The 140514-nt window shown below is 36.2% G+C and overlaps 9 protein-coding genes and 1 pseudogene across 17 annotated transcripts; 5 read left to right on the forward strand and 5 right to left on the reverse strand.

Annotated features, from left to right (window-relative positions):
- Positions 1-21778: 21778 nt before the first annotated feature.
- On the reverse strand, positions 21779-22659 carry LOC142537787 (uncharacterized). Its single transcript, XM_075643282.1, has 2 exons — positions 22407-22659; positions 21779-22116 (listed from the first exon to the last, which is right to left on the reverse strand). Exons 1-2 carry the CDS (start codon positions 22657-22659, stop codon positions 21779-21781), a joined length of 591 nt encoding a protein of 196 aa, XP_075499397.1.
- A 12074-nt stretch (positions 22660-34733) lies between these two features.
- On the forward strand, positions 34734-38838 carry LOC142533121 (uncharacterized). The gene has a single exon (XM_075639771.1). The coding sequence runs from the start codon at positions 34978-34980 to the stop codon at positions 38614-38616; it is 3639 nt and encodes a 1212-aa protein (XP_075495886.1). The 5' UTR covers positions 34734-34977; the 3' UTR covers positions 38617-38838.
- A 1732-nt stretch (positions 38839-40570) lies between these two features.
- On the reverse strand, positions 40571-41952 carry LOC142537967 (putative disease resistance protein At5g45490). The gene has a single exon (XM_075643416.1). The coding sequence runs from the start codon at positions 41949-41951 to the stop codon at positions 40677-40679; it is 1275 nt and encodes a 424-aa protein (XP_075499531.1). The 5' UTR covers position 41952; the 3' UTR covers positions 40571-40676.
- Positions 41953-46030: 4078 nt separating this feature from the next.
- On the reverse strand, positions 46031-47500 carry LOC142537968 (putative cyclin-D6-1). Its single transcript, XM_075643418.1, has 6 exons — positions 47281-47500; positions 47110-47196; positions 46919-47020; positions 46613-46814; positions 46399-46529; positions 46031-46266 (listed from the first exon to the last, which is right to left on the reverse strand). The coding sequence occupies exons 1-6, from the start codon at positions 47437-47439 to the stop codon at positions 46093-46095; spliced, it is 855 nt and encodes a 284-aa protein (XP_075499533.1). The 5' UTR covers positions 47440-47500; the 3' UTR covers positions 46031-46092.
- An 8958-nt stretch (positions 47501-56458) lies between these two features.
- On the forward strand, positions 56459-59592 carry LOC142533131 (equilibrative nucleotide transporter 3-like). Of its 7 annotated transcripts, none has more exons than XM_075639779.1 (11): positions 56459-56786; positions 56967-57017; positions 57137-57198; positions 57284-57388; positions 57683-57838; positions 57949-58092; positions 58178-58283; positions 58412-58593; positions 58680-58831; positions 58989-59247; positions 59328-59589. In XM_075639779.1, exons 3-11 carry the CDS (start codon positions 57151-57153, stop codon positions 59436-59438), a joined length of 1263 nt encoding a protein of 420 aa, XP_075495894.1. In that variant the 5' UTR covers positions 56459-56786; positions 56967-57017; positions 57137-57150; the 3' UTR covers positions 59439-59589. The 7 variants fall into 7 exon arrangements, with proteins under 7 accessions (XP_075495894.1, XP_075495901.1, XP_075495909.1 ...); XM_075639786.1 differs by having other exon boundaries at positions 56459-56662; XM_075639794.1 differs by lacking the exon at positions 56967-57017 and having other exon boundaries at positions 56459-56805.
- Positions 59593-68919: 9327 nt separating this feature from the next.
- Positions 68920-70812, forward strand: LOC142537788 (uncharacterized). The gene has a single exon (XM_075643283.1). The coding sequence runs from the start codon at positions 68920-68922 to the stop codon at positions 70810-70812; it is 1893 nt and encodes a 630-aa protein (XP_075499398.1).
- An 11302-nt stretch (positions 70813-82114) lies between these two features.
- On the forward strand, positions 82115-84433 carry LOC142533169 (vesicle-associated protein 4-1-like; annotated as a pseudogene).
- A 2609-nt stretch (positions 84434-87042) lies between these two features.
- On the forward strand, positions 87043-88461 carry LOC142537789 (uncharacterized). The gene has a single exon (XM_075643284.1). The coding sequence runs from the start codon at positions 87043-87045 to the stop codon at positions 88459-88461; it is 1419 nt and encodes a 472-aa protein (XP_075499399.1).
- A 2626-nt stretch (positions 88462-91087) lies between these two features.
- Positions 91088-95526, reverse strand: LOC142533178 (protein TRANSPORT INHIBITOR RESPONSE 1-like). 3 transcript variants are annotated; one of them, XM_075639854.1, is made up of 5 exons: positions 95126-95526; positions 94863-94943; positions 94068-94638; positions 92042-92534; positions 91088-91858 (listed from the first exon to the last, which is right to left on the reverse strand). In XM_075639854.1, exons 3-5 carry the CDS (start codon positions 94589-94591, stop codon positions 91103-91105), a joined length of 1773 nt encoding a protein of 590 aa, XP_075495969.1. In that variant the 5' UTR covers positions 94592-94638; positions 94863-94943; positions 95126-95526; the 3' UTR covers positions 91088-91102. The 3 variants fall into 3 exon arrangements, with proteins under 3 accessions (XP_075495969.1, XP_075495963.1, XP_075495979.1); XM_075639848.1 differs by lacking the exon at positions 94863-94943; XM_075639864.1 differs by lacking the exon at positions 95126-95526 and having other exon boundaries at positions 94863-95119.
- Positions 95527-126544: 31018 nt separating this feature from the next.
- Positions 126545-127432, reverse strand: LOC142537969 (uncharacterized). Its single transcript, XM_075643419.1, has one exon. The coding sequence runs from the start codon at positions 127407-127409 to the stop codon at positions 126663-126665; it is 747 nt and encodes a 248-aa protein (XP_075499534.1). The 5' UTR covers positions 127410-127432; the 3' UTR covers positions 126545-126662.
- Positions 127433-140514: the final 13082 nt, after the last annotated feature.

Below are 140514 nucleotides of genomic sequence, written 5' to 3' on the forward strand. Positions count from 1 at the left end.
ATTTGGGTTTGATTATGTGTGGGAATATTTTATGATGTGAGATGAAATACTATTTTTAGTATTCAAATAAGATGTTATGGGCTCATTGTAAAGAAAATTTAAACTCGATTTCCGCTGTAATTAATTAACCCTAATCAAATTGCATTGTAATAACAATTAAGAGTTAAGGGCCCCACACAGAGTGGTATCAGAGCATAGCTGTGGCGCCCCAAACCTCGCCACGTAATCATTCAACATGTGACGTAATATGCATAAAAATTTTCTTTTCGACGACATAATAATATAATGCATATACGACAAAATAGTGCAATCACCACACTATCAACGTCAGTGTAGCAGAAACAGTATAATAAATACACACATACAACTCAAATAAAACAATGAACCATACTGTCTCTATTTATTATTAACTACATGACTGTTTGACTAGACACACCTAGTACAGAAGGTCGTGGTGTAAACTGCTGAGGCTGTCGTCCTCCTCTCCCTGAGGATCTACCTCTATCACTCCTGGGATCTCGCTGTCCCTCACGACTATGACATTGTCTGGCTATATGGCCCACACCGCCACACTCAAAACAGGTGATCTCGGTCTGTGTACATTCTCTGATCAGATGGGGTCCTCCACAACGAAAACATCTCACTGCTCTGGACTCCCCTCTCTACCCCTGAACAGACTGAGAACTGCCCCCACGACTCTCAACACGTCGTGCATCAAATCGACGCTTCCCAGATGATGCTGAAGAAGAAGATGAACCCTTCTGATATTTAAAAGACTGTCCCTGAGGTCGCAATGACTCCCTAGTCAGCTCTGATAATCGTCCCTGAGCCCCATACTCCTGCATAACTAACTCAGTCATCTCAGCTCTCGTCACTGCATCCTCAAATGATACCGGGTTGTTTGATTACACACGATCAAATAACTCTAACTTCAACCCTTTCAAGAAATGCCTCATCTTAGCATGAACATTCGTAGCAATATGTGGCACATATTTCAACAATGCAGAATATCGAGTCTCATACTCAGCAACAGACATACTACCCTGTCTCAAATCCTCGAATTCTTTCTCTTTCTTTTGTCTGGCAGCTATAGAAAAATATTTATCAAGAAAATGAGATCAGAACACATCCCAATCAACAGTACGGCCCTGAGCTCTCAATCCGGCCTCAGTCGTCTGCCACAACAATAGTACATTCCTCGAAAGCTGAAATGTAGCCAATCGTAACCAAGCAGACCTAGCACACGGAGCGGTCACAAATATCTGCTCTATCCTCTCAATCCACTCCTCTGCTCGCTCACCAGTCTCAGAACTATCAAATCTCGGCGGAAGATAACTGCTGAACTGTGCCAAAGTCAACTCACCAGGCAATAAAGGTTGATCTGCAGGTGCCTGTCCCATAGGAGGAGGTGGCAATGGATTCATCTGTCCAAACCCACTGTCAACCTCGTCTGTTTCCTCGTGTGGATGTACCTGTTCTCTAGCTGCCATCACTGGAAATAAAATTGTTAATCATAACATTTAACAATTACAATCCAGTAATCATCATCACACCTTTTGCACGAAAGCACACGCAACTAAAGAACAATCAATCATACCAAGAAGTCATCAAAAACAAATCACATGCACAGACACACGCAGATAATATCTTCATCCAACTCCCTCATCACAAACCCAACTCCTAACCATCCCAGACATCTAACATATGCTCTGATACCACCAATGTGGCGCCCCAAACCTCGCCACGTAATCATACAACATGTGACGTAATATGCATAAAAATTTTCTTTTCGACGACGTAATAATATAATGCATATACGACAAAATAATGCAATCACCACACTATCACCGTCAGTGTAGCAGAAATAGTATAATAAATACACACATACAACTCAAATAAAACAATGAACCATACTGTCTCTATTTACTATTAACTACATGACTGTTTGACTAGACACACCTAGTCCTTCACCACTATCATGTCTCACGCATAGTCCTGTAACCTGTCCAACAGAAACAGCCCCCAAAGGATGAGCATACACAACAATCATCATCGTAATACATAACAGTTATATTAACAACAACATAAGATATAACTGAAATGATAACAGAAATACCCCCTTTGCCGTTTCTGGACAATCAGCCATCAACAACCTCAACAACATCACACTGCAGCAATAACATCGACGATACGTCGCACCCCAACTCCGGCGACAGCAATATCGTCGAACGAACAACAACATCGACGATACGTCGCACCCCAACACCGGCGACAGCAATATCGTCGAACGAATAACATCAACGATACGTCACACCCCAACTCCGGCGACAACAATATCGTTGAACGAACAACATCAACGTGACGTCTCCCAACAACGATAGCCAACAACATCGACAATAATAAACAACAACATATATAATATAAAATCACCCAATCCAGTGATTTGTCATCGTTTAACACAATAGTATTCATCAATACTAAACAATAACAACATATGCTCGTACGTCAACATGTACCTTATAATCGAGTATATATATCAAATCTGGCTACTTCTTTGATCCTGAGGCTTGTGATGTATCTAAATAATTCAACAATAATTATCAGATCATTGTTACCGTATCAACACAGTTATAACAGCCTCAATATATAACATCAAATAGCCCAACAACAATTAATTCAACAAAATATAAAACTCGATTATAAATTCGTATTGTTCAACAATTTAATATTCTGGTGTATTTAATTCACAATACTACCATCAAATACACCCTAATTAATTAACTTCAAATAATAGGCTATTTTACAACATCCGTCAAATTACGAAAACTTTATATCAACGTGTAGCCTATACTTCGTAGACTCCGAATATATAATCAGAATTAATAACAACTGACAAACAACTCTCAAATCTCAATCCAACGATTAAAAATCCCTAATTATAATAAATTGGGAATAATTCAAAATAACACCACTATAATCTTCTCTACTTCGTTAAAATCATACACTATTCAACAATCTTTAATTTCAGTATGATTTAACAATTTATCAGATTTATTCAAGAAATCGACGAATTTCAAACATCACCAAAATTATAAAATTTATACCTCAAATCGAAGATCTCGTGTCAACGATTCCAAAACTGAAGTCGGTTCGTCGATTGGATAAACCGATAAGTCGCAAGATCGAAAAGAAAATCGAAACTCTATTCTTCTCTCTCGTCTCTCTCTTCTGTGAATTTCTTTCTTTCTATTCAATTGAATTGAATTCAACGTAATTGTGATATTTATCTCTTTTTTTTATTTTTTATTATATTATATTAATAATATAATATAATATTTAACATTTTAGCACCGGTATATTCCTTCAGACTGGTCAAACGATCAAATTTTTCAAAACTCAAAACATGAAACTTCTATATCTTTGAGTTTTCTACGTTATATCCAAATTTTAAATCATTTGGACTTCATATGATCAAAATATGTCATATTTTTCCTCTTTAAAAATCATTAATTTATTTAGTAATATCACAACTTGTGAAATTTACTTCAGGCATTACATTTCTACCCCCCTTAAATGAATTTCGACCCCGAAATTAATCAACAATAGTAATAACATGCATAAATAAAAGATACGTCATACCATCGGAATAAGTAGGGGTAGAGCTCCCTCATATGCCACTCTGTCTCCCAAGTGGCCTCTTCGACACCTCTATGTTCCCACTGAACCTTCACCATCGGTATAAGCTTACTACGAAGCTTCCGTTCAGATCGATCCAAAATACAAACTGGTCTCTCAACATAAGACACGTCAGGATCTAACTGAACCTCAGAAATATCCAACACATGTGAAGGATCCGGCTCATACTTCCGCAACATCGATACATGAAACACATCATGAATACCAGATAAAGATGGAGGTAGAGCCAATCGGTAAGCCAAAGTGCCTATCCGCTGCAATATCTCATATGGGCCAACATACCTCGGTGCCAACTTTCCTTGCATGCCAAATCGCACTGTGCCACGAAAAGGAGAAACTTTCAAAAATACTCGATCGCCCTGCTGAAACTCTAAAGGTCTTCGTCTTTTATTGGCATAGGCGGCCTGTCTATCTTGAGCTGCTTTCAATCGTTGCTGTATCAACTTTACTTTCTGTTCCATCTCATGAATCATATCAGGACCGGTAACTGCAGCTCGATCAACATCATCCCTGTATAACGGAGATCTACAACGTCTCCCGTACAATGCCTCAAATGGAGCCATCTGAATACTACTCTGATAACTATTGTTATACGCAAACTCTACCAATGGAATAGATAACTGCCAAACAGATTTAAAATCCATAACATAAGCACGCAACGTATCCTCCAGCGTCTGAATAGTACGCTCAGTCTGACCATCTGTCTGGGGATGATAAGCCGTACTCAATCTCAACTCTGTCCCCATCGCAGTCTGCAATCCTTCCCAAAAATGAGAAGTAAATCGAGGATCTCTATCAGAAATAATAGACACTGGAATCCCATGCAACCGTACAATCTCTCGTATATACAACTGTGCCATCGTCAAGTACGTACTACTCATGCTATAGGGTATAAAATGTGCAACTTTCGTCAATCGATCAACAATCACCCAAATAGCATCAATAGTTCCAGTGCTTCTTGGCAAATGAGTCACAAAATCCATCGATATGTGCTCCCATTTCCAAGTCGGTACTTATAAACTCCTCAATTCACCTCCTGTCCTTCTCTTCTCAGCTTTGATCTGTTGACAATTGAGACATCGACGTACAAAATCAATCATATCACGTTTCATTCCCTTCCACCAAAACTGAGAACGTAGATCCTTATACATCTTCTTGCCACCAGGGTGGATAGAATATCGACTACAATGTTCACGCCGCAACGGGCCTTGGCACAACTCAGATATATCAGGAACTACCCATCTATTCATTCATCCTCAAACTGTCCATCATCAGCCACTCTAAAACGAGTGTCTTGTTTCTGAGAAACTAACTCCCTCCATCGCTGAACTCTCTCGTCTGTCATTTGTGCATCACGAATACAACCATATATATCAGGTTCATCTAATAAGGTAGATACCTGGATAGGAGTCGTCGAGATATCAAAATCATATCCCAAGGAACAACAAGACATCATCATAGATGATAAACGACTGACATCCTCTGCAGTACAACTCACTTTACGGCTCAATGCATCAGCTGTAAGATTGGCTCGACCAGGATGATATTCAATCTCACAATCATAATCCTTCAACAAATCTAACCATCGTCTCTGTCTCATATTCAACTCTATCTGAGTAAACAAAAATCTCAAGCTCTTATGATCAGTATAAATCGTAAACGAGGTACCATATAAATAGTGTCGCCATATCTTCAAGGCAAAGATAATGGCTGCCAACTCCAAGTCATGCACATGGTACCTTGTTTCGTGTGGTTTCAGCTGTCTCGAGGCATATGCCACAACATGTCGATCCTGCATCAAAACACATCTCAAACCATGTAATGATGCATCAGTATAAACAACAAACCTCTCATTTTCTGTAGGAATTGATAACACCGGTGCAGTCGTCAGTCGATGTTTCAACTCCTGAAAACTTCTCTCACATTCTTCAGACCACTGAAATCGCACACCTTTCTGAGTCAACTGTGTCAAAGGCCTAGCAATCTTTGAAAATCCCTCGATAAATCGACGATAATAACCTGCTAAACCCAAGAAACTACGAATCTCAGGTACAGATGTAGGTGCAGACCACTGTAACACGGCTTCGACCTTCGTTGGATCAACAGAAATCCCATCTCTCGATATAACATGACCCAAGAAGACCACTCGATCCAACCAAAACTCACACTTACTGAGTTTGGCATACAACTGTCTATCTCGCAACACCTGTAACACTGAACGCAAGTGCCCTGCATGCTCACCCTCACTCCTGGAATATATCAATATATCATCAATAAACACAATAACAAATCGATCGAGATAAGGCTGAAATACCTTATTCATCAAACTCATGAACACAGCTGGAGCATTCGTCAACCCAAACGGCATAACTAAAAACTCGTAATGCCCATATCTGGTCCTGAATGCTGTCTTCTGAATATCCTCCTCTCTAACTCGTATCTGATGATATCCAGACCTCAAATCAATCTTTGAATATACTGAGGTTCCCTGTAACTGATCAAACAAATCATCAACACGAGGGAGGGGATATTTATTCTTAATCGTTACCTTATTCAGCTGTCGATAGTCGATACAAAGCCGCATAGTTCCATCTTTCTTTCTCACAAATAAGACTGGTGCACCCCAAGGCGATACATTAGGGCGAATGTATCCCTTGTCCAGCAAGTCCTGCAACTGGGCTTTCAACTCTCTCAACTCTGCTGGTGTGGGGACCCTGACGCTAATCAAGTTCTTAATCATCATTGGAACTAATTAATCAATTATAAAACAGGGTCTAAATTTTTTTTTTCTTTTTAAAATGCGGAACGTAGTGAAATCAACTAATATACAACTCAGTATAAAATAAAGTACATGTCCTGTACGGTCTACAAATCAGTAAAACTAAGGTTCAACATCTAAATATCAAGTGTCAAAACCCTATATACATCCAAGTCCGAAGTCTCCACTCTATCACGATCTCTCCTCATCTCCTGGACCCTGATCATGTCCCACCTGTTGTCATGTACACATACAGACAAGACAACATCCGGATAATTCCGGTGAGAATAAATCCCAGTATAAATCAACGAAACATGCAATCATATAAACAAATATAAAGCATGTAATCAGGTAACAGATATATGTATCAAAATCTGAAACATAAACAATCGTAGACTGTCAAACATATACGTGACTCCACGTTTCAGACTAGACTCCATCCTAGTCTAGGGATCCCGGTTTCCAAATGTGGTATTCCTATATCGAATTCCGTAATAGAAGAAACTCTGTTCCTATTACTCGATATAACCAAATATGGTGTTCCTATATCGAATTCCGTAATAGAAGAATTCCAATCCTATTACTCGATATAACCAACATCCGGTGTCCTGACCTATCCTTCATGGACTGTAGCTCTATCGCTAATATCCCATCTTGAGACATCGTGCAATGTGCCCGTGGCGATCCCGCCACTGTCAGGCACTTCCGTCCCAAGATGTCTACACTATCCTGTAACATCGTGCAATGTGCCCATGGCGATCCCACCACTATCAGGCACTTATGTCACAAGATTTCCCGTCAGATACCTGCTATCTATAAATCAAGAGAACAAGTATATCAATCAAATCAATGCAATATCACTGCAATAAAGTAAAGTATGTGCTTTAGGGAAACTCAAGTCTAAACCGACTCAAGTCGATCTCCCAATACCACATTGAATTATACCTTCCGTTTGTAGTCTCGGTCTGAAGCAATATCAGATCTAAACTCAAGACTGTCTCTGTAAATCTGAAACGATATATTGAGAATCATAATATCAATGTTCTATTCTCAATTCAACACTGAATCTGATTAATCTGGATTCAATTCAAATCACGGTATAACGGAACAATTTCAGTATCACCGTCACTATCATATCAACAGACCTCAATTACAAATCATAACTCATATCCGATATAGTCTGTAACTCATTCATAATCTAAATCTGTCCGATTTCAAATCAATATAATCAGAAAATCATAACAATTCCATAATCAGTCTGTTTATCAATCTGACTTCGATTCTATGATGTCTAACATGTCAAGAACATCATATATGAATCCTATTCAATTCTGACAATGACATAATTTCAAAGCATGTCAAAACGTAGCAAAACTTACGTCAAGTTGTAGCCTACGTTGATAGGATTGCAGTACTGAAGTCAGATTACAATTCGGACGGACGGATTGAAGTATAAAGGCGTAAGGATTTTTCACTCTTTCACAGAAACCTTTTCTCGATTCCTTCTGCTGGTTTTTGAAGAATATAGCAAGATATACGTATATATATATATCAAGTTGCTCGGTTAATGATACGTGTCTATTTTTCATGAATTTCGGTCGGCGCTCGGGCGGTGCTAAACTACCGCTAGGGCGCGGCATTCTCTGTCCATGCGCTTGTTTATTATGCACTGGCGCTCGGGCGGTCACAAAATACCGCTCGGGTGCCGCATCCTCTGCCCAAAACATGCTCCTGTTGAACATTGGCGCTCGGGCGGTTATTTTCTACCGCTCGGGCGCCAATAGTTCTGTCTAAAAATTGCACCCTTCACTATGCTTTGTCCAATCTGGTCTCGTAATATCCCATCTATAATTATATCAATTCATAATCAATAATCTCATATTAACCGAATCAAAATCTCGGGCATTACAGCTGGTGCCATTCTGTAAGGAGTACGAGAAATAGGGGAAGTATCTGGCATCAACTCGATCCCAAACTCCACCTCACGGGCTGGTGGGAAGCCTGGAATCTCATCAGAAAATACATCGGCAAACTCAGCAACTATAGGTATCTCCTCTATTCCCACCTCCTTCTTCTTTTCTGCCACATCTACAGCATAAATAAGATAACCCTCATGCCCATGCTCCAATAACCGAGACATCCGGATGGCAGATACCAACGGAACACGGGGACGAGAACCCTTCCCATAAAATGTTCAACGCTCTTTCTCATCTGTATAAAAATATACTACCCGCTGATAACAATCAACTGTCGCACAATATCTCCTCAGCACATTAATTCCCACAATACAATCAAAATCAGTCATCTCTAGAATAATCATATCAGATCTCAGCTCATAGCCATCATAAGAAATAATATCATCTGATATCATAGATACAACTGATATATCAACTCCAGAAGGTGTCGAAACAGAAAGAGGCATAGACAGTGGAGACGAGCGCATATGATGCTCAACCACAAACCTCTTCGATATAAAAGTATGCGAGGCACCAGTATCAATAAGAATATAAGCAGGATAAGAACATAAATAACACTTACCCGCTATCATCTCCTCTCGTGCCTCCTCTGCCTGCTCTCGTGTCAAACCATACACCTGTGCCTGAGGCGGACTAGCTCCCTGCGTACGCGGCTGTCCTCCAGAAGGTCGTGGTGTAAACTGCTGAGGCTGTCGTCCTCCTCTCCCTGAGGATCTACCTCTATCACTCCTAGGATCTCGCTGTCCCTCACGACTAGGACACTGTCTGGCTATACGGCTCACACTGCCACACTCAAAACAGGTGATCTCGGATCTGTGTACATTCTCTGATCAGATGGGGTCCTCCACAACGAAAACATCTCACTGCTCTGGACTCCCCTCTCTACCCCTGAACTAGACTGAGAACTGCCCCCACGACTCTCAACACGTCGTGCATCAAATCGACGCTTCCCAGCTGATGCTGAAGAAGAAGATGAACCCTTCTGATATTTAAAAGACTGTCCCTGAGGTCGTAATGACTCCCTAGTCGGCTCTGATAATCGTCCCTGAGCCCCATACTCCTGCATAACTAACTCAGTCATCTCAGCCCTCGTCACTGCATCCTCAAATGATACCGGGTTGTTTGATTGCACACGATCAAATAACTCTAACTTCAACCCTTTCAAGAAATGCCTCATCTTAGCATGAACATTCGTAGCAATATGTGGCACATATTTCAACAATGCAGAATATCGAGTCTCATACTCAGCAACAGACATACTACCCTGTCTCAAATCCTCGAATTCTTTCTCTTTCTTTTGTCTGGCAGCTATAGAAAAATATTTATCAAGAAAATGAGATCAGAACACATCCCAATCAACAGTACGGCCCTGAGCTCTCAATCCGGCCTCAGTCGTCTGCCACAACAATAGTACATTCCTCGAAAGCTGAAATGTAGCCAATCGTAACCAAGCAGACCTAGCACACGGAGCGGTCACAAATATCTGCTCTATCCTCTCAATCCAATCCTCTGCTCGCTCACCAGTCTCAGAACTATCAAATCTCGGCGGAAGATAACTGCTGAACTGTGCCAAAGTCAACTAACCATGCAATAAAGGTTGATCTGCAGGTGCCTGTCCCATAGGAGGAGGTGGCAATGGATTCATCTGTCCAAACCCACTGTCAACCTCGTCTGTTTCCTCGTGTGGATGTACATGTTCTCTAGCTGCCATCACTGGAAATAAAATTGTTAATCATAACATTTAACAATTACAATCCAGTAATCATCATCACACCTTTTGCACGAAAGCACACGCAACTAAAGAACAATCAATCATACCAAGAAGTCATCAAAAACAAATCACATGCACAGACACACGCAGATAATATCGCCATCCAACTCCCTCATCACAAACCCAACTCCTAACCATCCCAGACATCTAACATATGCTCTGATACCACCAAATGTGGCGCCCCAAACCTCGCCACGTAATCATACAACATGTGACGTAATATGCATAAAAATTTTCTTTTCGACGACGTAATAATATAATGCATATACAACAAAATAATGCAATCACCACACTATCAACGTCAGTGTAGCAGAAACAGTATAATAAATACACACATACAACTCAAATAAAACAATGAACCATACTATCTCTATTTACTATTAACTACATGACTGTTTGACTAGACACACCTAGTCCTTCACCACTATCCTGTCTCACGCATAGTCCTGTAACCTGTCCAACAGAAACAGCCCCCAAAGGGTGAGCATACACAACAATCATCATCGTAATACATAACAGTTATATTAACAACAACATAAGATATAACTGAAATGATAACAGAAATACCCCCTTTGCCGTTTCTGGACAATCAGCCATCAACAACCTCAACAACATCACACTGCAGCAATAACATCGACGATACGTCGCACCCCAACTCCGGCGACAGCAATATCGTCGAACGAACAACAACATCGACGATACGTCGCACCCCAACACCGGCGACAGCAATATCGTCGAACGAATAACATCAACGATACGTCACACCCCAACTCTGGCGACAACAATATCGTTGAACGAACAACATCAACGTGACGTCTCCCAACAACGATAGCCAACAACATCGACAATAATAAACAACAACATATATAATATAAAATCACCCAATCCAGTGATTTGTCATCGTTTAACACAATAGTATTCATCAATACTAAACAATAACAACATATGCTCGTACGTCAACACGTACCTGATAATCGAGTATATATATCAAATCTGGCTACTTCTTTGATCCTGAGGCTTGTGATGTATCTAAATAATTCAACAATAATTATCAGATCATTGTTATCCGTATCAACACAGTTATAACAGCCTCAATATATAACATCAAATAGCCCAACAACAATTAATTCAACAAAATATAAAACTCGATTATAAATTCGTATTGTTCAACAATTTAATATTCTGGTGTATTTAATTCACAATACTACCATCAAATACACCCTAATTAATTAACTTCAAATAATAGGCTATTTTACAACATCCGTCAAATTACGAAAACTTTATATCAACGTGTAGCCTATACTTCGTAGACTCCGAATATATAATCAGAATTAATAACAACTGACAAACAACTCTTCAATCCTCAATCCAACGATTAAAAATCCCTAATTATAATAAATTGGGAATAATTCAAAATAACACCACTATAATCTTCTCTACTTCGTTAAAATCATACACTATTCAACAATCTTTAATTTCATTATGGTTTAACAATTTATCAGATTTATTCCAGAGACTACCCAGTGATACTTAGGGGGATAATTGGACACCAATAGAAATATTCATAAACAATAATAATAATGAGCAATTAATAAAAAGAAAATGCAACAACAATAAATAAATTAGGCGGTAGAACCAGCCATATAATATGTATAATAATATATATAAATGCGGAATTTAAAGACTGGAATTTAAATACAAGAATTTAAATGCAGGAATTTAAAGATCTTTAAAGATTTTAGGTTCCTCCAGTTTCTGATTGCATACAATATTTAAAGGATTGTATGTAGAACATACTTTTGCGAAGAACACCACAAAATATATATATATATACAAGTATTTAACACATAAATAAAACACACCTTGGAATCAAAATAAGAACTTCAATATAAATCTTCAAAGGATTTACAAATTCTTCAAGAACATAAAGCTTGACGGGTAAGAACACCTTGAATGTGAGTGGAGAAAGTAGGAAAAGTAAGAAAGAGAAGAGAGAAGAAAGAAAGAGAAAGTGGGGATCAAAACTTGTTATCAAAAAACTTGCATTTCCTTGGAGGCCTTGTCTTCTTTTTATAGACATCTTCAAGGGTATTTTCGAAATCTTGAATAGTATTTGTCCTTGTCATGCTTGCATCATTTTGATGTCATTTTTCATATATATATATATATATATATGTGTGTGTGTGTGTGTGTGTGTGTGTGTGTATATGTATTTTTATTACAAATTTTACAATTAAAATACAAAAATTACAATTCAATAAAAATCATGTGTCTAAATTGTGCATCCCTTCTTCATCGAGTAAATCTTCAAGGATAATATCTTCTTCTGAGGAGTAGAAGATTTCTTCTATTTTCTGGTTTTCTAATTCTTCCAAGAATCTGTTGTACATTCTAGTATAAAAGTAAAAAGTTTTGGGAGCATCTGTATAAAAATCTGGAAAATGATCAATGCATGGTGATGAGCTCAATATGTAGATTTTGTAAATCTGGTTCATAAAATATAATATGTAGTCTTCGTTTCTTTTTTCGATGAATTTATGCTTGAAGGCTAATGTCTATAATCTATGATGTTTTATTTGTTTTTGGATTGTAGTACTGCAAATGGCTGGATGATGGATTTTGGGTTCTGCTTCTTGTCTTTGCCATTTAAAAAAGGGCTTGACCCAAATTCTGTGAACTGCTGGTTCTAAATCTGTTCTAATCCATTCTGAACATGTTGACCTTATTTCTAATTTTACTTCATTATTGCCGGTATCAAAGATATAGTGGATTGCACTTTTAAGGGCAACACTGTTGAGACTGTCTATGTTTTCTTTATCTGTAATGATGATTTCGGAAACTAATCCTAAATCTAATAAGGAATTTATACTTATTCTTTCTTTCTTATTATTAAACTGAAAGAAAAAATCTCTAAATGATGAAAAGTATATTTGGGTAGAAAGGATGTAGAATTGAAGTTGACAAGAACAATTGTCTATGTCTAAAGTTTCTTTTTCACAATCAATTTTATGTTTGACATATTCATTTATTCCTTTTAAAGGAATAATTTTTATGTCATCGGGTTTTAAGAAAAGAATTTCTTGGATCATTTGGAATTTTTTGTAGAAATTTTCTTTGGCTTTTGAGAAAATAATGTCATTTATTTGGGTAGGTAATATGCTTAATTCTGTAAGTGGTCTAAAGAAAAATCTTGTTGGGCTCAGTTTTTGGCTAGAATTAAATAGACTAGGTCTGTCTAATAGACTGTGTTTGTCTATTTCAAAATCTTGAATCTTTTTAAGAAGGTCCAAGTTTATAAGATTTGCCTTAAGGGTTGCTTCTGTTTTTTGTAATTTTTCCATCAATTCCTTTATTTTATCAGACATTAATGATTTCGAATCATTTAGTCTTTTAAAATTTTTTACCATCGTCTCGCAATGATTACAAAATTGAAAATCAGTTTTTAAATCTTTTTTAGGAATTTCATAAAAACTCTTTTTTGGAAAATTATTTTCATTGGCTATTTGTTTACCATAACTCTTTTGGGTATTTATATCTTTTCGGACTGGATAATCAATAAAGTAATTTGGACCAATAAAACGGTTGGCTGATTCTAGAGCTTCAGGAAGGGTTTTAAAACTTTTATAAAAAGAATTTTGTTCATTTTTAATAACTTCAACCACTCGGGTCCAATGGTTGTATATTCCTGTCACCTTCCCTTGGTAAACAACGTAATATAATATGGTTTCTGAATCAGCTTCATGTGCTGATTGGGAAAAAAGATTTATTTGATTGAAATAATAGGCCAAGGCGTTTAAGACTATGACTTTTTGATTGGAATCGTTTGGTTGGACGTTCCATATTGAATTTAATAAAGTTTTTTGGGATTTTTCTAGATGAAAGGTTTTGAAGTCCTGAAACATTTTTGTGAGTTTTGAGGATAAACAGGGAGATTGATATCTCCAAAAAAAATTAATTCTGTGGGGGATTTCTGTTGGAAATAATTAACTTTGCTTGATGACGCCATTTTCCTGCATGGATCAAATAAATTTGTTAGAATTCTTTCATAATCCCCATAAGTTTTTATTCTTTTTAGAGAAATATTATTTTGAAAATTTTTTCCTTGAATTAGTGCATTAATACTATTTTCATATATAGAATATGTTTTTATTAAATTGAGATTTTTTGTACGAGGTTTTTCTAAGAATTCAAAATCTAATTTTTTATAATTAAATTTAAAAGAGATAGAATTATTATTTACTTTATATGGAGTAATTAATTCTATAAAGGGTGTTCCTAGAATTACAGTATGATGTATGTCTTTTAGAATATCAAGAAGGAATTGTTGATCTTTTGAAAGCATGTTAATTTGTTTTTCAGATTCATTAATAGATGTAATTAATTCATCTATTTGTAAAGACTCATTTTCATCTTTAGAAGAAAAATTTTCTAATTCTGACTCAGAAGAATCAATTAAAAGATTAGAAATTTTATTTAATATTTCTTCATTTAATTCTAATTCATTTAACTGTTTATTCAATCTACAATAATTAGCAGTATGTCCTTTTTTATGACATTTATAACATTCACTATCTTTAAATGATTTTTTAGGATATTGTTTGAAATTTTTAAATTTCTTATAAGGTTTCTTATAAAATTCTTCTTTTGATTTAAAATTCTTCTTATTGTATTTAAAATTTTTTCTATATGGTTTTTCATTAGATTCACTACAGTTTCCTAGGCATTTAGAAGGAGAAGGTTTATTAGGATTTATATCGAATTGTTGACAGAAAGTTCCTAATTCTTGTTTTGTTCTTTTCATTTCCCATTTTAAATGTTTTTGTAATTTTAGATCTTGACATATTTTTAAACCTTCTTGTTGAGTTAAACTAATTAATTGACCATAAGTAAATTCATTATAAGGAATTATTTGTTTTCCACATGATTCCCTAATTTTATTTCTAACCTTTTCTCCTAAAAGAGTTGGTAATCCTGCTAGGAATTTTCTTTCCAAAATGGTTGATTAGAGTCTTCCCTAAGCATGACTCTGGTTAAAAAAGTATTTTTATACCATTGAAAATCACTTAATTTTTTACATTTAAGATTTGATAATAATTCAGCATTTTTATCTTTTAAATGTGAAGGATCACCTATAAAATGTAAAGAGATTGTTAGGATTAAAGTAGCTACAGCATCTTGTTGAGGATTTTCATTTTGATCTAAAATTGGTATCCCATCTTCATCAGTTTTTATAGAATTTAGAATTTCTTCTTGTTGTTGATTTGTAAGATAATAGTCCCACCAACCCTTAATTTGACCAGAAAAACCAGCTATAAGGAGTTCGGCTATGGTTCTATCTTGTGTATTTGTTTGAGTTTTATAAGCATTTGCTGCCATAGTCATTTGTTGTAAAATACTAAGAATATTATATTCAGTCATTCCATCTATGTTCCAATCATAAACGGAAGAAGCATTAAAACGAGATTGTGTTATGGGTTTTATTATTCCTAAATCTGGAGCAGGAATAATTTGTAACTTTTGTGAAGATTGATTCCAATCCATTTTATTGATTTTATTTGTAGGATTTTGGAATTGTTCTAAAGCTTCACTAATATCTGAATCATGATTTAAGGTATTTATTCTAAGATTAGAGGTTGGTGTTTCAGGAGCAGTTTGATCTATGGGTTGATTTGAGCTACTAGCTGTTGTTGCCATTTTACTTAATTTATCTTGTATTATTTTTATAAATTCAAAATTATTCTCTTTAATATTTTTAATACTATGTTCAGTTATTTGGTATGGTTTAAAAATTGGGTTTTTGAGTTTACTATCTGTATTCGAGGTTTCTATTTTAGTTGTTGGTTGTTTTTGTATTTGTTTTTCTATCCGATCTAGTTGTTTTCCTATGGTATTTAAATTTGTATTTGTGAAATTATTTTGTATTATGATGTTTTTTATATTAATTTTATCATTATCTCCTGGATTTTTTTATAGTAATTGCTTCAATTTGTTGATTTTGTACAAGTATTTTAATTCCTTGTTCTAGAATCAGTAATGGTTTCCCATTCTGGTGATTTATTTCTCATTGTAATAGGATTTACATAGTTTGAAAATGGGTATTCTAAAGAATTTTGAGAGGAGTATATTTCAAACCAATCGAAGAATAAAATGTGAATTTTATATTTATTTATAAATTTATAGAATTTTTCTTGAATATCTTTTCTGGTATTCATAAAATTTTCAAAAAATCATAATCTTTTTGCTTTATTATGTATATCATAAAAATCTTTATGTAGAAAGTTTTTATCTATTTGGAATTCTTTTTCTATAACATTTAGTTCATTAATTATATTTTCTGTTATTGAGGAAAAAGTTGGGCTAGTTGGATCTTGTTCTGATTCAAATTGTTGTTCTGGAATATTCAATTGTTTTCCTATCCTATTTTTGGTATATATAGGTCTAGGTATTTCTGAGGTATAATCTACATTTCTTATTACAGAATTGGGTATATCTGAAGTAGAATATCTAGGTTGGGTTTTATAAGGAGAGTTTATTTGTGATATTCTTCCTAAATCTATAGTATCTGAAGTTGAAGAATCATCGGATCTACTGTTATGACTACTTGTTCTATCAAAAGAAAGTTTAACTCTTCCATCTAAATATTGAGTTATTTCTTTTAATTGGGTGTTGGGTTCTTCTTGTTCTATAAATTCTGTTTTGACAATACCTTCTAAAATTCACTCTTCTGGAAGTGTTATATCTTTCCATTGAATCGGTTTAGGAATTATTGTATTAGATTTTCTTAAATCTGTTTGTAATAAAAGAGTTTCCCTTTTTTTACTATGAAATTTTACTTTTGTCGCAAAAGCATAAATCATGGCTTTATAATGTACTTTAAAAATTAAGGCTACGGGAATTGAACCTTGAAGCATATTATAATTATGAGTTTTAACTTGTAGAACTAAAGATTTTAAAATATTTTTATCATTTAAGGAGACTGAAAAATTTGGATAGCAATCAAAAGAAATTGGTCCCGTACACAGACTGGATTCAACAGAACTTAACAAGGAGTCTTCAAAGTTTGTGAATCTAGCATCTCTTAAAATAGCAAGAATAGAGGTATTTAATCCTTCTTTTGTTAAAGGTTTTATCCCAAGTTAGACTAATCCAATATGAAGGTATTTATAATTCTTTTCTCTATGTTTTTGTAAAGAATTTTGGGAAAATAAATTTATTGTTTCAAATGGTTTTGTAAGTTGAATATCTCTTTCTTCTGTTTTGATAAATCAATTGATAACTGGGAAATTCCTAAAGTAAATAAAGATCAAATCTATAAAACTTCAAGGTATCAATTTTTCAAAATTGAAAAGACTAAGACATCATCGATATAAACTATGCAATATTTTGAATAATCATTGAAAATTTCATTCATAATTCTTTGGAATTCAGAAGGGGCATTTTTCAACCCAAAAGACATTAAAATATTTTATCATTTAAGGAGACTGAAAAATTTATATTATATTATATTATATTATTAATATAATATAATATAATATTTAACATTTTAACACCGATATATTCCTTCAGACTGGTCAAACGATCAAATTTTCCAAAACTCAAAACATGAAACTTCTATATCTTTGAGTTTTCTACGTTATATCCAAATTTCAAATCATTTAGACTTCATATGATCAAAATATGTCATATTTTCCTCTTCAAAAATCATTAATTTATTTAGTAATATCACATTACTAAATCACAACTTGTGAAATTTACTTCAGGCATTACAATAGCTGGGAATGCTCGATTGAGTCTTGTGTACACTTGAATATGCACAAATGAATTGTATGTATGTGTTTGATTTATTTTTATTACTTGCTCTTACTTGATTTAATTTGAGTAAGTTGTTGATGAGATTGATGATTTGATATGGTAATGATGTATCGTTGATATGTATTTGTGCTATTCATCTTATGATTTGTAGATGGATCACACGAATGAAACTGCGAGTAGCAGTACTGAAAGGATAGTTGGACAATTCGAAGGAATGTCCATGGATCTGGTGATGTCTCGATTCCAGGATTTGAAACCATCGAGGTTCTTTGGCACCGAAAGTACAGAAAGAGCAGAGGTTTGGTTGAAAGATATCGAGCACTTGTTTAATATCGTTGAATATTCTAAGGCTCGGTGAATGAAGCTTGCCCTTTATTAATTGAAATATCGAGCAAAATCTTGGTGGGAAGCCGCTGAGATTGGATTGAAAGAAGCCGGGATTGAAGTCACATGGGATGTCTTCAAGGCCCAGTTTTTGGAGTGTTGTGTGTTTTCTTGATTGCTCGAAAGCGCACGATGTCAAGTTATAGTAAAATGTATTTTTGAGTGTAGGTGTCGATCCCACGAGTAGTGTGTATGAAAATATATATCAATGCTTGTAATTAAAATAGTCAAGATCTAGAAAAATCAATAACCAGATTGGTTTGCTTAATCGAATTAATTGAAAACAAAGGATTAATCTACTCATCGAATTGAGAAATAACAATGAGAGAAAATATCTAGAGAAATGATTTCACCAAGTCTCCACGACAATTATTCTCAGTTAAATTTATATTCCTGAATTCCAATTATTTAATGGCAAAAAACACTTAATTATTTTATTTCCCCTTTCCCAAGTGACGAATAATTGTATCAATCAAACTTCGATTCAATTATTCCTAATAAAATCTAAGTTTAATTGATAAATGCAAACGATGTTCTTACCTAAGCCTCGCTAAAGTTATACGCCTTCCGAACGATATAAACATTCAACGATGTGTTTCTAATAATCTATAATCCTAGTCCTCTCCCGAGTTATAGAATTAATCAAACAACACACAATTTATGGCTAGTAAATTGCAGTGAAATGAATACAGAGAAACACAATTCAACGAGAATGAATTCAATCAAATAAACCACTGCGTCAATTCATCATATCAACAAAGTTACGTCATTTTCTAGACTAGAAAATTAGTTCATGACGAATTCTAAATAAAAGCAAAACATGTTTGAATATTTAGACATCGACACAATAGAAAATAAAGACGAAAGAATCAGATAACAAATCGGAAGTGGCGTCTCTGTCCCCAGATTCGTCAGTTCTTCGTCTTTGATCTTGTTCCCTCGCTTCTTTCCTCTCGAGAACGGCTGCGTCGTATGTTTCTTCGCCTAGCACGAATAAATTTCTCGTATAAATCATTCCCAAGGCGGTTGATTCCCCGTTTCTGACCTAATTCGCGCAATTTGTAAAATTTTGGATGCACGGCGCGCGCTGTTGCGCGTGATGTCGCGCAGTCGTGCGCGATCTTTGCTTGATGGCTCGTGTCTGCGCGCGCGCGGTTGCGCGTGAAGTCGCGCGGCCGCGCGCGCCTCTGTTCTTCATGCTGTATCTATGCGTGCGCGGCTGCGCGTGAAGTGGTGTGACCGCGCGCGTCCCTCTGTCGATCCTCTTGCATGACTGCGTGCGCGATTGCGCGTGAAGTGGCGCGACAGCGCGCGCGCCTCTGTCCGACGGCTTGTTTTCTTGCATTTCTTGGCTCCGTGTCCACTTTTCCTCTATTCCTACAATGACAATCAAAACAAGCCAAAAACGCATAATTTCGTTCGAAACTAACATAATTCAATATGGATTCTTATATAAATTAAGTGCAAATCTTGCACTTATCAAACTCCCCAAACTTGAACTTTTGCTAGTCCCGAGAAAAATAAAATAAAAGCTAATAATCAAGGAAAAATTACGCAAACTACTATAGTCATGGATATGCAAAAAGTGATATTGACCTCCGACTTATTTAATTTCATGTAATTCACGATTTTCCAAGAGTCACGTGTGTGTGTGATATGTCAATATTCATTTACCCAATCGAATGCTCAAATAGAGTTGTCATACCCATTCGTCTTACAAGCTCAAGAAATCATCAGCTCAGTGCCGCTCACACTTCATCAAAATATAAATTCGCATTCACAGATCACACAAGACTTTATCGGTGATTATTTGGCTCGAAAGATAGTTAACATAAGTACGCCAGAGATGAAATCACACAATGAGATGCTTGCAAGCAGGTGATTAAAGTCTATATTTGATAACAATGTTTTTCAGGTATCCATAGACTTGACTTGAACAACTTTTCTCCACTAGTATATTGGATAAATGTGACAAGGTTAATAGGTCTTGTAGGCTTGTAACATTAGGCTACGACTCATGGCTACAATAAAGGTATGGAGATCAAGAATTGAGAGAAATAATTGAATTTTCATAATTCTCATCCTCGTTTCATTCACCATCACTTTATTGTTTTCTTCCCAATCATATCCTTCATCTCCCATAATTTCCTTTCTTTTTCATCACTTTTGATTCATCTTTTTTTTTTCTTTTTAACACTTTTTTCAACTCCTTATAGCACATTTAACTTTTTCTTTTCTTTTCAAGGAGTATTTGAATCATTACAACACCCATGAACTTATTTTTCTCAAAATTAGGTAGAACAATAAGTGTATAAGCTTCATTAGGTAGTCGTTGTGGGATGTAGAATAGATACAAGTGGGGGCTAATTGTATGTCATTGACATACACCACTTGATTTTTAGTAGGCTCAAAATGGGACACTAGGGATATTTCATGTTCATTTGGTAGGCTCGAAGGCTCAAAACGGCTCCAAAGATCGCTTAAATCATTCCAATGCCACATATTATCCGTATTTCGCCTCGAAAAGTGTTCAAGCAAGTTCTAGATTTCCGTCAATCCATTAGTCAACTCATATAAACTAATCACATGCATTTTTTCAACCAAAAATGATATACGAGGTAGGTACAAAAGAATTTTTAAGCATCTCAATTAACTCGAATCTCAAAGGGCTACAATTGACAGTAAACAAAGAACACATGCCCAAAGATATTGAGAAAAAAATTGCCTAGATCATTTCTATGTTTGCAAAAGTTTCAATCAATGTCATGCAAGAATTACCAAGAATCAGATCTCCATCGTCTATTTAGCATCACATGCATGCAACTTGTCTCTAAGCAACGATAGTATTAACAAACACGACAGTGCAAAATAATTGTGACTCCTAAGTTATCATGAACACATATATACTTCAGGACCGCAATTCCATTTTTATCATCGGTCACACATTTTACTTATCCATGACTTTTCCCAACAAATCTAGCATGCAAAAAATAAATAAAAAGCTAAAGAAGAACAAAAAAATCAATTTAACTACTGAGTAATAAAAATAATAATAATAATAATTTTAACAAGCAAGCAAATTCACCCCCCCAAACTTAAAGTATGCATTGTCCTCAATATATATAAATAAAGAACACGACAACACATACCTCGCGCACGAGTGTCAGAACTCGGGGCTCGAGTTGTCGTCCGCATCATCTTCATCATCCTCGTCCATGGGCTGCGGCGGTGATAGATCTGGTGGTGGGTAAAATTAACAACTAAGGGAGTAAAATAAAATAAAATAATAAAAACAAAATGAATGCTAAAGAATAAAAATTGTGAGTTGCCTCCCACACAGCGCTTGGTTTAACGTCGTCAGCTCGACTGTCACTAGACTGCTCAAGGTGGGTCGTATGATTTATTGGATGCCTTTATTGCCACCATTTGACCTTCAACTTCCATTGTCAATTTTCCTCGTTTCACGTCAATGATGGTTCCAACAGCAGCCAATAATGGTCGTCCTAGAATGACGTGAACGTTCTGAATATTCTCAATATCAAGTACCACGAACTCTGCTAGAACCTTCAATTTATCGATCCGAAGTTCAACATCTTCCACAATACCCAACGGTGTCTTGATCGATTTATCTGCCATCTGTAAGCTTAGTCCTGTGGGCCTCATCCTGCTCAATCCAAGTTTCTCGTAGAGAGAACTTGACATTATATTCACGCTCGCTCCTGAGTCACAGATAGCTTTCTCCACCAATTTACCTCATATTTCACATGGTACAACAAATTCCCCGGGGTCTTGCAGCTTCTGAGGAAGATTTCCTTGCCTGCCCTTATCATCTCCTCCAGTAAATGCCACTTCTTCCTGCTTTGCAGACTGAATGTTAGAGTGTAGGTTCTTGAGATCTTCAAGACCTTTTTTCTTTTGAAACTCAGCCTTCAATTGTAAAAATCTTTGGGGGTAGGGAAGTAAAGAAATATCAATGCATTGATCAAAATCATAAATTTATATTTCTTACCTCGATTCCCTTTGCTTGGAGTCGGCTGATTAACTTTCTCTTCTCTGCTTACCACTCCAATCTCCTCATGCTGCATAAAAATGGCATTCACCTCTTTCAGATTTGGGTCTGCAGTCTTTTGTACTGCGCCTGACGGTTGAGACGTGAGTTGCTTCGTTATCTGCCCCACTTGCGATTCAAGGATTTTCAAGGTAGCCCCAGTACTTGCCATGTGGGTCTCTAGGTTGTCAAGCCTAGACTCGGTCCTAGCCATCCTCTTACCAGATTCAGAAATGAATGTCCCAACCAAGTCCTCTCAAATGATGGCTTCCCTTCCCCATTTGATGTATTGAACCCCGGTGGAGGATTCAACACATCCTTATTATTTGCGTATGAAAAATTCTCATGATTTCTCAATCCAGGGTGATAAGTGTTAGGGGGAGGGTTACCTCGATATCCTCCATAGCCTTCAAAGTTTTTGTTGTTGATATATTGGACTTCTTCAAGAAAATGTGGTTCTTCGACAACAAGCGGTGGTCCCTCAGTGTTTGATGTACTCACTTTATTCATGGTTGCTATCTATGTAGTCAACGCTGAGACTTGCGCAGTGAGTGATGTGATAGGATCCACGGCATAAACTCTAGCTGTCCTCTGTGCTTCTGACCTCTCAGACGGCCACTGGTAGCTGTTAATAGTCATCTGCTCAAGTAAGTGATAGGCTTGAGCAGAAGACTTGGCAAAGATCGTGCCACATGCCGCTGCATCCACTGTTGTCCGTGTCTGACCATTCAACCCGTTATAGAATAGCTCAATCTGCACCCAGTCTTCAAAACCATGAATCGGGCACCTCCGCAACAACTCTTTATACCTTTCCCAAGCTTCATACAACTGCTCGAAGTAGTCTGTCTAAAAGTGCTGATCTCAATCTTTAACTATGCAGACTTCGCAGGGGGAAAATATTTAGAAAAGGAACTTCGTCGCCAGCTCCTGCCATGTCGTGATGCTCCCTAACGGCACTGATTGGAGCCATCCTCTTGCTTGGTCCCTGAGAGAAAATGGAAACAAACGCAATCTAATAATATCGTCAGGAACATTATTAATTTTTACCGTATATGTGATTTCCAAGAAGGTTCTCAGGTGAACGTGAGGATCTGAAGTAGCAGTTCCAGCGAACTGGTTTTGTTGAACCATATTGATAAGGGCGGGCTTCAGTTCGAAATTGTTGGCATTTATGGTCCCCCGAGCAATGCCAGAATAATGTGCATTAATCACTGGTCTGAAGTGATCTCTGATCGGTATAGCTTCTGGCGTCATATGTCTGTCATTCTCTCTGTTCTCAGCCATGGCTAGAATTTCTTCCCTTCTAGCTTTTCTTAGCCTCCGTGCAGTTCTTTCGATTTCTGGATCAAAGATAAGCAAGTCGAGGCTTTGCGATCTTCGCATGCACTGTCACACAGAGAAAAATGAATGACTCAATCAATATAATATAAAATAAAAATAAAGGCTCTAAATTAAAATCTAGACTAATTGATAACAATACTGATATAAATTTAAATTTTGGCAGTCCCCAGGAAACGGCGCCAAAAACTTGTTGCGTGTTTTCTTGATTGCTCGCAAGTGCACGATGTCAAGTTATAGTAAAATGTATTTTTGAGTGCAAGTGTCGATCCCACGAGGAGTTTGTATGAAAATATATATCAATGCTTGTAATTAAAATAGTCAAGACTTTATCTAGAAAAATCAATAACCAGATTGGTTTGCTTAATCGAATTAATTGAAAACAAAGGATTAATCTACTCACCGAATTGAGAAATAACAATGAGAGAAAATATCTAGAGAAATGATTTCACCAAGTCTCCACGACAATTATTCTCAGTTAAATTTATATTCCTGAATTTCAATTATTTAATGGCCAAGAACACTTAATTATTTTATTTCCCCTTCCCAAGTGACGAATAACCTGTATCAATCAAATTTCGATTCAATTATTCCTAATAAAATCTAAGTTTAATTGATAAATGCAAACGATATTCTTACCTAAGCCTCGCTAAAGTTATACGCCTTCCGAACAATATAAACATTCAATGATGTGTTTCTAATGATCTATAATCCTAGTCCTCTCCCGAGTTATAGAATTAATCAAACAACACACAATTTATGGCCAGTGAATTGCAGTGAAATGAATACAGAGAAACACAATTCAACGAGAAGGAATTCAATCAAATAAATCACTGCGTCAATTCATCGTATCAACAAAGTTACATCATTCTCTAGACTAGAAAATTAGTTCATGAAGAATTCTAAATAAAAGCAAAACATGTTTGAATATTTAGACATCGACACAATAGATAATAAAGACGAAAGAATCAGATAACAAATCGGAAGTGGCGTCTCTGTCCCCAGATTCGTCGTTCTTCGTCTTTGATCTTGTTCCCTCGCGTCTTTCCTCTCGAGAACGGCTGCGTTGTATGTTTCTTCGCCTAGCACGAATAAATTTCTCGTATAAATCTTTCCCAAGGCGGTTGATTCCCCGTTTCTGACCTAATTCGCGCAATTTGTAAAATTCTGGACGCACGGCGCACGCGGTTGCGCGTGATGTCGCGCAGTCGCGCGCGAGCTTTGCTTGATGGCTCGTGTCTGCGCACGCGCGGTTGCGCATGAAGTATCTATGCGCGCACGGCTGCGCGTGAAGTAGCGAGACCGTGCGTGCCCCTCTGTTGATCCTCTTGCATGACTGCGTGCGCGGTTGCGCGTAGTGGCTAGACCGCGCGCGCGCCTCTGTCCGACGGCTTGTTTTCTTGCATTTATTGGCTCCGTGTGAACTTTTCCTCTATTCCTGCAATGACAATCAAAACAAGCCAAAAACGCATAATTCCGTTCAAAACTAACATAATTCAATATGGATTCTTATATAAATTAAGTGCAAATCTTGCACTTATCATGGAGCAGTATTCTCCTCCTTCGTATTATACTGCTCAAGAGAATGAATTTAATAGTTTGCAGCAGAGAACGATGACTGTTGTAGAATATGCTTCGAAATTTTCTACATTGTTGAAGTATGCGCCTCACGTAGCTGCGAATGCAAAAGCGAAATATAACAGGTTTGTGAATGGATTGCACCCTGCTATATATAATTTTGTCATTTCAAGTTTGCCTATGAGCTACGCAGAGGCAGTTGAACGAGCTAAGGCCGCCGAATCTGGACTAAGGCGAGGAGGTCCTCAGTACGCTCCTTCACCTCCAGTGTCATCTCAGCAGCCTATTTTGCGTCCAAGAGGTAGGAATTTCAAGAAGACTGGTTCTGCTTCTTCGAGTTCGAGTGGATCCCAGTGAGGGAGTCCTGTGATTGCTCCTTATTGTAGTCATAGTTGAGGTAAACATACTATCGAGCAGTGTCAAGGTATGTTTGATACTTGTTATCAGTGTGGACATGAAGGCCATTTCTTTCGTGTATGTCCGAATCGCGGTATGACTTCGTCCCAACCCCAACCAAAATTTAGAAGTGGCCCCAATATGATGAGACATGATGTTCTTGTTGCTTCTTTTCAGTAGTCAACCGTTCCACGATATCGAGGACCTGATATTCAGAGTACCCAAGGCCCTCCTCAAGTTCGAGTGTATGCCATGATCGAGGATCAGGCGAAAGAAGCTCCTGGTGGTGTGATTGCAGGTATTTGCATGCTTTGCAATTATCCTGCACGTGTTTTATTTGATACAGGATCATCTCACTCATTCATATCTCATACATTTGTTGCATCGCATGATATTATGTGTACTTCGTTGTATGATACATTGTCGATAGCCACGCCAGCAAGAAAGATTATTCTGTCTCAGAAAGTTGTGCATAATTGTGTATTGATATACGAGGATAATGTGATGTTCCTTAATTTGATTGTCCTCCCAATACACGACTTTGATTGTATTGTTGGCATGGATATCTTGACAACAAATCGAGCTACTGTTGATTGTTTTCATGGAGTGGTTTGATTTCGACCTATTGATGGACCCAAGTGGAATTTTAATGGCAAGGGTTGCCAAGCTAAAATTCCATTGGTATCTTCTTTGGAAATGTCTCGACTTTTGACTAGTGGAGATGAGGGTTATCTTATCTACGCTATTGATGTCTCGAAGAAGGAGCCTTCTTTATCTGATATTCATGTTGGTAAGAATTCCCAGATGTATTTCTCGATGAGATTCCTGATTTTCCTCCTCATCGAGAAGTTGAATTTAGTATTGATCTTATGCCGGGGACTGCACCTATTTCTAAAGCTCCTTATCGCATGGCACCTATGGAACTGAAAGAATTGAAAGAACAATTACAGGATCTTCTCGATAAAGGATAAATTCGACCGAGTGTATCACCTTGGGGAGCTCCGGTTCTATTTGTTTGAAAGAAAGATGGTACGATGCGAATGTGTATCGATTATAAGCAACTGAATCGGGCTACTGCGAAAAACAAATATTCACTTCCTCATATTGATTACTTATTTGATCAGCTTCAGGGTATTTCTATTTACTCTAAGATTGATCTTCGTTCTGGTTATCATCAAATACGAGTTCGAGAAGAAGATGTGCCTAAAACTGCTTTTCGTACCAAGTATGGCCACTATGAGTTTTTGATTATGCATTTCGGTCTCACGAATGCTCCTGCCGTATTTATGGATCTAATGAATCGTGTCTTTCGAGATTATCTTGATCGATTCATCATTGTATCTATTGATGATATTCTTGTCTATTCGAAATCGAAAAAGGAGCATACTGAACATCTAAGACTGATACTTCAAACTCTTCGCAACGGGCATTTATATGCTAAATTGTCCAAATGTGAATTCTGGATGGATAAAGTAGTATTTTTGGGCCATGTTATTTCGAAACATGGGATATATGTTGATCCTACGAAGGTTGAAGCTGTATTGAATTGGCCGAGACCTACGAATGTTCCTGAGATCCGTAGCTTCATGGGTTTAGCTTGTTATTATCGTCGTTTTATTGAAAGATTTTCGGAAATAGCTAAACATATTACTCAACTGACACAGAAGAATCAGAGATTCATTTGGTTAGATAATATGAAGCTATTTTTCTTGAATTGAATACGAGATTGACCACATCACATGTGCTTACTATTACCTCAGGTACCGGAGGATTTGTAGTGTGTACAGATGCGTCTGGTAAAGGTTTGGGCTGTGTTCTGATTCAACATGGCAAAGTGATTTATTATGCATCTCGTCAATTGAAATCTCATGAAACACGTTATCATGTTCATGATCTTGAATTGGCCGCCATTGTGTTTGCACTGAAAATTTGACGTCATTACTTGTATGGAGAAAAGTTTGTTATCTATTCAGATCATAAGAATCTGAAATATCTCTTTTCTCAATCTGATTTGAATATGAGGCAACGCAGGTGGATGGATCTCATGTAGGACTTTGATTGTGAGATTCAGTATCACCCTAGATCGGTGAATGTTACTGCGGATGCCCTTAGCCGTAAAGTTCATGATTCTTTTTTAGCTTCTGTCAAGGTCGCCAAAGTACATGAGGATATATGTACTTCTGGTTGGACTTTTCACTCGAATTGGAATTCTGTCACTGTCTCAGCATTGAAAATTGAGCCTAATTTGATATCGAAAATATGAAAGGCTCAACGAAGCGATGCTCATATCCAAAAGTCGAAAGAACTTGTATCTGCGGGACATCAGTCTGGATTTCAGCTTTCTTCTGATAGTTCTTTACGATTTAATGGTCGGCTGGTAGTTCTTGATAATTCTGATTTGAAATCTGCCCTTCTTCGAGAAGCATATTGTAGCAAATACAGTATTCACTCTGGAGGCCGAAAGAGGTATTTGACATTGAGACCTCAATTCTGGTGGAGACGTATGAAGAAGGACATTGCTGAATTTATTTCGAAATGTCTTGTATGCCAGCAAGTGAAAGCCGAGAGAATGAAATCGGGAAGATTACTTCATAGTCTCGAAATCCCAAAATGGAATTGGGAACATATTGCTATGGATTTTGTGACTCATTTACCTCGTTCGCCCAAGGGCTGTGATGCTATTTAGGTTATTATTGATCGGCTTTCGAAATCTGCACATTTTATCCCGTATGAGCGGACTTATCCTTATAAGAGAATGACCCGTTTACATCGAGAATATTGTGAGACTGCACGGTGTGCCAGTCTCAATTGTATCTGATCGTGATCCCAGGTTTGCTTCTATATTCTGGGCTAGTTTCCAAGAAACTATGGGTACGCGTTTGGCTATGAGTACTGCTTATCATCCTCAAACTGATGGCCAGACTGAGCGTACAATTCAAACATTAGAGGATATGTTACGTGCGATTGTGATGGATTTCAGAATGGGATGGAAAGATGCTTTACCATTGGTGGAATTTTCTTATAATAATAGCTTTCAAACGAGTATTGGTATGACACCGTTTGAAGCCTTATACGGGAGACGATGTAGGTCACCGTTATTCTGGGATGAAATTGGTGTAAAACAATTGACTGGACCTGAAATGATACAGGAAATGAATGATAAGGTTCAGTTAATTCGACGGCGGATGAAAGCTGCTCAGGATCGTCAAACGAGTTATGCGAATAAACGAAGATGACCTTTAGAATTCCAGAAAGGTGATAAAGTGTTTCTGAAAATATCTCCCTTTAGAGGCACTGTTCGATTCGGCATGCGAGGGAAATTATCTCCTCGATATGTTGGTTCATACGAGATCCTTGATCGAGTTGGGATCTTGCGTATCGGTTGGCATTGCCACCAGCTTTATCTGCCATTCATGATGTATTTCATGTTTCTATATTGAGAAAGTATGAACCAGATCTATCACATGTACTTACACCTGATAAGGTTGAACTTGATCCTTCTCTTTCCTATGTTGAACAACATGTTTGCATTATGGATCGGAAGGAGAAATTATTGCGTAATAAATCGATTCAGCTAGTTCGAGTGCAATATACACGACATGGTGTGGAGGAGTCAACGTTGGAATTGGAGAACAAGATGCGAGAATCATATCCGCACTTGTTTGATTATGTTCCACATGTTCCATTGTATTCAATGTATAGTGATACATTTACTGATTTTAGTTTTGATATGTACTATAACTGGTGACATATTATATGTTTGCCAATGTTATATATATATATATATATATATATATATATATATATATATGTTTGAGATTTCTAGTACGAAATTTTTTAAGTTGAGGAGAAATGTGAGACCCCGAAAATAAAATATTATTGATGGCATTTTTGTAAATAAGTTGAAAGATATTCAATTTATTTTGATGGCATTTTTGTAAATTAGTTGAAAGATATTCAATTTATTTTGATGGCATTTTCGTAAATAAGTTGAAAAATAATGAATTAATTTTAAGGGCAAAATGATAATTAGTTACATATCTTTGTGATATGAAGTCCAAAAAATTTGAAATTTGGATATAACGTATAAAACTCAAAGATATAGAAGTTTCATGTTTTGAGTTTTGAGAATTTTAATCGTTTGACTGGTCCAAAGGGATGTACCGGTGTTAAAATATTAAATATTATATATTATATTATTTTATTTTATTTTATTAATATAATATAATATTTATAAAAAAAGGATAAATTTGAAACTCACGTGAAAGTGAGTTTTAGAAGAGAGAACAAATAAGAAAGTTGGAAAACAGAGAAGAGATCAGAGTTTTAATTTTCTTTTTGATCTTGCGACTTATCGGTTTATCCAATCAACGAACCGACTTCATTTCTGGGATCGTTGACACGAGGTCTTCGATTTGAGGTATAAATTTTATATTGTTGGTGATGTTTGAAATTTATCGATTTTTGGAATAAATTCGATAAATTGTTAAATCATACAGAAATTGAAGATTGTTGAATAATGTATGATTTTAACGAAGAAGAGATGATTATAGTTTTGTTATTTTGAATTATTACCAATTTATTATAATTAGGGAATTTTAATCGTTGTATTGAGATTGAAGAATTGTTTGTCAGTTGTTATTAATTCTGATCAAATATATGTGGTAGAATAGCCGACAAGAAACTAAGTTTTGAAGTCGGAATTGAATTATGTTATGATTTTGATTTGATATGAATTTTCGAAGTTTCAAAAGATATTTGAAACTTATATTGTTGATTTTGAATGATGTTATTGATTGAAATAAATATATTATTGATGTAGATAGATTATTATACTGAAACCTTCAAGCTACATCGACTGGAACGAAAAATTGAGGTATGTTGTGATCGAGTAACATACGACATGTATCTGTATCATATGATATATGTTTGATTGATTTGATTGAAAATATATGTCTATATACCTTATTTGTTCAGTTGATGTGGCATACATGCCATAGACGTTGAGCTATGATCCTTGGATACCCTGATATGATTGGATTTGATTCTGGGCTTTGTGAACACGATGCTATGTTTGGCATTATGTGGCCCTTAAAACATAGTCATTAGTGGCCCCGTTGATTGATTGAGATTTGGGATTTGATAGCGCTTTGTCGATGTTATCATACGAGTATCCATAATTGAGGCCGGTGTGCCAGCTCGAGTATTGATTTGATAGCGATTCGATTGATTCTGATATATGCTCAGTGGATGGGCATTTGACCTGATACCTCAACGACATACATGCATTGCATACCATATATCATTGTTTAGATACTTGTGGTATATATTGTGGTTATTTCAGACTGAGATTTGCTCACCTTAGAGGGGGCTGTTGTTGTCTTTGTATGTGGACAATGACAGATACTCAAGAATATCAGGAGACCGGAGAGGGTGCTTCTGGAGGGAGTCACAGTTTGAGCTGAGGTTTAGTGGTATATCCCAGTATATGTATATGTATCTATATACCGGGGCATGTACCGAGGATATGATTGTTTGTCTGTATTTGAGTTTGATTATTTGTGAGAATATTTTATGATATGAGATGAAATACTATTTTTAGTATTCAAATAAGATGTTTTGGGCTCATTGTAAAGAAAATTTAAACTCGTTTTCCACTGTAATTAATTAACCCTAATGAAATTGCATTTCAATAACGATTAGGAGTTAAGGGCCCCACAAAATCTTTGATAAGACACTTGATGAATCGTAAAGAGCTTGATTCCCAAATAATATCTTTTCGGATGATATTGTCTATATAACTATTGTGTTGAAATTTATTTACTGTTCATCGAATGATAGTGGTGGCGGATTCTCATCTCATAAAATAGATAAAGATAATAATAATAATAATAATAATAATAATAATAATAATAAAATAAAATAAAACATTGAACCACTTAATTTCCGTTTACAAATAATTTGAGATCTTAAGTTGAAGTAGAAAAAACTTACGAATTTGGGTACCGTGTAGCATAGGATTTTCCACGAATTTGATATTTTTTGTGTGGTGGATTATAGTTAAATTTGGATGAGGTGAAAAGAATTCCTTGTAATTCTTGGTTAATTTTGTGTAACGTGTTGATAAAATAATAGTATTTCATATTATATAAAATTATGAAAACCAAGTGTTTTATTCATCAACACATTTGCATTAATGTTTTGATAGGATATGTAATGTACGTACTTTTAAATATACTTAAATTTGCGGAAAATAAAAATTTTCTTAAATAAATAATTCTCTTTCAAAATACCATAAAAATAAAATGCTTGAATAAATATTTGAAATGTAAACGAACTTACAGGCGAGTATTTGTTTAAAACAACATAAAGTAATTTCATTAAAAATCAGAGTAAACAATTTTATCATGCATAAAACTCTTGAAACTGAAGCGGTCCTCGGGTTAGGCCTCCGCACAGTCAGAGCCAACTCACTGATCCCCGCCTCCCGTCTCATCATACTAGTCATCACCTGCATCGATCAAGTCTAGTGAGTCTAAAGACTCAAAATTTATAAACTGAGAATAGCAAGTAATACATAATAAATTCACATGCATTTTAAAATAGCCCAATACATATTTAAACTCTGAGCATACTTACATAAATATAGACGCGCCAACAATTCATAAACTTTTCATAATCGTACTTGCAACATACATACTTAAACATATATAATCATCATCATTTTGCGTAGAGATATATTTCAAAGCAAGCGACCCATAGCATAATGCTCCTGATCAGACAAAACCACAGTACTGCGCTGGCAGGGATCATCACAGCCTTTCGACCGAACATCCACTCCCACATACATAAGATCTCCGGTCATACTTTACCGGGTGGATTGTTCCCTGGTCATGCTTTACCGCTTTCCAATCCTGATCATAACCCGGTCATGCTTTACCAGGGTGGAGAGGTCTTCAGACACGTTCTCGGGCTTCCAAACCCGTTCATAATTTGTCACAAGATAATTCGCATACCTCAAAAACATAAACATTTTCTTTTGCACGTCGAACATACTTATATAACGTTGAGGGCTTCGTTGGATCCCGCTTTGACAACTACTGCACATGCTAAAACTTTTTTAAAAAAAAAAATTCCAGAATGCTTGGCGCTCGGGCGGTTTTATCTTACCGCTCGAGCGCCGCCCGTCCAGAAGGCTTGGCGCTCGGGCTGTAAGATCTTACCGCCCGGGCGCTGCCCAGTTCCAAAGAAGCCTGCAACTCGAAAATTCTCAAGAAGAACACATTTTTGACACAGTTTGAGCAGTCACACGAGAAAAATCATAACTCACTCGTATCTTATCCAAAAATTACGACTATACTGTCAAATCGAAGATATCAAAAATTACTACGTTCTGTATTTTGAAAGTTTTTTTTCAGAAAACCGATCGAAAATTCGCAGGATCCAAAATGACAGCAGATTCGATTTAATACACACAACATCGGTGAGGCAATACAACAAAATACAGAAAAAGAGACGAGTACTTCCTGCATATGAAATCCCCTTTCCAAGGTATTAAAATTACTCAAAAAAATTACTAAATTTATATATTAAAAAAAGATGTACATAGATGAAGACCATACTAGCTTATCAATCAAGCAGTACTATATTATGTCCAGATGTGGTATACCAGTAAATACAACACAAAGTTCTTTTCACAGGTCAGCATAACTTCCTAGCACATCTACCTGAAAATGATCACAAAACGAATTCGACCCAAAGATCCCAGCAAATTAATCTTCCATTGGTGAGATAAGCCCGTCGTGGATGCACTCAAAGAACGAATTCGACGAGTTACATGTAGTTGTATCATTTGAATTCGAAATCGATGACAAATATCGATCTAGCATTAGTGTATTATCGTTATGCTAGCAAGAACTCAATCTACGGTTCAGTTAATACATATAAGTGTTAAATTTCAATCTACTTAGTTTTCATTATTTTTATTTCTTACATTGATTTATAAAGTGTCATATTAACAATCTCACGAAAAATTATTAAAATTGTCAAAATTTAACGACACCTCCCACAATTCACGGAACTAAATTTATGATTTTCTTTTAATTTGAATATTTAAATAAAATAATATAATTGTAAATCTGTGGTCGACATTTTGGACACAGCACGTGGGGTGGTCTCACTCGTGGGAAATAGAAATGCTAACAAACATTAACGAATATCATTATAGTACGTACCAGAATCGGTTCAAGTGCCCTTGTGTTTTTTATGGCTATTGGTCTATATAATTTTGTTAAGGTAAAAATCTATGTCAAACAATCTCACGAGTCGTATTTTATGATACAGGATCTTTTATTTGAGTCATCAATGAAAAAATATTACTTTTTATTGTGAATATCGATACGGTTGAACCGTTTCACAGATAAAAATTCGTGAGACCGTCTCACGAGATACATACTCTTTTGTTAATTGCATTATGACTTGAAATCAGCTTTGAGTCACTCACCATGTTCGGAATTAACTTTGAATTTTAAATATCAAACAATCGAAATTGATTGATTGAGACATTTAGAGTAACTAACTTTTGGTATTATGGTTGTTTCAAAAAAATTGGTATTATGGTCTGTTTTAATAATTATATATATTAATAAAGCGTTAAAATTTTAATGTAAGTTATATGTACTTCAACGAACAGAGTATTTGTTTATTAGGCACGTGTTCAATTTCAATTTGGGTTTTTTTATTCCTTTTTTTTTTATTTATTTTTTTAATTCATATATTAAAATTGTAGTATAATACCTCATTATTTTTATATTTTGATAAATCATTTAAATATAAATCAAATAAATTATAAAGATACTGTATATGCATCGGTGCATACATATATATACATATATACATATATAATAAAGCAGCTTAAACGGAGTGGAGGCAGATGCTATGCTATACTTCATTAATTTGTTTTCCCCCCATAGATTGATTCCCTTGGAATATCATTTGCTTCAATCCAAATTCTACTTTTCCAAAAACCCATTTTCACATTAATCTTATATTCTATTTTTTCTTGCCTTAAACTCAGTGGATCAGCTAATTTCCTCTGCTTTTATTTATATATATGTCCATCTTGTTTCCCATTGTATTAACAGAGGTTTCATGACAAGAAATAACCAATCCTTGTCTGTCTTTGGTAATTGATATTTTATCTACCAAAATTTTGTAAGTCATGTCCATCGATCAAGAAATGCCACCGGCTAAAAACGAAATCACCTCGAAAGATTCATCCACCGCTGCCCAAAATCTCACACAAAACACCGCAGCCAATAAACCTGAAACTGGGTCCAAGACAGATTCCGTTTCGAGCGTCCCACAAGCCGAAAACGATACCACGTCCCAAAACAGTACTCTCCCTCCAAACGAAGGGGTAAGCAACCCAAAGGAAGAAGCTACTGGAACCTTGAAACAGGGTTCTGCTTCTCATGAAATCAAGCCAGCAGAAAATGAGACCTCAAAAGATTCTGATAATACCAACCAGGCTGCGGAAACCAGCAAACAAGAACCCGATCACACTGAAAACGTTAAAAAGGATGCTGACGATGTCAATACCTCCAAAATTTCATCCCCTCCCAACGACGATCCTACACAAGCTTCATCAATTGGCAAACAAGAAGACGGTGGTACTAAAACTTCCAGTCAGGATTCTAATCCAAGTGTCCAAAAGATCCCATCAGCCCAAGATGAAAGTGCATCCCAAAACCCACCACCTCCTGAGGATAATGTTTCAAAAACTACAGAAATCAGAAGCCAGGTAATAGAAGATACTGAAGCTTCTAGACAGGATTCTGCCAGTTTGGCTGGTCCAAGTGTCCAACAGATCCCACCAGTCCAAGATGAAAGTGCGTCGCAAAACCTACTACCTCCCGAGGATAATGTTTCACAAACTACAGAAATCAGAAGCCAGGAAACAGAAGATACTGAAGCTTCTAGACAGGATTCTGCCAGTTTGGCTGATCCAAGTGTCCAACAGGTCCCACCAGCCCAAGATGAAAGTGCGTCGCAAAACCCACTACCTCCCGAGGATAATGTTTCACAACCTACAGAAATCAGAAGCCGGGAAACAGAAGATACTGAAGCTTCTAGACAGGATTCTGCCAGTTTGGCTGATCCAAGTGTCCAACAGATCCCACCAGCCCAAGATGAAAGTGACTCGCAAAACCCAATAGCTCCCGAGGATAATGTTTCACAAACTACAGAAATCAGAAGCCAGGAAACAGAGGATACTGAAGCTTCAAGACGGGATTCTTCCACTTTGGCTGATCCAAGTGTCCAACAGATCCCACCAGCCCAAGATGAAAGTGCATCTCAAAACCCAGTACCTCCTGAGAACAACGTTTCACAAACTACGGAAATCAGAAGCAAGGAAACAGAGGATAATGATGCTTCTATACAGGACTCTGCGAGTTTGGCTGATCCCCAACCTGTGGATACCACACTGGCTGAAAATGAAACCATCTCAAAAAAATCTTCCCCGCCGAAGGAGCATGCCACCCAATCTACGGAAACCAGAAATCAAGAAATTGATGCCATTGAAGATCATCCCCGTGAGCAAGATGTAACACCATCTGAAAACGAAGCCACCGCTAGACATGCATCTTCTCCAAACAATATTCCTACGCAATCAATGGCAACCGGCACACCAGAAAAGGTCCCAAACCAGGATACTGCGACGAAGGATGCTGATTTCCATCCCCCTGTCAATGAAATCTCTCCAGATGAAAAAGTGAACAAGGTAAAACGCTCTTCTTCCCTCCCAACTTGCTTCCGCAATGATGCTGATTCCAGTCCAGAGAAAAGCTCACGTTGGAAAACGTTTCGTCGTCTCTTTCCCCTTTTTAAAAGAAGAAAAGACTCATCGCCCAAACCATCAGGTGTCAGCCCAACCACCAAATCTGAGACTTCTACGACAAGTTCATCCGAAGTTAAAGCTCTTCCAAACTTGATAGCAGCAGATCTTGAGTCTGTCGAGAAGGAAATATTAGCGCTCAAAGAGTACAACGATCGTCTGATTGATTTGAATAAAGACGCTAGAGAAGAGTTCTCGCAGAAAGAAGGCAATCATACTGAGTTGAGAAAGTCTATGATCAAACTGAAGCTTCTGATTCCTTCGCGGTCAAATGTTGATTCAGATGCGTTTAAAGATTTACAATTACGACTCAAGGCCAGGGAAAGCATTCCACCAGATTTGCTTGAAAAAATGCCTCAGTTGCACAAGAATGATATCTTTTACTGCAGTCCAGAGATGAATGATTTCGAAGTTCTTTACAAAAGGCTCGAGTCCTACAAGTTGAGGATTTGTTTGTTATGTTTTTCTATTTTCCCTGGAAATGAAACGATCCGGAAGAGATTAATGACGTGGTGGTGGGCTACTGAAGGCCTTTCAAGTGAAGAGGAAGCCGAGCAACACTTTCGTAAATTGAGGGAAGAGGGGTTCATTGTTCCCGTCAATAACAACAGAAGCCCTTTTGTTGGGCGTTATCGAATGCACACCCTTTATCAATCTATGCTGAAAATTCTCGCTGAGAAGGCCAAATTCTTTAATTTTGATAAAAAAGGAGAGCCAACTCAAAATTACAAAAACTCTTTTCAGGCCTGCTTGGTGGGGGAAGGATTGCTTTCGTATGACGATATGAAAAAAGGATCAATGACCGTTGATGATTTGGAGAAAATTCATCTGGTGATGAATGTAAATGAACCCATTCTTGATTTCAAACCTAATTGGTTTTCCATGATGAAAAACGTGAATGTGTTGTACTTGGGTAGGTGGCAGGCATCAGATGCGGCTCACATTGAAGTCGAGGAGACCAACTTCTTGGATGGATTGAAGAATATAAATTCCATCAAGTTTTTAAGCCTTCAAGGAATTTCGAATATCATAACACTTACTGAATCCATCTTGGCTCTGAAAAGACTCGAGTTCTTGGATCTAAGAGCCTGCCACAACCTTGAGGCAATTCCATCACGAATAGGATCTCTTACATGCCTTACACATTTGGATATTTCCGAGTGTTATTTGCTGGATCACATGCCCAAGAGTCTATCAGAGCTAAAAAATCTAAGGGTATTTAAGGGGTTTGTTGTCAAAGGGAGAAACTCCAAAAACTCGTGCACCCTTACTGATTTGATGGAGCTGAAAAACTTAACCAAATTGTGCATCTACACTACTTGGAACCATTTCCCTGATGAAACACAAGTCAGATGTTTGGAAGGTATGAGTACACTTCTCAAGCTAACTATTGCTTGGGGAGGAGAAGCCTTAAAAGCAGAAATAGGAGGCGACACCTCCAACCCTTCAGAGGTTGGAGGAGAAACCTCAAAAGCAAAAATAGAAGGTGGCACCTCCAACCCTTCAGAAGCTGGAGAAGACGCATCAAAAGGAAAGAAAACCTCCAAACTTCCTTCCCAACTGACGAAACTGGATCTCAAGTGCTTTCCACTGAAAGCCACTCCAAGTTGGCTGGATATTCCGAATTTGGAGAACTTGAGGAAACTCTACATCAGAGGTGGGAGATTTTCTGATTTAGGTCAGTATCAGTGCACTGATAGTTCAGATACATCGCCACACAAGAAGGATGTGTGGAAGGTAAAAGTGTTGCGTCTCAAGTACTTATCCAATCTAGAAATGGAGTGGAGACAGCTCCACGAGCTGTTCCCTGATTTAATGTACTTGGAGAAAATCAGTTGCCCAAAGCTTACATTATTCAACTGCGGTGCCTGTGGGGTGTGGATCAATCCAACAAAATTGAAGGCTTGGGAAAAGGAAGTTCAGTTGATGCAGCCACAGACAAACCCAGCGTGGGCTGATTGACCCCCCTAGCTAGCTCACTTGAAAATAATTAAACGTTCTTTGTCAACAATGTACGTCTGTTTGCGAGTTTATTATATATCTTCATGAATGTGTGAACTTTATTGTAAATTATATGTATATATGATTGTAAATGTGCTTCACGAGTGAGTGTATATATGAATTGCATGCCTATATCTATATGTGTGTGTTGTTAGAATAGGTGTCCAACGAGCCAACTGTAATTTGGACTTTATTGACTATTGTATAAAAACAATCTTTATTTTAATAATATTTTACGGTTTTATCTAATTATGACATTACTTTATCTGTATACACAGCAAGATGCATAAATAAAGTTCTTGAATATACATATATACCATGAGGTCTGTTTCTCGACGAAAGATCATGAAAATCATTAGGAAGCGTACTGTATATTTTAAACTGGTTTGTAGTCGATTCAACAACTTAATATAAAAATAAAGGTCGCTCGAGCTTAATATTAGCGTATGTGATGTAAATTGTTATAAAACACCCTATGAATGGTTTAAATTATACAACATATGCGAAAAGTTTTGAACGTCTAAACAAATTTTTTTTTTATTTTTGCTGCTATTTGAATACAAAAAAACGGTACACGAACATATATATGTGTGTGTACGCTGTCACGCACGTTAACTATTTGGTCGGTCGTTCGGAACCTGCTCATTCGTTCCCATTATCAATATTTAAAACAAAAATAGTAAGAATATGTCTCTTGTGAGACGATCTCATGAATCTTTATCTATGAGACGGGTCAATTCTATCGATATTCACAATAAAAAATAATACTTTTAGCATAAAAAGTAATACATTTTCATGGATGACCAAAGTAAGAGATCCGTATCACAAAATACGACCCGTGAGACCGTCTCACACAAATTTTTGCCAAATAGTAAACCGTAAGATCACCATATTGTGCATATTTGGTGTATATTGAATTGAATTTATAAATTTGTCTACGTACAAATTTATGAAATGACAATTATGAAATGTTTTACTAAACTCTTCAAATTCATCTTATAGTTACGTGCACTCTTCATGAATTCTTCTAAGATGATCGTATTTTATTATATTATTAATGTATTAAAATAGTTAATTGTTGATATACTTCTCCAAAATAAATTATTAAACTTTTCACTTTCAATTCTTAATTAGAGAAAGACATACAAATATGTTATAATTGAACTTCATATCATTATCTTCAATATATCTCCTCGCGATGACATAATTTGTTATTTCATTAGAAATTTAACTAAAAGTATATACTTACAAGAAAAATAGAAAGAATTAAAAAAGTCGAAATGCTTAATAAAGAGAGATTAATTGAGAAAACTAAATTATAAAGTAGTTATTCTATATGAGTTATTCTATATTCTTGAAGTAAATACACATTAATATAAATCATTACAATCAATATAAATTATAGTTATATGTGTTCTATTGTTGTACAGTTAATTTTTTTTTTTTTTACATGCGTCGTTGTGATGCCATTATTTTATCACTTGATTATAACTGTACTGAAAATATACAGATAGAAAATTAAAAAGTTGAAACATTTAAATAAATATTTTATAAAGAAATATTAATTGAGAAAACTAAATAACATGAATTACTTCAAGTCAATATGACATAAATCACCACCGTCAATCTAAAAATTATAGAGATAATTCACTAGAATTTATTAAAATATTAATGACAAAAATTTGTGTGAGACGGTCTCACGGGTCGTATTTGTGAGACGGATCTCTTATTCGAGTCATCCCTGAAAAAATATTACTTTTTATTGTGAATATCGGTAAGATTGATACGTCTCATAGATAAAGATTCGTGATAACGTCTCACACGAGACATACTCAATATTAATTGTATATTAGGTCGATGAGATGCGATATAAATCTAAAAATACATCCGATGATCCATATTCATTTTCACGAATAAAATCCACGTAAAAAAAAAATTATTAATGTACTCACATATAAAAGAAGCAGCATAAATTTGAATCATCGAATACACATCAAGTAGGATGCCCAAGCATAAATGAACTACTTTGTGTTGGTTTCGGAGCCTTCCTCTTTTCCTTTGTCTCCTGCAAATGTTTTGACCACAGTTTCCCCCAACATCTTGGCAATCAACGGCAGTCCTGCACATCTCTTCACAATTTCGTCCTCCGCCTTCTCCATGTCGGAGTCCACGTAATACCCTTTCTCTTCAACTGTGTTGGTATAAATTTTCCAGACACTCTTCTTATCTTCCAGAGGTGCGAGTCTATGCAAGTTCTTCTCGCCGACCATATCTACTGCCCAACTCTCAGACCTGCTAGTAACAATCACACAGCCACCAGTAGCTTTAGGCAATCCATAGGACAGTCTCGCTTCGTACTTTTCATCATCTTTTGCTAATAAAGAGCAAAATTCTTTAAACCGCTTGTCCAAATGCCAAATATCATCAAGAACAACCAAGTATCTTTTACCCTGCAATTGCTTTCTAAGTGCCAACAGGAGTAAGTCGAGACCTTCTGATTCTGCTTCGATGTTGTCAATCACATTGTCTTCGAACCCAAGGCTCCTCAAGAAACACTTCACCACCTCTTTCTTGTAATCATCATCGTTCTCGGGCTGTTTCGACATTTCTACCCAAATCCTTGGCAGAAAGTGTTTCTTCACTTCTTCGTTATTGAAAGCAACTTGGCAGAAAGTTGTTTTTCCGACCCCTGTCATCCCTACAATCCCGATGGCTCGAAACCCGTTATTCCTTGAATCTTTCCTCACAAGAAGCCTCTCCATCGCCTTGGATTTATCGTCGATTCCCCAAATCTTTGAACGATCCACGTGATAAGGATTCTCCAATCCGCGGTACTTTTCATTATATTGTGAAGCTTCAACCTTGTGTGCAGCTTTGTCATCTACTTTCTCCTTATGTTTTGAAGACGTTTCATCCTTCTGTTCAGCAGGTTCTTCAAGCTCCTTTCTGATATTCTTCAACCTTTCAGGAAGCTGGCCGTTCAAAGTGATTTGCGCTGTTGGAGAGCAGTGGTTGTGCTTCTTCAGTACTGCTCGCCACTCGGCTACTATGTTGTTGAGATAGTAGAGATTTTGTTTTCGTGTTGCATCATCTGCCGCACCGGTACCCTCTTTCCTTGCTTTGATCAAATCCTTCAATCTGCTGCATTCATCGAAGACGGTGCTCGGCTGTTTAACTTCCTCGATAGCTTTCTCGAGTTGTTCAAGCAGGAAATTTTCAATGTCGTCCTCCATATTTCGCAGGAAATTTTCAATGTCCTCCATATTTCTATATTTTGTTGTTTTAGTTGGGGGCATGCAAACTGAGTTCACAGAGTTGGTTCCTTTTTATGCTTGGAAGATGACAAAAAGTATATGTGCCGTATACAAGAAGATAGAGATCTTTTTAAATCATTCTTATTCTTAACTTGGCTTATTGTATTTCACTTCAGGGGTCTCTTCTTCTTCTCTAAAGTTCATCATGTTTGCTTCTTTTTTCTTTTGATGAGATGTTGTAGCTCTCAGCTTCAAGTGCAAGATTTATAATTTCACGCTTTGTATTTATCAAATGTAAATGTGTTAAGAGTACATTTTTCTCGTACCCAAAGAACATCAAGAATTTAAAAAATTTTGTTTTGACGTTTAAAACTCTAATTGGGCATCTTGTGATTTAATAATATTCATAGGACGTCAAAATATTTATCTTTGTGTTCTAAACATTGGACATCAAACTATAACAAATTTTAAGCGAAGATAGTTCTTCTTGTATTTCCTCGTGAATTTTCTTTAATCTCCTAATCACATCCACGATCATAAACTATGTTCCTCGTGTTGACTGCACTGGATATCTATACGAATTTGCGTCGAGATTGGGTCGCCGAAATTTCAGAAATCTGGCGGCGGTGCGGTGGAAGAATGGCCGAAATTTTCTCCAAAAATTGAGTTGACCGAAAACTCCACGTGAGGAGGAAAGAATGGAGCAAAATTTTGTGGACAAAATTTTGGTGTAATATTTGTCTCTTATTTCATATAATCTTTAATGAAATATTTATAAGTTTCGATTCCTAATTAAATCAGAATCCTACTTGATTTGAACATTGTTAATCTATTATTAAAAATCTCTCATGTATCGTGTTTGCCGCTATTGAAAATACAATGCATAATTAAATCATTATCTACTTTTGATAATATATATATATGTGTGTATTTTAAAACATTGTTATTCCATTATTTAAAATCTCTTGTGTATGTATTATCTAGTTTGGAAAATACTATGCATATATATATATATATATATATATATATATTTGTGTGTGTGTGTGTTTTAAAACATTGTTATTCTATTATTTAAAATCTCTCGTGTATGTATTTTCTAGTTTGGAAAATACTATGCATAATTAAATCAATCAATTAATATATCTTGAGCTTTCTAGAATGTTTCATATGAATTTTGCAGTTAGTAGTAATCACCACTAATTTTATATTAATGACTATATTCTAAATTTAATAAATAAACAATTGTGAACTCATTATAACTTCGATCGACGATCAGACGGCGACAATGTGTCGATTGTCAACTGTCCACTGGTCCATTTTTTGCAGCTGCCAGTTTTGTGAACTTCTTCACTAAAATTGACAATTTCACTCTCCTCACTTAATTAACTGTTAAGCTAACTTCCACATCTTTGATCATATTAAATTAACTTATAAACAATCTGTTTGATTTCCATCAAACTACAGCTGTCAAATTCAACTCCTTAAACTTGACAATCTCAACGGGAACATAAAATATGATACTTGTATGACCCTCAATGGTTCAATAATACGGCTATTTTGGGTTCATAACTTCATGTGATTCAGAATAATAAGTATTCTTATCCGGTCTTACCCTATTTAGCTTCATTATTGTCATCAACCCCTTGATCAATAACGTTAGAACTTGAATCTAATTGCACTCAACGGATCATGGTAAGAGCGTCTAGTAGCATCGAACTATGATCCCCTAAGTATCATTGATAGTATCTTCAATAACCTTAAGTTATGGTTACCATACAGTATGATACATTCAACTTATATATCTCGATTGAATTTGCAATCATCGACATATCGAGAGTTGCAAATAAATTCGATAACGATGTGTTATATTTTTGAATAATAACAGTGACATGATAAGTGCAACTGAGGAAACATCTTTCCAAAATGCACATGTCTTACTCTGACCAGAGATTCATTGCACTATTAACTCATCAGATCACATATGATATCTTCTCACGTGGGCCAGCGGTGAATCCCCGACTACAATGTATTGACTCCTACATATTTCGAAACTACACCCAATCTCGCAACCTGATGACCCTCAATGGAGTCAGTAGACGAGTCAAAGTGCAATGCTAGAATGCATAGCCTTCATGTTGTCCCGAGTCAAATGACTAATTGTGTACAACCATAACTGTTGACTTTTTCAATCGATAAGTGATAACCACTTAGACGGTCCGAGGGTGGATTGTTTAGTGCATTATCAAATGATCACTCATCTGTATTAATGAAGATCTTCATTCCATTATCAATGAAACATGGCGTTTACATCACAGATGTTGGTCTCAAGCTCTAGATAAATTTATCCTTATTTTAGGTGGCTGATTCGACTAGAAACTTGTTTAGAATATACAATACACTTCGTAATGAGTTTCATTATCTTACGTTGCGAGACAAACATCATGGTACTTATACAGCTTGAATGAATATACAGATAAAGAAAATGTCATAATTGGATAAAAAAACATAAAATATTATTAAAAGTCATTAAAACACAAGTCACAATTTGGCTCGCTAGACACATACTCTAGCAAAATTAGCAATAAATACTTACAATGAATGGAAAAAATAGAAAATCCCTAATTTGTCTCATTTTGAGTTTTTATCATTGAGTATTCTAATTTAGGTTTAGGTTTCATAACTTTGATTTTACTTGGTTTTAATCTAAATTCGTCGAAATACTAATGTAACACGGAGAAAAAGGCAACGTGACATTGAAAAATTCTGATATGAGATAAGAAATTGTTGATGTATCCAGTGTCATGCCAGAAATTTGATAAAAAAAATAACCATAAACTAAAAGTTATTGTATAAAATTTAAATACTTAATGAATTCAAAACTCAAAATAGGTAGGTTAATGGACCAAATAAATTAATTTACTTTGTAGAAAATGAATGTGTTTGGAGCTTGAATTAATTTTTTTAAAAAAATCGATTAATATTTCATCAATCAAACATCATTTGTACAATCTTAGTAATTTCCTGATACATTATACAATTATTTTGCATTTATATATATTAAGTAAATCAAGTTTCAATTAAAACTGTAATATAAAAATTGAATTAAGTAAATTCAAATTTTATTCATTAAAAAACAAAATATTTTTACATCTACTTCAATTTTCTAGACTAATAAAAAATTATCAGATTTTGTTTTTTTAGAAAATTTAACAATATTATATATAATTTATAAAAGTTCGATTTCTTTGATTTAATCAATTTTTTATACTAAAACCAAAATAAACCGACATAACAAAGTTAACCAATATTCTTTACAAAAAATAAAATAAACCGAACTTATGAACAAACCGAATTTAATTTTCCAATTAATTCCGTTTGTTCAATTAATTTCGATTGAACCTATGCATTGGGCACCCTGACCAGTGACCACACTTTATAGCATTGTTGCTCTGGGCCGACCGATGGCTTCGGCCCAGTTGTATCGAATGCCAATTGGTTTTATGTGAGCACCCAATCCAGTTAAACCAAGTAAGTCAATGACAATGGCATCCCCGTCCCCTAATTATATCCTCGCTCCTATCCCCACACCCATCCCTGGATCTACCAAATCGGGAATCCCCGTCTTCGAACCCGTGGGATAAAATCCCGTCCCCGTCCCCGTCCCCGTCCCCGTCCCCGAACCCATTTGAAATACCCGTATTTTTAATGAAACTTGAAGTACTCCAAGTCACTGAGTCGTCAGTATGATTTCTATGCTAAAAAAAGTCAATATCATTTCGAGTTGTTTTTTATACATACAATATAAATTCAAACGTAAATTTTAGAAATCGTTTAGGTTGTGTTTGAATAGAAAAATATGAAATACATGGATTTAAATGTATTTTTATTTATTAGATAACTTACATTTAAGAAATTTAAATTCATCTCTCTACTTACTTACAATACAATTATATTAATCTCGATGAATTTCAAAACCTTAGAATATTAAAATAATTTGAAATCAATTGTTTTTAATATCATTAAAATGTAAATAAGTTGAAGATGTATTTAGTTCAAAGCACTAGTCGATCCATTAGAACTATTCATTTGTTTATATCCTAGTTTGATGAATAAAGCAAAGATTAATGGAAATTTATTTTATAATAGACGTATATATAATACAAAATATGAAATACGAATAATATTAATCTCGAGGAAATTTTGAGCTGGCGGCGAGGGTATCGCTTCCGGAGCTTGTGCATTGCCGATCGAGTACACTTGGTGGTGTCAAAGTACAACTCCCCGTAGCATTAGGGCTTGCCTCACACCCCGCCGTCGCTATCTCCTGAATCAAACCCAAGCATTCCAACAGTCTATCCTGCGGTAATTATGACAGCAAAATTAATCAAATGAAATAAAAAAATTGATTCAGCATCGAAATGCATAATTGTTTGAAGAAGATTTGGAGTGAAATTTTAAAACAGTGAAAACTTCATCCGGCTCTGCTTACTTTGTCCAAATATTCACATGAAGAAATCGCGGATAAGGAAGAAGAAATTTTGTGCGGCATCAAGTCCTGAATGGCGCAGAGAAGAGCTGAAGCTGCAGTTGTTGAAGGGTTGTGCTCTGAAATCTTCAACACTGCGATTAATAAAAACAATGAAGCATGGAAAAAAAAAGAGCAACATTATGCATGAAAAATCTGGTAATTGAAATAGAAATACCATGTTGAACGTTGAAGATGATATCTGAAGCTCTGTGTATGAAAGCTTGAGTTAAAGAAGAGTCTTCGACCTCCAAAAGGGAAATGAAATAGCGAAGGAAGGAGAAAGGAGTGATAGATCGCATCCTCCATTGCAGAGTCGATAGAATAATAGCCTCCATTCGTTGAACCGATCGTGCATCAAACTCCAAGCCTTCTTCCCTCTGTTTCATCATGAGAGTAGATAATATAGTACCTTCAACGTAATCCATATTCTAAAAACTTCGACAATTTATTTGAATTATAGAGTGTAAATTGGTAATAATACCGTTAAATCGGTGAGGATAACTGATAAATCAGAGTTCCTCATCTTGGCAGCAAGTGAAAGGCATGCGACAACCAGAATGTGCGAAATCCATGGCCTTTTCTCCTGATTCACATCAGTTCCCAATACAAGTTAATCAAAAAAATCGATTATCTCAGTACTGAAAATACATGAATCCTCGAAACAAAATTTACCAGAATCTCGTGTTTCGATACGAAGCGATCGATGTAATTGACAGCTAGGTATACTAGCAATGGATCTAAATTATAGGAGAACTTCGCCTGCGGAAACAACACCACCACCAAAAATGAAGCAAACTTCACCAACAAATGAAATGAAATCAAATTCCAATCGCTAAAACTTACGTGGGAGATGAGAGCGAGAGCACGGCGGCGAACTGTAAATCTTAATTCGGAGGATGGGAAGGAGATTAGACAGGGCATGTGTTCGGACTCGTTGGCGAAGAGCGACGGAACGCCGTCGTACTGCTGGATTGTCAATGGATTCTGAAGATCCAGTTCCATTTTTATATTTTCAAGAGAAAAATCCTTTTGGGCGAATTTTTAGTGTGTGTGGAAGTACAACTGTCTGAAACGTTCAAACGCGTAAGTGTTCCCTTATTATACATATAATGATTAATATTAAATAATAATAAATCTGTATAGTTTAAGATGATCAACAATCTTTTCAATAGAGAAACTAAATGAAATATATTTTTATCATCATATTAATACTTTTTAGTCTAATATATTTTTTATCTTTGGATATCATTCTATTAGCTTTTTTTTTTGTTCTTGGTACATTATTTTTTCGTATTTAACTATTTAATTTTCGATGGAAAAAGCTGATTAGAATTAGATATTAAATTGCATCCTAGCAAAATGTATATGAAGTAAATCAAGAAATCATCAATGTTTTAATCACGTCAGCTTTAGTCACCACCTAGTCAGTCTTTTTCCAACTAAAAATTGATTATTCCATAAGAAATTGGACCAAAATAACCAAATATAAAAAAATAATGTACCGAGAACCAAAATTGAAAAATTAATAAACTGAAACCCAAACATTATAAAATTACTGGACCAAAAATATTAAACCTTTGCAATATATGTATTTTAGGTATGTTGGGAAATAATATTTGTTGTAACTAGGAAAACCATTATACATAGCTATGAGATATTATACGATTTAAAATATTTTAGTTGCGTCATGTAAAAATTAACAATCATATCGTACGTTGAAATTAAATATGAAATTAAATATTGAAATGAATTGATAAGTCTATGCTATACTGGGAGTCGACCAATGTATTTGTATAAGATGATCGACAGATCATATTACCTGTAAAATAAAAAAATATTGATGAATTTTATATTTTTTGTTTAAAGTTAGATAATATGTCGATAATCTTAGTACAAAACAAAAAATGAAGTGAATTCCTCGATGTATAATACACTCGATCAAGACAAATGATGTGCCCACAACTCGTGTAGAAACTCTTCCGTACAAGCAATTGAAGCACCAGTGCATTGAGTGGTTTTGATTTCACGTCAAGGTTGGCTTTTCTGACCAGTTTTTCGGTAACTTGAGGTTTAATTTAGGACCATTGCTACGATATAAAATTTCTTCCTTAAAAATAAATAATTCGATAAGAAGAGCAATATAAATCAATAAATTTCAAGAAGAAAATTGAAACGAAATTTGATACTTTTTTAAAGCGAAAACTATATTTTTCGGTATATATTGTTATAAAGTTGTAACTCAGTCATGGACTTCTGCGATTGCCCCAAAAATTCACACTTTGACCATATTTGCGGCACAACTAGTTCAAACCTATAAATTGAATATATCGATCAAAACTAGAGATGGCAATTGGACGTGATTAGTTTGTCGTCTCATCCTCATCTCCGTCCCCGAATTCTATCCACATCTCATACCCATCCCGATCCCCACTTCTCCGAACCCGAAACCGCGGGAATCAAATTCAAATCCCCGTCTCCATCCCCATTTCAAAAATATTAGGCAAAAACTTGTGTGAGACGGTCTTACGGGTCGTATTTTGTGAGACGGATATCTTATTTGGGTCATCCATGAAAAAGTATTACTTTTTATGCTAAAAGTATTACTTTTTATTGTAAATATCGGTAGGGTTGACTCGTCTCACAGATAAAGATTCGTGAGACCGTCTCACAAGAGACCTACTCAAAATATTAATGGGACAAGACGAGGACGTGTTCGAGGATTTTCTCAACCAAAACTTATTATTATCTATTATTAGTGATAATATTAATATTAATATCAATATTAATATTAAAAAAATATTTTTATATATAATATTATTATTATTTTATTATTGATATTATTTTCGAGGCGGGTTCGGGATGAGGATAGTAATCTTATACTCAGTCCTGGAGATCTCCGTCCTATTTTGGATTTTCCGCGCATCCCTAAAAAAACCCTAAAACTGAGACCAATATAATTTCCCAACAATCCAAAAGGTTTTTTCAAATCGATGATTAGAACCTGGCCAAATTGGCGTGTCCATTCTACCATCAGACGAGTAATAGCTACATGGTAGTGTGAGAATTGCAATTTTTATCTAAGCCGGAATTAAATAAGGACCGAAAATTCAAGATCCAAACAAGCCCTAACCGAAATTTCCAATCAAGCCCTCATATTTTCGAAAAGATACATACTTGGGCACCAAGTTTTCAATGTTTAGTAAGACAGTGCTTATGGAAGAAATATAATTAAAATTATTGAAGAAATATCAACCGAATTATGATAAGATTTGCATCTCACCACCTATAAATATCGCATATATGCCATTCGAAAATCACAACTAAATTCACTCTATATTTTTCGAGAATTGCTCTCCAAAGTTCTATCAAATTTTCGAGGATTTTGGAAGGTGAAGTTCTGTTCAATCACTGTCAAGAAATCAAGCAGTAATTTCGAGCCAACCAAGAGTTCATTAACGTTTTGATTAAAGACTAAACTCAGTGAGCTTATGTTTTTAAATAATTTGTTGATGAATTGTTTCATTTTTCAAAAGTTCATTCGAGCAAGAGTTATTGTTTTTGTATTGTGTTGAAAATACTATATCATTTGAGCACTGATAATATTCAAATGGATCTGGGTGGAAATTCTAAAATATGATAAGTTTATGGCCCTTATATGGTTAGATTATAATCGTTGTTATGGTCTCGTCCTCTTAGATGATTAAAAATTAGGAATTGATATCATTAAACCATGAAAAACAAATGAATTTCAATGCTTACGATGAATTATGAATGACGTCGAGATTATGAAGTATGAATATGTGTTACGATTCAAGTTATGAAAAGATATGTCATAATTTTCCAAATCACATTTTTTTTGTTATATCTCTCAAATGACCTCCACTTATTCCCATCCTTTACATTCACTCCCAGATAAGGATGAGAAACGAGTTAAAGAAGATGAGCAAAAATATTTTTGAGGATGATGGTAAATCCTTGTTTATCAAAAACGTGTTATGGTAAATCATTATTTGATGTACGATGTAAATATGATGATGCCATCATATTTGTTTTCACTCGCTATTATTTTGGATATTTAAATTGTAAAAAAAATATTATTTGCAGTATTTATGAAATAAACTAATTTTGATTTATATGGTACTACATTGCTTTTTTTTTGCGATTGTCTAATTTCGAACCCAAGATCTCATCCAAGCCACAAGTACTTGAGTTAAAGATAAGTGGTACCAATTGAGCTACTTAGGGTGCTATCATGAGGGCTTTGATTGAATGACCCAAAAGGGGTAGGTCCATGGACCTTACATAGTAGCTCAATTGGTATCAGTTCTCTTTAATCTAAGTACTTATGATCTAGACAGAAGTCTTGGATTCGAGACTGTGGAGACACGCATGCCTTACAATAAAAGACGCCTTTCAACGGCCTACCATTTTTGGGTCCTGCAATCACAGTTTTCATGATAACCCATGAAGCCCTTACTCACAGAACTCCCCACACCTACTGTGGAGTACGTGCCTACCCAGTCTCGAACCCAAAACTTCTATCCATGCCATAAATACTTGGATTAAAGAGAACTAGTACCAATTGAGAAGGTACGTTTTCAGTTCGTCAGTGTAATTACTTAGTGCTAAGTTGCTGCATGGTTTTGTCGTTATATCATGGGAAAAAATTATCTGTCCTGATCCTCAAAGCACATTCGGAGGAGACAAATCTATTTTAAGGAAATTTTACTTCTTATAAACTTCGTTTTGTTTTAATCTTTTAGCTTTGCCTATTTTATTTTTTCACGACATTATTCATTGGTTTATATTCGCATTTTTGTATCTTTATAAGTTTACTATTGTACTTTATTTCTTTTTAAGAATTGTGATATTTGCTTACAGCTAGATTGAACTAGTCTAACTCAAAAATTATGATAGCTGAAATTGCAGAAAACGAGGTCAGGTGATAACGAGTATTTCTTGCATCGATCATTGGCAAACATGGTGTAGAAGGTGCCTTTTCAAAAGCAAGAGGTACGTAGCAATCGTTTTCTTTATATGCGGAAGAGGTCTCAAATCTTTTGAAACCAATACTTAAATAATGTTGACCATTTACGTGAAACATGCACACCTATTGCTTTATTGTAATTAAGTATATATCATGCCAAATTAGTCGTCAAGTACACCATATATTTGTTCAAATATAGTACATAACATAAATCATTGTCAATTTTAGTTCAATATGTATCGAGTTGAGATATTTTTAGTCCTCTATTTTTTGTTAAATCAGTTATGATCACGTAACTATGTTTCGATATCATTAATGTACGTGGTCCTTTTCCTCAAAATTATGTAATTAAATAACTAATATCATTGTTAAATTTTATAATTTTGTGGTTAAGAAATTTCTTGTGACATCTAAGTATGTTTAAAAATCTAATTATAAAAATTTAACAATATCAATGATATTAGTAATTTAATTTTATAATTTTGATAAAAAAAAAAGACTAAAATTGATCATTGAAACATAAGTAATGAATTATAATTGATCCAATAAAATATACAATTATAAAAATGTCTTACATCAATACATACAAAACTAAAAGTAACATTTAGCTTAAATTATTATATATCAATATATATACACAGTGGCGGAGCCAAAAATATGGTTCTGCCCGGGTTAGGATTTTAAACTCTAGAATCTTTTAATATTTTAAATTGATATATCCGGACTAATATCATATTATTCCAAAATTATACAAAATTTACATGTAAATTTTTTTTAAAAAAATTGGACCACCCGGGCTTTGTGTATGTGGCTCCGCCACTGTATATACAGACACATCATAGTGTATGGTCACTTTACTACGTAACAATGATTCTGTTCTTGGCATGTAGATGATTTCAATTCTTGGCCTTTAATAATTCACAAATATGTGTCCGTATATGTGTGTGTGTGTCTATATATATATATATATATAATATATATATATATTTATATTATCTATATATTGTAACAAAACTTGTGTCACTTTTTCTTTGACTAGATGTTCAATGTTTTACCATTTATGAGAAACACATATATCAGATTACCACGCACAATGTTACTTTAATTAGAATAATAATTGGCCCATTTTATGTACAAACCAGTAAATCATTACAAATTTGACGATGGAACAAACAATAAAGTTTATTGAGTCCATGGGCTAAATTATTTGGTTGATGGCTTGGTACAATTACTTTTCGGTTTTCTCGATTGTACACATATTTATCTCTTTACGATTTTTGTTTTTTATATTGTTAAATTTCGTTTTTCGACATGTATATTTTAATTTTTGGAAATTGCAGTTTTTTTTGGGGATGCTAATATAATAATTATAACTTCACTGTCACATCCGCACAAAGATAACATAATAATATTGAAATTTTATTAAATAGATTATGGAAATCACAAATAGACGATTATGAAGGATTAAAATCATAATTTTCTCATTAATTCACATATCAAAGAAAATAAAACGTGATTATTGGTTTATTGTAGATTATTTTTTTTAATTACAAGAATTCAATGATTTTTCTCAATTCCTTTTGTCGGAGTTTTGGAATGGAACAAGAGTTTGCTTTATGGGGTTGGCCAAAAGAAGATAACCGAATGATAATTTTCTCTTTTAGTTAGTATTTCACATCCAAATATTTGGAAATTGCAACACTTTAATATTTTCACACTTTTTTTCCCTTATTCTTTGCTTCAATGTTGAGGTTACTCTATATATTCTCTCTTTAATCTTGCATTTTCTACTAGCTTTTCATTGGTACAAGAGAAAGCCTTGGACCTCCTTAACAATTCCACTTGTATTCGATGGAACTCCAACATCTTTCACTTTAATTTACTTTCCTCTTTAATTTCTAGCTCTTTTTTTTCTCAGGTTCCTGACGAATATTATAAAAATAAAATATATAATTTTTCTTTAAAACTTTATAAGTTTGACCTGCAGTCATGCGTCATATTAAATTGCGTGGTCCCATATATGTCATTTAGTTATATATACGTACATAGTATAACCAAAATTATGGATCCATAGTTGCTCCCAAGAATGGATCCTCGAGGATTAGGGTTTTGGTATAATATATTTTTTTTAGGAAAATTGCATTATTTGTTTCATATAGTTTCGTCTTAACGATTTTAGTCATCTGTGTCGTCAAATTTTATTTTTAGTTTGTTATCTTTGTTTTTTTCTTCAATTTTATTCATTTTCCGATGAATGTGTCGTTGATATGATTTTGACATGGTGCTGACGAGTGCAGTATCACATCAACACCATCGATGAAAAAAAAACTAAACTTACCACAAAAATAAAAGATATAGGACTAATATTAACATTTGACTGCGTAGAAGATCGAAATCACAATGAGATAAATATACATGAATGACTAAAAACAAAGTTTTCCGTATTTTTTGAGGCTGTAAAGTTTTAATTTTAGGCGAACGTAAATTTGTTTAGTTCGTCTGATCCCTCTAGATTCGTCAGCCCTATTTCAGGAGCGTTTTACACATCGAAGCGACAAAACACTTCCTTCCGATTTTTGTCTCAGTCGTTGCCACCACAACGTTACGTTTGAATCATATTCATCGTGCCGAGCATCAAAAAAAGCGGATATTAATTTGTAATTGTCAAACCAAACAAAATCAAAATTTCATTCCCCACAAAAATTGAAGCATGTATTAAGTGGAAATGATTAATGTAGAGAGCACGCTTATATGTGAATGAGTAGTGTACGTATAAAGGAAAACGTAGAGGGCATGCATTCACGCCTTCAATCACATGCATCATCATTGTAATAATAATATAAAATAATTTTTTTTTCATAATCTGAAAGTAATTTTTTTAAACCAAATAATTATAATCATAAAAATATAGTTGTGTACCATGCTCATATTTACAATAAAAAATAATACATTTATCATAAAAAATAATATTTTTCATGGACGACTAAAATACAATAGTCGTCTCATAAAATTGACCAATAAAATCATTTCACGTTAGTTTTTTTTATTTAATTTCTATATGCCAACCAAACAGTATAGATAATGAATAATTAGTTAAGATGGCAGTACGTTTAATATTTAACTCTGCGCAAAATAGATAATGAATAATTAGTTAAGATGGCAGTAATAAGAATTACTAGCTAGACAGCTAGACTCACCAAGAAACGAGTAGAAGTGGTTATCCAGTTGCAATCCATGTTATCACCATAGGGGTGCATACAAATCGAGTCGAGTACCATAGTAATCGATCTCAACTTGATTTAATCACTCGCTTGAGTGGCTCGTAAAATACTCGAGTAAAAATGACTCGAACTCAAAATCGACTCAAGTGTGGTCAAACAAAACTTGATCCGAGTTTTGACCGAGCTACTCCCGAGTTACTCAAAAGTAGTTTGGTTCACTTCCACCTTTAGTCTACTTATAAAAGTCTGAAGGGCTGGTTAGCAAAATAACATTAGTCATAAATTTTTTAATGTATTCAATACACTTGGAAATAAATATTTTCAAAAACAAAATTTTGATCAAAGTTATTTGCCAAAATTTTCCCAAATCCGAAACCTAAGCAACTAGTGATCCAGCTTGATATTTTAATATTTAAATTGAATTTTTTTTCTATTTATTTTTTTTACATTGATTTTTCTAATATTATGGGTGCAGAATTAAACCGACAAAATACCCCGCCCAAATAATCTATACTAGTTACTTTGTACACGCGATGCGTGTGTGTACACAATTTTTTTTTATCACTATCGATGAACTAAAGTGAAATTTGACTAATTATGGAGGGACTAAATTGATATTTGAATTGTTGAAATAAAAAAAATAAAAATAAAAGTGTGTGTTGAAATTTAAAAACAAAAAAAAAACAAAAAATAAAAAACAAAAGTGTAATATTAGTATCATATAAGGATAAAATTGGAAGAAAAAATTGTGTCATTCCTAGGTGATTACTATCATATCCTCAACTTTAACAAAATAGAATAGATGTAATCAGAGGTGAATATGGACCAGGTTATGGGTCTTCAAGTTGCCTATTCCTAAAAACAAATTGGACTGTTATGGTCTTTTCATCTTAAAACTTGAATGTGGCCCAATTAATTTACTTCAAAAGCCCAGCTATGGCCCAACTGACAGATTTTCTTCCATTTAACTCTACGGTCAAAAATCTGAGTAAAAAATTGCAAGAGAAAATAGTAAGCATGGGAATACTTTACACATGAGATATATGTGGTGAAAAAGCAAATTATTATTAAAAAAATAGTCGAGAAAAGAGCTCGACTCTAAATAACATTTTGTTATAAATAAGAAAAAAAAACCTTTATTGTTTCGCTTAGGAGCTTACGTTCACGGCAATTCGTTTTCATAGATAAAACAATTATCAACTTTAAAATAATAGTATTACAATTTTTACAGCCACGCTAACCTTAAATAACTTTCCATTCTCGTATTCTATGTATTAAAACTTAAAAATCAAATTCAATGATTTTATTTCATACAAAACTTGTATTTAAACGCAATTGATAAAAAAAATATTCAAAATAAAAAAAGACAACTTTTGAGTTTAATTTTAAAGTTGGCATTTTAAGCTTACAATCTTATAAAATCTAAATTTAAGAGTTTATGTCTCGGAAATTCGGATTTTAAGCAGCAAAAAGTTTATAAAAATCAACACATAGAATCACTAAAATCAATAAATTATTAATTTTATTACTAAAATCTATTCGGTAATAAATTAGAACTATTATTTCCAAAATATTAATTAATTTATCATTTATTCTGATTGTTAATCAAGAAATTATTTTATTACTAAAATATAGATTTTGTTATGTTTTGTTCGACTCGACTCGACGACTTTCATTCTATTCTTGAACTTATTCAAATTTAACTTTTGTTAAAAAAAATATTTATTTTCAAAATTCTATCAGTTTTCACTTTTTTATATTCCCATACTAGTGGAATATATTTAATTTCATTGTATTAATTTATAGATACGGTGTGGTCATAAATTCGTAAGCACTCAATCTCATCGCAACGGAAATCCAAGATTTTCGAGGAGGGAGATTGGGAGGATATTGAATCTTTGGGGTTGTATATAAAAACATCAATCATCTTTTGGTGTGAATCTAATAAGAATCTGGTGAAAAAGATGGGAAATCTCGCTGGCACTTTCTTTGAGGAGAAAGTTAGCCACTGAGAAACGTAGTTCCCATTCATTCCATTTAATTCTTTGAATGAATGAATCTTTTTGCACAGAGCGCGTTATGATTCGTTATTGATTCGGGTTTTTAATATCCCACTTATCGCTTTTGTCTTTCGTAGAAGGGTAAGATCATTATTTGTAGGTGTTATTTCCTGTTCTGTGTTGTCATGAAGCTGAACGAACATTCGGCGATGATTTGGATATTATGTTTAAGAAATTTATACCCCCACATACTTCTGTTTCTTGTTTGATTTGAATTTTTTTACTTTAAGTCGGAAAATTTATGTTATTGTTTATTCGTAGGTTTCCACAAGTTTCACAGTTGCGTATTTGGAAGAAACCCTTTCGGGGAAGGTGAGTCTTGTCTCCTCTACACTTGTTCTTGTGGTCATGTAATTGATGTGCTATGTGCTTAGATAATTATATTTTGATTACTCTGTCCTGCATACTGAACGTGTTCATCTCATGTTTAGGAGAAGGGGTAACAATGAGTGATGTTGTCCAGGCCGATGTCTCAAGTCCCACCAGGCTTGAGGTTTGTGATGCTTATTTTTTTGGTAAGTCGGCGATAGATTGGTTGTGTTCTTGATGCAATATTTGTCATCCTGTTTAAATTACAGGGGAAAACTATAGCAATTGTGTACTGTTGGTTTCTTGGGCTGGGATCTCTTGTCTCTTGGAATAGTATGCTGACAATCTCAGATTACTACTATGCGTTGTTCCCGGTAATATATACATTTCATAAAACTTGATATCCATGACATGTTCTTGCCTACATGAAAAAATTTACGGCAACTGCTGGATTTTATGTATTTGGTGTACTTCGTGCTGGTATCTTTGGTGACTTGCTCTCTTTTTCGAGGTTTCTTGGAATGCTTTCATGATCCAACTGAATGTGTGAAAGACTGTTCCTTTTTAATGATCTATAACTGCAATAACTGCCATCATCTTCATTGGGACAAGTTCCGGATAGGGACTGATCTATGCTTATATCTTTTCCTTTACCACTTTCTTTGCAGGATTACCATCCTTCTAGAGTACTTACCCTGGTTTATCAACCGTTTGCCCTTGGTACAATGGCAGTACTTGCTTATTATGAGGCGAAAATCGATACAAGGAAGCGCAACATTTTCGGATACATTCTTTTCTGCTTCAGTACCTTTGGACTTTTAATTGTATGTTGTACACTCCATGATTTTTTGCTTGATCTTAAATATGATTACCCAAGAACACTTAAAGTCTCTGTGATAGACCATCATACACAGTTGAATTTCTGTTCTACCAGCTAGATTTAGCAACATCAGGAAGAGGGGGCATTGGGAATTATATCGGGATTTGTTTTCTTGTTGCTGCATTTGGAGTTGCAGATGCTCATGTTCAAGGTGGAATGGTTGGAGATTTATCTTTCATGTGCCCCGAATTCATCCAAGTAAAATCTTTTTTGGATTTTCAGATTCTTTCAAAACATCAGATGTTAATAATATATTTACCACTATTTTTGTTTGAAATTGCAGTCATTCTTTGCCGGTTTGGCTGCATCAGGGGCTTTAACTTCTGGCTTGAGGCTAATTACCAAAGCAGCGTTTGATAAAACAAGTCATGGTCTTCGTAAGGGTGTGGGTGAGCTTCTTATCCTCTATATTGAATATTAAAATCATATTTGCCACCATATAGCATCATTTGGCATAAGATTTTTGTATTCGTTAGTTTCTAAATAACGACACATTTGTTCGTTATGATTCTTGCAGTGTTATTTCTTGCTATCTCAACTTTCTTAGAGTTTCTATGTATTTTCCTATACGCCTTTGTCTTTGCCAAACTGCCGATCGTTAAATACTTCCGGAGAAAGGCTGCTTCAGAAGGATCTACAACAGTTGCAGCTGATCTTGCTGCCGCCGGAATTAGAACCAATGACAGCGAAAAAGTAAAGGTAGATAACTTAAGATTCCTCGAACGTTTCCTTAAATATAAATCGGGATACCTAAAACTGAAAAACTCATCGTTTTCTTATTACAGGATGATGCTAAACAAGAGAGACTAAGTAACAAGCAGTTATTGATTCAGAACATCGATTATGCAATGGACCTCTATTTGATTTATGTCCTCACATTATCTATTTTTCCCGGATTCTTGTATGAAAACACCGGTACTCACAAACTGGGATCTTGGTAAGTGAACACTAACAATCACATACATTGATTTTTCTCCATTAGTATAGTTGTTTCCGCCCTGTCATATATTTTCACTTCTATTATCCCTTCATTTCATTTGATATTTTGGTTTATGCTCACCAAGAGATTTATTTTGATAATCTCTTTCGAATAGGTATGCAGTTGTTCTCATAGCAATGTACAATGTGTGGGATCTCATAGGAAGATACATCCCTCTTATTGAATCCATTAAACTAGAGTCACGAAAAGGTCTGATGATCGCAATATTGTCACGGTTCGCACTTATTCCTGCATTCTACTTCACGGCCAAGTATGGAGACCAGGGATGGATGATATTTCTGGTATCATTTCTTGGATTAACGAATGGATATCTCACTGTTTGCGTCCTCACAGCTGCCCCAAAGGGCTACAAAGTAAGTCTAAATAATGCCGGAGAACTTGATACATTATATTACTTTATGAACGTAACATGGACAAATCTTTGAATTTGTAGGCACCAGAGCAGAATGCATTGGGTAATTTGCTGGTGTTGTTTCTTCTCGGGGGCATATTTTCGGGGGTCGCTCTCGACTGGCTGTGGATCATCGGTAATGGGACTTTCTAAGTAGACAGACGTTCTATTTATTATTTACATGATTCTGTAGGAGCTCATGGTTAGGTCCACGCGGATACAAACAGTGAACTCATTCGTTGTCTATTTACGCATATGGGCTTTTTCGTAGTTCTTGTTCATAACTTTGGAACGATTTAAATTATTTTACTTAAAAAGATATTTGTTATTGATAAATCGATAAATTCATACTTATTAATTTTACTGTTCTTTTCTCATATGTGAACAAAATCAACCAACAGTTTCATTTTGAGAATTTTGTTTGGACTAGTGGAAAGGGTCTATATAGAAAAGGGGAAATGAACAGAGATCCACAAAAAATGAACATGTAAAATGGTGAAGCGACATATACCACCAAGGAATATTCAGTTTGAGGAGATCGTCTCGAGTATCGGGTTGTGTCAGCTGCCTTTAGTTGCCAGCCATTGTGAGGGAATATGACTCTTCTCTCGAGTGAATCTGCAGCAAAATCGAGTCCAAACCCCTTCCAATCAGTCACCTAACCATGGATAATATTTCCTCATTATTAAATAGTGGTCTCCATGAAATAAAGATTCACAACTTCAGGCTGGAAAATTTCTGACATATCTCAGTCTGCCTGCATTCACCATTTTAAAACAAATTTTTTAGCCAAAATTGCTGGCCTCTTCAATATGTCAACTCTTTCCAAGTGATCTACGTATTTGTTCTTTCCAAGTGATCTACGTATTTTGTAGAATCACAATAATTTCGACAAGGCATTTCAATCTAGTAGCATGCTTAACTTAAAAAAAATAAAATAACCTAGCTCTAGAATTACTATTCTTATTCCCGCCACTAACATTATCACTTTCACCAAAACTTCTTCTGCAGCTTATTTTTTCAAGTATGATTGGAAACATATCATTTTTACTTCTTTTTAAAAAAAGCAAAATTTCAGATTTAATAAATTGATAAAAGAAATTTAGAATTGCATGTGAACACCATCTATCCCTTTTGTCATGACCAAATGGATGCCTTGGAATGAAAATCGAGAAGGACTTTCATTTGTTTTTGAAAAATAACGATACTTTATATATTTAATACACCATTCAATTTATGTATTATATGTAATTTCTTTCATACATGTATGATATTATTGGGCACTCTAACGCAGACTGTAAGTAAAATTTGTTTTGTAGCTCCACATAAATAAATTTATTGATATTTAGATTACATGAATACTTCTGTTATGTGGAGTAGTAATTAATTGTTGTAAATCTAATTTATTTCTTAGGACACCCACATTCGTGCATTAATGGGTGATTATTAACACCCATTAATATTCATGCACCAATGTGGGTGCATGAATTATTAAGAAATTCATCAGAATGAAAGACATTATTTCGCAAATAGCGACGGTTTTTCGTAAACCGTCGCAAATTGAAAAACGTCGCTACTTGCGACGGTTTCTCAAAACCCGTCGCTAATTGCGAAGGTTTTTCACAAACCGTCGCTATGTGCGACGCTTTCTCACAAACCGTTGATAATTAAGGCATGAACTGCTCTTTTCAAACGGCTATATGTAGAATATAATGTCAAAGCCGTTTAAATAAAAGAGTCCAACATTTTTTTCATTTTTTAATAATATTTTAATGAATATTGAAATTAAGTTATTTTTAAAATAATAATACTATTTATTTTTAATAATATTTGTTATAAAATTTTAACAAAATTAGAAAGATATTGAATTAATTAAAATTAAAAAAAAATGAGTGAGTGGACAGTGAGACCCATAAATAATGAAAGTTGATATTAAATGAATGCGAGTGTGTGTTAATAATGGGAAAATGTTAATGTAATGAATATGTGGCTCGTGGACCCCATAATTTTTGAGGAGATGGAAAGTTAATAACATAGATTAATGTGGACGGATGCGGATGCCCTTATCACTCGGACAGTGGATGATGCTATGAAAAGGAACCAAGAATCTATGTTTGCTGAAGAGCAAGCCACTCGCCAAGAGCAAGAGGAAAATGCTGAGGGCCACCAGAGCAGGGTTGAAGAGACACAGCCCCACCAAAGTGGGGAGATTGGTGAGATGAAAGAAATGTGGAAGGAAATACAGATGTTGAGGCAGCAGTTGGGAAGCAGAGCGCCGGCACCCAAGAGAGGAAGTCCCTTTTCACTAGCCATTTTAGAAGAAGGACTTCCTCCAAATTTTCGACAGTCGAATGTGGGAGAGTACGATGGACATACTGACCCCGAAGAACACTTGGGGAGATTTGAGAATGCGGCCCTATTACATCAATATTCAGATGGGGTCAGGTGCAGGGTGTTTCTGGGCACGTTGGTGAGGTCAGCCCAGCAATGGTTTAACATCTTGCAGCCCAACTCTATACGATCTTTCGAGGATTTTTCAGCTGCTTTCTTTCACAGATTCGCTAGCAGCAAAAAACACCAAAAAAACTATTTGAACCTGTTTGTGGTGAAACAACAAGAAGCTGAAACTTTGCGAGAGTTTGTTCAGCGTTTCAACAACGCAGCGTTAGTGATACCAGCGGCCACTCCTGACATCATGATAAGTGCCTTTACCTAGGGACTTAGAGAAGGAGAGTTCCTTAAATCGTTAGTGAAGAAACCTCCATCAAGTTATGATGATCTGTTATCTCGAGCGGAAAAATATGTAAATCTCGAAGATGCCCAGCGGCATAAGAGGATGGAGCAGCGATTTGGGGGAAGTAGAGTTGAGGGAGCGGAAAGAGAAAGTATGAAGAGAGGCGCGGGCGAGAGGGAGGATGATAAGGCTAGGGGCAGAGGACAATTCTCATCCCATGTTCCTCTGGATGGGAGTCGGGACAAGGTGATGGAAGTGAGGGAGTCCGAGGGGAGGTGGGAGAAGTCGCAAAGGGTTGAGTGCAGTGCTAGATTGCCTTCGCGGGATATACGAGAAGGATCCTCATCCAGGAGTCGATAGAGGTCTCGCTCGTCCCATATGCGTGGTCAAGGCCCTCCATGGACAAGTCAGAGGATCGGGGAGCAGAGAGGGGAAGGTCGATGTCAAGATGTCCCTCAGGAGCCCATCGAACCGAGGAGGGGAATGAATGAGGATAACCACCCTACGAGAGGAATGATTCATATGATCTCGGGGGGTGCTACTGATGGAGATTCGGGGCGAGCTCGGAAGGCACATAGGAGAAGGTTGGAGAACTTTGAGATATCTAGGGGTGCAGACTTACCACAAGACCTCGTCATCAACTTTGGGCCAGAAGACCTTCGAGGCGTTGTGACTCCACATAACGATGCCTTGGTGGTAACGGCCACCATTGCCAATTATGATGTGGCGAGAATATTTATTGATAATGAAAGCTCCGTGAACGTCTTGTTCAAGAGCACGTTGGATCAAATGAAAATGGGAGGATTTGAGTTTGAGCCGATATCCACCCCGCTGTATGGGTTTGCAGGACACGCCATCCCGCCTTTGGGTCAGATTGTTCTTCCCCTATCCTTGGGGACTGATCCTCGGCGGGTAACAAAGATGATAGCCTTTACTGTGGTAGATACCCCATCAGCATATAATGGAATCATAGAGCGGCCATCCCTGAAGGATTTCAGAGCCGTAGCTTCCACTTATCATCAGAAGCTTACGTTTCCTGTGGGAAAAGGAGTTGGAGTTTTGTGCGGGGACCAAAAATTCGCGCGTCGATGTTATGAGGGGGTAGTGAGGGAGGAGGGGAAAAGAGCGCGTGTAGAGGTTCACATGATTAAGAGAGGAAGAAGTGAGTGACTTTGTCCCAGGGAGGTATAAGAGGAGCATAAAAGTTGGAGAAAGCGCAGGGCAAGGCTTCAAAGAGACCCTGAAATGCTTACCACCCAGAAAATATTACTCTTAAATTTATTGTTGATGTATTTCATCTTTGCATTTTCCCATGTAATCAGTTGGAATTCAATAAAATCAAGTTCTTCTTTTCAGTTCATGAATGGTGGTGTATTATGAAACTGAGAGAAATTAAATTTTCCTGTTAAGGCATCGCCTAGCAGATGAGCAGAGTTGGGGTGCAGAAAAATTAAATTTTCCTGCTAAGGCATCGCCTAGCAGAGGAGCAGAGTTTGGGTGGAGAAAAATTAAATTTTCCTACTATGGCATCGCCTAGTAGAGGAGCAGAGTGCAGGGGAGAAATTAAATTTTCCTGCTAAGGCATCGCCTAGCAGAGGAGCAGAGTTGGGGTGGAGAAAAATTAAATTTTCCTGCTAAGGCATCCCCTAGCAGAGGAGCAGAGTTGGGGTGGAGAAAAATTAAATTTTCCTACTAATGCATCGCCTAGTAGAGGAGCAGAGCGCAGGAGAAAAATTAAATTTTCCTACTATGGCATCGCCTAGTAGAGGAGCAGAGTGCAGGGGAGAAATTAAATTTTCCTGCTAAGGCATCGCCTAGCAGAGGAGCAGAGTTGGGGTGGAGAAAAATTAAATTTTTCTGCTAAGGCATCGCCTAGCAGAGGAGCAGAGTTGGGGTGGAGAAAAATTAAATTTTCCTACTAAGGCATCGCCTAGTAGAGGAGCAGAGCGCAGGAGAAAAATTAAAATTTCCTACTAAGGCATCGCCTAGTAGAGAGTTAGAGGGTGGGGGTGGTGAATTTTATTTTCCTGCTAAGGCCCGACCTAGTAGAGGAGTTAGAGTGTGAAGGTGTTGAATTTTTATTATCCTGCTAAGGCCCAACCTAGCAGAGGAGTTAGAGGTTGGAGGTGGTGAATTTTATTTTCCTGCTAAGGCCCGACCTAGCAGAGGAGTTAGAGGGTGGGGGTGGTGAATTTTTATTTTCCTGCTAAGGCCCGGCATAGCAGAGGAGTTAGAGGGTGGGGGTGATGAATTTTAATTTTCCTACTAAGGCATCGCCTAGTAGAGGAGTTAGAGGGTGGGGGTGGTGGATTTTATTTTCCTGCTAAGGCCCGACCTAGCAGAGGAATTAGAGTGTGGAGGTGTTGAATTTTTATTTTCCTGCTAAGCCCCGGCTTAGTAGAGGAGTTAGAGGGTGGGGGTGGTGAATTTTTATTTTCCTGCTAAGGCCCGGCTTAGCAGAAGAGTTAGAGGGTGGGGGTGGTGAATTTTTATTTTCCTGCTAAGGCATCGCCTAGCAGAGGAGCAGAGTTTGGGAGGAGAAAAATGTTATTTTCCTGCTATGGCATCGCCTAGCAGAGGAGCAGAGTGGATGAGGAGAATTAAATTTTCCTGCTAAGGCATCGCCTAGCAGAGGAGCAGAGTTTGGGAGAAATTAAATTTTATTTTTCTTACTAAGGCATCGCCTATTAGAGGAGCAGAGTTTGGGAGGAGAAAAATTTATTTGGTTTATCGATAACGAAAGATGTTTGCAGCAGAGAAAAGGGGCGAGCTTGGGCTGTCGAGGGGCGAGTGGGCGAGCTTGGGCTGGCGCTGGGCGAGCGTGGCTGTCGGGGCGCTCGAGCGGGCTGCGGGGCTTGGGTGAGCGGGCTATGGGGCTTGGACGAGCGTGCTGAGGGGCTGGGCGAGCGTGCTGTCGGGGCGTTCTGCGGAGCTCGGGCGAGCGTGGCACGGGGCCGGGCGAGCGTGCTGAGAGGCCGGGCGAGCGGGCTGAGGGGCTTGGGCGAGCGTGCTGAGTGGCTGGGTGAGCGTGCTATCGGGGCGTTCTGCGGAGCTCGGGCGAGCGTGGCACGGGGCTGGGCGAGCGTGCTGAGGGGCCGGGCGAGCGGGCTGCGGGGCTTGGGCGAGCGTGCTGAGGGGCTGGGCGAGCGTGCTGTCGGGGCGTGCTGCTGGGCTCGGGCGAGCGTGGCACGGGGTGTGCTGCGGGGCTCGGGCGAACGTGGCACGAGGCGATGGGCGAGCGTGGCGCTAGGCGAGCTCGGAGCTCCGGGCGAGCGTGTGGCAGGCGGCACGGCTGGCAGTTGGTGAGCGCGCGCGAGGGCAAGGCGCACTGGAGAGGGGCAGGTGGGCGCTCCGGGCGAGCGTGCAGGCGATGTTGGGGCTGGCGCACAGGCGGCGTGGCGCTGGATGCCTGGAGGCGATTGAATATGTGTAGGCAAGGTGCGCTGCAATGGTGGAGCGTGTGTGAATTGAAGAAAAAATTCTGTATGGGTGAAGTGAGAATGAAAGCAGGATTACGATTTGATTTGTTTCCAAATTTTTGGAGACTGACAAACGGCTGGAAGAAAATACACAACTCGTAACCGGTGACCCGAGGACAGCACAACTAATCGAACTTTGAACCTACGATTCAGTTCGACTCGGGAGGGGGAGACTGGTGATACCCCAGGGATGAACCCATCAAGATCCAGCCCAAACTCCCGGCCCATATCTAAGGCCCGCAGGTGAATGGCCCATGACAAGCCCAGGTATTCTCCTATAAATATCAGGTTTGAGCGTATAATTATGGATTCAATATATTGTTTTCAGCAGCACCCTTAGCTGCTCCCCCTATACATCCTCAGTCACTGACTTGAGCGTCGGAGGGGCTACGCCAGGACACCCTCCTGACCCCTCCTAACGGTCTTCTTCGTGATTTCAGGCTCAGGATCATTTCAAAACCCTGCGTCCGTACTAGTGATGCTTGCCGGAATCGGACCCTAAATTTCCCGTTAGTATCACCCCATAAGGATCCGGGTCCTCGTCAACCCGGTTTGTTATTTGGATAGCCCAAAACAGAGCCAATAGCTAGTCATTTTCTTAAGGACCCGGGCAGATCTCCTCATCCCGAGCACTTCTCCTCTCCCCGGGCAATCATCATAGCCCGGGCTCTATACCAACGAGCCGGGAACTCTACTACCCGGGTTACCTCGAGAATTGAACCACACTCGAGTATGATTGATACAGGCCGTCTAATCTTTCAGAACAACTTGGGCTTGGAGTGTCCTAAAAGCCATCAGAAACTAGAGTATGGGCAACCGACTTGCCATACTTAGTAGGTGGCACTGGAGTCGAGGTACTGCTACTACTTAAATAATAATTCACCAGAGTGTAGGTTGTCTGCAAGTAATATATTTCGTAAGTACGAGATCGATCCTCAGAGAGGTTATTTTGAGTTTAAATTTATTAATTATAGATTATCAAATGCAAGAATGAAGTTTACAAATTATAAATTTTGTCAAGGCTTGAGGATTTATTCTTGGTTTATGTAATATTGTTTAACTAAAAGTAAAACAAAAGAAACCACCATAAATAATGGTTCCAAGAAAATTAAACACACACATAATATAATATAGTTCCCACTATAGAAAATACCGAATTAACCAATATTTTATATATGGTACCTATGATTATAATTATAACTATATAAATAAATAATTGCATAAAGTAAATGTTAAATTAAATCATTATATTTCATTTAGAACAACCGGCAGAGCCACGCTATTGCCTAAATGAAATATATTGATTTAATAAGTTAGTTGCGGTAAAATAAGAGTTAGTTGCGATAAAGTAAATGTTAGTTGCGGAAAAGTAAAAGTTAGTTGCAAGAAAGTAAAAGTTAGATGCGAAAAATAAAAGTTAGTTGCGATAAAGTAAATGTTAGATTGTTAGATGTTAGTATTAAATCATAATATTTCATTTAGAACAACCGGCAGAGCCACGCTATCGTCTAAATGAAATATTATGATATTATTATATAAATATATATATATATATATATATATATATCTATATATATATAATAATAAGTGATGAAATATTTATTGTATCAAAATTAAACAACAAATCAAGATAACCACTTTAATGGTATCAAGCATTTGATGTAAATTGATAACAACAAATAATTCATTTTTATACCTACAATAAAAATAAATGTATAAAAATGAATTAGCTAAATGAAAAGAAATAAAGAAAGAATATACAAAATATAATCAATCTTACTTCACCAAGAATGCATCATCTTCACCTTGACATAATAGATTTAGCTTGCCATAAGCTTACTTTTGATCAACACTAAAATATCACTCATAGTTGAGAACATGAAAGAAAATATATTGGAACTTAGAACTTTGATACACACTCACACTATATTTTACAATGAGATAGAATGATTCTCAAGCTAGCACAATGCCTCTATTTATAGGCCAAATGAGAGAAAGGGTCAAAATTTTTATTAATGCCATGTAGTTGCAATAGTATTCTTTGTCTCCTCCAAGTTCAATTCCATGTCCCTTCTTTCAATGCTTTGTTCCACAACTTCAATCACCGAATTTGACTCTGCTCAAAACGGCAAACATGTGGGGAATTGTCTGTAGATAAATTTGGCCACTTGGTTCACCTCATTTGGTTAAATATTGAAATAGTTATGATTGTTTTACTATATGCTGGGCATAGTAAAAGTAAATTTGTCCTCCTTTTGATATTTGCACAATTTGATCATCTTAATGAACTTTTTAGGCAATCATGTCTTCTGCAAAGTTGTAGATAATTTCTCAAGGATTCCAAACATGTTTGAGTCACCTCCATTTGAATTTTCTAGCTTGAGTTATCATTATTTTACCAACACATAGAAAACCTGAAAATAAAACATATTTAGTAATACAATTAAATATAAACAAACAATACTAAAATAACATAATTTTATAATTTTAATGAAACTTAAATTTTAAAATACAGGTTTTAACATATAATAAATTATTAATTTTAAGTTTCATCAGGTACCTACCCCATTTCCTCTATTATAAATAGCAGATATTAATGTCATTAAAGGATCCTAAAAAAAATCTTTGAACTCTAAGCATTATACATATTTTCTTTAAAATATTGCTTGTGATCATCTTCAACCTGCTGACTTAAGAATCGGAGTGGCCACGCCGGACACTCCTCCGGCGCCCATTCACGGGTTACTTTCTTGTTTGCAGGTGTTAATCTCAGCCATTATCTTCACTCAAAATTCCCAAACACTATAAATTGTTGGTTTGATCCGTCGGAGCTCCTTACCCGGCTCACTCATTTCAGAGGGATCACATCATTGACGCCGTCTGTGGGAAATACTTGAGTCCAAGACGTTGATATGGCTCGTACGAGAAGAACCAACCAAGATAATTCTCGAGCCCAGGAAGATGGAGGGCAGACCTCCAGAAAAGTTGGTGTTAATAACACCGGGCCAAATCTCATTACCATGACCCCGGAAGAATTGAAAAAGATGATATGCGATGCAGTGAAGCAAGGTATGGCCAGGAAAGAAGTTTCTCAGCATGTTACACAGCCCGAAAATAGACAAGAGCTTGAGCATGAGCAAGAGCAGGAGTTTGGGGAGGAGGAGGAGAGACAGGAGGCTGAGGAGTCCAGTGCCGGGTCCAAATCTCCAACCGTGGCGGAAGAGTTGCTGGAGCTGAGGCAGAAGATGAAGGTCCTGGAAGGACAATTGGAGAACCGGAGCACTTCCCGGGCAATCACTAGAGGATGCCCATTTGCTGACATTATTGTCCGGGAACCCCTGCTTGAAATTTCAAGTCTGCCAAAATAAAAGACTATGATGGCAACGCAGACCCTGAGGAACACTTGGCCAGATTTGAGAACATGGCCATGCTGCACTGTTACACTGATAGAATAAAGTGTAAAGTGTTCCTAACAACATTGATAGATTCGGCTCAGAGATGGTTTGAGGGTTTGGCCCCCCAGAGTATTAGTTCTTTTAAAGATTTCCAGAAGTTGTTCTCGCACCATTTCAGCAGCAGCAAAAAGTACAAGAAGACTGCTTTCAGTCTTTTCGAAGTCAAGCAGAGCCCAGAGGAAAGTTTAAGGGCTTATATTCGAAGATTCAACCGAGTGGCTCTGGATGTCCCCACTTGTGCCACTGAGACAAAGACTACCGCATTTACCCAGGGCTTAAGCGAGGGTGAGTTTTTCAAATCACTGACCAAGAAGGTGCCCGGCGATTTCAGGGACTTATTATCCCAGGCAGAGAAGTACATCAATATGAAAGAGGCTCAGAAGCAGAAGAGGGAGGCTGTAAAAAAGGAGAGAGGAGACCGGGTATCTAAGCCCGAGGAGACGGGGCAAAAGAAAGGTAATCCAGGGCACTTTTCTCAGCACGTGCCTCTGAAGATGGCCCGGGAAAGGGAAGTACAAGAATGCAGTAGGGATCTGGCCCCGGACCATCAATTATCCTTGCCAGAGAAAAGAGGATTTTGCACTTTCCACAAAGTGTGTTATCATAACACCGAAAATTGCAAAACATTGAAGGGAAATTATGCCTTATCGTCCATCTCGGGACCCAGTCACAATAACCAGAGGCCTAGATTGCCACCTTGGACATCTCGGCAACCAGGATCTAGTGCCCGAGGGGGAGGTATGAGGAATAACCCGAGGAGTGAACCCGGGAGAAGAAGGGAGCCTGAGCTTGAGAGGAAAAATAATTCTCCCCCTGCGACGGGGTTGATTAAAATGATATTAGGAGGCTCTACTGATGGAGACTCCAACCGGGCGAGAAATTCGAGAAGTAGGAGGGAGTGTATGGAGGTAGAGGGAGCAAGGAGGAACGAGGCGGTCATCAGTTTTGGCCCAGAAGATTTGATAGGGGTGAATCTGTCCCACAATGATGCCCTGGTTATCCAAGCCCGTGTGGCAAATTATGACATTTTGAGGGTCTTTGTTGATTCAGGCAGTTCTGTAAATGTGATTTTTAAAGATGCCTTTGCGCAGATGGATTTGCAGGGTTTTCACTTGGAAGCTGTGGAAACTGCCCTCTTTGGCTTTGGTGGCCACGTGGTCTACCCGGAAGGGGAGATTGTCCTACCACTAACCCTAGGCTCTCAGGATCTCAAGAAGACAGTGATGACCTCTTTCACTGTAGTGGACTCCCCATCTTCATACAATATCATTTTGGGGAGGCCGGCTATGAATGAATTAAGGGCTGTGGCATCCACTTACCATCAAAAGATAAAGTTTCCTGTGGGAGCCCGGGTAGAAGTCAGGGAAGATCAACCTTCCTCCCGAAAATATTATGTGGAGGCAGTCCGGGTTGATCAGAGCAAAACCAAGAGAGAAGGGAAGAAGGCAAGGATGGATGAAGTTGGAGGAAGAGTGGTGGAGAAAGAGGAAGTACATTTTGTAGCAGAGGAGGAGCAGGAGATGATAAAAATCGGACCAGGCCAGCAAATCCGGGTCGCTCGGGACCTCAATGCATCCACCCGGGTTAGTTTGATTAACTGTTTAAAAGCTAATATTAATGTATTTGCCTGGTCCCAGCAGGAGTTGACAGGGATTTCTCCCCTGATATCGGAGCACCAACTGAACATTCTCCCGGGATCTCACCCGGTGAAGCAGAAAAAGAGACACTTTGGTCCTAAAAAAGACAAAGTTATTGATGAGCAAGTGAAGGAGCTGCTGAAGGCCGGCCACATTCGAGAAATTCAATTCCCCACATGGCTTTCGAATGTGGTGCTGGTACCTAAATCCACCGGGAAGTGACGAATGTGTGTAGATTTTCGCGATCTCAACAAGGCTTGCCCTAAAGACCATTACCCCTTGCCCAGGATTGACCAGCTGGTGGACTCCACCTCAGGTTTTGAACTATTGAGCTTCATGGACGCATACCAGGGATATCATCAAATTTCCCTGGCCAAGAGTGACCAAGATAAAGCCAGCTTCATCACCTCGGGAGGTACATTTTGTTATATTGTAATGCCTTTCGGGTTGAAGAATGCAGGGGCTACTTACCAGCGTCTAATGAACAAAGTCTTTGAGAAGCAGCTGGGACGAAATATGGAAGTCTATGTGGATGATATTCTGGGCAAGTCCAAGGAGATTGCGAATTTCATCATTGATCTGGAAGAAACCTTTGCCACTCTAATGCATTACGGGATCAAGTTTAACCCTGTCAAATGCATTTTTGGTGTCAAGAGTGGCAAATTCTTGGGATTCATAGTGACAGATCGAGGGATCGAGGTGAATCAAGAAAAAGTTAAGTCCGTGTTGTGTATGTCATCCCCCCGATTTGTCAAAGAAGTACAGAAGATGACCAGGAGGATTGCTTCCCTGTCTCGATTTATATCCCGGTCAGCACACAGGAGTTATCCTTTCTTCCAGGTTCTAAGGAAGGCCCAGCAATTCTGGTGGGATGAAAAATGTGAGCGGGCCTTCCAGGACTTGAAGATTCACCTTGCAGAGCTCTCTGTGTTGGTAAAGCCGGAGCCCGGGGAAAAACTATTTGTTTATCTATCTACTACAGAGTATGATGTCAGCTCAATTCTGGTAAAAGAAGAAGGATCTGATCAAAAGCCTGTCTACTATGTCAGCCATGCTCTAAGAGGACCCGAGCTCCGGTACAGCGAAGTGGAGAAGATTGCTTTGGCCTTGATCATGACCGCCCGAAAGCTAAGACCCTACTTCCTGTCACATCAAATCATTGTTCTTACCAATAGTCCTCTCGGCAGGATTTTGACTCACTCTGAAGTATCCGGACGAATGATCAAATGGACAGTAGAGGGGAGTATGATATTGAATACAAACCCCGGGTGGCCATCAAAGCACAAGCTCTATCAGATTTTTTATCCGAGATGGTCCAACCCAATGAGGAGGAAGTATGGAGAGTATTCGTGGATGGGGAGTCTAGCCTTGCTGGGTGTGGAGTAGGGGTTGTGATAATATCTCCCCTGGGAGAAAAGATTAAACTAGCGCTGAGGATTGACTCCCTGGTAACTAACAATGAGGCCGAGTATGAGGCTGTCCTAGCTGGTGTCCAAGCTGCCCGGGAAGTCGGGGCTTCCCGGATTATTCTATATTCTGATTCGCAACTCATTACTCAGCAGATAAAGGGCGTGTATGAAGCTAAGGATGACAGGATGTTAAAGTATTTACGGCTCATCAAAACCCGAGCAGAAGTTTTTACGGATTGGGGTATTGAACAAATACCCCGGGAAGAGAATAGTGAGGCAGATACTCTGGCAAAAATTGCTGCTTCCTTGTCAGAAGTAAGCACCCAGGAGGTCTTGCATGTTTCCCGATTGATCCTTTCTACCGAGGAAGAAATGTTACCAGAACCAGAGGACTCCTGGATGACACCTCTGATTAAGTTCATTGTAAGTAATGAACTGCCTAAGGACAAAAACCGAGCTCGGAAAACTAAAAGACAAGTTCCCAGGTTTGTTCTCTTAAATAATATTTTGTACAGGAGATCGTTTCAGGGACCTCTTTTGAAATGCTTGTCCGAGAAAGAGGTCGATTATGTCCTCCGAGAGATTCATAAAGGATGTTGTGCTGAGCACCTCGGAGGAATATCTTTGGCCCGAAAAACAATGCTTGCTGGTTTCTGGTGGCCAACTCTCAGTCAAGATTCTGCTCGGGTGGTCCAATCTTGTGAGGGCTGTCAACATCACTCGAATTTTAAACACAGCCCGGCTACTCTCATGAAGCCTATCTGGGCATCTTGCCCCTTTGATCAATGGGGCATGGATATCGTGGGTCCTTTCCCAATTGCCCGAGCTCAGAAAAAATTCTTGTTAGTAGCCGTGGATTACTTTTCCAAGTGGGTAGAAGCTGAGCCCTTGGCAAAAATTATTGAGCAGAAAGTATTGAAATTTTTGTGGAAAAACATTGTGTGCCGGTTTGGGGTGCCCAGGAGACTAATCTCAGATAATGGGAGACAATTTCAGGGCAAAGGAATTACATCATGGTGCCAGGAAATGAAGATCACTCAATCTTTTACCTCTGTGGCGTATCGTCAAGCTAATGGTCAAATAGAAGTTGTCAATAGAATTATTGTGCAAGCACTGAAAACGAGACTACAAGGCAAAAGAAGTGATTGGGTGGAAGAAGTACCCAGTGTTCTCTGGGCTTACAGAACTACTCCCCGGGCACCTACCCAAGAAACTCCTTTCAACTTGGTATATGGTTCTGAAGCAATCCTCCCAGTTGAAATCGGGCAAACCTCTTCCCGGGTAGAATCTTACCCGGACAACAATGATCAGTCCCGAGCTATGGAGTTGGATTTGTTGGAAGAAAAAAGAGATCGAGCTTTCATTCGAATGGAAGCATATCGAAGTCGGGTTATGAAGTCATATAAAAAAAGGGTCCAGATACGAGATTTCCAAGTGGGTGATCTAGTTATGAAGAAGGTCAACCCGGCTGAGGACGTTGGGAAGTTGGAAGCACGATGGGAAGGACCTTATAAAATCACCCGAAAAGTCAGCTCGGGATCCTTTTATTTAGAAGATGCTCAAGGACATCTCCTCAAAAGGCCTTGGAATGTATTTAATTTAAAGAAGTACTATGCATGACAAATGTAATTATTTGATGGAAGAAATAAACGAAAGATATATTTTCTCAAAAAATGATATAAATGTTTCTGTTATCTTAAAACGGGAAGTACTAGGCCCCGGTTATTGAAGAAAAGCCCAGGGCACTACACCCTGGCTCGGGGCACCACACCTCGACCATTCCCAAGTCCCGGGACATGATCCCCGGCCCAAGGCTCCGTACCTTGGTTCTTAAAAGCCCAGGGCACTACACCCTGGCTCGGGGCACCACACCTCAACCATTCCCAAGTCCCGGGACATGATCCCCGGCCCAAGGCTCCGTACCTTGGTTCTTAAAAGTCCAGGGCACTACACCCTGGCTCGGGGCACCACACCTCGACCATTCCCAAGTCTCGGGACAAGATCCCCGGCCCAAGGCTCCCTACCTTGGTTCTTAAAAGCCCAGGGCACTACACCCTGGCTCGGAGCACCACACCTCGACCATTCCCAAGTCCCGGGACATGATCTCCGGCCCAAGGCTCCGTACCTTGTTTCTTAAAAGCCCAGGGCACTACACCCTGGCTCGGGGCACCACACCTCGACCATTCCCAAGTCCTGGGACATGATCCCCGGCCCAAGGCTCCGTATCTTGGTTCTTAAAAGCCCAGGGCACTACACCCTGGCTCGGGGAACCACACCTCGACCATTCCCAAGTCCCGGGACATGATCCCCGGCCCAAGGCTCCGTACCTTGGTTCTTAAAAGCCCAGGGCACTACACCCTGGCTCAGGACACAACACCTCGACCATTCCCAAGTCCCGGGACATGATCCTCGGCCCAAGGTTCCGTACCTTGGTTCTTAAAAGCCCAGGGCACTACACCCTGGCTCGGGGCACCACACCTCGACCATTCCCAAGTCCCGGGACATGATCCTCGGCCCAAGGTTCCGTACCTTGGTTCTTAAAAGCCCAAGGCACTACACCCTGGCTCGGGGCACCGCACCTCGATCAGTCTAAACCCTAAATATGCTCTCTTGGCCAACTTTTCTAGTTGGTATACGCGCCGAGATTTATATCCGGGTTTTAGGTTGCATATATCTGAGTCACTTGCGGAGTATGAGGCATTTTATGCATTACGAGGATCAAGATCCCGGGTACTTATTTGAAGCTACCGGTTAATTCGCAACACTTAGAAAATTTTCTGGTTATTTTCATGCAAGCAGTTATATCACCCTAGTTATTGAAAGACTTTTTAAGATATGATTGCAGAGAGGATAAAGGGAAAATGAAATTTGCATTAATAAGAGCCCGAGGGCCAAAAAGTTACAGAACAGGAGAAGGTAAGAAAATACAAATATTAGTCTATATCTACGTGTTCAGGCTCAGGCTGCTCTTCTTGGGCCGCCTCCTTCTCCTCCTCACCATCCTTGGGAAGGGATGCAATGGCCAGACCAAAATCAGGAAAATTTTCCTTATCTGGGGGCAAGAGTCGGCTTCCTCAAATTGTTCCTGGCATTTTTCAAAACCGGTCTGAAAAAGAGGGTATGCCTTGTCCACCACGGCCTTCTTGAACTCAGGAGATTGGAGGAAGGAAGCCTGCCACTTGTCCTTATCGTATTCAGCCCGGGCCAGGGCACTCTCAGCTCTCTCAGCCCGATGCAACTGCAACTCTTCCTGTTCGGAAACGGCACGGAGACTCGATTCCGAGACAGATAGAGATCCCTGCTAACGTTCCTCTCGGATAAGGCCTTCAGTAATATCCTCTTGAGCCTTGTTCAGAGCTGAGCGCAGCTTAGCCACTTCTTCCTCATAGGTGGCTCGAGCCCGGGCTAGCTCCTCTTGCAGCCTCTCCTGAGCATCTTGGAAAGACCGGGCTCGCTTGCCAGAGATAGTGGCAGCCCTTCCAACCCCCTCAAAAGCCGAGATCAGCAGGTGAGCGGCCTGTCCAAAAACAAGGTCGATAAGAATTAACAGTGATCGGAGCAAGAAAAGGTTATGGGGACTAACAAAAACTTACTGACAAGAGCTTGTTCGAGCCCTCAAAAATTTTAGCAGAAGCACTAGCATCCTTCAAACGAGCCTCCTCGTCAGGAGTGAGAAGCTGTTTGAAAATCTTCATCCCCCGTGGCGAAGGCCCATCCTCAAGAATATTTATTCGGGGAGGCTGCTCGAGGAGAGGAGGTTGTTGAGTGGTTTGTTGCTCGAACCCGAGGAGAGGAGGCTGTTGGTCAGATCCTTGGAGGGGAGGGGTGGTTGACCGGGTCATAGGAGAGGAGCTTTGACCCACCTCCTAGCTGTCCTCGGCCAAAGTCTGCTCCGGGCTTGTGATAGCCTTTCGCTTCCTCTGGGTCAGAGGGACGTGGTCTTCAGGGTCTTCTTGTGAGGAATCCCGGGTCACCCCTTCTTGCTGGGCCTCTTCCCGGTTCAACTCAGCTTGCCGAGCTGCCTGCTCCTCGGCCTGCTTCTTCTCGAGGGCAGCTTTCGGGGCTACAATTTTCTTCTCTTTGGCTGCCTTTTCAGCCGCCCATTTTTTGGCGAAGGCCTCCTGCATTTTTGAGTTATCTGCACAAGAGTAAGAAGAAATTTCAGCACAAATAGTAAGTATAAAACTCTAACAACAAGACTAGGATATCACGAATTACCCGGTTGAGCGCCCGAGACAGCAACCTCGTCAATCACCCTGTCCAAAGGGTCCTCAGCACGGGCACTCAACCCGTAGGTAATTAGATTCTCATCTGAGATAAGAACAGAAGATGAGTACTTCCGCCCCTCCACCAAGGTTTGACTAACAAGGAAAGGCTCCTCGAATTTGTAGGACTGGGGAAGGGTAGGTTGTTGGGGAAGGGAAGGGAGAAACCCGGTCAGGCAGGGAAGAGGACCCGAGAGTTGAATATAGAAAAATTTTCCTTTCTATCCCTTTTGAGAGGAAGGGATGTCATCAAGGAATCGGGCATTTAGCCGGGCAGTCAGGGAAAATGCATTGTCCCCAAGCAGGCAAGAAAAGAAATAGTGGAGAATAAGGGGAGTGATGAGATAATTATTCATCTTGAAAAGGATATAGGCCGAGGCCATAATCCTGAAGGAATTAGGATGGAATTGATTAACTGGTACGCCAAAGAACTTGGCAACCTCAATATAAAAAGGGTGGACGGAAAATCGGAGACCATTCCGGACTTGGTCCCGAAAGAAAGTAGTATACCCGGTAGGAGGGTTATTAGCCCTATCAGAAGGCCCGGGTACTAAAATGGAGAAAGAAGAAGGAATAGACCCCAAAGATCGGAGTTCTTCGTCCGCCCCCGAGCGCAAAGTGCTGCTCATTGAGGAGAACCAAAGAGCCCTCGGGATCTCAGTGGAAGGATGGTCAGAGGCCCAAGCTTTCCCCTTACCTTTGTCCTTTCCAGGAGCTCGGGAAGTGCCCGAGGATGAGGGTTTTGAAGAAGAGGGTTTGGTTGGGAGGGTTTTTAAGGTAATAGAATGGCGGGGGGGAGACGGAGGGGAGTCAGAGCGCAGTGCGGCGGACTCATAGCTAGGAGATCCTCGCGCATTAGCTCCAGAGGTAGAAGAGGTAGAATTGGACATAACTCGAAAGAGAAACTGATAAGTTTTGAGGAAGAAAGTGGTAGAAGATCGCCGGAAGTAGGTTATTGGCACGAAGGAGCTTCGAGGAAAAATTTTGCAAGAGCTTCGCCGAAGATTTGATTTTGAAAGTGATTTTTGAAAAATAAGGCAGCCATTACTTATAGAGGGAGGGACTCAATCTGCGCCGTTGATTTGAATCAAATCGGACGGTTGAACTAAACTTGGGAAATTGTGCGGGTATATGAAGGGACGCACAATTATTAAAGTGTCAGACCTATTGGCTCCTCGGAATGCGAGACGTTCCTGATCGTTGGAATAAAAAGGCACGCGTAATTATGACCCCACATCATAACCCGGGAGATTTAAGGCCCCGACATCTTTATTCATAGCCCGGGAGATTTAAGGCCCCGCATCTTTATTCATAGCCCGGGAGATTTAAGGCCCGGCATCTTTATTTAATATCCCGGGAGATTTGAGGCCCCGGCATCTTATTTAATATCCCGGGAGATTTGAGGCCCCGACATCTTATTTTATATCCCGGGAGATTTGAGGCCCCGACACTTTATTCAAAGCCCGGGAGACACGAGGCCCCGGCACTTCATTCTACATTCAGGATACATTAGGTCCTGGCATTTCGATTTCATTCGTTGATTATATATTATTCAGTTTACATCGATTCATTTGCAGAAGATTAAAGGAACAAAGTATAATAATTAAGATTTTATTAAAGAAATTATCGATGTCGTATTACATCTGCCATTCTTGAGGCTACATAGTCTTGCCATTCAGTTAGCCAATCAGTCAATTCCCGAATGTGAAGATTGGAGAAGGACTCGGAGGTTGAAATCTTGTTCAACTGATGCCATTCCTTCCACAACATCGCATGCAATAGAACTTGGTCAGTGGCCAGGTCTGCAACTCGAGCTACTCCAAGCTCTCGCTTGTATTTCCTCGCCACTGCCCTTTGTGCACGTGTAAGGGCCAAACCGTTCTGGTGCGTGTTACTGATATCTTGAATCTTATACCAGGTAGACGTGACCTTTACCCAGATATATTCTTCAATGGTCCTCTTCAAAGCCTCTATCTGGGGGTGCATTTCGCCTAATGCTGGAGCAGGTGTACCACTGTCAGTGATTGTACTGTTGCAAGCACTGGAATCACTTGAACTCGACATATTGAAATAATGATCACCTTTCGTCTCTACCATCTTATTTATAGGAGGAGAGTTAAATCCCAACCGTTGATTAAGGCACACGTGGATGATCAGGATGCACCTCGTAAATTATACCAGGCAGACGAAAGGATGTGTACGGTTATCGAAGCGTCAATCTTACCCATCTCGAAATATGAAACGTTTTTCGGCGGGAATTTAATGCTGATTCGTGCATCATTATGATACCACATCATATCCCGGGAGATTTGAGGCCCCGGCATCTTTATTTTATATCCCGGGAGATTTAAGGCCCCGACATCTTATTTTATATCCCGGGAGATTTGAGGCCCCGACGTCTTATTTTATAGCCCGGGAGATTTAAGGCCCCGGCATCTTATTTTATATCCCAGGAGGTTCAAGGCCCTGGTACTTTACTTTAAGCACGTGGAATTTTAGGTCCCGGCATTTCAGTTATGGTCATTTATTTTATTCAGTTCGTGACACATATATATCATCTGATGGAATTAAACTCTTGCAACAAAGTAAAAACAAAAATAAACTGGATGAGCATTTTATTTATAGGAATTTTTGCGGACTACATTAAAATATTCCTCCTCTACAAAAGCCCTCCACAGGGTCATCCACTTTTTTATTTCTCCAGTGGACGTCTTGAGGAAGCTGTCGGAGTCTCGTCAAAAGCTTCCTCTCCTTGTGAAGCATCAGCTGGAAGACGTAGTCATCTTCGAATAGATTCACTGTATCGGCAACGTACAAGCGTTCCCGATATTTCTCCAGCTTTGCTACCAGTCGAGGAGTGGTAGCTTCTCCGCACTCGTAGAGAAACTGCAGTCCTTGCAGCTCCTCCCAAAATCGAAGTACTTTATGGAAGACTTAATCCTCCAGCTCTATCTTTCGTCTTTCCAGAGCTGTTTTCATGAACTCTTCTGCCATATCGGGAGCCTTCGAACTACTTGAACCTGCCATTGCGCTTCTCGGATAATAAATTGCTGGAGTGATGGAAAATAGGTAGGTGGGCTACTATATATAGGGGAAGGAATTAATCTCCACCGTGGATCCAAATCTAATCGGACGATCAGAAGGAGTCTAGGAAATTGTGCATGCAGGTGAAAAGACATGTACGGATATCGAGGAAGCAGGCTCATTATTACCTCGGAATACGAACGATTTTCGACGGTATCAATACTAACGCATGCGCCATTATGACACTACATTAATTTCTCGAGAATACTAAACGACACAATATCTAAAGCCCGGGAGATAGGAGGCCCCGGCATCCCAGTAAAGGCCTGGGTTGTATCAGACCCCGGTATCCCATTTTTTATATGGGATATTTGAAGCCCCCGATGCTCTCACACATACCGAGTTGTGTTTCAACATAAGAACAAGTACGACTGATCGGGACAGCGAGTCAAGCTCTAGCCCGACTATTTTAGGGATGGGTGGTGATACCCCCATAAGGATCCGGGTCCTCGTCAACCCGGTTTGTTATTTGGATAGCCCAAAACAGAGCCAATAGCTAGTCATTTTCCTGAGAACCCGGGCAGATCTCCTCATCTCGAGCACTTCTCCTCTCCCCGGGCAGTCATCATAGCCCGGGCTCTATACCAACGAGCCGAGAACTCTACTACCCGGGTTACCTTGAGAATTGAACCACATTCGAGTATGATTGATACATGTCGTCTAATCTGTTAGAACAACTTGGGCTTGGAGTGTCCTAGAAGCTATCAGAAGCTAGAGTATGGGCAACCGACTTGCCATACTTAGTAGGTGGCATTGGAATCGAGGTACCTACCCATTTCCTCTACTATAAATAGCAGGTATTAATGTCATTAAAGGATCCTAAAAAAAATCTTTGAACTCTAAGCATTATACATATTTTCTTTAAAATATTACTTGTGATCATCTTCAACCTGATGACTTAAGCATCGGAGTGGCCACGTCGGACACCCCTCCGGCGCCCATTCACGAGTTACTTTCTTGTTTGCAGGTGTTAATCTCAGCTATTATCTTCACTCAAAATTCCCAAACACTATAAATTGTTGGTTTGATCCGTCGGAGTTCCTTACCCGGCTCACTCTTTTCAGAGGGATCACATCATAATATATAAAATTGATGATAACGAAGATGAAAAAATCGATAGTGACAGTCGATTTTCTTTGTCATTATGAACGAATTTATACATAGAAATACAAATTGAAGTCGAACTTAGACTAACTACCTTGAAGGAGAGTGGGAAGTTTGTGTTGCAATTTTCTTTTGACTTATTTCACCCAAATTCAGATTCAATGGTCCATACCGTCACATTCAACAATCTGACTAATTAATTTAATTGACCACGAATTGATTAATTTTAGGCCAAACACAACTATAAAGATAATTAATAAAATTGACTGAATTTAAAAGCATGATATTTTTTGCTTTTAAAAAAACTTTTAAAAGTATTATGATATTTTTAAAATAAGCAAAAACTTGTGTGTGACTCGTATGAATTCGATCATACATGTGTGATTTTATGATAAAAGAAATAATTCATTTTAATCTTCTGAATAATTTTTAATTTAAATATAATTTCATATTAAAATACGTCAATTAATTATTCTTTGGAAAAAAAACCATTTAATAAATTTTGCGGACGTGCTACATACTCAAAGTAAGAATTTTGAATGTCATAAATGCAAAATCTAACTTCTAAAATATCAAACAATGTTAATATTTGATTTGGAAGTTGGTTCTATTTTTCTTGATTCGATGTAATTTCACAAATAAACTAATGAAAAAGTGAATGAAAATTCTATAAATGATATTGACACGTGACTAAATATAGAGCTGTCAAAATGAGTTAGGTCCGTCTCACCATTTAATATAGATGGACTTGGTTGAAGAAATCTCAACCCATTTGGGGGGTTGAACTCGCTTGGGTTGTGGGTTGGGACGAGCTGACCCGAAGCAAATGGATAACAGTGTCAAATCAGGGTTTTATTTTTTAGTTAATTTATTAATTTATATCTGAATATATGTTTCCATACACCACAAAGAAACAACAAACACAAATAAGAATTCTCTCTCTTATCTTTGAAGGATCAAATGTTCTTGAAATAATTGACGACGCAGAGGAAGGGAGAGATTGAGCAAAAGATGACATAATTTAATGATGGATAAATATTGAATAGTAATGAACATAGATTTGTTAGGTTTTTTCAAATTGTTTTTTATGTACTCTCAATTTCTGATTGTAATGCTCTTTAATGTTGTATCGGACTATTTAATTATTGTTAGTTACTTATATATATATATATATATATATATATATTCGACAAATTTGTATTTTTTAGGTCCAACACATACACATACGGATGTAAATTTGAAAAGAAATACATATTTTTTCATATATGTTATAATAAATTATTTTATTTCTAACATTTACTTGCTATTAGAAACCTAGAATACTATAATTTTATTTATGTACGCCATCCAAATTGTTTTCATTTGCAATTCCAGAGGAGTTCTCTTGTAAAACAAAAATTTGTGTGAGACGATCTCACGTGTCGTATTTTGTGAGACAGATATCTTATTTGAGTTATACATGAAAAAATATTACTTTTTATTGTGAATATCGATAAGATTGATTCGTCTCACAGATAAAGATTCAAGAGACCTGTCTTATAACAAGTCTACTTCTCGTACAATTTGTTATCGAAGCAGCAATTTCATTCCAAATCTGATGGACTATGAAAATATTTTCGATTTTTCTTGGTTTTAAAGTGAGTCCAAATTGTCTCAAAGGAACAAAACGCGGTGTGACGTAAGAAGAACGAAATTTTCAAAGTCAACACGGCGACATCACTTTATTCTTGGTCAACCAGTTCCACCATATGTTGTCTTTCCAAAAGCAATCAAATCAATTCTCCGACGATAGCATGGAAACCGTCGAAGTAAAATCGCCGTCTAAAGACGGAAAATTTTTGGGCTGTTCAAGCTTCCGTTCCGAAATCCGCCGTCCACGACCTCGTCTTCGTCGAATTTCACCCGGAACCGGCAGAATAATGGTCACGGGAACAATAGAGTTCGGCCGCAGGCGGAGGGATCAGCTGGTAGCAGTGGAAGCTCGGTATCTTTGGCGGCCAGATCTCTTCTCCCGACAAGGCGTCGGTTGAAGCTCGATCCCTCTAACAAGCTTTACTTTCCTTGTTCGACCTTCTCTCTATCCTTGACTCATGTTTTCTTTTGATTTACAATTGCTCCTAGTGTTCTTATGCTTGCTGATTGATTCTAGTTTACTGGGGCAATGTTCGATTTCGTTCACTGAGTTTAACATGTCCTTTTCTTTTGTTGGACATATACAATTTAAATCATGTGATTACATGATTTGTTGTTGTCCTTTTGTGATAAAGCATAATATGATTGGTTGATGCAAAATCTTTGAAAGGAAAGTTATAATCTTGTTTGTGTAACTTTTCCATTGAGAAAGAGGGAGTGAATTTGGGAACTGAAGTTGGTAATTTTTTTTAAAATTTCAACCGCCTGCGAAGTTCCGAGTTGAACATCGATTTCTAATCCACTGTTTAGAAGTGCACGATTGTAAGCTGAAGAGACTCAAATTAGAACTTGCTTTTCTTTTTCTTTGCCACTGGCAGATGAACCTGGCAAGCAAGTCCAAAGTGCAATCAGGATAAAAAATATCAGCAAGTCTCATGTAGCTTTCAAGGTATGCCAAGTGTGCGTTTGCTTTCCATTTGTTCCCTCGTTATCTCATTTTTTTATTTAAGCTGATATGCAAATCGTTGTCTAAACCACTGATGCTTTTCTTTTGATATTCACTGTCGTTTGCTGACGTTATATAGTATCGAATTGTTTCTTCCCGCTGGTATTTGTTGTTGGTTTGCTTCAGTTTCAAACAACTGCACCAAAAAGCTGTTTCATGCGTCCTCCTGGGGCCATTCTTGCTCCCGGCGAAAGCATCATAGCCACTGGTAATTTTTTAGTGACTTTGCACGTTCTTCTTCAACTATGGATTGAATATGATTTAGAAATATTTGTTCTTTTGGGGAAGACTTCACTAATGTTTGCAGATCTGTCTTTGTCTTTGTCTTTGTCTTGGATGTTTCCATCAGTGTTCAAGTTCGTAGAGCATCCCGAAAACAATGAAAAGCCAATGAATCAGAAAAGCGGTGTGAAGTTTAAAATCATGAGCCTGAAAGTGAATGAACCAATGGACTACATACCAGAAATGGTTCGACTAGTTCCTTCCTTATTAACATTATCTTATCTTTATTGTTGCATTATGTATCTTTGGATAAAAATTTGATATTTTACAGTTGTCTCTAACCGTAAGCTTTGAGTTTTAAACTGGCACTTTTTGTTCAAGCCATGTTGTGTTATTAAGACAAAAATGTTTCAATTTACTTCAAAATTCGCACGTATGATGGTCCATTTGAACTCCATTTCAATTTGTTTTGATCCGTCTCGTCTTGTCTTTGCCAAGTTTGACGAGCAGAAGGATCAAGTAGCTGTGGAACAGATACTCAAGGTTGTGTTTCTTGATGTGGAACGTCCTAATCCGGTGAGAAAATATTTTCTAACCCCTGAATGCACTATTTTTTTCCCTGTTTCTCATATACCAGCTTTTCAATGGAAACGCTGATCAAAATTAAGCTTTGCTTCCAAAGGCTCTTGACAAATTAAAGCGTCAACTCGCCGAAGCCGAGGCTGAACTTGTTGCCCGTAAGAAAGATTCGGAAGATACAGGTCCCAAGTTTATTGGAGAAGGACTGGTCATCGATGAATGGGTGAGCCAAGCTTATTTTAGAACATCATATGTTGTCGTATGCGTCTGATCTCTGACCTCGTCTTCTGTTATACAGAAAGAAAGAAGAGAAAAATACCTGGCTCGACAACAAGAAGCAGGACAAGGGATAGATTCAATATGAGTGGCGAGCTCTACTTTTTCTATTGTTGTTGTATGTCGAATCTTTAAATTAAATTTCCTTACATGCATAAATGGACGTAAGTTATTTTGAATAATTGGAACAAGTTATTAAATGTTCTTGCATGAAAATATATATCATTTTAAAAAATATAACGATATATTGTGTTTGCTTTGTTTTATTAATATTAATATGTATACTCCTCGAGTAAACTATATTTAGTTTTTATAAATATACCAAATTGTTTTTTGAAAGATGGTTATTAAAAAAATAAAGCATAATGAAAGTAAAACACAATATCTTGTAGGAAAAATTATCCTAAAATAATTACATTTCCTAGCAACAGTTGGTTTGCAAGTGCATTTAAAAATATTGTGTTTAAAATATCTATTATTTAATTTTTATTACAAATAAATTATATCAAAACGATTTCAGAAAAGAAATCACTTTAATACTCAAAGCATGATAATAGAAAAACGATAAGTTTAAACTTTATACTTAAACTAGTTTTTCGAGGTTGAAAAAAAATATCGAAATTTTTTGTATATCGAAGTTATCGTGTCGAAAAATATCGAATTTATTGAAATCTTCAATATACCGAAGATTTTGGTACGATATGATAAAGATGCCGGAGTTTTCGGTACAACAACGATATGAAATTTGAAAAATTTGGTATATACCGAAATATCGAAACAATATTAATATATATAATATTTTTAAATAATAAAATTATAAATTTAAAAATATAAAGTTTCTTTCGGTATAAAACAATATATATCGATATTGTACTGAAATCTCAATATACCGCAAAATTTATGTATAATCGATATGCTAGTTATGCATATCGAAAATTTCGATATATTGAAACACAATATACCGAAAATTTCGACGCTGTATAAATATATATTTTCTTTTATCATAATTTTCAGTAGGATGTATGTTATGGTTTATCGCCCTTGTATGGCGCGTGCTTTTTGCATAATGAAATTCAAATTATAAAAAGATAAGAATACATAAAAATAAGTATGATTCATGATTAGTGTGATAGCCTAAGCATTGTGTTTATCGGAAGGGGCAAACGACTGGAGCAAGATGAAAACTCAACTATTCTATACGTCAGAGATTCAGAGCTCAAAGTCGAAATTGTTTGCCAACCAAATGGCCTTTGAGTATCGACTCAGACCACCAGGTTCTAAAGGGGTTTTTTTTTTTAAATAATGTAAAATTTAAATCTTTTTTCAAAAATAATGTAAGAAAAAAAAAATGCAAAACTAAGACGCGGACGCAAGCGCGGACGCTCCTACGTGGAGCAGCGTCCGCGCTTGGTCGTGAGCACCGTCCGAGCTTAGTAAGCGCGGACCGTAATATTTTTATTTTTTTTTAAGTTTTTCGATTTTTATTGTCCGCTCATTTCGTTTACGTACGCTGTCTCAAAATAATTTTCACGTGAAAGCTGAAACTCTGAAATGATAATTTCAGAGTCAAAGTTGAGACTCTCGAAAATCACGTGAAGACCAATAATTCAAATATGAATAGTCTTCACATTTTTTCTCCTATATAAGTGATGAAATATTCAACGAATGAGTTATCAACCTTTCGCCTAAATTTTCTCTCAATTTTCATTGACAAAATGTCTAACATCGACGTACTCTTATATTTTGGTGGTCATGTAGTCAGTGATAATGGATCGATTGAATATAGCATTCCATTTTTTAGACCGATACGAGTATTACGATCTATTAATCTGATGTATTTAGTTGAAGTTGTGCATAGAATGTTAGCAATCGATCCAGCGATTTTTTCTCTGAAGATGTCAACAAAGTATTCATTCATGGAGAGAGCATCTTGGCATGAAATTCAAGTCAATCTCGTTGATGACGATGCTTTACAATTTATAATGCAATGTGACAATATGCATGTTTTGCATCTGTACGTGGAAGCAAATTCAATTGAGTATAATGTTGGATTTGATGAGCCTGAATCCTACGTTTCACATGCATCCGATTCAGTTTTTTATAACCAACCCGGTAAGTCAACATATGGTGGTTTCCAGGAACAAAAATCTTATGTTCCACAGGTTACTAAAGGACTCGGTAATATGAGTTTCGATGATGTAAGTGGGCCTTGGGACCAATATATAAATGTCTCGTCTGAACAAAATGATGCTCCATTTTGGCCGAATCCAACATTATATTCAAGTGCTCGTTGTCCAGATCAGGCCAATAATGATGATATTTGGAGGACTGATTCCGAACCAAATATGTCATACATCGAGTCTGAAGAAGAAGTAGTGAATGTTGATGATGAAGTGAATATTTTTACAAATCTTGATGAGGGGACATCATCTCGACAACCACCACGTGACACATTACAGAGGCAGACCGTACCATTTCTGTCAAACATTTCTGAAATGCCATCAATTTTCAATAATTTTTTTGGGGAAGAGCTTCCTGATTCTGTCGATGTTCCTTGTGGAGTGCAATCAAGCTATTACAATATGGATAGAGGTGAAATATGCGTTAATATGTTATTTAAAGATAAGAATGATCTTATTGCATCTGTCAAGGATTATTCAGTTAGAGTTGTCAGGCGTGAGTACCGTGTCGTGGAGAGCACACGCAGTTTGTGGAGTTACGTTGTAAAAATAATTCTTCTACGGCCATTTGTCGATGGGGACTTCTCGCTTCTTTGAAGGCCAAGACTGGTTATTGGAAAATAACAAAATATGGCGGGCCTCACACATGTATATCTACCTCGGTTGGTATAGACCATAAGAATTTGAACAGTGATATGGTGGCACATACGCTATTGGGAGTTGTTCGTTGTGATCCTTCGTACGAGATTAAGTATATCATCGAAAATGTGAAAGATAAATATGGATATCAAATCTCGTACACGAAGGCATGGCGAAGTTTGAAACGTGCTATGGAAATTGCTCATGGTACATGGGAGAGCTCCGTTCAATTACTTTCAAAATATATGTGTGCTCTTTCCAAATATAATTCGGGAACAGTTGTGAAGTGGAAGCATCTCAGAGCCAACAATGAAATGAGTAAGACACTGAACTATGTTTTCTGGGCGTTTAGGCCGTGTGTTGATGGGTTTCGACATTGTCGAAAAATAATTAGTATTGATGGTACACACTTGTATACCAAATACAAGCACAAAATGTTGATCGGTGTCACTCTGGATGCGAACAATCAGGTTCTACCGCTAGCATTTGCTATTGTGGATGAAGAAACAACAGATTCTTGGAAATGGTTCTTGGAGAACCTAGGAAGACTTGTTGTTCGTGGTGAAAGTGGCGTGTGTCTTATTTCTGATAGACATAAGGGAATCGTGCGTGCAACCGCAGATCTACCATATTTTCAACCTCCACACGGTGTGCATCGTTTTTGTTTGAGACACGTGTATTCAAACTTTAACACTAAATTCAAATACGTCCATCTGAAAGATTTATGCTGGGCGGCAGGCACACAAAATCAAATTTGTAAGTTTGAATCAATAATGGAGGCAATCAAGAATAAAAACATTTTGGCGCACCGCTATTTGGCTGGAATTGAGAAAAAAAAATGGAGTTTGGCTCATGACGGTGGTTGGCGTCGTGGGGTGATGACAACCAATATGTCGGAGTGTTTAAATAGTGTCTTGAAGGGTGCTCGTAGACTTCCTATATCTGCAATAGTACACTTGACACTTCTGAGGTGCGTAAAATATTTTATTGAACATGTGACTACAGGTGGTCGTATGGTTCAGGAAAATCAGCTGTGGTCAGATTATGCATGTCGGAAGTATGAGAAGTGGGCGAGAAAATCTACTGAACATCGTGTTGCCAAATATGATGTTCGTGAGCAAACTGCTTCGGTTGCAACTGTAGGAAGACCAAGTCGTGGCCAACATATGCAGGTGGTCAAGTTATCAACGCTGGATTGTTCATGTGGTAAATGGACGATTTTTGGCATACCATATTCTCATGTTATTTGTACCACAAAGTGGCACTCGTTGGATCCCAAGACACTTGTGCAGCCATGGTATAACATATCTGAGTACTTAGCGACTTACGAAGGCAGATTTCAACCTCTTGCAGATGAGCGCTACTGGGATCCTCCAACTTTCGAATTGCACCACAACCCTGTTAGACGTGAAAGAAGAAGAGTTGGTAGAGATCGAACAACTCGATTAAGAAATGAGATGGACACAACTGTTTAAAGACAGAGACAACATTGATGAATTATTTTGTTAAATTGTAATAATAGTTGATATGTTGTATGAGAAATAATTTATTTACCTCTTTTTTATTTTGAGAAATTTTACTTTATGTCGGAAGTAAAAATTGCATTTACTGTTAAATATACTCTAACGTAATATTTGCGCCCGTGCGATAACAAATTACCGCTCGGGCGCGAGAGGTGAAGTGGAAACATTTCCAGAGCACCTCGCGCCCGAGCGGTAATTTGTTACCACTCGGGCGCGAGGTGCTCTGGAAAATTATCCAGCGCACCGCTCGCGCTCGAGCGGTAATTTGTTACCGCTCCGATCACCGAGCGGGGATTTCGTAGACGAAGGGAGGATCGATACGTTGGGCCTCTTGTTGGGTTGGAGAGACACAGATGGGAAAAATTTGGATCTCAACCGAAACCGGCAGTGGTATCGGTGGTACGAGAATTTTATGCAAATGCGGGTGAGAGGACGGATGGCAAGGCATTTGTCCGAGGTAAACTTGTGTCATTTGATTCTGGTATAATCAATGCTTTTTTAGAAACGCCCGACATCGATGATTCCGCCTTCCAGACTTTGGTTGCTAACCCTGATTATAGTGTGATAATCGACACCCTGTGTCCTCCAGGGGCGATCTGGAAACAAGTAGGGGGGTCACCGAGTTGTTTTGATGAAAAATATCTGACGGCCGATAATGCTCTTTGGTATTTATTTTTGGCAAGGAGAATGATGCCGGTCTCACACAAAAGTGAAGTACAAAAGGAACGGGTCGTGGTTCTATATGCTTTATCTCAGGGTTACCCAATCAATGTGGGAAAGCTTATCAATTCTCAGATTTTGATGAGCGTTCATAATAGACACATCGGGCTTTTCTTTCCCAGTATCATATCAGAGTTGTGTGCGATGGCTGGGGTTGTGTTCCGTGATGATGAAGAGTGGCTGCAACCAATGAAGCCCATTTGTGCACAGGACTTGCAGCGAAAATACGCTAAACGACAGTTAGACTTCAGGACGGATGTGGGAGATACAGGTGGATCGAGCACCGCCGACCCGCGTCGCTCACAACCCCACAGACGGTCCCTAAACGACAAAGTAGATGAGACTCTTGCCTTCATGGCTCATCAGGAACAAGTTAACTTGAACCACAACAAACATTTCGCATATATCGAGTCTATGATGCAGACAACGATGGTCCACATGGGTGTTGACCCAGGGGCCATCCCTCCATCTCCGCCGTTCATTCCTCTGTTCAATTTTCAGTATGACTATCGGCCACAAGGGAATGCATCAGGAGTGCCACCACCAGATAATGACGAGGATGGCCCCTGGGTCCTCCACGTGAGCACCGTCCACGCTTGGTAAACGCGGATTGCCTTAGTTTTGCAAAATTTTTTCCTTACATTATTTTTGAAAAAAGATTTAAAATTTACATTATTTTTAAAAAAGATTTAAAAATTTACATTATCTTTAAAAAAAAAACCGGTTCTAAAGTCTGCCATAGACTGCAAAAGCTTGATTTCTCGATAACTAATCAAACTTCAACTAAAGGTAAAAAGTTCTCCACTCAACCTTATTCATTACTCAGACAGGCATGACCAAATTCTGTCCATACCCGCCTCCAGGTTGAACTATGATTGAACTGCTTGAAATTACGGTCGAGCAACTTGCGCCCGTTTCCCGATGATGTGTTCGAAAACCATGTTTCATTACATGCTTTAGGCATATGACCATCGACAATTAACTCTTCTAAATTTTCTTATATGAACGAATCAGATGCAATCTTGATAACAACAGGTATATAAACTGAAACTCGCCTGTCTACATGCCACATTTAATGTAGGCAATTGAACACCCAATATGCATAGTTTCTAACTCAAATCATTCTTACATACACTTCTAGAGATTTATACCACAAAGAATACAACAGCAAAGAAATGAACAGTCATCTGGGCCGGGGAGGGGGGGGTGTGCTTCTCTAGTAAGAAATGATAATTCCGGGGCACCACCTATGAACTTGACGGATATAACAAAGAAAATTCACCAAGATATAAAAGCTTCGGCTTCCGGGATAGTTTTGAACCCCAGTTAAATGTCAGATTGTGAATCCACGTGGCAAAATTTCATCAACATATAATGCTAACCTCGGTCGTTACAATCTGTTTGCTTTTTTCATAGAAACTGATCTGTAGCCTTTTTCCCAACAACTACTCAACTCGCTTGCTTTATTGATCCGACTCCTAACCAAGCACAAAGGAGAGCTGTTGACTGCGCATATTCTGCAAGCAAAAGCATACAACATTTATGATTAGAAATGAGAGCAGGTATTTGGATCCAGGAACCCAAGAGAGAGGACGAGTTAAAATCCTAAGGGGCAAAGTGAGGACTCAAAGGAAATTAGCAGGGCCAAACTTACACGTTTAGCAAAATTATGTGATATTTCAAAGATATTAAATATTAGGGGGGGGAGATCGCCGCACTCAACTCATGTTGGATCCACCCCTAGCACAAATAGTGGACTTAATATGGTTTGTTGTGGTCAACAACTGAGAATTGACATGATCAAGTATATTTTAAAGAAATTTCTTCGACCAAAAAGATAGATTATACTGACCAATGATTTTATTCAATGTGATCAAAGAGTGAGAACAAAAGGAGGAGCATCTTGTCTTGGCCCTGCTATGGAACGATAAACGTAAACTTTGTCAGCTTGACTGTCATCACTTTCCTCGTCTTTGATTACTTCAACATTCAATCTTGGCATCTTTCTTGCTAGCAGCATGCACCCCTTCATGGTTAAATTACAGGCAGACATCCACAAAGACCGCATCCTTTCGTATTTCTCGAGCCCAGATAGAAGCGCAGCATTACCAAATGGGCAATCTCTTATCTCGAGCTTTCTTAGCTTTGGACAACCTTCTAAAACACACTGCATTCCCCAATCGCTGCTGCCAGCAAAAGCCACAGAAAGAGTCTCGAGATTTTTGGCATATTTCCCAATATACTCGAATGTAAGATCAGTCAGAAGGCCAGAAACTGATAGCCTCCGAAGTTTAGTGCAAGTTTTAGCCACGGCTGCAAATGCTTCATCCATAGGATCATTTGTGAGGTAATCTGGCTGGCCAGGATTCATTATGCAAAGACGGAAATGAGTAAAGTCGGGGCAGTTCTGGACTACGGTCACTACAGCGGCATTAGTCATCCGACGGCAAAAGTAAAGGACATAGTGGAGTTTGCGACATCCACGAGAGACGGCCAAGAATCCCGAGTCTGTCACCCCGTGGCGATGATGCCTGTCATAAGGATCAGCAGGGAAGACTCGGAGTTCTTCGAGCAAGGGGCAGCTGGATCCAACAGCCTCAAGCCCTTTGTCTTCAACCGTATCGACTACCTATATAAAAGCAAAATGATAGGTATAGATGGGAATAAGTAAATGAGAGTAAATCCATAAAACTAGAGGCAAATGCAAAAACAGATTCAGCTGTTTGACCATATTGAGATTTGAGAATCAAATTGAGAAAGTTCATTCAAATGCTAATTACTTACTAAACCCATCTTGACCCAAATTTCTTACCCAAAGGCGTCGTAAATTGGGGCAGTGAGCAAGAAGTTTTGAAACTTCGACACTTTGAAGAGCAGCATCACTTAAGTTCAAGAAAGTTAGACTGGCACAAGCTTCGTAAAGTGCGGGAAGATAGAGAGAGGTGACTTCCCATAAACCCGAAAGAGCATGGAGGTCTTTACAATTTCTAAAAGAAATCTCAAGATCTTCGCATTGGCGAGGCGCAAGTTCTTGCATGAAAGAGCCAGTACCAAGTTCCATTAATTGGGGAGCAAGTGCAAGGAGCCGTTGTAATTGTTCCAAGTTAACACTCTCATTGACCTTCAGAACTTTTAAAGATTTGCATCGACTAACAAGCCTCTCGAGGGCATCAAAACTTACGTCACTGTTAAGGCTAGCAAAATTTAGTATTTCTAATGAGACGAAGTTATCTGGAAAGCAGCTTAGCCAACCTCCACCAATGTCCTCAGTTACATTGTCTTGTATGTTGAGCTCTGTCAAGTTCCTAGAAGAGAAAGGCACGTGTTTAACTTTTTCTTGACTAAAAACGAACACAAGAACATGTAAAATGCCATTTGGGCACAAAAAGAAACTAAATTGGAAATATTGAACATTTGTCAGCAATTGGTGAATTTAAAGTGTCCCTAGTTTATATTTTCTCATGATTCAAGTATTTTTTTACAATCGCTTGTCAACCAAACATATATAAAGTCAAAGGGGGCACCTACATCAGTGAGTTCTATTTGCATATCATTCCAATCTCTCTCGAGAATAACTTTCATCTGCCTGCATTATTTGCAATTAGGGATAACATTGCAGCAGCAATGCAAATGGCAAAAAATATAAATAGAGAATTGTCTGCTTTTGAATTGTCATCTCTCACATAGATATTAAGCAAGAGTTGATCATTTGGGACAAGTTAATAGGTGATGAAAAGGAAAGAGAGATTAATTCAACACTTTTCAATCCAACAACTAAATCAAAAACAGTGTAAATAAACAATGAATAACCAAGCTGCTTTCACACCCACCCACCCAAAACAGTCCCCCGCCACCCACCTTAGCATCAAAAAATGTAGATCTCAATAAATGCCAGCAATAGTCACAGAAAGAGATACTCAGGAAAAAGTTTAGTGTCATGCAAGTTCTAGTAAACAGGATTTATAATTGTGAGTTCTGCAAATAGCATCATATATGGTCAGGTCACCGAGATACAACGGCATACACATTCATTGAAACATTTTCATTAATACTCCAAAATTTAACTGAAAATTTTAATCCAAGAAGGAATTCGATAGTCAGATTCTGAGACCTAAGAACAATGAATCTTCCAATCATGTAACATTTCTAAATATTCAACCATAAAAAAAAAATCTGTCCATAAGTCACATTCAAATCAAACATGGCCTCTCTGGATCAATGAACATTGGGATAAGTTGAATCAAGGTCATTCTATCCATTAAAGGCAAAGCAACAAGTCAGATGTCACATCAAAAAAGCAAATCAAAAGATTTGAAACAAAAATATAAAGCAGGAGCACTTCAATTTTCCACTAGAATTCATCTGTTTTCCACAGCAAGCAGACGGACAAACAAACAAACGAGAAACAGGAGAAACACCTCACAATCAATTTTCCCACCTCAAAACCACCTCATTTTCTCAGCCACATCGGTAAACAGACTTTCCAATATCATTTTCCTAAGCCAAATGTCATGAATTATACAAGTACCATTTAACGTTATCAAGCATAAACATATAATTGACAGCTTCAATGGAACTAATAATTTCATATGATCCCACTAAAAAGGGATGGACTAAAGGCACCGATGTTCTACAAAAACTAAAAGCACAGTAAAGACCCTTAATTATTGCCAAGACGAAAGAAAATCTTGAATGAATCCGATTAGTCAGCATCTATAGCTACATAACAAATGCAAATACACGCACATAACATTTATAGAAAACCAAATAAATTTTGCAACAAACGACGCAGATCAAAGATTCACACAAGAAGAAACATTTCTAAAAAATGTTCTTACATGCAATGAGTGGCAATGGCATTGAGCCCATCATCGTTGAAACCATCACAACTTGACAAAGATAAAGCCTTGAAGCCCAGAAATGACTTAGCCAAGAGCTCCAAGCTGTCATCACTGACAGTCATTCTCTTTAACCTTAGCTCCTCCAAAAAAGGGTAAACTTTTGCAAACATAACCAACCAAGGATTCACATCAGCGCCCCAATTTCTAGGTAACATATTGAAATCGGAAAATCTAGGTTTTCCTTTAAGTATTACACTTTTAATTCTTGGAAACCTTCTAGCCACAATCTCAGGAGATACAGAATAGCAGTTGCCTATAAACAGATTTGTTCTTGTCCATCTCTCTGCATTATACCAATTCTTGCAGACGAGGGAGACTGAGTTTCTATCCTTGTGTGAATCTATGAATGAGAGAACTTTTTCCAAGACTTCATCAGGAAATGGCAAGTAGGCGTGAGTTGATCCGTTCGGTATAGTTGAATCTGGTATTGAAATATTGGGTTTCTTGGGGTTTGGATCCATGTGAGGCGAATGGGCTGCTTGAATAGGGACTCAGGCTCCTCCAAAACCTGACAAATTATTATATCTTACACAGCTAATTACAATATTCAGAACCCATTCCATATAATGTATGTTAAATAACCATAAGAATATAAAATCCTTAAATTGCCCAAAAAATCATACAGATCATAAATCTTGAAAATAAGAGGACCGATTGACCGACATCTACGGAAAAGTAAAGAACAACTCGATCAATAATAATGACAAAAGATTAAAATTTGCATCAACAAACCAATATTTCTTCTTGATTGGAAACCTCAAATCTTCTAACTCACGTTGCTCGGGTATATTTTGGTCAAGAACAATGCAAAAGCTGAACAAACGCGGAAACAAAAACATAATAAACACAAACCCAACAACCCAAAAGCATCAGAAATCCACCTAGAATTCGGAAATCACGAGCAAAATTAAACCACGTAGTCGATTTGATTACAGAATAAAGTAAACAAAAGGCAAAAAGAAACAGAATCCATAAATAAATCTGAGGGGGCTTACCTTATTCTTGGAATACTCGGAAGAGCTGAAGAGCCAAAGAAAAAGCTCAGACAACCCACTTGCTAGCATAGCTAGAAAATAGTAAAATACTCCAATTATTCGGAAAGGGAAACCAAAATAATAATAATAAAATTTCAGTCTACATGCCGTATATATAAGGATCCTGGATACTCAGAGCAATGTACTGTACATAAAGGGCTTAATTATTAGAACGTCCACGTTAGCTGACGTCGACAGACAACGGAAGGGAAAGGCACCAAACCTCCACCGTCGTGTGATGCCCACGTTGGTGCGAAGTTGGCACCCGGCGCATTTTAGGATTCTTTCTTGGTCATCTCTTACGAGTTACTGTGGGTATAATTCAATTTCTACAAAGGGTTTCCATCGATGCAATGCATAGATGAAACTGAAAATACAGGAAATGGTCTACAAACATCAAGTGTATTCAATATAGGAGATTTATTAATTTTTAATTATTTTTGTAGATTTTAAAAGTCCAAATGTATTAAATTAAGATTTTTACATACTTTATTAGAGTTTTAAAAAGTCGAGTGTATTCAACTTTGACTTTTAAAAACTCTATCAAAGTCTATAGGTATTCAAATTTTCCATAAACTTTTAATAACTTCATGGAATTCATTAACAGACAAACAGTAAAGCTTAATGTACAACTATAAATTGTAAAAAATTGTATTTGGTTCAACCCAAAGATTTTGATAGATTTTTAAAACTTCTAACTCATACACAAGCTATTTATTTTTCTCTATGTCGCTTCACATCACCTCTCTTCTTATCTTCTCTCCTCTCGTCTATTTCTATCGCTCTCTCAAATTTTCGAAAAGTATCTTTATATTTGTTGAGGATCGGGTTGAGTTTAGAAGGGGGGTTGAATAAACTCAACGGAAAACTTAATCGATTTTCCAGAATGATGTGCTAGAATCCTGTTAAAGATACTAGCAGATTTTGTTCAAGTTTAAAGGCCAGCAGATCACAAGATAATATGCGGAAACGATCTGTTGGTTAGTGGGTGAAAAATAATGAAACAGAAAAACAGTAGATGGCACAAGGTTTGTTTCTGGAAGTTCGAAGATGAATCTTCTACGTCTCCCCTTCTTCTGTTTCCAGAAGGTATCACTAAAAGACTTTGGTGAATACAGTACAGCAGTTGTACACACCCACTTCAACAGGACTTACCCTTCGCCTACTGAAACTCTTATTTTTACAACTCAACTACTTGAATGATCTTAAGTTCTGGAAAGGACTCTTTTCCAGTTACAGATTCTTCTATTAATGAGATAATGAAGTGAATAGCTTAAGAAGAGATAATGAAAATAGCTAGCACAATATGATCTCAAGTGATCAAATGTATCCAATGAAGTGTGTGATGCTCTTTCAGTGTTGAGCTTTTGAGATAGCTGAAAGTTCTAGCGATGCTCGAATGATATTTTTCTGATTGAGATTCGTTCACTTCTTTTCTTGAAAAGTCCTTCGTCGCCATATATAGGCTTCATCCAACGTTCTAAAATCTGAACGGCTCTTTTGACTTTTCAGTGGTTCAGTTTTATTGCTGAAAATGGACCCTGCAGAATACATTAAAGCAATCAGTCTCAGTTCATACCAAAAATGGTAAGCCGTCTTAAATGTTCCCGTACAGCATTTAATGGCATTTAATGAAGCAATAAATGCTAGTATCACGTTAATAGATCAACGGTAATATTTAAAGACTTGAGATACACAAAATTCTGCTAGTGTTAATTTCGAGTTATGTATTCCTTCTAGTTCTGGTTTTAGCTAAGAAGTCACTTGTTAAGTAGATTAAGCGCAGTACTTGATAAGTGCTGCTACTGGTTTTAGTGCGGTACAAGTGCTTCTGGTTTTCTGCTTATTTATATCTACAGGTTTTATACTTAAGCCAGCATCTACTGGTTTTGTACTAGCATCTCCACAACAAAATTAATCTCTAACAATATTTATTTTCATCTTTTCTTTTCAAATTTTTTCATTTTTTGGCTGATTGTTCATTTAATAATATTTTATTTTAATATCACATGAAATTTTGAATTCTAAAATTGATTTTTAGATTTTTAATTTATAATTTATACAAATTAATGTAATATTCAATAATAATAAAAGATGATCCAAAAAAATGTTGCTTAATTCTTAATTATTGAATAGTCTCATAACAACTATGATTTTTTAAATTCATTTTAACATTTTTAATTAATATGTAAGCTATGATATTTTTATACAAAATTATATTCACACAATACTAAATAATATTCTTTTCACATGTATATTATCAATTTAAAAACAAGGTTACATGTTAATCAATTGATGTATTTTAAAAAATTTATAAACATGCATACAAACCCACATATATAAACATGTAATGATTAAATGATTTAACTTTTAAATAAGTAAATTTATTTATTAATATTAATATTGAAACTAATTTCAAACTGAATATGTTATATATGTCAATTAATTGTTGGTTCAAAAAAATTAATAAAAAATAATATGTTATAGTACAAAATTTATTAAATGTTATAAAAAAAAGTCCACAAAAGTCTATAAAAATCTTACCAAAAAGTCTACATAAATCCACATAAATCTGTTTATAAATCTGTGAGATTATGTAAAAGTCAATAAAAATCTATCAAATCCATAAAAGTATATCATTTGAAAAAGTCATCAAAACACTGAATTGAATACACCCCACTTAGTTTAAATGAGAAAACTCGGAAATCCAAAAAAAATTAAACTTATTATAAATAGTAAAAATATTGATATTGTTATAGATAAGATGTTGTATTGAGATAAGATTAATATTTTATCATGTCATCATTTATTCAAACTATGTAAATCTGCTCTATAAATAGAGTCTCAAATGATGAGTAAAGCATTCCAAAATCACTCTTTCTTCTCTATATTTTCTATTATTCACAACACGTTATCAGCATGAATGATCTTCAAGGTAAAACTTATAAATAATTTATTCTTAGTCTTGTATGGATGCTCTCGAAGAAGCACAATACTTAGATTTAATATTAATGCTCCCGAAATAGCACAAATTATAGATTTATATTGATGCTCCTGAAGAAGCACAACTTTTAATTTTATGTTGATGCACCTGAAGTAGAACAACGTGATTTTATGTTGATAATATTGATAGATCTATGAATAAAATATAGATGTATAAGATTTATCAATATTCTCGAAGAATCTTGATCTAAGATCATACATATCAATCACTATCTATGAATCATATTGATATAAAATAAACGTTATCATATTCCTGAAGAATTTATATAATTGTTATATATTTCAACAATATTCTTGAAGAATATTGATTCAATATAAATTATAAATGTATTGTTATTTTGATTCAAGTTTTCTTATCCTACTCGTCGTTAAAACATTGTGTGAATACAAGTATTTGATAGATTTATGACAAGTTTTGAGTCAATCAAAACACTATAATTGATATTAACTGGACAAAAAAAATTACTATTTTTTTCATCACTTTGAAATTGATTGGTTCCTATGTTAATAGCTTACTTGGCAAACAAGGTAATTTATTTGCCAAATTTCGAAATTTTGACATAGATACATAAATTATTAATTGAACACATCTTCATGTACACCAAATTTGATAGACTACATGATATCGATGTTTATTTATATTTTCTGTGCACAAATGAAGACTAGATAATGGTTACACAAAATAATTTACTATTTATGTTCATTGATGTTAGTTTAACTGTGATACCCTTGTCCCACATCTTAAGAATTAAAGATTAAAAATGAGTTTATAATGGCCTTACAATAGACTTCTATAGAAAATTAGGTTAATCATTTTCGTAAAGTGAGAACGAATACGAAGTAGTTGCTATAGAGGCTCATTGTGCAGTTACGCAGCCGCGGGCCCGGGTTCAGGGCGTGACAGAATGGTATCAGAGCCGGTCACAGCAAGGAACATCGGGAAATAAGTGCTATGTGGGGCAAAGTGTTACGTGCATGAGAGCCACCTCTTGAACCTCTGGGGTAAAGTGCTACATGACGGGAGCCACCTCTTGAACCTGTAGGAGCCACCTCTAGATTCTCGGTGCTGGTGGATCGAGTGGTCAGGTCGCGACGAGGACATCGCGTTCTGAAGGAGGGTGATTGCGATACACTTGTCCCACATCTTAAAAATTAAAGATTTAAAATGAGTTTATAATTGGCTTACAATTGACGTCTATAGCAAATTGAGTTAATCATTTTCGTAAAACGAGAACGAATACGAAGTATTTACTATAGAGGCTCATTGTGCAGTTACGCAGCCGCGGACCCAGGCTCGGGGCGTGACATTAACAAATAGAATAACAAAATTGCATAGTAAAAGTGATAACATGTGTTATCCTTGCATAATTTGTTATAATATTTATTTTCAATAATAATAATATAATTTTACTCTATGTATGTCATAATTCTAATTATATAATTTTTTATAAGTTGCAATGGAGAACATCGCCGGACTTGAATTTGAATTACTTGACTTGACTGGAAAAATTTATTTATCATGGATTTTGGATGCCGAGGTCCACTTTGTCTCTATGAATTTAGAAGATACAATCACAGAAATAAATAAAATGTCCCAGCTAGACCGTGCAAAGACACTTATTTTTCTTCGTCACCACCTCAATTATGGGTTGAAAGTCGAATATCTCACTATGAAAGAGCCACGAGAGCTTTGGAAAATCTAAAAGAAAGATTTGACCATCTGAGAACTGTAGTTCTCCCAAGAGCCCGATATGAATGGATACACCTATGGTTACAAGATTTTATTAAACGTTTGCAATTAATTGCTGGACCATTACTAATGAAAACAAAACTTCCATCATCTGCGTGGGGCCATGCCATAATACATGCTGCATCATTGATTCGTATAAGGCCAGCTAGTTATCACCAATACTCACCCTTATACTTACTTATGGTCGAGAGCCTGGTGTTTTTCACCTTCGAGTATTTGGTTGTGCAATACAACTCCCTTTCCCACCTACACTGCGAACTAAAATGAGCCCACAACGTAGACTTGGGATTTATGTGTGATATGATTCACCATCTATTATTAGATATTTGGAACCTTTAACAGGAGACTTGTTTACTGCGAGATTTGCAAATTGCCACTTCGATGAGTTAGAATTTCCAAATCTAGGGGAAATTAAGTTGTATCCCGAAGAACAACAAAAGGTTTGTTGGAATGAGAAAACACGATCTTATTATGATCCTCGGAATAATCAATATGAGCAAGAAGTTGAAAGAATCATTCACTTGCAAAGAATTGCAAAGCAATTGCCCGATTCTTTTGTTAATACAAAGAATGTGACAAAGCCACATCTACCTGCAAAGAATGTCCCTATAAAAATTGATGTCCCCGTAGGACCAGCTACTATTCAACCTGCAAATGAATCTAAAATACGTCAGAAGCGTGGTCGACCAATTGGTTCTAAGGATACTGTACCTCGAAAAAAAAAGGTACAAGAGAAAGAAAATTCAAAAGCTCTCGAAGAAGCAATCTTGGATGATATAGTAAGAGAAATCAATGAACCAAACTTGGATAATATTATTCCTGAAGAATCAAATTCTCATGAAAATAATGAGATTTCAACAAATTGTATATCATCTCAAAAATTGCGGGATCGAAATAACACAATTGTTGAAAATGTTTTTGTCCTAAATGTCTCCCTTGAAACCATACATAATGAAGACCCAGAACCACAATCCAGTAAGGATTGTTAACAAAGAGATGATTGGCCAAAATGGAATAAGACCATAAAGACTGAATTAGACTCACTAGAAAAACATAAAGTGTTTGGATCTGTAATACGAACACCTGAAAATGTTATCCCATTAGGATACAAATGGGTTTTTGTACGAAAGAGGAATGAAAATGGTGAAATTGTAAGATACAAGACCCAACTCGTAGCCCATGGTTTCTCGCAGAGACCTGGAATTGACTATGAGGAAACATATTCACATGTGATAGATGCCACTACTTTTCGATTCCTAATCATTTTAGCAGTATCCGAAAGTCTTGATATGTGACTTATGGATATGATAACTGCTTATCTTTATGGTTCACTTGATAATGATATATACATATGAAAGTCCCTGAAGTATTCAATCTATCGAAAGAAAATGATGAAGCAACCAAGGCTATGTTTTCAATAAAACTACGTAAATCCTTATATGGATTAAAGCAATTTGGTCACATGTGGTACAATTGTCTTAGTGAATATTTGTTAAATGAATGATACACAAATAATGTTATTTGTCCATGTGCTTTTATAAAAAGAACAGATGAGGGTTTTGCAAGTGTGACAGTATATGTTGATAATCTAAATCTTATTGGCACTCCAGAAGAGCTTACTAAAATTGCCAATTACTTGAAAAATGAGTTTGAGATGAAAGATTTAGGAAAGACAAAATTTTGTCTCGGATTGAAAATTGAAGATTTGCAAGAGGGAATATTTGTTCATTAATCATCATATACAGAAAAAATATTAAAGCGCTTTTACATGGACAAGGCACACTCATTAGCATCACCAATGTTTGTTCGATCACTTGATGCTAACAAAGATCCTTTTCGACCACTTGAAAATGGAGAAAAAATCGTTGGTCCAAAAGTACCGTATCTAAGTGCGATTTGTGCATTGTCATATCTTGCAAATTGTATTCACCCAGATATATCATTTTCTGTTAATATTTTAGCAAGATATAACTCATTGCCAACCCGAAGACATTGAAATAACACACATATTTCGTTACCTTCGTGGTACAACTGATATGTGATTATTTAATTCGACAAAATCAAAGTCTTCTTTAGTTGGATATGCAGATGCAGAATAGCTTTCTGATCCACATAAAACTAAATTCTAGACAGGTTATGTGTTTACACGAGGAGACACTGCTATATCATGGAAGTCGGTGAAGCAATCCTAAACATCGACGTTTTCAAATCACTATGAGATAATTGCAATGCATGAAGCAAGTCGGGAATGTGTATGGTTGAGATCCATGACACAATATATTCAAGAATCATGTGGATTGCCAACAACCAAAGATATCGCAACAGTAATATTCGAAGATAATGATGCTTGCATTGCGCAGTTAAAAGGAGGCTATATCAAAGGAGATAGAACAAAGCATATTTCATCAAAGTTTTTCTATACACACGAGCCTCAAGAAAATGATGATATTGACGTCCATCAAATTCGCTAAAGAGAAAATGTAGCTGACTTATTTACAAATTCATTACCAACTTCAACATTCAAGAAATTGGTGCACGAGATAGGGATGTGTCAATTGAATGATCTTAGATGATTGAGATCGGGAGAGTATCTATTATTGTACTCTTTTTCTTTCGTTCAGGTTTTTCTCATTGGGCTTTACTGACAAAGTTTTAACGAGGCAGAATTTGAGCCCCCACATCTCTTAGAAGTAATTTGTTGAGTCGATAATCATCTAAGGAAGAGTATTATAGATGATTACTTAGATAAGATTTATATTTTATCATGTTATCAACTATTCAAACTCTGTAAATTTGCTCTATAAATAGAGGTCTCAAATACTCAATAAAGCATTCCAAATCATTCTTTCTTCTCTATATTCTCTATTATTCACAACAGATACGAAATAATGAATTAAAATACTTTATTCATTAATTGAGACTTCTATTTATAGTACATTTACAGAGTTTAAATAGTTGGTAACATGACGAAATATAAATCTTATCCTAATAATCATCTACAATACTTTATCTATAACATTCTCCCTTAGATGATTATCGACTCGACAAATCATTTCTAAGAGATGTAGGGGCTCAAATTATGTCTTTTTAAAATCTTGTCAGTAAAACTCAATGAGAAAAACCTGAAAGAAAAAAAAGAATATAATAATAGATAATCCCCCTGATCTCAATCATCTAAAATTCTTTAATTGACGCATTTCTATCTTAAGCACCAATTTCTTGAATGTTGAAGTTGGTAATGCCTTTGTAAATAAGTTGGCTACATTGTCACTTGAGCTAGTTTGATGAACGTCAATATCACCATTTTCTTGAAGCTCATGTATATAGAAGAACTGTGGTGAAATATGTTATGTTCTATCACATTTGATATAGCTTCATTTTACATGTACAATGCAAGCAGCATTATCTTCGAATATTACTGTCGGGCTATCTTTGGTTGTTGGCAACCCACATGATTCTTGAATATGTTGTGTCATGGATCTCAACCACGCAACTCCAGACTTGCTTCATGCATTGCAATGATATCAGAGTAATTTGATGACATCGTTGTTAAAGATTGCTTCATCGACTTCCATGATATAACAGTGTCTCTTCGTGTAAACACATAACCTGTCTGGGATTTAGCTTTATGTGAATCAAAAAGATATCATGCATCTGCATATGCAACTAAAGAAGATTTTGATTTTGTCGAATAAAATTACCACATATCAATTGTACCATGAAGGTAATGAAATATGTGTTTTACATTATTTCAATGTCTTTGGGTCGGACATGAGTTATATCTTGCTAAAAGATTAACAGAAAATGCTATATTTGGGCCAATACAATTTGCGAGATACGATAACGCCCCAATCACACTTAGATATGGTACTTCTGGACTAACGATTTCTTCTCCATTTTCAAGTGGTCGAAAAGGATCTTTGTTAGCATCAAGTGATCGAACAAACATTGGTGATACTAATGGATGTGCCTTATCCATATAAAAGTACTTTAATATTTTTTTTCTGTATATGATGATTGATGAACCAATATTTCATCATGTAAATGTTCAAGCACGTGTTCGAACTATAAGTCCAAATACTTTTATGTTTTTCTAGTGAGTCCAATTAAGTTTTTATGACCTCCTTCCACTTTGGCCAATCATCTCTTTGTTGACAACCCCTAACGGATTGTGGTTCTGCGTCTTCATTAAATTTGATGTCAAGGGTGACATTTGGAACAAATGCATTATCAACAATTGTGTTATTTTGATCCCACAATTTTCGATATGATATATAATCTATTGAAATCTCATTATTTTCATGAGAATTTGATTCTTCAGGAATAATATTATCCAAGTTTGCTTCATTGATTTCTCTTACTATATCATCCAAGGTTGATTCTTTTGGAGCTTTAAAATTTTATCTCTTATACCTTTCTTTTTTCGAGGTACAATATCCTTATAACCAAATGGCCGACCACTCTATGGCATATTTTAGATTCATTTGCAGGTTGAATAGTAGCTGGTCCTATGGGGACATCAATTTTTACGGCGGCATTCTCTGCACTTTCAACTTCTTGCTCACATTGATTATTCTGATGATCATAATGAGGTAATGTTTTCTCATCCCAACAAGCCATTTGTTGCTCTTCAGGATACAACTTTATTTCCGCTAGATTTGGAAATTTCAGCTCATCGAAGTGGCAATCTACAAATCTCACAGTAAACAAGTCTCCTATTAAATGTTCCAAATATCTAATAATAGATAGTGAATCATATCCCACATAAATCCCAAGTCTGCGTTGTGATCCCATTTTGGTTCATTGTGTAGGTAGGAGAGGGACTTGTACTGCACAACCAAATACTCGAAGGTGAGAAACATCAGGCTCTCGACCATAAGCAAGTTGTAAGGGTGAGTATTGGTGATGATTAATTGGCCTTATACAAATCAATGATGCAACATGTATTATGGTATGGCCCCACACAAATGATGGAAGTTTTGTTCTCATTAGTAATAGTCAAGCAATTAATTGCAAATGCTTAATAAATGACTCTGCTAAGCCATTTTGTGTATGAACATGGGCAACCGAATGCTGAAATAAAATCCCTATTGACACATAATAGTCATTAAATATCTGCGATTTAAATTTAGCAACATTATCAAGACGAATTGTATTGATTGAAACATCTGGGAATTGAGCTTGTAATTTAAAAATTTGCGCAAGTAATCTAGAAAAAGTTGTATTTCGAATTGAAAGTAAACTAACAAGTGACCATCTAGTATATGCATCACTCAATACCATGAAATATCGAAATGGTCCACATAGTGGGTGTATAAGCCCACAAATATCCCCATGAATTCTCTCCAAGAAGGTTGAGATTTCAATATCAACCTTTGTAGGGAAATGTCTTATAATTAGTTTGGCTTGTTAACAAGCTACACATAGATAATCATTGTGTAAAATAATCTTCTAGTTCTTTAGAGGGTGTCTGTATGATTGAATTATTATTTTGCGCATCGCTATTACCCAAAGGTGACCAAATCGATCATGCCACAAGTTGAAGCTTTGTTGGTCAACAAAATTCTGGTTTATGAAAATGCTTGTTTCAATTGTTTTTATTATTGTAAAATACATTCTAGAAGGAAGTGCACATAATTTTTCTTTTATCTGTTTGTGGCTAGATATAATAGATGTTATGCAAATGTATTCAAACTTATTTTCTTTAAATGTTTCAATATGATATCCATTTTTGGCGGATATCTTTAAAACTCAAATTTTTACTGGATTTGTTAGCATATAGAACATTTTCAATGTATATTCAGTTGATAAATTGATTTTTGCCTTTCCATATCCTTCAATAATTTTTTATACACTCGATATTGTTGTAATATTATTTTCAGCTAATGTTAACTCCAAAAAATACATTTTATTTTGAAGAATGATATGTGTTGTACCACTATCCGCTAAACTTTCATGATGATATTTCATCATTAATATAAATAAAGTATAATACAATAAGCTAAATATGATAAATAATATATAAGACTTTAAAAAAAAATACTATATAGAATAATAATAAAAACATTTATTGAATAACAAAATAAATTTTCACGACAAATCTTAAACACGAAATGAACTTCAAAATAAAAACGAGACTACGATAACCTAAGAAACAATAGAAATCCAAACTAGAAGCATGACAAATAAAAAAATTTATTCATTGTTTTCTAATACACCACCACCAATCAAATTATCTATATTTTCATCTGGATGAGCGAAAAAATCAGAGACGTCCAAGTTAGTTATATCAATTGGATCATCATTGTCCACAAAATTTATCTCCATTTTTCCTTTTTCTTGATTGAGTTTGGTAGAGATCTATAAGGTGCTTTGCCATACAACATGTACAAGACCAATTCTCTTCCATTCTACATCTACAACATTTTTTCATACACTTTGAAACTTTTATCATTTGCTTCTTCATTATTGGAATTCCACTAGTGGTGGCTTATTTATGTTTTTTCTATTTTCTTGCTGATAGTATCTTCTTTGGCTACGCCCAAGTCCACCTCCACCTCCACGTTTGCTCTCATTACTATGATTTTGAGTTGAATTAGCATTTGCTTCAGGAAATGCAATTCCATATTATTTGGGAAATGTAGTTCCATTTGCTTCAGGAAATGGCGTAGATATAGTTGGGCGCATTTGGTGATTTTTCATGAGTAGCTCATTGTTTTGTTCAGCAACTAGTAAGCACGATAAGAGTTCGGAGTACCTTTGAAATCCACGTTCACAATATTTCTATTGCAGGAGCACGTTTGATGTATGAAAAGTGGAGAATGTCTTTTCTAACATGTCTTTATCAGTTACTTTCTCTCCACAAAGTATCTTTGTGGAACTATTCTTGAATAATATAGAGTTATAATCACTTACATACTTAAAATCTTAAGCGTAGATGCAACCATTCATATTGTGCTCTTGAGAGAACTACAGTTCTCTAATGGTCAAATATTTCTTTTAAATTTTCCAAAGCTCTCGTGGCTCTTTCATAGTGAGATATTCGACTTTCAACCCATCATCGAGGTGATGACAAAAGAAAATGAGTGCTTTTGCGCGGTCCTGCTGGAACATTTTATTTCATTATTTGATTATACCCCCTAAATTCATAGAGACAAGGTGGACCTTGAAATCCAAAATCTATGATAAATACTTTTTTCCAGTCAAGTCAAGTATTTCAAATTCAAGTTAGGTGATGTTCGCTATTGCAATTTTTTTAAAAAAATTATATAATTAGAATATAACAAAAACATATTAAAATTATAACATTTATAGAGAAAAACTATATTATTATCGTTGAAAATAAATAATATAATAAATTATGCAAGAATAACACAAGTTATCACTTTTACTGTACATTTTTAAATTTTGTTATTCTATTTTATAAACTAGCATCAATGAACATAAATAATGAATTATTTTATCTAAATGTGATCTAGTCTTAATTTGTACATAGAAAATTAAAATAAACATGGTGTTATGCAGGCTATCGAATTTGGTGTACATGATATATGTTCGATTAATAATTTATGTATCTATTTACGACTAATTCAAATTTCGAAAATTGACAAATAATTTACCTTGTTCGTCAAGTAAGCTACTAACATAGGAACCAATTAATTTCAAAGTGAAGAAAAAATATATATTATAAAATATTTAGAAAAATCATTTAGTCCAATCAATATCAATTAGAATACTGTGAGTGACTCAAAATTTTTCATAAATCTATAAAATACTTGTATTCACACAAAATATTTTAGCGACTAATTAAATCATCAAAATTAAAATAATATAAACACTAAACAAGTAAGACAAGATATGATAAGAAAACATAAATCAAAACAAGAATATATTTCTAATTTATATTGAATCATTATTCTTCAAGAATATTGTTGAAACATATAACATTTGTCAAAATTCTTCAGGAATATAATAATATTATATTTTATATCAGTATTATTCATAAATATTGATAGATCTTTATGATCTTAGATCAAAATTCTTCGGGAATATAGATAAATCTTAGATTTTTATATTTTATTTATAGATATGTCAATATTATCAACATAAAATTGTGTTGTGCCACTTCAAGAGCATCAACATAAAATTAAAAGTTGTGCTTATTCAGGAGCATCAATATAAACATAGATTTTGTGCTACTTCGAGAGCATCAATATTAAATCTAAATATTGTGCTACTTCGAGAGCATCCATACAAGATTGAGAATAAATTATTTATGCATTTTATCTTGAAAAGTACTCGTGGTGATAATGTGCTATGAATAGTGGAAATATAGACATGAGTGAAGGAATTGAAATATTTAAATTTATTAATCATTTCAGATATCTATTTATAGAGTATATTTACAGAGTTTGAATAGTTGATAACATGATTAAATATAAATCTTATCTCAATAATCATCTATAATACTTTACATCTACAAAACTGACCGCATATATATTTTTGGAATATAAATGTTAAAACTGATATTTATATGGTGCGATTTTAAATTACTATGTCAAAATCAAAATTATATATTTTATAAATTGATATTTGCTTAATTAAGTATTTTTTGATTAATTTATAGTTGATCATTATTTTTTTAATTCATTTTAAATTTATGTTTAAATGTTTTATGAAAAAATATCTAAAATATTAATATATTATATATCAAAAAATATATTTTAATCACTAATTTATATATTGGTCAAACTTGAATAATCCAATCGTTTTAGTAGAAAATCGAATTGAACGAAAGTGAAATTATAATGTCTATTATTTGACGATGATTATCTCATTTCCCAATAGGTCACACGTTCTCTCCTTGAGAAACTTCATAGGGTCATCCTATTTCAGAATTACCTAAAACATAAGCACGATTAACTTTAAAGTTTTTAAGTTAGGGATTTCGAAAAGAAGATACACATTGTTGATATGAGTAATAACTATAAAATATTTTATGCATCTCATTCTAGTGTGAGATTGATCCACTCATGCTCCGCGTAGCCCAATCATTTGTAGTATTTATATTTTTCAGATATTAACCACCCATGTTGTGAATCATGCATCGCCCAATATATTTCGGCTGTGGATGTCACAAAAACAGTTCAGATATCGAATTATATATTTATAAAACTGAAAAATTGAAATAATATTTTGTAAAACCGAACCGAAATGGCCGATTAACACCCTCGGGATTTCCAAGATAGAATCGAATAAATCCTTCTCCCTTATCACAATTTTTAATGGAGTCAAGCTCTGATGTTTTGCAATTTCCATGTGTGTTCCAAAACAAATCGTTTCCCACATTAGGATCGAATAAATTCTCCTCCCTTATCACTACCTAATTGGAGTCCAACTGTAAAATGTTTTGGAATGTCAGTGTCCACTGTCCAAATATCATTTGGGATAACTACAAATTTTCTTAACAAAATGACAAAAACTTGTGTGAGACGCTCTCACATGTCGTATTTTGTGATACGGATCTCTTATTTGAGTCATCCATTAAAAATTATTACATTTTATTGTAAATATCGGTAGGATTGACCCGTCTCACAGATAAAGATTGGTGAGATCATCTCACAAAAGATATACTCTAACAAAATTTGCTAATCTCGTTAATCTAATTTATATTGAAATAAAATTTAATTTAATTTATTTTATTTTAATTTTTTTTAAATAGTTCGTGTACCCAAATTAATCGAATTTTTCTTTTTTGGAAAAAACTAATCGAATTTGGGTATTGATAATCAAATTCGTCGAATGAAAATGAAATCACGTGCAAAATGAGCGCATGGATCACATCTTTAGCTACCCATTTACTATTTTTTTTATTTCAATTAAAAAAAGTGATTAAATCCCACAAGCTAAGCCAATTATCTCAAATCTTCATATCATTAACAATGTAATTTACTTAATTTTATAAAGTATTATTTTCTTATTAAAAACAGCTGGCGCATATTGTCTACAGTCTACCCATGTGAAGCTCTAATATAATATTCATATATTTCTTTTTATAATTATATTATCACAAAAATTCATGAAAAACGATCTCACATGTCAATTTTGTGATATAAATATTTTATTTGAGTTACTAATTAAAAAATATAACTTTTATTATAAATATAAGTATGATTGACTCGTCTTACAAATTAATATCTTTAAGATCATCTCACAAGAGACCTGCTCATCTCAAAAATTTAGTTTTTTAAATATATTAATTAATTACGCTTTTATTTTGTAACACGTCTTTTTTTTTAAAAAAAATTGATTTTTTAGGGTGTGTTCCGAATTTAAAAACACACAAGTCGCGACGGCTTATGTAAGATGCTTAGAGGCCTAACTGCGATGAATAATAGTAATTTAAATAAGTCAAAATTGCTTTTGTTGGGGCCAGACTTCTGATTCCCATGTCCACCTTTGTTACAACTTTATTAATACTAGTGCACCGACTAATTTTTTATAATTAATTTGATTTATATTTAAATGAGGATCAAAATATAATTATAAGAAATAGCGAGTGACTACACTGTAATTTTGATATATAGATTAAAAAATAAATTGAAAAAATAAAAGAATAAAAAATGAAGATCAAAATATAATTATAAGAAATAGCGAGTGACTACAATGTAATTTTGATATATAAATTAAAAAAAAATCGAAAAAATAAAAGAATAAAAAAATAACATCAGTGAGAATTGAACCTATGACCTAAACCCCAATAACCAATTATTTTATCCGTTGAACTACATATAACTTACATTAAAATTTTAACATTTTATTAATATAAATAATTATGAAAACAGACCATGACACCAAAGTTAGTTACTCTAAGAATCTCAAACTTAATAAAATAGCATAGAAGTATAGATGACTCGCAATCAACTAAACGATTTTAGTGGCGGTCATAGGGCCAAGCTCAAATTTATCAATATCGAAGTTATTTTAAAAAGTGTATATATACATACAAAAATTCTTGTGAGACAGTCCGATAAATCAATCTTCTATTTGGTTCACCCATGCAAAAATATTATTTTTTATGTCAAAATTATTATTATTTTTTAAATATGAATATGATTGATTTGTTTCACGAATAAAGATACGTGAGACTCTCACAAGAGACCTACTAATATATATATATATAAAATAGAATTTTAAATTTTATTTTGAATATGATAATAAAAAGAATTCTTGCTCGGTGTGGATAAAATATGGATAAACATTGTCCAATTTAAATGAAATGTGCAATTATTATTGCCCCAATCACATGGTTATATTTGTACTATTGGCTCGGGTTGTAGTGATTACTGCTTTAAATAAATAGCCTTTACGTATGAAATAATTGACAAAAACAAGAAATAGACAAGGAAAATATCAATGTATCCATCAGGTCTCTATCCCAAATCTTTTTTGGTGGGCTAAACTATTATTCGATCATATTCCGTCAACACCTTGCATCAAGTTTCATTCTAAAGTCGATAATAATATAACATAATCATTCATGACTCTATTTTGTTTGTTTTTTTTGAGTTAAACGTTGAATGAAATAAAAAAATATAATCAACTGATATCGTATTTTTCGGGGCGAGGAGTATTGTTACAATGACATGAAGTACACACATATGCAAATCGACCATAAACATGATAAAAAGATAAACACGAATAAAAGAACACAAAAAAAAAAAAAAAATTCAGAAAACATTGGGGGAACTTGACACCACCACGAAACCATTGTCTCCTTCGATTTCACAAATTGATTTATTATTTATATTTATTACAAAGTCCCATCTCGTTTGAATACAAATAAATTGCTGTCTCCCAAATTTTGAGAAGCCCATGTTACCCAGCAATCATACCTTCTTCTCCCACCCATCTCTATCTCTATCTCTATCTCTGTCATTATCCAATTTCCCTGTACACTCATTTGTCCAATTTTCTATTCTCAGCCTCTGGGTGCTGACACGTGTACACCAATCTCTTGGGCCCATTTCATTTATTGGGCCTTTAATGTTGGGCTGCCCTTGGGACAAAATACATGAGTTTTAAGTCTATGGATGATCTTTAGTTGCAAGGCGGTCTTCATTCATTTTGGATCAAGAGGGCTGGTTGGCATCATGTAATGTAATCACTTCTTGTTTAAAATGCATGAATAATCGTGATGGCTCGACGGTTACGGATTTTATCGTCATAAAAATAAAATTTTATGGATGTTAGTTATTATTTAAAAAAAGAATGTGATTCTGATTTGAACATGGAATAGGATAAATAGTTCCGATCATATGAAAAAATCATTTCAAAATAATAGTAAAACTAATAATAATAAATCCACTGCTAAAAGTAAGGGATTACTAATGTTTGGAGTATGTCTTTTGTGAGACGGTCTCATGAATCTTTATCTGTGAGACGGGTCAAACCTACCGATATTCACAATAAAAAGTAATACTTTTAGCATAAAAAGTAATACTTTTTCATTGATGACCCAAATAAGATATATGTCTCACAAAATACGACCCATGAGACCGTCTCACACAAGTTTTTGTCTAAAGTTTGATCAATAATCTTCCAAATATTTAACTGATTCAGGCACCACGTTATATCTAGAGACAAAAATAAAGAACCATACTAGAAAATTTAATTTTGATCACTTTAGTTTGAAGTATTGTAACGTTGATTTTGAGACTCAAGATCATCGTCGATCGACCTACACGTATTGTTATATATCAATCACATCCTCCAACTCCACCACTTTAATTTCATTTCCTGCCTATCGTCGTTTTTCTCACTAGCATTTTCTTCCAAAACTTGAAATTCCAGGCGGAGTCGAGTTCCTACAAGTTAATAATAAAGTAGAACTAGATACATAAAGAAGGAGAATTCGTAATATTCAGTAAAAGTTTCAGTTCAATAAATTAATTGGTCGAAGTGTTATGTTTCTTGTTAACGGATCGTTCTGTGTGTTCATTGTTATTTTTCTCAAGTTCTTCACTTATTTTCTGGGCAAAAATTTCTTCCTCATTTTCTGAGAAAATCATTATCGAACTATATACACTCGTTCCTCGTATTATTTGTTTTTTTTCTTTGCTTTTAATAATGTAATTACTGCATAAACCGACATAACATAGAGGTGGCACCGGTGTGGTGTTGACACATGCTGCTTTTTGCGGAAAATGATTAAAATTATTTTAAAAAAAAACTAAAATCATCAAAATTTTAAAACATATACATTATTACGACCAAATTTTGACATAATATATATATATATATATATATATATATATATAAAACAAAAATAATAATTTTCTATTTCCTTTGTCGCCATATTCCCATGTTCATGTCTAATGCCCCATATTGTTAAAAGAAAACTGCAATTTTAGGCGTGTACATTTACTTCTTTGTGATTTTGGTTATTTATGTTATTAAATTTCGATTTTAGTCTGCTTTTTTTGTTTTGGCTGCAATTTTTGTTATTTTCTAACGTGCCACCAATATAGCACTGATATGACAGTGACATGACTCTAATGTTATGGGCATATTTTCAGCTTTCTGTTTATGTACTTTAAATATAAAATAAGTAATCTTTTATAAACATAACAGTATTGTATCATCTACTATTATGTTTAAGAACATAACAAATTGTATAATTTATTATTGTGCAAACATATCAATTGCTATATATATGTTTTAAATTTATTACGTACGTGTTCTACTTATTTTAACACTTGAAAGCTTAGGAAAGCTAAAAATTGAATTTTTTTTCTTGCTAAGATGATTGTGTTGTATAAAACCAAAATATCTTATGCATGAAACACGAAGTAAAACTAATAATTTGCATGACTAATCTGCGGTCCTTTTTTTTAAATCAGATGGTGACTACAGGCTTCAAGAAAAGTCGTTTTTTGGGTTCGGACTTACTCTCTGGGCAGTTAGGCTCCAGCAGCTCGGTTTCAGGTTCAGGGATTTTCCGAATAGAAAGGTAAATGGCTTTCTTGATGTTGTCGTTAAGTGCTGTGTTGCAATCAAAATTGTAAGAGATGTAAAACATAAGAAACAGTTTCATGCAAGATAAGTGAAACTGTCTGCACGATTTTGGCATGCCATCATCCATGAAAATGTGTTCCATGAATTCTTTCATTTCCATTTCAAGAATTTGCTTTACATGGGCAACTGAATCTTTGATACATGCCTTTGGATTAGGGTTTTGGTTCATGTGGAGGATTAGGGTTTTGGTTCATGTGGAGATGTACAAAATTCATTTTCCCTTCCTCTTCTTCTCTTTGTGTGCAGTTGTTGATGTACCATTTTCTCGTACCCAAGACGCAACGCAAGTGCTTTAAATACAAGAGAACTGAAACGTCTATTACTCGTTTTTCTTTAAAATATACTAGAGAAATTTTTTTTCCCCTAGAAAGCTTTCGACCGATCCTACTCATACATATATATAAATATTTTTGCCCATTTTAAAATAACTCACCGACTATTTTACTCGAAATCCAAAACGCAGTGCAAAACATAAAATCATTAGACCAAAACCTAAAGCTAGCAATTTTCAAAAATAGCATAAACTCTTAAATCCTCTCAAAAGCACTCAAAAGCATAAAAGTCATAAAATCTTAAAGTATTGTAAATCATAAAAGTGTGAAAAACTAGCATTGATCATCGGGTTATGTGCACCATCAGTCCAGCTAGTTCATCCATCAAGTCCTCCATCATTATCAAAATTATTCTCACTTGCATCATCCAGAGGCGTAGATATGGCATGGGCTGGCCCAGCCAAGATTTTGGAATTTATATATATATATATATATATATAGCCATAAATACAAAATAAAATAAAATAAAAAAAAGAGAAAGTAAAAAACCTCTCACAGGCCACAGCTTCAGGCGTAAAACTGAAATTCATCTTTCAATTATCCCTCCTTCGGTACTTCCGCACACCCCTCTTTTGCCCTTGTTCTTTTTTTTTTCCCCCAATTTTCTCCTTCTTTCGTATACTCTTTTTACCCGTCACTTTCAAATTCTTGTTACTTGTCAGGTATATCTCTAATAATTTAATTAATCTTTTTTAAGCATAATCCTTCTTGATTCTTGCTAGGTTTCAAGTTTAGATTATTTGGGGTTGATTGGTTTATGTTTTCCCTAAGATTCTTGTAATTTCTAGTGTTTTTGAATCTGGGTTTGGTCTATTCTGGGTTCAAGATTAAAAACTTGTAATAAATTAATTGTATTCTTTTATGGAATTCTATCACCATGAATCATCTGTTTAGTGTCTGTGACGTTTGGTTACTCAAAAGATAGAAAAAATTGTTTTTTTTCCATCTTTTAATTTAAATGAAGAGTATTCATTTAGGTAAAATAAAATGACGTTTATAGGTTTTTTTATTTATAGGTGAATGAAAATGTCAAAATGAAGCATTACCGATTATTTCATCCAGAAAAACAATGAGCAGTTATCAAAAACTTCAAATGATCATCTTCCGTTAAGTTCAAGATCTACATTGAAAACCAAAAAACTCAAACCTGACAATGAAGTTGCTCTCGATCCATTGGAAGGAAATAATCCATATTATGAGCGTGATCCTGGGAAACGAATTGGAATATGGGAATATCCATGTGATAAACAAGATGATGTTCGAAGAGAATATGTTGGTATGGGACCATATCAGCCTATATATGAATATCCACTTGTTGATTTTAAGCATAAAAAACGTAGTTTTCAGTCTTCTTGGTTCGTAAAGTTTCCATGGCTCGAGTTTTCTAAAATAAAAGAAAGTGCATTTTGTTTCCCATGTTATCTTTTTGATGTTCCTTCATCATATCAGAAGAAATTTACGATTGAAGGATTTAAGAATTGGAAAAGATTAAATTGCAAAACATGTCCACTGAAAAGACACGAAGGAGATTGCAATTCATTACATAGTACTGCTATACAAAAATGGGAGGGCTTGAAAAATGTATCTCAACATATCGATAGAAGGATGAATAAACAATCTGAGAATATTGTAAAGCAAAACAGATTGCTTATAAGGACATCGATTAGAGCTGTAAGATGGCTAGCATTACAAGGGTGTGCATTTAAAGGACATGATGAGTCTGTAGATTCTCATAATCGTGGAAATTTTTTTGAACTCGTCAAATTTCAAGGAGAATTGTGCAAAGAAATTGATGATATTATCTTAGATAAAGCATCTAAAAATGCCAAGTATACATCACCATCAATTCAACAGGAGATTTTAAAAATTATTGCCGATCTTGTGCGAAGTAAAATCCGTGATGAAGTAGGGGATGCTAAATTCTGTATTCTTGTTGATGAAGCAATTGATGAATCTCGTAGATCACAAATGGCTATTGTTTTGCGATACGTAGATTGTGATGGGTTTGTTAGGGAGAGATTTTTTGAAGTTGTTGGTGTTGATGATGCTAATTCTTTGACTTTGAAAACACATATATGTAGTATCTTGACACAACACAAGATTTTGATTGAAAATATACGAGGTCAAGGATACGATGGTGCTAGCAACATGCGGGGAGAATGGAATGGATTACAAGCATTATTTCTCAAAGATTGTCCTTTTGCGTATTTTATTCATTGTTTTGCTCTGTGAAGCCTTGAATCCCTATGATGGCTTCAAATCATTCTCTGAAAGTGCTATTTATTCTTTAATTGATAAATTTTATCCCAATGATTTTTCCAAAGATGACATGAAACATTTGAAGACTCAATTGGATCATTACAAGCTTGATGTGTTTGAGGATCCGAGGTTTAAAGATGTTGATTCTCTTCCTAAATTATGCCGACTACTAGTTGAAACAAAGAAGTCGAGGATTTATTTCATTATTGATAGACTGATTCGTTTGGTCTTGACTCTTCCAGTTTTCACTGCTACAACTGAGCGAGCATTTTCAGGGATGAAACTTCTCAAGACACCACTTCGCAACAAAATGGAGCAGGAATATTTAAACAATGCAATGGTTTTGTATATTGAGAGAGAGATTGCTCATGACATTGATATAGATTACATAATTGATAGATTTGCTCTTTTGAAAAATTGAAGGTTGCGACTAAAGTAGTGTTTATTTAAGTTACCCTCTTTTGGCGTAAGTTGTATTTTTTTTTTTGTTAATGCGTACTCTGTCATATGATTAATATTTAAACTTTTGAAAAATATTTATCCAGATTTGATGATTATATTGTGAAAATCGTGGTTTGCACTTAATTTTTATTTCATGTGAAAAATGTTGTATTGATTTCTAGATTAAATTTTTTTTATTTTTTAGCCCCCCATATTTTGAAATTCTGGCTACGCCCCTGCCCTGGCATCATCCACACCTAGTGAGTCTATTGACTCAGCAAACATTAACCATGATAGCAAGTAATACATATACATTCACATGTAACAGTGAAAATACTTTTAATAAAATAGTTTTCATGAACGTACATAACTTAAAAATTTTTTTCTTTAATCATATATGTATACGTTTCCCTTTTATTGAATTCAGATAATTAATTGTGACTTTCGTTTCAGCTGTTGGTGGATGATCAATTTTTACGTATAACCATGTTACCAGGGGCGGAGACATCAGCGACACTCTCACCCTCAACTGAGCATTCGCCTTACATATTATCATATCCTTTCATATTCGTATTCGTATTAGTGACAATCAAATCACCTCCTTCGAATCCTTTCATCGTATCCATCATTTATAAAAATTCGTGCATATAATATTTTTCTTTTAAACCAAACATTTAAGACATCTTTTAGCATATGTCATTTTCCTTTGTAAAATTCCATAATCTTTCAAAATAAACATTTCAACATTCATTACAGCATTCAGGGTACTGTCAGGACGTCTAACATTTTTCAGGTGTAAAATGACTGTTTTGCCCCTGAAACCCTAACTTTCCCAATTTACCCTTAAACCTTAAAAAATTGCCCCAAATCCATTCAAAATTAATGTAACGCCTTAAAATATACTCATATACATTTTTTAGACGTAAATTTAAACTCCTCGACTAATTTTTCAATTCGTTTTAAAACTTGAACACATCTCCCGATTTTAACCCAAATCGACTTGAAACTTAACCAAACTTTAACCATAGCTTATTAACACTTAACCATACCCTATGCAACCCAAATCATGCCATTTAAAACCCATGGAAACCACCTACCAAGCTTCTGAATTTTTTGCTCTTAGTCAACCAAACCCACAAACCATAATTTCCTTCGATCCTAGCCTTGCATCGACCCAACCAAACCCTAGATGACCCTGTTAGTATCCTAACTGAACCCTTAGAACCCTTTGTCCAGCCCTAGAGAGCCATACACTTGCAGCCCATCAACCCTTGCCCTCCAAGACTCGCGCCCGTCACGCCTAGCACCTATAGCCCTTCTACTCGCACTAGCCGCCCTTAACCCCTCTAGGATCATCATACAATCCCATTTTGGACTCTTGGACACGGCCCCTAACCAATGCATGAGCCGTGCCCTTCAAGCAACCAAAGTTCGAAACCTCAATTCCCTTACAAATCCAATTTTCATCCAGCATGTTTTCTTTCTTGTCCAGCCCTTAGCCAAGCCTGTGAGAACCCGAAATTTGCGAATACAATCAAAGGGATTTGACAAATTCATTATGCATGAAATGTCCCTTGAATATACCAAAGTGACTTTTGGTATGCTTGGATGAATTTATTATGAAAGAGATGACCCTTGATATACCAAAGTGACTCTTGGTGTGCTTGGATGAATGAATTAATACAATTAATGCTTGCTTGGAATGCAAGGGGTTGGCAATGATGAAGTTCAAAGGGCAAAATATCACCTATAAATATACCATTGTATGTTGAAGAGACCACACCCAAAATCATCACAAAAATTTGTCCCTCTCCTCTCTTTTTCTCTCCATTTCGACGTCTAAGGCAAGAAGAAAAAGGAGAAGGCTTCGTGCAGTTCGAGTGATTAGAAGATACGTCAAAGTGCTGCTAGATTTGCTTCATAAATCTAGGCAAAATACTGCAAGGTTTCGGTCACCGTCTGACCGAGATTCAACGAGAGTTGTACGTCGGGACTTGGAAATTTCGAAAACTACACCTTCGAACTCGGTAAGTGGGTTTTTGCTATGTATTTCTTTGTAACTTAAAATTTGTATAAGTATGGCATGCTTGTATGTGTCAAATCATTTTCGAAAATGCTATATTATGTATTATAAAAATCTCGATCGATGTACAATATGTTCTTCTGGTCTCGACGTTCTATGAATCTGCTGAGTCCTCTCATAATTCTGATAAGTACTGTTTGATGAATATGATTTTGTAATACACTGTTATGATTCGAGTGGGATATGGAACAACGATTGTAAATTCTGTTATGGCCCCCATCAGTGGGTATAAAACTGTGTTATGGCCTCCATCAGTAGGTATAAAACTGTGTTTTGGCCTCATCTCTTAAAGGACTAACATATGGGGGACAATTTGACCATGGAGGACAAGATGAATAACAATTTTCCGTTTGTTCCGATCTGTTCTGTTCTGTTCTGTTCTATTCTGATAAGTTTTGTTTCACCTTTTTGAGTCTGATTCGGTTAATGTTTGATACGATAAGTTTTGAAAGTATGTTAAAAGATGTTTTAAAATTATCTTTATATGTATTTGTGGTAATCAATCGGCCCCCACGTGCTGAGTATTTCCCAAAGCACTCACCCCTTACATCTTTTCCCCAGATAAGAATGAAGAACAATTGAACGAGGAGGAACAGGAGACGTTACGGGCTCGTGATTGCATCAAAAGATCTAGACTCAAGACTTTGTATTTATTTCGCTTGCGCAATTCTGATGTAATTTTCATTTTGTTATCATTGTAAAGACTATATTTATTTATGAAAAGACTGGTGTTTGGCTATTTGCTACGAGGCTTAATTGTTTTCATGTAAATTGATAAACAATGCCGGATGTCACCGATGCCTCGGTCTCGGGGCGTGACAAAGCCTCTATGGGCTCTTAAACCTACTGAAAAATGTCCCTTCTAGTAGCCTTACCTTGGTAGCCCCTTTGTGCATCAACACCATGAATTTAAAAGCATGAAAACTCAAATTTTATCATGATTATGCCATAAAAACGAAAATAAATAAGAGGAGATTATATTTTTCACGCAAACATGTATTAACACACATAATATGATATGAACGATGAGTGAAGAAGATTAAGGCATGCCTTTACGTGTTTCACCCACAAAAAACAATTTTAGAGGCGAAGAATGTTGGTGGAGAGACGGGGGATCCTTGCTGCGTTTTTATTCTTCAAGAACACGTGAATTCCTTCCTTGAACGTGGGGCTTGTGGAGTGACCGTGTGTTGCTAGGGAGAAACCACAGGTTTTTTGTGTGATATGGAATGTTTTGTGGTTTAGAAACTTCATTTTTTGGTGTAATTAAATAATATTAACCGAGCCTGCAAAAAGTCCATGCTTTCGTCAAAACCGATAACCGACTTAAAATATGACTCGGCATGTAAAAACACCTCAAAAACATCATTTTCGAAAATCACTTATTAAATATGTCATATATTAAATAATTAAAAATAGTCATTTAATAAAAATATTTTTCCTTTACAGTCCCCGGTCTTCGTTCTTCGATCGCGTCTTGGATAACTCTTAAAAATACACTTTTATGCATTCTAATATAAAATCATATTTTAAACATGTAAATATGTCTACCACATTCATTCAATTAATGCATTAAAATAATTTAATTAAACAATTCCATTTTTGTTAGTTTTTCATGCAGTTGGTTTACATTATCGTATTTTGGATATTAAAATTTGCAGAGAATTTGAAAGGATCCCAGATGATTCATCGGCCGTCAAAGGGACTTGAAAACGTAGGCATGCATACGTACATAGTTGTTGAGTTGAGATACAAAGCTTGACAAAATGTTGTGCTTTAAATACAAGGGAACTATCTCTGCAGATAATTTGAAATGATACCAGATGATGAACTCCATTTGATAATGGAAATGGAGTTTTTTTTTGTCGCTATATTGTAAATCTTGATTAAAAAATATGTTGTGTGTGTGTGTGTGTCTATATATATATATATATATATATGATCATACGATTTATGTGGTGTTGGGTAAATTATTTAGGACTTTTGGCTTTCTTTGGAAAATGTAGGAACGGAATTAATTATTACAAGAGGGTCAATATTTTTTTCATGATTAAAATACATTCTCTGAACACCTATTACGTGCTCCAGAGCTAAGTTTGGTTCATATGATTGTAATGTATGTCTGGTGAACTTGGTCGAGTTTTGTTTTGTGTTATATAATATACTTTTTCCTTGTATTCCAGGATCTCGTTCTCTCTCAGAAAATAGGTTAGAAAAAACTAATAATAAATCGTCAGGACAGAAGCAGATCATCAATATCATTACTTTTTGATGCGTTGCAACCTCCCTTAGTTATAGGAAAACATCCTTTGATACACTCAAAAGGTACCATCAATTTATTTAGGCAGATTTAGTCGTGTTTTTTGTACTTTTTTTGTTCGAAATAAGTAAGTCTCGAGTTTATGCTCAAATCTCATCATAATATGAACAATTATATTATATCTTTATAGTATGAAACAATATCATATTTATAATCTAAAAAAAAAAAAGTACCACCAATTTTAGGCTATGGTACTCCAATGGACTGTTTGACTACATAACCCTTATAGTCCATACATGTATGTATATGTATAATGTATTTTTGTAAGGTCCAATATAAAAGTGCATAAATAGGTTCTATTTTTTTTCCTTTTTGGGCCTTTTCCATTTGATTTGATATTTGCTCAATAAAAATTAAAATGGAGTTAGAGAAATTTCAAGTCAAGCCATCATGTTATGGATAATAAATTATATAATAAATATAAAGTGTGTGTGTGTATATATATATACAAACACACATTAATAAGTTTTGTGAGAAATACAATTAAAAATATTTAATTGTTATAATATAATTATATATTAAATTAAGTATTATCTTTATTCTATGAATTGATTAGTATTTAAATTAATAGAGTGGAAAGTGGTATTCTAATTAATTTTCAACTTGAAAATTTGTCTTATCTTTGCTATAAAAATCAATCCTTTTTATTTATTTTTTGAACTATCTTTATTTTTATAATATAGAGTGATATTAATATAAATTAAATTTTAAAAAATATATCTATATTTTAAAAATAATATAAATACATTAACTTTTTACTTATATTTTTTAAAAATATGTCCATTCGTCCATTAAATTTCACATGGTTATTTTTCAAAAACAAGATTTTATTATAATTATAATATATTTAATATGGCAAAAACTTGTGTGAGACCGTCTCACAAGAGACCTACTCATTTAATATTCTTTTAAGTTTGAGAGAACTGAAATAATAATCATTATTAATAAACTTGGTATTTACTTTAAAAAATTAAATATATACATAAAGAAACCAAAAGATATATGAATTAAGCTACTAAAAAAGTAAATATAATATAGTTGAAATTTTGTCACATCGATTTATATTAATTGATATTCGATTATTAAATAACCTCAGTTTCAAGTGGCAAACACAATTTAGATTGAAGTTGATTGATTAGAAATAAGATACATAAAGGCAACGGTTGCGTGATTCTCACTTCCACAAACCCCCCAATCTCTTTGTTGTTTTTGGTTCGAAATAACATGAAATTCTCCAAAGATAGCATCAATCACATCATTCACCAACTTATAAAAAGGATTTCGTTAGGTTATAAATCCAAATGAAATATTTTTTCGAAGAGTTGTTCTCTTTTGATACGGTCTCACGAATCTTTATCTGTGAGACATGTAAACTCTACCGATATTCACAATAAAAAACAATACTCTTATGGTGCGTTTGGTAGGAGTGATTAGGTGGGTTTATTTTTTTTAACCCACCTAATCACATGTTTGGTAGGGGTGATTATTTAACCAAATTTGTCCCTCCTATGAATGATTAGGTTATATTAGGTGTGATAAAATAATCACTCCTCACCCCCTAAGATTATTTATCTCACTCTTAATCCATCATATTTTTCCAATTTTACCCTTCTCCTAAATTCAAACTCACCACCACTTCCCTATACCGACCGCCGGCCAACCACCGCCGTCGTCACCGCCGACCGCCGCCGCCCGCCGACCACCGCCGCAGACCGCAGCCGCCGCCGCCACTTCAGGTCGGCGAACCACCGTCGACCGCCGCCGCCGCCGCCGCCGACCGCCGCCACAAAACTGGAAGGGCAATTTTGTCAATTCATCAAAAGATTATTATTTATCTCATTCTTAAAAATCATACCAAACATAACATTATTTTATCCTTATCTACTTCAATCATTCTTTTTATCATTTCTCTCTTAATCATTTCATTATTTTATCCCCCAACCAAACGTAGCCTTAGTATAAAAAATAATATTTTTTCATGGATGATCCAAATAAGAGATCTATCTCACAAAATACGACATGTGAGACCGTCTCACACAAGTTTTTGCCCCTCTCAAAAGTTTTTGCCCCTCTCAAAATACTTGTTTATTAGCAGAGACGGATGTATTCTAGGGGTGTACTGGGCTGTAGCCTAGCCCACTTTTTTAATAATTTAGCGACGGTTTTCCAAAAACCGTCGCTAATATTTGCGGCGGTTTTCGATGTGGATCGGCGACGGTTTTAATTACACCGTCGCTACTAGTGACGGTTTATTCAAACAGTCGCTAATAACAGTCGCTATCAGCGACTGTTTTTTGAAAAACCGTCGCTATTTCAAAAACCGTCGTACATCAATGTCTTAGTCCAATCAAGTCCCGTCCATTTACAAGGATGAGACCAAATTTATCCTCTGATCCGCCCCACCTCAATTCTACAAAATTTCTCTCCCAAGTCCCAAGCCCTTTAGCGACAGAATAGAATTGCGGACTCCCGAAGAAATCGAATTGCTCATCGGCAAGGCAACAATCCAGGTAAGAATCGGCTATACATTTTTTTTTTATAGCTTCTCTGTGTGTGATTTGTGGTTTCTTGATTGTTTGTTGTTGAGTTGTTGATTGACTATTACTTGTTTATTTGTTTAATAATTATTTTATTCTTGTTTAGAATTATAAATTGAACTATTTCAAAATGGAATATCAATCTGCTGCAAAGAAAGGAAAAACATTGATATCCTCTTTCTTTAAGAAGAGAGATCGTCAAGCTAGTGAAGATACTTCAATTCCTACGGTCCTTACAATGCAACATCAATCCAGTGAAAGTCTTCTATTATTGATGAATTTTATGTTTTAAAATCTCGTAGGGCACAACTTCGTTGAACGATATAATGTAAATTTTTTTTAATAATATATCATAGTAATAGAAATACATGTCCTACCGAGACATAATTTGTAACTTGCTATCCTCTTGCTTAGCAGGCAAAGATTTTCCTACGCGGAAAGGCCGGGTCGATAAGAAGATTGACACAAATTAACTCATTTTTTTGATAAACGAGTAATTGATGGATTCCATTTAACTTCTTGCTGTTGTCGACTCTGAACGAATGCAATTCAGAAACACTTTATTTATTCGAAATCTAGCAGACAGAATTTCATTGGTCTAATTCTTTGCAGCCACAACCTAACTTGCACGAGATTCAGGGAATTTTAGCCATCGAAAGCAGTCCTTAGTCCGACCAAAGGATTTTCTTCTTCTCACCCAACCTCTAGGAACAGGAGCACCAAGTTGGTATCCTCAGATCAGCACACCTTAGAGGTAGACATCGGTGGTTAAGAAGGCGTTGGGATTGAATGACAGAGCTTCTTTTTCTTTCGCTTGGCTACGAACGAGGGAGAGTTAATGCTGCCATTGAATCTGTTGAGTTTGGGAAGAATCTTTATGAAAGTAGACATCTTAGAGAAGGTAAATCCTTCTGAAAGAATTTTATTACGAAAAATTCTTAAAATGAGAAGGGGGGTTGCAGCTCTTCAAATCCTATTCGTCATATATCATATTGACTTCAAGCCCCCCAACTTTTATTCCTGGATCCGTCCCTGTTTATTAGATAATATAATTTTCTTGATTTTAGTATTTGATTTGTGATACTTGTAAGAAACATGCATACAAATACCACAATATATTTAACACTATTTTTCATCCCACATTTTTTGACGTTGCATGCTCCATATGTATACACTAGACCCCTCGTGTTTTATATATAAATATTTTTAGAGACCTATCTCTTTCTAAATAAAGCCAATTTTATGGAGAAAATATATTGATTTCGTTTCTTTATGTATATATTTACATGTATGTGCGTAATATTTCTATATTATCACAAATATATGTTTCAATATAAATTTGAAATAAGAAAGCCAAGTTGTAGATGTGAGAGTGACCACTGATGTTCATAATAAAGTGCATAGGATTTTGCATGGTTTCCTTACCCTATAAAGTTATCTACATAAAGAAGTGGTGCTTTGGGCTTTTGGATCTGGAAAAGAGATACGACTCTGATATCAAAATCTTTAAATTTTGAATAAGTTATGATCCGATTGTAACAAATCTTTCCCAGACTCAAAATAGAATAGGTTTCTTATATGACGATTTCACGAATATTTATATGTGAGACTGATCAACACTACTAATATTAACAATAAAAAGTAATGGATGACCCAAATAAGAGATCCGTCTCACAAAATACGACATGTGAAATCGTCTCACACTAGTTTTTGCCTTAAAAATAAATAAAAACAAGTCACATTCACATATTTTTTTAAAAAATGATTTGTGTGAGTGATAGTAATAAATCTCAGTATTTTTAGTTATCCTAAGTTGACATTGGAAGGGCAACTTTCTCCTAGTGCTACACAAACAAGTTCTTTCCATGATTTAAAAAAAGGAAAAAAAGTTTCTTCCCATAAATTAAAAGGCAAAAAAGGGTTCTTTCCGTAAACTCAAGTCTTGAATAACATTTTGAGACATACGTATCCACTAGGGCTAAGTAAAAGAACAAGAACTTTGTAATATGATGTCGAATCTTTTTATAGTTGGATGGATTTCAGTCATCATTTCATCATTAAATCAGAAATGACAGACAAAAACAATAGACTAATTTGACGATTATCCTCAAAATTGTGTCTCAATTTTCCGATTACATCATTAAATCATCCTATGGGACATAAGTCGAGTTCAAGATCCATGTTAAACTATCAGTTCTCGAACATACGTAGAAGCTCAAATATAGACCTGAAAACAAAAAATGCGAGGGCAAATCACTCCTTACGAAAAAGCCTTGGATTTTAGGTCTCTTGTGAGATGATCTTACTGAATCTTTATCTGTGAGACGGTACCGATATTTACAATAAAAAATAATACTCTTAGCATGGATGATCCAAATAAGAGATATGTCTCACAAAATATGACACATGAGACTGTCTCACATAAGACTGTGACAATCTTCAATTAGATATATAAACCCAAAGCCCTCTTAATTCCAAGTTAATTCATTTACACAAAAATAATATTTTTGTGTTAAAATATAAATTGGATCGAGCAATCTTTCATATTTATACATATATATACTTATACGAGAGTGACATACTTATTTTCTTTAATTTAATAATAATGAATCAGCTGTAAATGTTAATTAATTACACCTAATTAAACCTAAATCGTCAATCGCCGGCAGATCCGTGTCACCTCATCGGAAATGCACTCTATCTCACCGTCGAGAGATCAATCTCGATCAGGTTATCTTCATCAACCTCGCCCATCCTCTTCTCGTCGAGTGTGATCTCGATCAAACCGTCTCTATCGTCCTCATCTTCCCACCGGAAGAACAAATTCTCCGGCGAGTCGCAGCCTAAGATGGCGGTGGAATCCCCTTCCGACGAATTGTCAGTGTCAGACTCTGGGTAGAAAAACGACAGAGACGCGTATCTCTGTAAGTCATTCATCTGGGATTCTCCCTTCTCCAGAGAGACGGCTTCGAGTTCCTCCGCCTCTTGGCCTTCGTACTCTTCGTATATGACCTCCAGCGGCGCCCTGACGTCCCACTCAACGAAAGAGTTTGTAAAATCAGGGCTCGGAACAAACTCATGATTCGCGTTTGCAACCGATACGCATGGCATCCTCGTACGTCCCTGATCATAAAAAAACAGCGATCGTGTTTCAATGGGATTGAATTCCGAGCAATCGGGCTCACCATGAGTGGCTGCTGTTTCCTGCGGAACGGGGTTTTGGGCTGCGGCGCCGAATCTAAGGAGTGAAAGCAAGAGAAGTGCGGTGGAAATAAGCACCGGAGAGAGCGCGAAGCTGAGGAAAAGAGATGGGAAGTAAAGGAGGATGACAGCGTAAAAAGTGAAGAAGGTCAAGAAGAGAGGATCCGAGGAGAGAAAAGAAAGCGTCTCCCTAACCAAATTGTGCTCTGTAAAGGGACTCAGAGCTCTTAAACTTTCCGCCATGAAAATGGAACGGAGAAGCTTGAGTAAAGAGAAGACCAAAGGATTATATATATATATATATAAATATAATAATTTAAAGTCCTACATTTGCAGCAAAATGATCGCATGCACGCAACTCGAAAACAAACCCGGTCTAGTTGAGTCTTTCATGATTCGACCAAGCCGGTTATAATCTGGTTAAGCTTTTTTGTAAGAAAAATTTTATCATTAGTTTGAGTTAATTATCCCACATCGGTTGGATAAATAATTTGAGAGTTGTATATATGGGCTTGGACAATCCTCCCCTATTGAGTTTGTTTTTGGGGTTGAGTTAGGTACAAGTTCCAATCTTAACATGTTATCAGAGCCTGAATTCCACAGTAATGTGTACATCGAATAAATAACCTGGGAATTGTATATATGGGCTTGGACAATCCTCCCCCTTAAATTAGCTTTTGGGGTTGAGTTAGCTTCCAAGTTCCAATCTTAACAGTTTGTCGGCTTGGTTTATGAGACCCAAAAACCGAAAACAAAACTTTCCATTGTTTTACAAAGAAAAATTTAATTTTGTATACATTTTAAATTGATTATTTTATGGTAAGAATTCAAATCAGATTATCTTTGGGTCGTAATACATCCTAATTCTCAACCGGATCAAGCCACGAGACGAGCTAATATTTCCAAAAACTTCCCAATTTGTTATCCAGCATCAATTATGAATGATGAGTAGTGGGTTAAGCACGTCGGTATGGCTCACCTTTTTACTAAAATAGATGGGTCGATAATATCTCACAACTCGTCAAATTCATTAATATAAAATAGACAGTATTGGTCATATAATTCATCTTATACAAATATCTTAAATTTAGACGAAATCTACCAGCATTCAAAATCCAATTATAATATACACTTATGGCAACTCATAAATATTATAAATTATGAGTGGATTTCCATTCAAATTAAGAGTATGTTTCTAATGAGACGGTCTAACGAATCTTTATCAGTGAGACGGGTCAACCCTACCGATATTCACAATAAAAAGTAATACTCTTAGCATAAAAAGTAATAATTTTTCATGGATGACCAAAATTAGAGATCCGTCTCACAAAATACGACCCGTGAGACCGTCTCACACAATGTTTTTGTCATTTAAATTAGAGTATTATTATGTCCCCTTAAATAATTAAAACATAATTATCTCACCAACAGTGGTCTCAATTAATTTGATGCCATGCCTTGTTTAAATACAAAGTAAAACAATTTTAATTAATAATTGGTAACATATCACATGTGATTAACAGAAGAAAAAATAATACAAAATGAGGCCTTCTTCTGCCTAAAGAGACAAGGTGTCCCAAGGAACGAACTATCTTGTCACAAATGAAAATTCATAGAAAATGCTGCTCCAAAATTTTACGATAATAAGTACCAAACCGTAGATTCTCAGTTTATTATTATAACAAAAACTTGTGTGAGACGGTTTCACATGTCGTATTTTGTTAGACAGATCTCTTATTTGGGTCATCCATGAAAATTATTACTTTCTATGCTAAGAGTATTAATTTTTATTTTGAATATCAGTAGGGTCGAATCGTTTCACATATAAAGATTCGTCAGACCGAGACTGAAATTTTTTAATGTTTTAATTTATTTACTTTTTTTGTAAAATAGAAACCATTTTTTATGAATTTTCTTGGTCGTCTAAATATTATGTAGCTCTAATAATTGAGTTGGCCAACCATATTAAGGTGTCCACCCCCACGTCAATTTTCTTGGTCGAACAATGTACAATTTTTATCAGCAGACTGTATTTCCTCCGCCTTCATTTGAGCAGACAAAATCTTCCAAAATATTAAAGCTGCCACTTCATTTTGTCAAATCTAATAAAAGCATCGTTCCTCAAACAAAACCTCACACAAGTTACTTTCACGAGATATACAGACTGCAGTCCTAACTTTGATGTTAAAATCCACAATAAGTATTACCTTGAATACATTGTGAGTGAAGAAAAAAGTCAAGGTGACACCCAAAACAGAAGTTTGATGCGTATCCATAACCAAATGAATCTTCAAAAGAAAATTCTGGAGCCTGAGCAAAAACTTTTTGTGACCAACCAAGCACATGGCTTACAATTCTTGGTCTGTACAATTCTTCAATTTTTTCTTAAAAGTAAATCACATCAGAAAACAAGCAGCAAATGTTGTTTGGGTATTCAAAATTGATAGGAGAAACAAGAAGAAAACAAAGAAAATGGCTTTGTAGAGGCAAGTGTTGAACACTTTCTCCTTAAGAAGAATTTGCCCATCACAATGTGCTAGAAGTTTGTGGCAATTTCCTCCCAATATACAACTACAATCTTAAGAAAAATTTTGGATTTCTAATCATTTGCAAGAAGAATCTCAATGACATCATCATCTACAACACAACTTGCAACCGTTGCACCAGGAGAGAAATCGGAAAAGTTCTCTGGTGCAGATTTCAAAAGATGGCAATAAAAGATGCTCTTCTATCTCACAACCTTGAGTTTGTCAAGGTTCTTGAAAGAGGATCCTCCCACAATTGCTGAAAACAAGACAGACACCAACATGAGGGCCGCTTTGAATGCATGGAACCACAGTGATTTCTTGTGCAAGAACTACATCCTCAATGGACTTAACAATGCATTGTACAATGTGTATTGTCAAGTCAAGACTGCCAAGAAACTTTGGGATATGCTTGATAAGAAATACAGGGCGGAGGATGTGGGCTTGAAGAAGTTTATTGTTGGGAGATTTTTGGATTACAAGATGGTGGACTCAAAGTCCGTAATGAGTCAAGTGCAAGAATTACAACTTCTCTTGCACTAGATTCATGCGGAAGGAATGAGTCTAAGCGAGTCCTTCCAAGTTGGTGCTTTGATCGAGAAACTCCCTCCGTTGTGGAAGGACTTCAAGAATTATTTGAAGCATAAAAGGAAGGAGATGTGATTGGAGGATTTCATTGTGATATTGAGGATAGAAGAGGACAACAAGAGCACCGAGGCCAAGGCAAGTAAAATGGCAGCAAGAGCGAATATTGTTGAATCGAGTTTCAAAGGGAAGAAGAGGAAGTTTGAGAAGCAACCACAACAAGACCAACAACCACCAAACAAGAAGAATTTCAAAGGACACTTGTTATAATTGCGGAAAACCGAATCACATGGCTAAGGATTATAGGAACCCAAAGAAGGGAAATCCTCAAGCCAACGTAGTTCAAGAAAAGTCGGTACCATTTGATTTTTCTGAACTTGATTTATCTGCAGTTATTTTGGAAGCAAATTTGGTGGAAAACCCCAACGAGTGGTGGGTTGAACTGGAACAACTCGACACATGTGCTCCAACAAGGGATTGTTCTCCACATACACTCCATCGACCGGGAGAAAACTATACATGGAGAACTCCGCTATATCTGAGGCGGTGGGCACCGGAAATGTAGTACTGAAGATGACCTCGGGTTTGGAAGTAACCCTTGTTGATGCACTTCATTACCAGACATAAGAAAGAACCTCGTGTCGGGGTCTCTGTTGGTCAAACATGGGTTTATACTAGTATTTGAGTCTAACAAGGTTGTATTGACCAAGAATGGTCATTTTATTGGAAAAAGATATCTCGATGAGAACTTTTTCAAGTTGAATGTAATGGCTATACGCCAAAATGTTGTTGAAAGTAATAAAGACAAAAGTTTTATTTACTTGCTTGAATGTTCTCATTTATGACATGTTCGTTTAGGACACGTAATGTAACGTACCGTACTTTTAAACTACTTGAAATTTTCGGAAAAATAAAAATTTTCTTAAATACAAAATAAACTTTCAAATTTGCATTAAAATAAATTTCTCGTCTAAAACATTTGAAATAAAAACAACCACAACCAAATTTGCCAAAAGAAATAATCGTTTAAACATCATAAACACTTCATAAAAATCATAGTATTTGAAACAACATGCATAAAATTATTCATAAAAAACATGGGCGGTCCTCGGGTTTAGCCTCCCGCTCAGTCCAAGCCAGCTCACTGGTCCTCACCCCTCGTCTCCTCAAATGCATCCTCACATGCATCGATCAAGTCTAGTGAGTCTAAAGACTCAACATGTATAAACTGGGAGTAACGAGTAATACATAATAAAATCACATGAAACCTTAAAATAGAGCGTACGTACTTGAAACTTGAACTTGCATACTTAAAAGCCTGAACGTAACATACTTGAAACTTGTGCATACATACATAAACATAGACGTGCCATCATCATAAGACTTTTCTTAAACATGCTTGCATACTTGTACATACTTGAACATTCATAACTTCATCATTTTGCGTAGAGGCATGTTTCAAAGCAAGTGACCCATACATAAATACGTCTGATCGGACTAAACCACAGTACTGGGCTGACAGGAAAGATCCACTGTCACATACATGAGATCCCCGTTCATGCTTTAACGGGTGGATTGGTCCCCGTTCATGCTTTAACACTTCTCAATCCTGATCTAAACCCGTTCATGCTTTAACGAGGTGGAGAGGTCCTCGGCCACGTTCACCGACTTCCAAACCCATTCATAATTTGGTCACGAGACATTTAGCATACCTCAAAAACTTAAAATATTTTCTTTTGCACGTCGAACATACTTACTTGGCGTTGAGGGATTCGTTGGATCTCGCTTGGGGCCGCTGCTGCAACATACTAACATGAGTTCAAACACTTATCTTTCATAGCTTAGACGTAGGTACTCGTGCTCACCACCGAAGTAAATAAATAGCGTATGACATTCTAAATCTATCGAGACTTGACCTCGTTTAATAATCGTACTAAGCCATGATATAGAACCCCAAAACAAATCCTATATTTTTACATAAATAAATTTAAAGCATCGTACTAAACCATGATATAGAACCCCGAAGCAAATCTAAAAAAAATAAATTTTTTTAATTAATTTTTTTTTTAATTTTTTTTAAGAGGGGGTACACGGACCCCGTGTAGGGGTCCGGGTAGTGGTCCGGGTCCATGCGGAAATTTCGCATTTTGAAAGAAAAATGGACACGTACTCCGTGTCGGGGTCCGGGAAAGGGTCCGTGTCGCCTCTGGACATGAAAATTCACGAAAATTCACTAACTTAATGATTCAATCTTCCAACCCAAGCCTAAGGAACATGAACCAAAACCTCAAGACTCATCCTAGGATATATTACATTGATTCAAACCCGTACAAACACTCCAAACGTCCCCAAACATCGCCAATCAACTTCAATACAACAATAACCCGTAATTCTATATCGTTTCGCTTCCTACGACTTCTATTACTTCCCAAACCAATCACGACCCAAACGAACCACCAAATAACACCTAAAAACATCCCATAACATATCTAAATGTAGTAGCACAAGCCCGGCGATGCCCAACTGAAACCTACAACTCAAAAACTTCAAAACATGATAAACATCATTTTCATAATATCGTAGGTTTGAGCAGTCACACAAAAACAATCATAACTCACTCGTTTCTTGTTCGAAAATTACGAATTTTATATCAAATCGAAGGTATCAAAAATATCTACGTTTTATCTGTTGAAGATATTTTCAGAAAACAAACCGAAATTGCACAGGAACCGAAATGACAGCAAAAACGTCTTTTGAAATCAAAAATGTTTCAGAGATCGATTCAATGCATAATCGCTCAAATTTTGCTCATAATAATCAAACTTTCACGCATAACTTACATCAAAATATCTAATATGACGAGATCGATGCATAAAACGAAAGAATATACATGCATTTGATCTTTAAAACTCACGTTACGGTGAATATCGAAGCGACACGGTGCGGGAAATGATCCGGACGACTTGAGGCACGATTTTTATTGCTAAAATCAACAAATAATTGCTGAAGGATATTTGGAGAGAAAAGTGGTGATATGAAGGCTGCTGAATGAGAGTTTCAATAACTCTTTTCTTTCTCCTCTCACCATACTAAATAAAAGAATATGAAATGTGTATGTGTGTGTTGTGTGTGCTGGACATGTGTGTGTTTTGTTGAATATGTGTGTTTGGTGTGAGTTTGACCACAAAATGAATAAAACGTGTGTGTGTGTTTTAATTAATATTTTAAAAATACTAATAATAAATTAGTATACCAAATAAAAATAATATTTCCACACTAAAAATAATATCCCTAAATTTAAATTAAAAATACACATGTTTTAAACCTCAAAAGTTTTAAAAAAAATATCTTAAAATCACTTAATAAATTAAATTAGGCTTCTAAAAAAATAAATACTAAAAACTTAATAAATCATTTAAAATGTCTCAATTCTAACTTAAAATAAAATACCACATTTTAAAATCACAAAAATCGTCGTCAGTCTCTTTCCATCGATCCCGCATCGAATATTCGCTTGTAACATAAACTCGAGAAAACATTTTAACGTGCATCAAATAAACATAAATAATTAAAATAATACAATTTCATAAATCACGCATCTCTAAAATCATTTTAAATTTTAATAATTAATTTAACAATTTAAATAAATGCATGTGTTTTACCTGTACTGATTTGGGGCTCTACACGTAAATGCTATGTTAATAAGTTCAAGACTACCCCAAAACTTGTGGGAGGAAGCAATACTATCGGCTAATCACATCCTGAACAAGATACCCCACAAGAAAAATGATAAGTCACCTTACGAATTGTGGAAAGGTCACAAACCTTCCTACAAGTACCTCAAAGTGTGGGGGTGTTTAGCTAAGGTTGAAATACCAAAGCCTAAACAAGAGCGAATTAGACCAAAGACGGTCGACTGCATATTCATCGGATATGCACATAATAGTAGTGCCTATAGATTTATAGTGCACAAATCTGAAAATCCAGAAATGAATACGTGCATGACAATTGAGTCAAGAAATACAGTATTTTTTGAAAATATATTTCCTTGTAAAGAAAGGAAAGAAAATGGTTCTAGCAAGCGAAAACTTGAGACGGAGCATGCAGGTCAAGTACCTACATATGAGCCAACTCTAAATGAAAATGATATACAATTGGAAGGCTCTTCAAAGGAACAAGAGCCAAGAAGAAGCAAAAGGGCTAGAATCTCAAAGTCTTTTGGTCCATACTTCCATACTTTTATGTTGAAGAATGAACCAAAAGACATACAAGATGCTCTAGCTAGCCCTGAAGCTCCTTATTGGAAAGAAGTCATCAACGCTGAAATGGATTCCATTTTGCAAAACCATACTTGGGAACTAGTGGATCTTCCAACAGGTAACAAGCCATTGGGATGCAAATGGATATTGAAAAAGAAAACTAGAATTGATGGAAGTATTGAAAAATACAAAGCCAAGCTTGTGGCCAAAGGCTATAGACAAAGAGAAGGTCATGATTTCTTCGACACATATTCATCAGTTTCAAGAATAAAATCAATTCGTGTGCTCATTGCTATTCCAGCTTTGCATAACCTTGAGATACATCAAATAGATGTTAAAACAGCATTCTTGAATAGTGAACTTGAAATGAAATATATATGGAGCAACATGAAGGCTTCATAGTTAAAGGACAAGAAAGAAAGGTCTGTCATTTAATTAAATCACTATACAGACTTAAACAAGCGCTCAAGCAATGGCACGAAAAATTTGACAAGGTAGTATTGTCAAATGAATTTAAGATTAATGAGTGTGACAAATGTGTTTACATTAAAGGCACTCGAGAATCTTATGTGATAGTATGTCTATATGTGGATGTCATGCTAATAATGGGGAATAGTCAAGAGTTGATTAAGGGTACAAAGAAAATATTGACAAAATATTTTGATATGAAAGATATGGGTATTGCTAATATAATTCTAGGGATTAAAATCTTTAGAACTCCAGGTCATATTTCAGTCTCATTATGTAGAAACAGTGTTGAAGGAGTTTAACGCTTATGACTCTACCCCTAGTAAAAACGCATTTAGACGTGAATGTCCATTTGGCGAAGAATCGTGGAGAACCAGTTTCCCAACTGGAATGCTCCAGAATTATTGGAAGACTTATGTACATCACTAACTGTACTAGACCTGACATCGGTTGTGCAGGTTAACAAGTTAAGTCGGTTTACAAGTAATCCTAGTGATGCACACTGAAAGGCGTTGACAATGGTGCTTAGATATTTAAAGCACACCTCAGAATATGGATTAAATTACACAAGGTATCATGCAGTACTTGAAGGAATACTGTGATGCAAATTAGATTTCTGACACCAAGGACTCCAAATCCACCAGCGGCTATGTATTTAGCATTGGTGGAGGAGCAGTCTCTTGGAGGTCATCGAAACAAACTTGCATTGCTAGATCTACTATGAAATCGGAGTTCAGAACGCTAGATAAAGCTGCAGAAGAAGCTGAATGGCTTCGAAACTTTCTAGAGGACATTCCTTGTTAGACAAGTCCAGTGCCAGCAATCTTGATACATTGCGACAGTCAGTCGGCAATTGCAAGGGCACAAAACAGTATATAAAATGGCAAGTCTCGACACATTCGTCGAAAACATAATACTGTGCGACAGTTGATCTCTAATGAAGTTATATCCGTTGATTATATTAAATCAAAGGATAACCTAGCGGATCCGCTTACAAAAGCATTAAATAGAGATCAACTGTAATGTCTGTCAAGAAGAATGGGTTTAAAACCTACCAAATAAAGTTTTCATAGTGGCAACCCAACCTTGTTGATTGGAGATCCCAAGATCTTGGTTCAATGGGACAACTAAGTTATGAGAACTTGAGGAATCACTCCTCATTCTTAAGACGATGAGTGAATTTGCCTACAAAGTTAGTGAAGTTAAGTATTGTACTTTTAATGATTCTGTAGCTTACAAAAGCGGGGTAAGTAGGATACCCTTTTACAAGGAGATCACCTATGTACGCGTGAGGACGGGCCGCCTCGATGAAACGTGCATGAAGCCAAGATGTGTTCCATGGCCAAAACGGACACAACCGATAAAACAAAATGGAAATGGAAGGAAGATTATCATGTGGGTATAGTTGTCTGGGTTTACATGAACCGCCAAGAACTTCAAGACATCAAGTTCACTTCGTGGCCTAGTAAATCCGATTGTATTCCACTAGGGAAGGTTCAAAGCCAAAAACCACCTCTCCTGATGCGATAATTTTTCGTATATACTCTCTCTTATGCATCACGATCATTCATGCATTAATTTCATTCATGTGGGAGATTGTTGGATAATTTTATGCTTAAATGAATGAAAATTAAGCAAATTAATCAATGTGTTTGATTGGAAAAATTCGAAACGAAGAACGAAGCTTAATGAACGAATATTAATCTCGGTGGTTCTGAATTAAACTCGAAACAAGTTCATCGAATTTTGAAAAAACTTCAAACGAGTAGTCGGAACATGTAAGGGACGAAAACCGAAAAAAGAAAAAAAAAGTTCTATGAACAGTAGCAGCCGCGCACCCGTGCGCAAGTGCGCACACCTACCGTGAGCGCTCGACAGCGCGCGCGCGGGGCGCCTGCACAAGCCCCTTCGCGTTTTTTCGTGTCCCTTCGAATTTTTCTGGTATTTTTTCATTTCCTTGGCATTGTTTGATGATTGTGGTCGGTTACAATGGCCAAGAGACACCACTATGAATGAAAAATCATGTCTTTTCACATGAAAAACATTAAATGTTTGATTTATTGAAAATCAAAAAATATATACAAAAACATATCATTTGCATATTGTTTTTCTTCCTTCTTCAACAAGAGAGAGTTTCATTCATTTCTTTGTTATAGAACTTGGATATGTGAGTGCTCATTATCCAAGAGCTGTAGTTGTATCTTGGGAGAATATTGCCACAAACCTTTAGCACTTTGTGATGGGCAAATTCTTCTTAAGGAGAAAGTGTTCAACATTTGCCTCTACAAGTCATTTTCATTATTTTCTTCTTTCTTTTCCTATCAAATTTGAATACCACAAACTACAACAAATATTTAATGACCGTGGAATCTAAACTTCCAACAATGAATTGAGCGGAACTCATGACCGACTATGTTGTCATTAAAGTCCTAATCAACCAATGATTAACCTAAACAGATCTGGAAAAAAAAACCCCTCGCCTCGACGCATGCGCTTTTCATTTCCTTCTAATGCAAACCCAAGATGGAACAAGCACGTTAAAAAAATTAAATTCATGTTAGGACAGGAGACACAACATAGCATGGGAATCGGAACTCCATAAACGCATGATCACATACATAAATACAAAAAAACGTAATTTATAGCTTTCACAGCATCTATATTCACAATGAAGAAGAATGTACCGAAGAAAGTAAACTGATCCAATTTTGTTTGTGTATGTTGAGATGGTGATCGAGATTTTGAAGATACAACGAAAGTCAACAAAGGAACCTAACTACTGATTGAACTAACTAGTGTTAGGTGTTTTAGTTAGGCTCAAGTTACTATTTTTTGTTGACTTGTGTATAAGCAAGTGGATCACATACAATACAAAAAAGAAACCATTGTAAGATCACATTTTTTTTCACAAATAACTTCTGAATAAAAGTTATCTGACTTCTTCATCTATCTCGCACCGTGCAATCGATTTCTCTTAAAAATACTTGGTGAATTTGTATCCATCAAGAATGACGTCTGCGAGATTTGATATTGATAAATTCACGGGGAAGAATGACTTCGGGTTATGGTGTCTCAAGATACGAGCTCTTCTCGTACATCAAGGCCTTGAGGATGCTCTGGAGGGCTAAGAAATTATCGGAATCAATGTCCGACAAAGAAAAGAAGGGGCTCCTCGATAAGGCTCACAATGCTCTGATCTTATCTCTGGGTGACAAAGTTTTGAGGGAGGTTTCGATTGAGAAATCTGCTGCGGCAATTTGGCAAAAATTGAAAAACTTGTACATGACCAAATCTTTGGCGAACAAGGTTGTATTTGAAACAAAAAATCATACAATTTCAAGACAAGATGTTGGCAGGGAGATCTTTGGAAGACCATCTTGATTATTTTAACAAGATCCTTTGGATCTTGAGAATATTGACATCAAAATAGAAGATGAAGATCAAGCTCTGCTTCTCCTAAGATATTGTCCAGTGATTTCGAAAGCATTTCAGATACATTAATCTATGGGAGGGAAAAATTAACTCTTGAAGAAGTGCAATTAGCATTATTCTCTAAAGAACTCGAGAAACGAGCAGAAGGAGTTGTTGATGTGCGGGCAGAAGGTTTGAATATCAAAGGGAGAAGTAGGAAGAAATAATTTAAACCTAAAAGTGTTAATATATCCAAATCTATAGATATAAGAAAATGTTTTATGTGCAAAAAATAGAGACATTTCAAAAGGGATTGTCCCGATCTCAAGAAGCACAATCCGGACGAGAAAAATGATCATGGAAATGCCGATGAAATCCGTTGTCGTAGCTATCATATTGCGACGATATTTGAAAATAAGATTATGATGGCTATGACTTTATGTGAGCAAAAAGGCTTTCAGCAGCATTTATCATTTTCACAACATTCATATTATTCCGACCGACCTCCTTCGGGGATGCCCCGAGTTTGTATACTAGTTTATTATATTGTTATAGTAGATGTCCCTGTAAGCCAACTGTTAGCTAGGGATTTTATTGACTCAGTTGTAATAAATAATCTTTATTTGAATATAATTCATTATTTCATGGTTTGTTATTTCTTTATCTGTATACCCATGTTATCAAACATAGATAAAGACTTTGATTATACTTTAATACAAATGAATCGTAATTCGATGTTGAAACTCATTTGTAAACACTGTATGATCTAAATTCATTCCTAGTCGATTCAACCGCCTAAAACATGGATAAAGGTCGCTTGAGCTCGAGACTGGCATATGTGATGTTGTGTACCGCGTTTCTTGGTAAGGGCATAGAGATGTCCAAACATGCAAATGAGTAGTCATATGATGATTTTACCGAACAACCCTCCCTCGGACTTTCCAAGTGATTATTATTCATCGAGAGGATAAGTCCGTGATTATGATTGTACACCATAAGTCCTTACGACCCGGGACAACACTGAGGCTCTATATGCTAGGGCTGTGCTTTGACTCGTTTACCGACTAGGAGAGTCATCAGGTGGCGAGATTGGGTACAGTTGTGACACATATAGGAGCCAATGCATTGTAGTCGGGGATTTACCGCTCACCTACGATCGTGATATACGAGATGAAAGACTGTACTTGTACGTTAATCATAGTCGACCGGTTCTTGCAGGCACTATCAGTGATACACAGAGAATAATAGGGACGATGCTACTAGACGCTCTTACCATGATTCGATGGTTTTATCAGAAATATGATTTCTGACATTCTCATGATCAATTGTTGATACATAGAATGGGGCAAATTATGATAAGCCCGAATAAAGGATTATATCCTGAATCACAAGGAGTTGTGAACCCACGGCTAGCTGTATCCCTGAACCATTGAGGGTCACACAAGCACTGGATCATTTGTTCCCGTTGAGAGAATAAATTCAAGAAGTTGAATTTATATTATGATATAGTAAATTCAAGGAGTTGAATTTATGATAATTAAATTTTGAGAAAAATAAATTCAATGAGTTGAATTTATGAGATAGTAAATTCAAGAAGTTGAATTTATGAATTTATAAAATTTTGAGAGAATAAATCCAAGGATTTGAATTTATAAAATTTGAGAATTTAATTTATTAAACTCAAAAGTTGAGTTTATTAAATATTAAATTTTGGAAGTGATAAATTCAAGGAGTTGAATTTATAATTTAAATATTAAATTCAAATGTTGAATTTATAAGGATTTAAATTAAATGTAATGGGTGTATGTATTATGGGCTTGTAGGAGTACAAAACCAACATATAAATTATTAAGATTCTTAATTGGACTTTAAAAGATTAATTAATTAATTAAACTAGTTGAACTAGAGTAATTAATTGATTAAGCTCATTAAGTGTTTGATTTAATTAATGGGCCATGCTTATATATATGAGTATTAGGTTTGAGGTTAAAAATTAATACTCATATTTTTTTTAGAAAACCCTAGCCTCCATGACACAAGAATTTCGAAAATACATCTCCATCTTTCCTCTCAAATTTCGACCTCCATCAAAAGCTTTTT

The sequence above is a fragment of the Primulina tabacum genome, chromosome 2 (genome assembly GCF_025594145.1).
Source record: "Primulina tabacum isolate GXHZ01 chromosome 2, ASM2559414v2, whole genome shotgun sequence".
Lineage (NCBI taxonomy): Eukaryota > Viridiplantae > Streptophyta > Magnoliopsida > Lamiales > Gesneriaceae > Primulina > Primulina tabacum.

What these genes read in the sequence shown, in the direction of transcription:
- LOC142537787 (XM_075643282.1), bottom strand. Translation starts at nt 22,659, where the DNA reads ATGGCTAGGACCGAGTCTAGGCTTGACAACCTAGAGACCCACATGGCA. An exon ending in TCCAAGCAAAGGGAATCGAG is followed by an intron (nt 22,117 to 22,406) that starts GTAAGAAATATA and finishes TCTGTGACTCAG; the next exon opens with GAGCGAGCGTGAATATAATG.
- LOC142533121 (XM_075639771.1), top strand. Translation starts at nt 34,978, where the DNA reads ATGTCCATCGATCAAGAAATGCCACCGGCTAAAAACGAAATCACCTCG.
- LOC142537967 (XM_075643416.1), bottom strand. Translation starts at nt 41,951, where the DNA reads ATGCCCCCAACTAAAACAACAAAATATAGAAATATGGAGGACATTGAA.
- LOC142537968 (XM_075643418.1), bottom strand. Translation starts at nt 47,439, where the DNA reads ATGGAACTGGATCTTCAGAATCCATTGACAATCCAGCAGTACGACGGC. An exon ending in TATCGAAACACGAGATTCTG is followed by an intron (nt 47,021 to 47,109) that starts GTAAATTTTGTT and finishes GATGTGAATCAG; the next exon opens with GAGAAAAGGCCATGGATTTC. An exon ending in CATCTTCAACGTTCAACATG is followed by an intron (nt 46,530 to 46,612) that starts GTATTTCTATTT and finishes TATTAATCGCAG; the next exon opens with TGTTGAAGATTTCAGAGCAC.
- LOC142533131 (XM_075639794.1), top strand. Translation starts at nt 57,151, where the DNA reads ATGAGTGATGTTGTCCAGGCCGATGTCTCAAGTCCCACCAGGCTTGAG. An exon ending in GTACCTTTGGACTTTTAATT is followed by an intron (nt 57,839 to 57,948) that starts GTATGTTGTACA and finishes CTGTTCTACCAG; the next exon opens with CTAGATTTAGCAACATCAGG. An exon ending in CTGCCCCAAAGGGCTACAAA is followed by an intron (nt 59,248 to 59,327) that starts GTAAGTCTAAAT and finishes TTGAATTTGTAG; the next exon opens with GCACCAGAGCAGAATGCATT.
- LOC142537788 (XM_075643283.1), top strand. Translation starts at nt 68,920, where the DNA reads ATGGCCATGCTGCACTGTTACACTGATAGAATAAAGTGTAAAGTGTTC.
- LOC142537789 (XM_075643284.1), top strand. Translation starts at nt 87,043, where the DNA reads ATGGTGGCACATACGCTATTGGGAGTTGTTCGTTGTGATCCTTCGTAC.
- LOC142533178 (XM_075639848.1), bottom strand. Translation starts at nt 94,591, where the DNA reads ATGGATCCAAACCCCAAGAAACCCAATATTTCAATACCAGATTCAACT. An exon ending in GCCATTGCCACTCATTGCAT is followed by an intron (nt 92,535 to 94,067) that starts GTAAGAACATTT and finishes TTTCTCTTCTAG; the next exon opens with GAACTTGACAGAGCTCAACA. An exon ending in CCAATTTACGACGCCTTTGG is followed by an intron (nt 91,859 to 92,041) that starts GTAAGAAATTTG and finishes GCTTTTATATAG; the next exon opens with GTAGTCGATACGGTTGAAGA.
- LOC142537969 (XM_075643419.1), bottom strand. Translation starts at nt 127,409, where the DNA reads ATGGCGGAAAGTTTAAGAGCTCTGAGTCCCTTTACAGAGCACAATTTG.